General features: G+C 37.5%; 6 protein-coding genes, 1 long non-coding RNA gene and 1 pseudogene across 29 annotated transcripts; 5 read left to right on the plus strand and 3 right to left on the minus strand.

Annotated features, from left to right (window-relative positions):
* Nucleotides 1-1,409: 1,409 nt before the first annotated feature.
* LOC148862256 (OVARIAN TUMOR DOMAIN-containing deubiquitinating enzyme 12-like) lies at nucleotides 1,410-14,776 on the minus strand. 15 transcript variants are annotated; one of them, XR_016109020.1, is made up of 12 exons: nucleotides 14,497-14,578; nucleotides 13,822-13,893; nucleotides 13,488-13,720; nucleotides 12,652-12,725; nucleotides 11,415-11,469; nucleotides 11,252-11,326; nucleotides 9,314-9,387; nucleotides 8,456-8,504; nucleotides 2,613-2,802; nucleotides 2,404-2,488; nucleotides 1,742-1,798; nucleotides 1,410-1,636 (listed from the first exon to the last, which is right to left on the minus strand). XR_016109020.1 is itself a non-coding variant. In XM_088974647.1 (12 exons), the coding sequence occupies exons 3-12, from the start codon at nucleotides 13,647-13,649 to the stop codon at nucleotides 1,590-1,592; spliced, it is 726 nt and encodes a 241-aa protein (XP_088830773.1). In that variant the 5' UTR covers nucleotides 13,650-13,720; nucleotides 13,822-13,893; nucleotides 14,497-14,578; the 3' UTR covers nucleotides 1,410-1,589. The 15 variants fall into 15 exon arrangements, 10 of the variants coding, with proteins under 10 accessions (XP_088830773.1, XP_088830775.1, XP_088830777.1 ...); XR_016109021.1 differs by lacking the exon at nucleotides 13,822-13,893 and adding an exon at nucleotides 14,176-14,266 and having other exon boundaries at nucleotides 14,370-14,514; XM_088974647.1 differs by having other exon boundaries at nucleotides 2,755-2,802.
* Nucleotides 14,777-31,775: 16,999 nt separating this feature from the next.
* RBOHA (respiratory burst oxidase homolog A) lies at nucleotides 31,776-37,440 on the plus strand. The gene is made up of 10 exons (XM_088980308.1): nucleotides 31,776-32,606; nucleotides 32,814-32,976; nucleotides 33,085-33,133; nucleotides 33,263-33,376; nucleotides 33,517-34,332; nucleotides 34,421-34,516; nucleotides 34,638-34,753; nucleotides 34,876-35,052; nucleotides 36,318-36,850; nucleotides 36,990-37,440. The coding sequence occupies exons 1-10, from the start codon at nucleotides 32,003-32,005 to the stop codon at nucleotides 37,097-37,099; spliced, it is 2,778 nt and encodes a 925-aa protein (XP_088836434.1). The 5' UTR covers nucleotides 31,776-32,002; the 3' UTR covers nucleotides 37,100-37,440.
* Nucleotides 37,441-39,415: 1,975 nt separating this feature from the next.
* On the minus strand, nucleotides 39,416-53,289 carry LOC148862258 (uncharacterized). Of its 7 annotated transcripts, none has more exons than XM_088974911.1 (13): nucleotides 53,081-53,269; nucleotides 51,642-52,987; nucleotides 51,406-51,537; nucleotides 51,062-51,182; nucleotides 50,603-50,736; nucleotides 50,348-50,489; nucleotides 48,828-49,006; nucleotides 44,246-44,489; nucleotides 43,493-43,591; nucleotides 43,090-43,238; nucleotides 42,825-42,932; nucleotides 42,254-42,342; nucleotides 39,416-41,722 (listed from the first exon to the last, which is right to left on the minus strand). In XM_088974911.1, the coding sequence occupies exons 2-13, from the start codon at nucleotides 51,708-51,710 to the stop codon at nucleotides 40,534-40,536; spliced, it is 2,655 nt and encodes an 884-aa protein (XP_088831037.1). In that variant the 5' UTR covers nucleotides 51,711-52,987; nucleotides 53,081-53,269; the 3' UTR covers nucleotides 39,416-40,533. The 7 variants fall into 7 exon arrangements, with proteins under 7 accessions (XP_088831037.1, XP_088831038.1, XP_088831039.1 ...); XM_088974916.1 differs by adding an exon at nucleotides 42,114-42,132 and having other exon boundaries at nucleotides 41,588-41,722; nucleotides 51,642-53,289; XM_088974917.1 differs by adding an exon at nucleotides 42,114-42,132 and having other exon boundaries at nucleotides 41,588-41,722; nucleotides 43,090-43,235; nucleotides 51,642-53,282.
* Nucleotides 53,290-57,741: 4,452 nt separating this feature from the next.
* LOC148862259 (pentatricopeptide repeat-containing protein At5g43790 pseudogene) lies at nucleotides 57,742-59,634 on the minus strand (annotated as a pseudogene).
* A 1,200-nt stretch (nucleotides 59,635-60,834) lies between these two features.
* LOC148862260 (uncharacterized) lies at nucleotides 60,835-62,477 on the plus strand. Its single transcript, XR_016110341.1, has 2 exons — nucleotides 60,835-61,568; nucleotides 61,818-62,477. It is a non-coding gene; the product is annotated as an uncharacterized LOC148862260 (long non-coding RNA).
* Nucleotides 62,478-68,902: 6,425 nt separating this feature from the next.
* LOC148862261 (Amidase family protein) lies at nucleotides 68,903-87,427 on the plus strand. 3 transcript variants are annotated; one of them, XM_088981273.1, is made up of 12 exons: nucleotides 68,903-69,383; nucleotides 69,849-69,964; nucleotides 70,082-70,303; nucleotides 70,392-70,474; nucleotides 70,558-70,658; nucleotides 71,228-71,351; nucleotides 71,439-71,593; nucleotides 72,083-72,219; nucleotides 72,305-72,475; nucleotides 72,643-72,867; nucleotides 73,320-73,553; nucleotides 87,097-87,427. In XM_088981273.1, the coding sequence occupies exons 3-11, from the start codon at nucleotides 70,091-70,093 to the stop codon at nucleotides 73,332-73,334; spliced, it is 1,224 nt and encodes a 407-aa protein (XP_088837399.1). In that variant the 5' UTR covers nucleotides 68,903-69,383; nucleotides 69,849-69,964; nucleotides 70,082-70,090; the 3' UTR covers nucleotides 73,335-73,553; nucleotides 87,097-87,427. The 3 variants fall into 3 exon arrangements, with proteins under 3 accessions (XP_088837399.1, XP_088837397.1, XP_088837398.1); XM_088981271.1 differs by having other exon boundaries at nucleotides 68,935-69,383; nucleotides 69,844-69,964; XM_088981272.1 differs by having other exon boundaries at nucleotides 68,956-69,383; nucleotides 69,886-69,964.
* Nucleotides 87,428-97,378: 9,951 nt separating this feature from the next.
* TUDOR1 (TUDOR-SN protein 1) lies at nucleotides 97,379-124,532 on the plus strand. The gene is made up of 17 exons (XM_088978416.1): nucleotides 97,379-97,647; nucleotides 100,297-100,461; nucleotides 113,034-113,108; nucleotides 113,215-113,328; nucleotides 113,427-113,531; nucleotides 113,715-113,921; nucleotides 114,032-114,247; nucleotides 114,325-114,432; nucleotides 116,163-116,333; nucleotides 116,434-116,631; nucleotides 116,723-117,082; nucleotides 117,172-117,402; nucleotides 117,482-117,670; nucleotides 117,777-117,854; nucleotides 117,945-118,139; nucleotides 119,718-120,095; nucleotides 123,993-124,532. The coding sequence occupies exons 2-17, from the start codon at nucleotides 100,312-100,314 to the stop codon at nucleotides 124,185-124,187; spliced, it is 2,970 nt and encodes a 989-aa protein (XP_088834542.1). The 5' UTR covers nucleotides 97,379-97,647; nucleotides 100,297-100,311; the 3' UTR covers nucleotides 124,188-124,532.
* A 5,683-nt stretch (nucleotides 124,533-130,215) lies between these two features.
* LOC148862263 (exopolygalacturonase-like) lies at nucleotides 130,216-132,349 on the plus strand. The gene is made up of 6 exons (XM_088978417.1): nucleotides 130,216-130,530; nucleotides 130,708-130,848; nucleotides 131,012-131,185; nucleotides 131,255-131,544; nucleotides 131,644-131,872; nucleotides 131,946-132,349. Exons 1-6 carry the CDS (start codon nucleotides 130,396-130,398, stop codon nucleotides 132,174-132,176), a joined length of 1,200 nt encoding a protein of 399 aa, XP_088834543.1. The 5' UTR covers nucleotides 130,216-130,395; the 3' UTR covers nucleotides 132,177-132,349.
* The last annotated feature ends 11,830 nt before the right edge of the window (nucleotides 132,350-144,179 follow it).

A 144,179-nucleotide genomic window follows, 5' to 3' on the forward strand; every position in this document is an offset into this window, starting at 1 on the left:
TTTTCGTTCTCAAATAACTTAGAATAAGGTATAATATAAAAACACAAGAATTAAAGAAATACATATTTTTAATCATTTACAAGTACCAGGATACACTTTGCATATATTAGAGTGAAGGAAGAATTAAAGTATGCATGTATACATAAAAAACACTTATTTTATGAGTCCCATATAATTTTTAAGTTAGTTTTCAATAGGGTAACCAAGTTTCAATGTTTTAATCCTTGACAGTAGCTTTCAACTTTCATACTTGATTTTAAAAACATAGAATTAGTGGGAGTTTACGAGAGAGTTAATGGGAGTTCAATGCAGTTAATTACAGGGAGCTAATGTTAAGTGGAGTTAATGGGAGTTGACTTGAATTAAAAAAAAATTAAAGTTGAGTTAAAAACGGGAATTAAGTTGAGTTAATTAATGAGAGTTGTATTACCAAAAGAACATTAATGAGAGTTGATGGAATTAGTTATGGAAGAGTAATAAGCTGTTAATAGGAGCTGACTATGAAAAGAGAAATGAAGCAACTAATTGGGTATGGAAGTAGTGAAAGCTTTTCACCATTTAAGAGATCCACATGTAGAGATAGTTCCATAAAATGTACAGATATTTCTCTTGAGGGAAAGCTCCGTTAACCGTCCCCTAAAGTTTTATCCTAATTCTTAAACATCCCATATTGAATGGTTTTACTGTTAACTTTAATAGAATGGTTGAAATTTCAAGAATATCCTTGTGGCTGTCACTTGGTTTTTGAAGTGGCCAAACTAATAACTTTATGTCAGATCAAAATCATTCATACTAAAGCAGTAAAGCTCATCCTGCGCATATGCCTCCTGTAAGGTTTGAACCCAATTAGAGGCTAGAATGTAATCCAAAGTCTGATGTCTATCTTTACAAAATTACAATTGTCAAAAAAATTATTAGATGATACGTATCTGACAGAATTAAGCTTTAGGGGATATTTGGTCCACCGATCTTCCAACCTAAAAGGTACGTGATATACCTGCAAGCCACTTTCACTTCCTTTTTCAACTTGAGATCGTAGACCTTCTTACCAAAAATTAAAAAAAAATAATAATAACAGATATTTTAATTAGCATTGGCATATATGAAAAGTAGGCCACAATGGACATTTTGATCCATTTGATTTGAACACAAATTAAGTAGGGGAATTATTGGAATTTTAGTAGAACTTTGACTTCATTTGTATTCAGATGTTGAACAGCAATTAAGTGAGGGGTGGCTTTTTATCCTGCATAGTTTTAACTGCCATGTCGCTCAACAGGGAGGTCGGTGTCCATTCTAAAAGGTGAGGGGATGTTTTAGTATTTCTAAGAAACCTCAGTGGAGGTTTAAGAAATTTCCCCTCCTCTTTTAAAGAATAAAGCAATTAATATGATAATTAACAAATGGACTGAACAATAATAATAGCCGCTTTATACAGGGAAATAAAACGTAACATATAAAAATACAAAAGAAAGATATCAGAATATGTAAAAAAAGGCCAAGTAAAGCCCGGGACTAGTATTATGCACAGTGGAAAGTTCCCAACTCCTGACTCCACAAGGAAGAACGCATTACCCCCCCGGCCCCGCTTAGAATAACCAGTGTTTTCTCCTTGGCTTGTGATGAATAGGAACATCTGTAAAACAAATGAAGCAATTTATCAGGCATTTCAGATGCAACTAGTCTTCATCCTCCATTCAGATTGCAGAAAGGCCCCGAAGGAATTCACTTGAGAACTCACCTCGGATTTCATATAGTGAATTATAATGTACTTCAGACCAGAAACTTAACCAAAGCTCTGCATGAAGAATTACATGTACTTAAGAGTTAAGACCAGAAATTAAAATGTACATCAAATAATCCTACCTTGGGATACATGATTAGCAAAGAAGTATTTAGAACTAGAACAAACCATGCTTCATCTCAGGATGATGTCTACAGAATATAAAGCTCCAAATTATCATCCTGGTTTTCTCTCAGTTGCTCAGTTGCTTTTTACGTTAATCAAGCATGGCACAGGCAGATTTCTTAGGTTTTAATAAAACAACATTGCCATGTTATTTAATAAACCCAGGTTTAAAACATAAGCTCATTGAGGAATTCTCCCACTGTGACCGTGTATATAAGATGGGGTGCTTGACACTTTTTAAAGGGGTGTACATAAACCGGCGGGTCTGACTTTGTACATAGATAAAAGCCATTACCCAATGTTGGTTCCAGCTATCTGGTGTCTTGGGAGGGGTAGACTGGATACAATGTCCTAACATTGTACAATAATACTTTCTAAAATCAATAAACTTCAGTTATCCACCAAAAAAAGAAAAAGAGTAATCCTATCACCAACATATGAAGAGAACTCTTTATAAATAAAACTAAATACTAATGTATGGTTTGCAGCTTTACCTCTCTGAGGAGCCTGGTATAGTGGAGTAATTTCAATAAAGCATGTATCTATGAATGAGGTTAGAAGACATATCTTGGCAGCAAACTGCAGTCAACCAAGAAATTAAACTTCAGGTGAGGTCAGAGATGGAATTTAATATCAAAATTGCAGCAAAACTAATTGCAGAACCACTGGCATAACTAAAATAAAATGGAAAATAACTGTTGACCTGCATGCACAGATGCACCAGCATCCATCCAATCTTAAATTCTTAATCCAAGCTCCAGACATGCCACAATGTAATTGAACAGTATAACCGAAAGACTCATTAATATAATATGTGAAGAAAAATATTGTAAATATGGGTTTACAGATACATGGGTACCACTGTCTGCTTCCATGGATGGTGACGGTGGTACCTGTATGGACATAAAACCAACATTGTTGTCATTGATCTAATCAGAGAAAGATTTATCTACATGAAATTGGATAATATCAAAACTATTGCACCAATACACAAGATATAAGGTTGTATTGCTGCTTGACTCACAATAAGTTTCTGATTTTTCTTTTCTTTCAGGTAAGGCTGCGAAAGAATGAGATTATATTCTAGTTCAAATTTGAATCCAATCTATTTAGGCCAGATAATATCCAGTATGCTTAAAGAAGTTGAATTCGAACAGCTAAATACAAAACAATGTTTTAAAATGCGGAGGCGTGATGCGAGAGATTCCACTACCTAGAGGCGTGAGGCGCAAGCCTCTCAAACACAAGGAGGCTTACGCCTCCTTAAGAGGAGGGAGGGGGTGAAGAGGAAGGAGGAGGAAGAAGAGGAAGAAAAATATAATTTTTCTTTATTTTTAATAAAAATCTTTTATACTAAGAAAAATAAAGATGCATAGCACTGGTTGAAGGGGGAGTCTTGTCGAAGTGGAGGCAAGCGAGCCAGAGCGGAGCAAGACCCCCCTAACACAACAAAACCAAATTGGGGCTGCATTGAAAAGGAGGGTTGGGGGGTCTGGGGGGCGAAGCACCCCAGCCAAGGGGTCCGGCGGCTTAGCCTCCAGCCCACTTTCTTTCCCCTTATCTTCCTTTTCCTTTTCTTTCTTTTTCTTTCTTTCTTTTTCTTCCCCTTCCCTTTATTTTCCTTTCCTTTCCTTTTTTTTCTCTTTTCTTCTTTCTTTTTTTCTTTTTTTTTTTTTTTGTCTTTTTACATGAGGTGTGCATGAGGCGCATGAGGTGTACGCCTCTAGCACACCTCATGAAAAGTGTATGAGGCGTACACCTCAAAGGTGTCAACGCCTCTGGCATACGCCTCAGGGTGTTTTGGGGGCACCTTGCCTGGAGGTGCGCCTCCCACGCCTTTTAAAACATTGATACAAAATATACCTACAAAATCTAAAAATACCTAAACAAGTCTAATTAAACTGCCCTCCTTATAACCTAAACAAAAACACTATAAAATTTCAGCCCAAAATTCCCTTTGGAATTCAATCTATTGAAGCTTCTTACTTTCCATTCCTTGATAAAATCTGAAATGTTTGAGATTTCAGACCAAAAACCTGAAGTAAACCTAACCAGTTCATCCTAAGCATTCTAAACCCTTTCTAAAACCATGCACCATCTGATAGTCCCCAAATAAACCCCTTAAATCTAAAATCATGCACCATCTTATATGCACCAATATCCAACTTTGGGTATCGGGCATATCAATATTTTGATCCTTCATTTTCACTTTAAATCTCACTTTAGATCCTCTTACCCTATTCAATCCTAAATTAGAGTAAATCGATATGAAAATTAATAAGTACAAAATGAATTCATTTGTTATTGGTAATTGATCAAAGAAATTTTATTAATAAACGTCATTAAATGATAAATACAAGAAAATGAGAGTCAATAAAGTCTGTCCAAATATACAAATGAAAGCTATCACCTCTGCTATTCGCACTCAGAAAACCCCATCTCCATATACAATATATCAGCTCTATAGTAGTGTTCTAAACTCACAGTTGGATTGGTCATTGGTTGACCCATCACCCAGCAAGAACTGGGTCTGTTTCACCACCGGACTATTTTCCTAAAAAGACCGTTGGTTCCCAATGACCCAGTGACCCATCCAGTTGAACCATTTGACCCAGTCACTCAGTCAGAGGTTCGATATTAATTCTGTTTTTTTTTTTTTCTTTTGCATTCTTAACCATTTCAATCTTTAGCAAAACATAATTCTTATCTATCACACTTATTTTTGTTTAATATGATGAATATATAATATTAGAGATATGCCCAAACTTTGTATATTTTATCTATTTTATTTTATTTATGAATCACACATGCACTAATTCTGAAAAATAAACCAAAAGAAAGGAGAAGAAGATGGAAGAAGAAAGAGTTCTTCACAAGAAGAAGAAGAAAAGGGAAGAAAGAAAAGAGTGTATCAATCCTCTCTTCAGTCCCCTAATCACTTCTATTAATCTGATTGTAAATTTCAGATACAATTACAAAAGTGCTCTCAATAAGGCGGCCACTTAATGGACAACAAAAGAAAGAAAACTGCCCCAATAACTAAGGCCCAGTAACTGAACCATAGCAACCTAATAACAGAACAAATAAAATAAAGAAGACTAAGGCCCATTTGGTCCATCATCTCTACAATTGCCAATGACCCAGTGGCCCAGCCAGTTGAACCATTTGACCCAGTCACTCGGTCAGAGGTTGGATATTAATTCTGTTTCTTTTTTCTTTTCTTTTTTTGTATTCTTAACAATTCCAATATTTAACAAGACATAATTCTCATCTATCACACTTATTTTTGTTAAATATGATGAATATATAATATTAGAGATATGCCCAATTATTGTGTATTTTTATCTACTTTTAACTTTTTATTTATTTATATGACATCATGGGTTGATCCATTTGACCCAGACACTGCTCTATAGTAGGGGATATGATCCTAATATAAGCATTATCAGTTTACTCGGTCAATAACAGGCCAATCAGATACATTTTCCAAACTTAGGGTCATAACAAATGAAGAGTTGAAACTTAAGGATAATGCTTTTTTCCCCTAATCTGATATGATACTTCCAAGGACCTGCAGCCCCATCCCTCAACCAATTGATGGTCATTTATAACCTCCTTCTACCACCAGCTTGTTATAACCCATAGAGCAACTCAATCTTAAACAACACAAAAGTACCAAGAGAAACTCATATGGAATCTCCTATCTATAAAATGATTCAAAGTTGTCAACCCCCAATATGTGCCTTCTGTGCAGGGCTAGTGGTGAGCCATCCTTCATCTACTAATCTCCTATCTCTTTGTAAAATGATATAGGAGCACCTCTGTTTTTTTTGGAGATAGATGGTCTCCTCTTGATTTTGTGCTCCTGTTTGAGCTGGCATTGTTTTATTTTTGTTATCAGTAACAGAATCAAAACTTATTAAAGAAATAATGCATGTACAAATCATGGGTAGCCTCGGCTACCTCCCTGAACAAACAAGAAGAGCCTTAATATCTTTAGTCTTGCAACTGAGCGCTAGACCATTAGCCAATCTTGGAGTCCACTGGATTATCAACTGCATATCCCTTGAAAACCTTCTAAACTTTTTAATTTCATTTCTGAAATACCAAGGAGTATTTTCATTCTGTTTCGGCCAGCTTATCACTATTTTGGAATATCCTTCAACTACTAGCTTTCTCACCCCCAGCTCCATAGCTTTTTGCATCCCAAAAATCACTGCAGCCAGTTCCGCTGTTACAGAATTATTCATTCCAATGGGTTCTGAATACAGACCCACAAGAGTTCCACTTTCATTTCTTAAAACCCCTCTAATTCCAGACAGAACAGGATTCCCAAAGCTGCTCCTGTCAAAATTTAGTTTCAGGAAGTTAACTCAAGGGAGTTCCAATCCCTTAAAACTTTCATCTTGGTTGAGGATAAAGCTGCAATTGTTCCCCACTTCCTCATTATGTCATCAAAGGTAAGTCTGAAAATAACCTGACTGACTTGACCCAGAGAGCCACTTTTGCCATGATCCCTTCTATTAAAGCTTCCTTGTTCCTTTTCTTCTCCTCAAAGATTCGCTTATTTCTTTCTTCCCATAATGTCCAAAACACCTGCCCTTGTACACCTCCACAGAAGTCTTCCCCTTCTTTTTGACCAGCTGAACGTAGAGGTATCAAACAACTTGTCCAATCTCTCTGGAGTGTTCCACCTGCACCCAAAGAGAGAGACCCAACAAGAAGAGGAAAGATTATTTTGTTGAGGTGCATGAGTTCTGCTACTCTTTAGTTAGCTCAGAGCCTCAGAGGAGAAAAATAACATTATGTTTTATGAAAGGAAGATGATAATAGAGGTTATGATTGACCTAATTACTATCAGTATCACACATTGGGTCTTCATTAGAGACAAACAAGGTTTTAAAAACCATTTTGGCTACCGGTTCCCAGGCCAAGCAGTCCGACTGTCCAGATTAACGGGTTGACAGTTCAACCACCCAGGTCAGCGGGCGCTGGCCAAATCAATGTTTTTGGTCCAGGGACGGTTTTAGGGTGAAATGGAACCAGTTCCCATGTCAACCGGTCCGACTGTCCAGTCCAGTCCGATTTTAAAAAACAATGGATACAAGTTAAAGAGATTCCATGATTGATGATTTAGTAAAAGGTGGAGAGTGCCAAGCCACCTCCTTTATCCTTAGATCCATTAGATCCTTACCACCTCGAAGTCTGGTTGTTTTAACTTTATGGCTTCTCAGTGGATAACCTAGATAATCAGGCATATGAAGTGTCTCAAGGAACAAAGAGGGAGAGGTGCTGCAGTTACATTCTGGACCTATTGGTTAAGTTAACTTAAAGTTTCCGTTCTATGTTACAGGGTCCTTGCTTGGGATGTGGGTCAAGCTTTTTGTGGATGCAGTTGGAATAGAATTCTCAAATTGTGATTGGTAGATGTGTAGTGGGGCATGTGCTGAAAGCAGCTCAATCTTTTACTTATTTTTTTGATAATTACAAGCTCAATCTTTTATTATCTAGCAGGAATTTCTTGTTCAACAAGATCTAGCAATTAGCTAACAAGTTAGCTGACTCCTGGCCAGGGGAAGCATCCAGAAAAGTTAGCTATTCATGGGCATGGCCATTCCAACAAAGTAAAGTTGTTATAGAAGAGAAGCATGAATGCAATGAAAATTTTCACAAGTAATTTTGGTATTCAGACCATTGTTCGAATTAGGGCTGTTCACACAATTGTATAAACCGACCAACCTGATTAAACCGGACCAACTCGACCTGAGATGGTCAGTTTTTGAAAGCAGTTGGTCGATCTTGGTTAGAAAAATGTCAAAATCCGACTATTTGGTTCGGTTGCGGGTAATGCATTTAAAACATGAATTAAAACCAACCCAACCAACGTAAATACATACAATGGCATAAAGACTTTCCTTTATTATTTGACTTGTGCCAGCCACTCAACTGACGTCTCTAAGACTCTACTAAGTTATAATCATTACCCTACAAAAAGTGAAAAAGAAAAAAAAATATTTATAAAAGTTAAAAGGCTGCAAAGTTTGAAATCTTACACTATTTAAGCTATTGAATTGTGTTTGGGAAGGTTCTCTTGACATTACAGCCAGCCACGTGTATGCCTATAAATGGAGGCTATAATTTGATTTTGGTTTAAATGTTTAAGTCTATAGGTAGGCTAATAAACGATACAATTTGATTAGGGTTTAAGTTTAAAGACAGGTCTATAAATAGGCCTATAGGCAGCCTAGACTACAGTTATGATTGCATTAAAATTTGCAAAAGTTAATTTTGATTTGGTTTAAATCAAACCAATTAAACCGAAGTCGACTTAAATAACATATGTAGCTCGGTTTTTGAATATGGCCGGTCAGTTTCAGTTCGGTCAGCAAAATTAAATAAAACCAAACCGAACTGACCCGTGAACAGCCCTAGTTCGAATAGATGCCCAACATTGTAATTGTTATGTAGAAATGAATGACAAATATCATCAAAAGTACAACAAATACTAGAGCCATTTATAATTGTAATGGATAGGCAATATAACACCTTATCAGCTGCTGCTTGCAAGGTAACATGGTCTCCCCATTCACCAGATCTGCATGACACAGCCAAGAAGAAAAATTATTTCTACCTTCATATTGAAGAACTATAAAATCATAAATGGTTCAAAGAAGTAATCTGGATGATATGCGATAGATTATTTCATTTTAGTTTGGTACAATGTTGCATGGATGCCCCACCTTTGGAGGAGAGTCATAAATCAAAACATGTTCTGATGTTCATGAATCGACTTGTGTCCAATTTCCAAAATACACGTCAAACTCAACTATGGTGCAACTCATGTAGATTTACAAAAATGCCCACCACATCAACTCTCCAAATTTATGAATCTTCGCTTTAAATGCCTCTAAACAATAGGCTAACTGTTTAAACTGTCCAATAGACAATTTAAAATTTTAAACATAACATATGATCCATTGTTTGTTGGATCTTTTCCAATTAACATAAAAATTACAAAAACAATGAAAAACAACATGGGTTTGATATAGTATTTCAGTTTATATATATAGCCAAGTCAGACTCCCAGACACATGTCAGATTCTGACTCTTATCTGTACCCATGCAACATGGGTTTGGTATAGTATTTCAAACTTCACTTCATCACCACCTGAAATGGATTATTCAGGTTGTAAAGAGATAATTTTCAAGAAACCTCTAATACCTCATTCCAATGTTTTGATAACAACCTGGAACAGATCCATTTTAGATGATAAACTTGTGCTCTAATATGTAAATAAAAATAATAATGAAATCACTCCATGCAAGATTACATCCAAACAAGTTTTTAGTGAATGACAAAAAATATATATATTGAAATAATAACACCTCAAGCAAGTAGCCTACTTGGCCATTTTCTTGTAATAGCTTTTGTACTTCATGGGGACATAGCCTTCATACAAAGAACTGTAGTCTTTAAGCTGCAGCAAGAAAAAAGAAAGACAATGTAGGAAACTAGCATAATTCTCATGTCTTTATGAACCACTAAATAATAAAAGAAAAGTTCTTATTAAATGTAATGTTGAGGTCAGAGAGTGAGAGTGAGAGAGAGAGAGAGAGATTCAAATGCAACCATTACATAAAATGGAAGTAGGAAGCCACTCCTAATGAATCCTCCCCAAACCACAGACCATGTCAAATTCTCCTTCTCTTTTAGGGTCGGTTTGGTTCCTTGGAAGAGGTGCCTGAAATCGGAATAAGAAAGGCTCTTTCTGATTCCAGCCATTTGTTTGGTTGGAATGGGATTCTAGAGCTTCTCAAAAAGTAGAGGGCTCCTAGCAAAAAAATGAAAACCTGATACACCAAACCCTAGTATTAATAAAGAATCAGTAAAATAACAAAACATTAATTAGGTAATCATATATCAATAATTAAATAATACTAAAACAATAGTACTATAATAAAATATTAATATAATATAACTAAGTAATAATAAGATAACAATAAGAATACAATATTAATAAATTATTATATAATAATATATTAGTAATTAAATAATAATATTAAAGTATTGTTAAAATTAAAAAAACTAAAATGATAAAATATTAGTAAAGTAATAACAAAAAATAATATATTAACAAAATATTCATAAATTAGCAATAAAATAACAAAATAATAATATATTAATAATAAAGTATAATAAAAATAAACTAATACAAAACTGAAAATTTTGATTGGTTTTGATTCCAATTTTCAAATGAACCAAACAGAAATAATTGGAATCCAACTCTGATTTCCATCTGAAGCAAACAGGCATTGGGAATAGGTGATTCTGATTCTGATACCAGGGGATTTCAATTCCAATCCTGACTGCAAACCAAACAGACCCTCAGTACATAACTATAAAGTAATTATATAAAGGGGAAAACATCACATATAGGACTACTATGTGCAAAAGCGACTTTTTCTTGTATCTATTGAAATTTATTCATTACAAAATAAAAAATAGGAACAAAAATCTGAATACAGGTAACATTTTCAGATTTTTACATCAAATTTGGAGCTAGCCTAATGCTACTCCCCAATGATCAATGACTACCAAAAGTCCAAAACACCACTAGATCAGCTACTTTGATGAATAAGATCCCCATAAGGGAGTATAAGTGAGTAATAAACTCCTAAGAGTTTGAATCTTCTAATCAATAAGCTACAGGAACCTGGATCAGGGTATTTGATCATCTCAATGGAACAACTCAAGTCAACAAAAGCTTTAATCTCAAATATTTGGGATCAGCTACATGAATCCTGTTCTGCCACTGTGCTCTATCAATAGTCACGTTTTCTGTCAAGTAGGGATTCTTTACTTCATAGGTCATCGAAATTACGATGTTTTCTTTGGGATGAAGCTTGCAAGTGACAACTTTGCAATTTTGGTGAGCAGTAACCTGAGCACTACTACCCCTATAAATATATCTTGTAACCCATGTTTTAAGGAGAGAATGAACTGCAATGAAGTTCACTGTCTTGCCTTAATAAACAATTCTCTAAAGTTTGAAAACTAAATAACACGATCAGAACTGCACTGTCTTGCCTTAATAAGCAAATTCCCAAACATTTAGCCAAGTTTCTACAAATACTTGGCTATGGTTCTTGAAGCCCATATTACTTAATCCAAAGGTAATGTCTTAACCATAGTCTGGACTACAACTCAACAGTAACAAAAAATAGGTGTATAAACATATCCTATAAATTTATTCATAAAATGGTGCTTGGCTATGTAATGGAAGAAAGGTTAACACAACAATATGGTAACACTGGAACCTGAAAAACACTCATATAAAATACCTGCTTTACAACTTCTTTGCGGACATATTTATGATGCTCAGGTGACTTGTACATCTGGTCTGAAAGTGCACGAAACTGCAAAATATGGGAATAAAAACAACACAAAAAGTTCAAGAAATCTACTTTGCTGTCATGAAACATCTCTTCATTGAAGGACACAGACCTGACAATTTCCATCTCCAGTGACCTTTACTTCACATAAGCCATAAACCTTTAGCCTACATACAGCATTTGATGATAAAATAATCACTTGGAACATTACCTATCACACAAAATCTACATAAGGAAACATAAAACAAGCATCTGAAGCAAACGTGCAAATAATGAAGACTGGCACAAACATAACGAATTGCATAACATGCAGTGTATCATGTAAATGCTTGCATATACTTTTGAATCATGCATCTCTTTTTTTACAAAGGTAAGAACTTAAGTACATATTTAAACAATAGCGCTGAAAACATGGAAATTAAAAAAAAAATACAAGCTAAACTCATTGAAAGACTTCAGAATCAAGTTTTAAACAAAATTTACAATAACAACACTGTTAAAAAGTAAGCAAACGCATTCATTTAGTAAAAGGAAGAAACTCAGCAGGATACTGAACCCTTCATCTATGCCATTGATTTCAAGGTAACACTGTTCTAAATCTTCTTTTTAATCAGTAACAATGAGAGGGAAAAATATTAGGAAGTGTTTAGAATATGGGCCCAAATCTTTCCATATGTCTTATGCTCAGATGTTTTTTTCTTTAGAAGAGTAATATAATAAATTTTATTAAAAAGAAAAAGGTTACAAAGTAGGAGGTGACAAGAAGGCACCTCGATAAAACAAAGTGTCTTATGGTCAAATCATCAATAAGCATCATCACTTCGGTCTAACTTAGTAGACTATACCAAAAAAGGGAATTATACACATTTTAACCACTGAACCTGAAAATTACTTTCGGAAAACATTGAAGTTTATCCTTTTCTTATCCTTGACTCACTGTCCAAAAAATTGTCATCATCATCAGCAGCAGCAGAAGCACTTGTCTTAACCCACCCAATTGGGTTCAGTGGGATAAATGTAATTTACCACCCAAACAAACAAAACAAAATACATGCTGCCATTGTTTGTTCAAGCTGAATATATTTATTGTCTTTATCTCTTAAGTAGGACCCAACATACTAAATTGAGGGGGTACCAATCATTCAAGAAGAAGACATGGCAAATTATAGCTGGACAATACTATAGTTCTGTCTATGTTTAAATGCCATTTCCTTCAATAGTTTTCTGTTTTTTTCTTTTTTTTTTTGGTGATATGTGTAGAGGAAGAACAGAAGACTAAGCAAATAAATCATATGTTTCCTATTCCATATAAGCTATGAACAAGTTCAATTGTTAAACAAATCAAATACCTCTGTGGCAGCCGTTGGTAATCCAAACCAGCATCACTTAAATTTGGAAAGTAAGAGTTTATCCATGGAACATGCTGAAATTTCAAAATCAGATACCAGAAAAGATTCAAATCAGTATTTCTTCATTTAAAGCATTTATTTCAAAAATAAAAGGAACTTCAGAAACTTCAGGGATTGCAACAATTTATCACTCAATTATCAACCTGTTAATAGCAAGCAAATGATCATACAAGTGCATGTCAAAAGGAAATGCAGGAACTACAATACGTAAGCATGGGATTCATAAATGATCCCTTAAGAAGAAAAAGGGAAATTTTGAAATAAACTATTAGTTGGTTAAGTTTCTCCTTTTTTACCATTAATTTTGGACAGCAATGGTATTATTGTCATTTTACTTATCCCCACTAGATTGGTTTTTAACTAGAAGAGATTTTAGCAATTTGACCTATAATTAATTTTAGATTAATGGCCTATGTTAATTCTAGGAATACTAAACCACCAAAGACAGCAGGTTACTTTTAGGTTGTCAAACAATAATTCGGATATGGACAAACCAAAAGGGCAATACCAATAAGCTTCAAATTTTCAAGATGCATTTCAATTACATGTACGGATGACAACTTAACTGACAATTTTCTCAATAGAACTAGCTTATTAGCCAATCTATACATGATTTAACAGTGCCAAAATCGTTTCACACAAAGTATACTTTCATTTTTTTGCAGTAAAATAAGTTCCAAATGTCTAAACACTTAAAACAGCACACAGTAATCAGAAGATTCTAAGATCAAAGATACACAGATTTAGAATTACAGCACAAACAATAAAAAGCTCACAGGCTTAGGTGCCAGGTTAGAAAGACTCCCCACAGCACCATCTAATTTGGCATATTCTTCTGATAGTACAACAGCAATCATCCTATCATTTTCAATATCCTGACTACTGTTTATAGATGTAGAACGAGAACATTCACTTGAACTCTGAGTTCCTCGGTTCATCGTCCAACCCAGACACTGCAGTCCGCTGCTTCACAAGACAAGAGCAACAACAATTACCCCACCCTGGGAAGCTGGAAAGTAGAAAAGATCTTAGAGTGTCAATAATATCATCAAATGTGTATTAAATATCCATATAATCTCATCTTGAAAAGCAGATTTCAATTTTCAGTACATGATAAAAGATGGCTAAGAATCATGTTGGCAGACACGCCTACTGAGATTGCGAATCAAACCCAATCACTTCCTACAAATTACTAGCCAACATTCAGCAAGCATACAGACAGTGAGCAATGACTGTGAATAATTGCGAAAATAGGGAATCATCGCAAAGTGAAACTAACTCGATTTAAAAAATGATGATCATCTAAGAAAAAAATTATTATAACAGAATAAATAAGATTGTGAGTTATATAAAACTTGATAATAGATAAAGAAAAAATTGATCAGGGTACTAAAAGAACGATGAGGGGTTACGAATGTTTGCACAATAAACCAACCAAAAGCCCGGCTTTTTAAACTTATTTACCGAGTCAGGCACTTGAAGAATCCAGGATTCAGAGATTTCCAATCCACTGAACCAATAAATCATTGGCAGAAATGGAGGAGAGGAAGCAGCACTAGTCGGGAGAGAAAGCACAAGTAAAACCAAACTTGCAGGCTTCAGATTCCATCAAAACATAAAAGAAAAGAAGTAAACAAAGAAAAGAAGGTAAAACGAACCATAGAGAGACAGGTAAATGCTCGCTCTTTTAGCAATAGAATTTGTATGAAAAATTAAATCCCAGTGTAACCCAGAAAAGAGAGCATTGAAAGAAAGAAATGAGTCTCAGAAAGATAACTTTCTCACCCGCAATCGCGTATCGTCAAATGCTCGGAGGTAGGGACGAGAACAGAAGAAGGCGGATGACCAACCAAAGCCAAGAAAACTTCAAACCTTTTAAATAGATGCGATTAAAATAAATAAATAAACAACATGATCAATAGGGAGAAGATCGCGAGTCGATCGATCTCTTAATTAAAGACGCGGTTATAAATCATTGCTGGAAGATAGTTTCACTTCTCAGCTCAGCTTTGCGGCTAGCCAACGCACTCCAAGAATCCCGTGGGCTGGTGGGTGTGGGGGTGGCAATTGGGAGATCGGCTTGGTCAGGTTAAACCTGTGCTCACACCGTCCCAAGACCATCTTGCAACCTTTCATCGGGAATATCTCCCCATAAAATAAAGCACATGAGTGGTAAGATATTTCCAATGCAATACTGTAAAAATGTAAATGCTGCGCTGCGGAAGCCGAACTCGGCAATTGGGCGGATTCGGGTGGATTGTGTTTTGGATTTTTTTTTTTTTTCATCCAATTCGTCTGATCTACCAATTCGTTAATAAAACTCATTTTCATTTATATAAAAGTGAATGAATTGTGTTAATTCCGGCTGAACCCAATGCAATCCGCCATTCCAATAGTCTTTTATTCATTAAATTTTTTAGAATGCTTTTATTTATTAAATGAGAGATATAAAAGTAGTAGAGAAATAAAACATAAATTACAGTAAAATACAAAAATTATAAAAAAAATATTAAAAAATAAAGGGTAAAATACAAAAACCTCTGCTAAAATTTTTGACAATTATAAAAATTTCTCCTATAGTTTTACTTTAGCAAAAATTTTCCCTGAACTTTTAAAGTTTTCGACAAAAACCTCCCTTCTGTTAATAATTCAAACGAAAAACCAATAAAATTATGAAATTGTCCCTGATTAATTGTCAAAAAATCTAAAATATTTCAAAATATTAGAATTTCCCCTGCTTCCCCTTCCTCTCGCAATAGAAGGGAATGACGTGATTTCTTCTTCTTCTCTGTCTCCATTGTCCCTGCTTCCCCACTCTCTTTCATCGAATCAATTGAGTCGGAGCAACCAAAGGGCACTTTTCATCTTCTTCGCGGTGACAAGAGAGAGAGAAAAGTCTTCTCTATAAAGGCCCTATTTATCATGAATCAAGCATTTTTTTTTCTTTTGGTTACACAATTGAAATTTTAATAATAAATCTAGGAAAATTTTTCCTCATGAATTGACTTCTGGTATCTTTCTAGTATAAATTTCCTTGTTTTTGATCCCCTAGGAATCGCTGGGCAATGCTATTACGCCAACGGTACATGCGAGGAATTTCTATGAAGTTCAATCAATTATGTCAGGCAATCTGTGCAACTCCAAATTAACCAGTCAGAAATTTACCGAGAGATGAACAACGGTTGATTTGCACAAGTTGTGTGCAGTGTAGGTTGTTGCCAGATAGGGTGGCATTCAACCTGGTTCACAACAAGCGGAACCTTTGCATATATTATCAGGTCCTCTAGCTTCTTTGTAGAGAAGTTGCTCACCCTGATTGCCCTTGTTTGCCCTGAAGAAAACAAGCCCTCCATTTGCAGTCCACGTCTCTAAAAGGCACAGAGATCATGGCTTGGTCCGAAATGGTCAATGTATCCATAACATAAATATGGTGGCGAATCCGTTAGTAGTAAATCAACGAGAAAAACTAGTGAGAGGAGATGGGAGGAAGGATTCCATGTCGTTCCCTTTTATTGAGAGAGGAAGGGGAAGGAGGTGCAATTCCAACATTTTGAAATATTTTATTGATTCTTTGACTATTAATCTGGGGCAGTTTTGTAATTTTATCAATTTCCATTTGAATCACTGATAGAAGGGAGGATTTTGTTGAGATCTTTAAAAGTTCGGTGGAGGTTTTTGTTAAAGTAAAACTACAGGTGAGGTTCTTATGATTGTCAGAAACTTCAGGGGAGGTTTTTGTATTTTATCCAAAAATAAAAAGAAAAGAAACATAAATTATAGGGAAATATAAAACTAAAGAAAAATAATAATATTTGCAAATAAACACGACAAAAATTATAGAAAAACATAAAAAATGAAGAAAAATAACATAATCTATCTAACCCGCTAACGACCCAAGACCAAATGGATACAACTAATGGGTTGGTTAGCCAATTGGGTTAAAAATTTGCCACCCCTAGGTGTAGGTAGAAAGCACATGCTTGCTTTTTCTAATGTAAAAAATAAGTAATTAAAGCATGGTGCAATGCAATAGTGGATTTATTGTTTTATGCCTTGAGGGGTCTCAATTGCAAGGTTTTGCGCGTTTTGACTGAACTCACCATTATGATGCCAAACCTATCCCACCCCCATTACATCGATACTCAATTAAGTATGTATATACACAAATATTTAAGTGATGCAATATCGGCATGAATTAACATTGATGAGGGGTGATTTGGTCCTCCAATGATATCACAACATGTGGCACTACAGAATTGTCTATTTGCATTTTGGCACCACATAAGTGGACCTTGGAAACCTAGCACCTGTCTCAACCTCCCCGGCCCCACCTCGGTAGGATAACCTACGAACAACTTGAGAGATGTCAAGTTGGCATAAAGAGGAAACCTGCCTCTGCCAACTTAGCCTAGATCTGGTTAGCGACCTACCCAACGTGATGGGTGACTTCCTTCTTGAGCAGGTTACTGTCTTCGATTTCCCTGGGATCACGATGACACATCAATGGAGCTGATCTCAGTCCCACCCGCTTCGAACGTGACCAAATAAGCATTACCAGCTTACGTGGAAATCCATCCCCGGGCGTGAAACCACCTCTAAATCATACTGGCTGGAGATCTCGAACACATTTTGTAGAGCTCACGACAGTTAGCCTATATAAAGGCATCCCCTTCCTCAAAAAATGTATGCACAATTTAGCTCTCAAAGTCTATTAGCTTTCTCGCTTCTTAAGTTATACACCAATTTGCTAACTTAAGCATCAAAGTGCCCACCTCAAGTATAGCAATCCAAACCCTCTGACACTGTTCTTTGCAGCTCGATCAGGCAACCTCATCAGCCCGAATTCTGAGCTATCTGCTAGTAGGGAGCTATCACATTACATAACATCAATTGGTGTCGTTTGTGGGAACCACTACACAAAGGCCAGTTCTCACCACATCCCTACCAACAATCAATGGCGTTTTCCATAAACAACTCCACCAATAACGCACATGTTGATGGTGTAGTCACAAGGGGGTAGGACCAACTCGTGATGCACACTGAGGTCCTCAATTGCACTCAGCCTTACCACACCACTTACAACTCCTCAACTACGTGGACCTCAGCAGCATGAACTTCAAGTGTTGCTCCGTGAGTTCAGCTTCCTTTTCCTCCAACTCTCAACTCTTGAGCTCTAGCTCCACGGTCAAATTCTCGATCCTCGTCAGGTCTCCATTGTGGCTCCGCTCTTGTACTAGCTTAGCCAGTTGGCCTTCAGATTACTAACAAGTTGGCAAGGTCGTCCGAGGTGAGACCTACACTCTGTAGCCTCCTCTAAAGCTTGGGCCCTCACTAGACCTCCCTTAACTTGCCCCAACAAGGAGTATGCCAGGATGTTTGCCTACAAAAAAATAGAAGGAAAGAGAAATGAGTAGATATATATGTATGGAACAGAAATCATGACGGGTACAATGAGGAAGGTGAGGAACATACCACCATAAGGCAACACATGAGCTTCCCATTGAGCTCACTGGGGCATGATTCGTGGATCTTTGTGACCTCTTCTAGAAAGACGACCTCCTTGCTCTTCACTAGAGCAGTCAGGAAGTCCATGATGGTGCACTTCTCCTCAACAATGGCCTCAACATCCAAATTAGCAGTTGCCTCGGATTCTAGCGAGGTCCCCTCTGGTTGGTCTTCCTCAACTTATATCTACCACTAGCACAACTTCGATTACACTCTGCCTGGAATGCTTGGGAGCAACGACTTGAGGAGCCTCTTGGAAGCCACCTTACCCTTCTTCCTCTTCATGGCCTGGAATAACTCGGAAGTTAGCATGCATGACATGTTTCCTACATGAGAAGTCAAAAAATGAGTCAAATCACAAAAGGGAAAAGGAAAATGCCCAAGCCTATAAAGACAACCTACTCGAAGGACTCAGCCCGACCTGAATCAACTTCTCCTCAGATAAGAATTCACTTAGCTTCGACCTCTTGTTCACTAAGCCCTGCACCCATATTTGCATCCGTTCACTCAATGTATCCTCCCCGATATCCCTAGTTCTCTCTATCTAGGTCATTGGGAACTGCCATCTACCACTTTGGTCAAGGAAGAAATACTTCCTCTTCTAGTCTGCTACCTTGGAGGGGAAGCCATTCAATAGCTTGCACTCGGAGCAATAGGATAGGTAGTAGTTATACATCTCAGAGGGATTTCGCTTCAATTGGCATATGCCGATGAAGGTCTCGACATCTAAAGGGAAGTCGACGTGGTGATAGAATGAGATGGTGTCAACCAATGTCCTAATAGAATTCAGGTGAAGCTGACCTAAATTGATGTTATAGTAGTTTAACACCTCGGGAATAAGCGGATGAAGGGGGAACCAAAGCCCCGCCCTTAGGGCCTCCTCGAAGACAGTGATCTCATCCTCATCATGCTCCCAAGGGTACTGCCCATGGGAAAGGGAATAACCAAACTGGTCTGGAGCCCTATATTGAGCTACGAGTTCGTAAACGTCCTTGATAGTTACCTAAATGGGACCGAACTTGGACTTACTCTTACGTGGTTGATAGGAGGATGAAGTCCTCTTATTACCGCTCTTGGGTCGAGGACGCCTCCTTGGCCTGGCAGGTCGAACCCATCTCTTCCCCAGACTCGACACTAGACATAATGAAAAAAGGGCAGGACAAAGGGAAGATGACACCTAAAAAATGAACATACTGACCTCGCTGATGACACCGACTACTTTGATAACGCTAAGCTCCTCGACCTTAGAATGCACCAGAACTTCAAAGTCAGGTATGATGGAAATGGGACCCTAAAGGGTCTATTTATAGACAGACAAGTCAAACTATGAATGGCCAAGATCAGTTAGATTAAATGGTCATCGAAGATGTGATAGTTCGTATTCAAAGGCGAAAAGAGTTTAGCGCAACACGTGCCCGAAATGCGACTTGCCTCTACCAACCTAGCCCAGATCCGGTTAGCGACCTAACCAACGTGACGAGCGACTTCTTTCTTGAGTAGGTTTCTGACTCTAATTTCCCCAGGATCATGATGACACATCGATGGAGCTAATCTTGGTCCCACCCGCTTCGGACATGACCAGATAAGCATTATTAGCTTTCGTGGAATCCATCTCTGGGCATGAAACCACCTCTGAATCAAACGGGCCAGAGATCTCGAATGCGTTTCATGGATCTCACGGTAGTTCATAGTTCACCAATTCACAAAAAAGGTATACATGATTTAGCTCTTAAAGTCTACTTTCTCGCTTCCTAAGCTATTCACCAGTTCACTAACTTAAGCATCAAAATGCCCACCCTGGGTATAACAACCCAAACATTCTGCCATTGTTCTTTCAGCTCGACCAAGAAACCTCATCAGCCAGAATCCAAGCTATCTACCATGAGGGAGCTATCAAATCGCACAACATCAAACACAATGGCAAAACCCTAACCCAATAGGACCGAGTTATGAATCCATGTTTTTGCTAAGCCCACCCCATTGGCATGCTTATGGTTGCTTTTCAACCGAAAAAACAAAAACTCCAATCTTATCATTTGGAGTTTATGCCAATGATTTCGATACGCCTTGAAACATTGACCTAGTCAACAATTTAATGATGGGTCATGGGTACGAAGTTCTACTCTTTTATCCGCATGTTAAGTATATATATATATATATATATATATATATATATATATATATGAATATTTTGCTTTTATTTTAGCTATTTAACTAGTTAAGACTGCCTATCTTATCTTATATCTTATCAAAAGGGTTAGGGGTGGTCTCCCCTTTCACCAAATGGCAGCCCTTTAATGGGTTGACGTTTTGACCATTTGATTCGAATAAATGGCCCGATTTGACAACAAAAATTACAAGTAAAAAATTATGGAACCATTTTATCAACTGATTTTTAGGTCGACGGTTTGACTATCCAGTTTGAACGAACGTCCCATTTTGACAACAAAAATTACAGGGAAAAAATTGAGTGTGTGAGGTCCATTAAGTGGTATCATACGTGTTATGTCATTTGAGTGCATGATTCATACGACCCGAAAATGGAATCATTTTGGCCACCGATTTTTTGGTCGACGGTTCAACCATCCAGTTCAAACAGACAGACAACCCATTCTGACAACAAAAACCATTGAATGGGTCAACAGTTTGACCACTCAGGTCAATGGGTCATTGACTGATTCAGTGGTTTTTGGCTAGGGACTAGGATTGGGGTGAAACTAAACCAGTTTCTTGGACGACTCCCAATTAAAAAAAATAAAAAAATGGTGGTTTCTGATAACAAAAATTACATGCAAAAAATTGAGTGTATGAGGTCCATTAAGCAGTATCATACGTGTTATGTCATTCGAGCGTATGATTCATACGACCCGAAAGCAGAACTGTTCTGGCCACCGATTTTCGGGTCGACGGTTCGACTGCCCGGTTCGAACAGATGGCCCATTCTAACAACAAAAATTATAAAAATAAAAAATGGCCAAAAACCATTGAACGGGTCAATAGGTTGACGGTTCAACCGCTTGGGTCAATGGGTCATTGATCGGTTCAACGGTTTTTAGCCAAGGACCAGGATTGGGATAAAATGAAACTGTTTGCTTGGACAATTCCCGAGCCAAAATGTTCATCCGTCCGGGTCAACGACGGTTTGAAAACCATGTTTTTTTGTGCTTTTGGATTTTCACTATTCAAAGGTTTCTTCTACTATTTCTAGCGCGTGTGATATGGTCCTTTTTTTTCATTTTCTGCTTTTTTTTGTGTTTAGTCTTCTTCTTCAAAATCCTCCAAAACAGTCTAGGGTTTACCACCATTTTATTTGTTCCCTTTTTCTTTTTCTTTGGGTTTCTTGTGTAATGTTTTTTTTTTCCTTACAAGACGATCTGCTTTGTCCTTTTCTTTGATTGAATGTATGCTTAGCTCCTTTCGAAGCAGAACTTTGAACTCGATTTTCTGATTTTTTTTTCTTTGGGTTTTACAGTTTGGTGGATTTATTGCCAATTTTTTTTATGTGTTTAAGGTCACTTTGGATTTATCATTCAAAGTTTTGGAATCCCTTGCAATGTCCACCATTCCCATGACTATGACTACAAAGTTATTTCGTCTAATTATTGACATCTAGAAAAAACGACCCAGAAATGGAACCGTTCTGGCTACTGGTTTCTAGGTCAACGGTTCGACCATCCGGTTCGAATGGATGGCTCATTCTAACAACAAAAATTAAAATATTAAAAAATTTAAAAAATAAAATGGCCAAAAACCGTTGAATGGACTAACCGCCTGGGTCAACGGTTCATTGACTGGTTCAATGATTTTTGGCTAGGGACCGAGTTTGGGGTAAAACGAAACCGGTTGCCTGGATGGTTCTCGAGTCGAACGATGCTACTGTCTGAGTCAACTGGGAATTCTCGATGTGAAACAATAAAAAACTTTGAAGTAGAACTCAAAACTATCACTGTATGATTGCATTAATCCTTTTATATGAGATGTTTTACTGAAACAATATTTAAAAAATGAATACATGATAATCTCTTTTAAGTCTTATATATGAGTTTCAATACTTTTATACTAATAATTACAATTTTCTTATTAAAAAACCATTGTTTTTTTAATGTAGCATAGTAATGTTGTAATCGCAGGGGCCTCCTCTAATATTAATTACAAGGAAACAACAACCATTATTTAGTTTGGGATTCTCTACTCATGAATCATGATGAATTCAAGTTTCATTTCCTATTTAATATTTCTTATAGATGATTTCATATTTAATTTTTGAGATTAAATCAAATTTATTTTGCAATTAATGATCCACTTTATCTAAAAGAATGAAAATCGCATCAATTAACCAGTTGAAATCCTCTACTATCAATATTTTATTTGAATTAGGAAATTAAATCAGAAGGGTTTGATTATTATTCATATGGGTCATGCACTATTTGAAATGATCACTTCTTTAGCGGAGGCAACTATGTGATACTTCTTTATAAAGAAGCAGCAACGGCATGTCTGAACAAGAAAATTTCTAAAGGTCGGTCATTATAATTATTAGGGTAATTTGTTTAGTTTAGATGGCTAAACTGCAAATCCACCAGACAAATGTGGTATCGATCAATTTTTAGAAGGTTTTATCAATGCTTTCAATTTATAGTCGAATTAGTAGGTCAAATTAGTTAACTTTTTCACCCAACTACAATTGCAAGCCCATTTCACCATCAAACTGCTTGTTCTTATTTATTGTACTTAATTTTGTTTTAATATGATGAATATATAATATTAGAGATGTGTCCAATTTTTTTTACAAAATTTATATTTTTTATATTTTGTATTGTATGTATTATCTATTTAATTTTTTTATGACACCATGGGCCAACCTATTGGATCAGGCAAAAAAAAAAAAAAAAGCTTTTATTTTCACATGAGTTCACTAGCAAATTTTTGCATGCATTGCATGGGACAATTTCAAGTGATATTATAATTATGGATTTAGACTTTCAATGCCATTTTAAAATCCATGAAGAAAAATAAGTAATCAAAGTATGGTGTACTAGTGTATTTAAATTTTTGTATTCCATTTTCATAATTAATAAAATAATTCTTATTTATCATACTTTTTTTATTTACTATTATAAATATATAATATTAGATATATGCACAAAATTCTTTACAAAAAAAATTATATCTTCTATATTTTTTGTTTCTATCTATTTTTTAATTATGAGGTTGACTCATTTTACCCAAACAGATAAACCATGGAGAGGATGTACATGAAGAAAAATCTTGTGTTCAACTTATTTTTAATTTTTAATTCCATTTCTATCATTAAGAAAAAGAATTCCTATTTACCACATTATTTTTGTTTAATATGATGAATATATAATATTAGAGATCTGAAAATGTTATCTACACATTTTTCTGTATTTTTTATTATTATCATGTTTCTATATTTTTTAATTTTTATTCTTAAATTATATGACATCATGGTCTTGTGTTCGGACCAATTATAAATTTTATATTTCATTTCCATCATTAATAGAAAAAATCATATTTTTGTTTACTATGACGAATGTATAACACTAGATGCATGTCTAAATGTTATTTATACAAAACTCCCATATTTTTTTTTATATTTAATATTTCTTTATGTTTTTATATTTTTTAAATTTTATTTTATTTAATTATGACATTATGGCTTAATCCATGTGAACTGGATAATTAAACTAATCCACCACCTAGACAGAAGAATGGTCTGACTTTGTTTTGATTTTAAAAACACATAATTTATATTGTTGAAGTTATTAGATATAGATTTAATTAATAAAATTTTATTGATGATGAATAAAAATACCTTGAACATAGGATTTAATGATAGAGAATGGAGGTGTTTCAATGAAGAAATTTTCCTTAAACATGTAGGCTATGTTAAACGTTGTTTTGAAGGAAAAAGTAGGAAAACTCATACAAGGTTTGTAAAGAATCCCCTAATCCTTCAAACCAAACACAGTATAAGGTCTTTTTTGTTTCTTTAAGAAAAGGGAACTGTTAGGCAAATTTTGTTTAAGCCAAGAGAAATTGACGGAAGCCATGAAAAGAAACTTCATAGGAGAGACATTCAGTGGCAGTTCGGCAACTTAGTGCCCATTTGCAAAGGCTTTTACGCAGTGGCTTTTGGGTGTGCAAGGTAAGGCCCACTTGGGGTGATTACAAGCAATGTTTGGTAAAATTAAGAAATCTGAATGGACAAATTTTAGATATGGTACAGCTACTTAGATCAAGGCCCAGCCCGGCCCATCCGATGATCACTTTTAATTTAGACTGCTCTCGGGACAATACTCTTCCAACTGCTTCTTTAAAGCCAATTGAACCAAAGCTGAGCCCTCCCAAGTCCCAAGTCCCAAACGACAAGTATAGCTTCAGTCAGCGCAAAGCCCCTTGAAAAAACCCTTATAGCATTGTACTAGGAATATCTCCATGATTATGTGCTTTATTTCATGGGGAAATATTTCCAATACAAGATTACAAAAGGCTATTGGAATGGTGTAAGCACCAGCTTGCCCTGATTGTGGATGAGTTCGATTATGATATGGAAAAGATATAATAACCCAAAAACAACTGATCAATAAATCAGAATCATAAACAAGGTAGAGAACATAGTGTTATTTATCAAAATTCATGAGTGGGTTTTGATTGATCAAGTATCTTTTCTGCATCATAGGCTCAGTTTGGAAGGACACGAATACAAAAAGTGCAAATTAAAGACAATACAAAAAAGGACACGAAAGGTAGTAGATAACACGCATACAAACAGATGAGAAAGTAATAGCAAAAAAATAATTATAAATTGTCAAAAATCAATCGAATCACTTTTTAATGGCCTAAACCCAAGTTCTTCCCAAATTGCGGTCAAGTCGATATTTTCATCCCAAATTATATTTTCTTTATTATACTTGATTTACATTAATGAATTTAATTATAGTTTTAATTATAGTTTTAACTGTTATTTTTTCATTCATTTTCACTCGTGCATCGCACGGGCTTCTCCACTAGTGTTATAATAAAACTTAGCAACGGCTACACTGACCCTTGATGACACCATTAGAAAGTAAGAAGCACGTAGCGGGTTCCAGTAAAACCAACCAAATCAGGATTTCGGTCAAACTATTTCCTTTCTAAAATCGTTTCTCATATGATTTTTGTAAGTCATCATCATCGTCATATTCTCCTTCAAATATAATATTTTTATCTTAGATGGAATCTATTTTGTTTAGATGCATGAATATTAATGCGTTATGACAATCTTACTTGCCAAATATTTTAAATTTTCGAAAAGAACAAATAAAAAAAGAAAGATAAACCAAGTGGAATGGAGTTGATTAAACTGGTATTTTAAATTTCAGAATTGTAAGCTATTTCATACCTTGGATCCACAATGAAATAATTTAAAATTTTGGAAATTTTCTTACTTATTTTATTGATATTTGATAGTACTCTTATAAGACATTTCTTCTTTTTTATTAATTTTTATGATATATTGCTATATGTGAATATTTTGGGAAAATAAAAAACCAAAATGCTTACTTAATATTTTGCTAGCATTAGACATTTCTATTTTAAAGCGTCAACTTATTTATTTTACCAAAGAAACATGGCAAAAGTTAAATCCCTTATGACAAAGGAGCCATGAAAGTCATTTGAAGTATAAACTGTTATTTTGACGATGGGTAAAATTTTCACAATTTCCTTGAATTATGCTTGAGTATTAACTGTAAATGATTAGGTATATGTTTGACATCGATGCTCATCATTTTGTGTGGGTTGGAAGCACTGTTTTATGAGAAAACAGTGTCTTTTTTTTTTTTTGTTTAGAAATGTTGCTGCCAGGTAAGACGTTTCCTGGAGCAACAACATCTTCTGTTTGGTACCAGTGCTCCATATTTATTTTCAACATTGGTACCCATTATAAGAAATCCATGTCAGTGCCACATCATGTCCTTGTTGGCAGCAACGAGCTCTAAATTGAAAAAAACATTGAATTCAGCGTTTCTCAAACCATGTCTTTTCAATTTTCAAGGCATGGTTTGAGGCACCATTTTTTTATGGAAAAATGGTTCTAAACATGTTACTGTTTTTTGGAGCATCGATTTTTCTACTTTAACGCTGATATATCATCATTTTTTAGAGCAACAACATCGATACCAAACACCACCTATATTAGATTGGCCTCACATGGACCAAATCATTTCATCTACCTCCTCTCATTTTACACCTATTGAAGTTATTCCTAGGTTCCTCACTAAGACTTAATTTGTAATAATTTCCTTTTTAGTTTTATCATTCAATTATTAAGCATTTGTATTTTCATCATTTTTTTCACATGTTTCAAGACTGTTTAACATTCTGTTTCATACAATGGCCATACAACTGTTTCATAGAATTTTCCTTTTAGCTAAAATAGTATTAACCTATTACTTATGATTCCAAATTCACCTTTCCATTTTGCTTTTCCTACTCTAATTCTATAAGTGATATCATCTTCAATCTCTCCTACGTTTTGAATTATTGAATTAAGGTAAAAGAAGATACCACATTGAGTTATCTCTTAGTCTTCATTAATCCTAAATAGATATAGGTCACACTACTCAAGCATAGTGTGTCTGTTTTTATCTTAAAACATGTTGGGTAATGATAAATGCTGGCTAGGCATTGTAGGAAAATTTCTACTTGAATCACATCAAAAACTGCCATTTCAGCTGGTTGTGTTGTGAGATGGGATCATTGTACCTCAAATGGTCCAACCAAACACGTACGTTTTGTTAGTGTTTTACTTGAAACTCATGGTTCTGATATGGATTTTAAATAGAATCCCAACACCTCCATACTCCATACCAAACATCGTTTTGAATTTTGAAGAAACAATCCACTGACATAGCTCTTAGTTGGCATCTTATGTGGCAGTGTAGAAATATATTTTAGTATCCCCTAAATCTTAATGAAAGTCAATATAGTAGTAGGGTGGTAGTCACATTAAGTATAAATTAAACATTTCATTTAAAATGTTTGATGTGGTTATGCCAAATGCCAGCTCAAAACGTTTGTTCAATGCCTAATTATATAATCAACAAGTATAAACCAGAATAATTTCATGCCAAAACATTGTTTTGTATTAGCATTTTAACATGAAATTAAGGACATTGCCTCTTTAAACTTTTGAGCTTCAAATGGTAATGGTAATGTTACCAAATACAACCTTAATCTTTTGGAGTCGATCGATCAGAAATGGAGAGGCCACCTATGAATTGAAATTGAGGAATAAGAATAAGAAACTTTGAGAAATGGGTATAATGCTTTGGGGATGCATCATGTTGTTTGGTTATTTATTGGTTATACAACGTGACACGGAATCAAATCTGCATGTCTTGCTTCTTATTCCCTAAAAGCATATGTAATTCTTTAACGAAAAGCCAAAAATCCCTCTGGTAGGGAGATAAAAAAGATAAAAGGAAAGTAAGATGAGTAAACTGGAATCAAATCTGTAAAAACAAAACAAATGGGGGCTTAGGCTTCAGAGGTCCTAGTGCTTTTAACCTTGCTATGCTTGCCAAATTAGCATGGAGGCTTTGTTTTGATACCACAAGCTTATGGGCAAGAGTTCTAAAAGTAAAATATTATCTTGAGCACAATTGTACCCATGCAAAGCTCAGAAACCAACCTTCATGGGGTTGGAGGAGCATTTTGGAAGGAAGGAAAATTCTAAAAAAGAGTATTTGCTAGAAATAGACCTGTTCATGGACCAGGTAGCTTGACGGGCCAGCCCAGCCCCCGGACGGGCTTGAGCATGCATTTTAGCCTGCGGGCTTGACCTCGGGCCTAAAATCCCAAGCCTGACTATTTTATGGGTCGGGCTCAGGATTTGTTTAAAAAGCATAGTCCGGTCCAACTTTTGTATAAGTTAAACCCTAACCCTAAATATTAACCCATCTCTTCTCAACCCCTATCTTATCACTCATCTCTTTCTCTTAGCCGAACGAACTCCCTTCTCAGTCACAACCTCACATAGCCAAACATTCTCAGGAAGACAAAATCAATGCAACCAGTGAACTCCGGTGGTGACTGGTGAGTCCTCTAATCCTCTCTCTCTTCTCACTTCTCCTTCTCTCTTAGAATCAATCTCAGGAGCTCATTTATTATATGCGAGTCACGCAAACTTAGGCACCGACGGTGAATCCTCTCTCTCTCTCTCTCTCTCTCTTTTCATTGTTCGGTTGTTCCTCTTTTCATTTCTCATTCTCACTCTCAGAATCTCATCTCGGTTTATTTATTAGATGCGAACTCAGGCACTGGTGACGAGTCCTTTCTCTTTACCCTTTTGTTCTATTCCTCTCTTATTCTTTGGTCGGTGGAGAACACAGACACAAACACAGGCACCGACCTATCTTTTTGTTAGGTCGAGCTTCGGGCTTTTTATTAGGGTCGGGCTCGGGCCCAAGTTGTAGGTCTGCTGGTCGGGTTGGGCTCGAGCTCGGGCCTAACAAAATCTTGTTTATAAAGAGTAAAAGCCCAGCCTGGCCCAACCCATGAACAGGTCTAGCTAGAAAGTGGGTAGTGGAACTAACATTAAAATTTGGGATGACCCATGGATTCCAAACATAAACGATTTCAATCAATCAGGATAGTAGAAGCTGGAACACTGAAAAAATAAACTCTTATATTCCCCCTGCATTTGCCTAAAAAACCATAGAAATGGAGATTCCTTCAAACCCATGGGATGATAAATTAATTTGGTTAGGGAGTAAGAATGGAAAATTCTCGGTGAGGTCTGCCTATTTCCTAGCAAAACAAGTACAAGAAGAAAATCAAGAATATAATGAGGACTCAATACAAGAAGAAAATAAAAAATTTTGGAAACTTGTTTGGGGTCTCCCAATTGAACAAAAAATCAAACACTTCCTTTGGAGATGATGTGTCAATGGACTAGCAATCAAAGAAAATGTTGCAAAAAGAGGATTAGAAATCTCTAGTACTTGTGAAAGATGTGGAAAAGACCTTGAGTCAATTCTACATGCTTTGCTCCTGTGTGGTAAGTCAAGATGCATTTGGTTGGGCTCGTGCTATAGCATCAATCCAGATTATGGGCAAAATTTTTCAGTCTTCAAAGATTAGTTAATGAATATATTCCTTCAACTAGGAAAGACCCATCATGACAAATTAGTAGAAATTGCTTTAGAGTTATGGGGAATTTGGAAGGAGTGAAAATTCAAATCCCCTTGTAGTTATCTCCTTTATTTGTAGGTCAATAGTGGAGAGATATCATCTCTGCTAGTAGAGATTAGAAGGCTCTTCCAAGACTAGTAAGTTCAAGAAAAACTCTTTTTGGTTACCACCAAGTCAGGGGATTATGAAAATCAATGTTGATGGTGGTTTTTTGGAGAAAATTGGGCAAGCTTCTTTTGGCTTTATAATTAGAGACTATCAGGGTTGCTGCTGGGGTGAAGGTTTTGGTCCAAGTAAAGCTTCTTTGCCTCTTAAAGCGAAAGCTCAAGCCTTTCTAGAGGCAGTTTTCTTTGCAGATAGGATGAATCTTTCAGATCTATGTTTTGAATTAGACTGTGATTTTCTTGTTAAAATGATTAATGCTATAGAAGGTTATGAAGATCCTGACATCCTCTTTTATTATAAGGATATTCAAACAGCCATCTCTAGAAGGAAATACAAGATTCAGTTCTTTATGAGGGAAGCAAATCACGCAGCTCATATAGTGGCCAAATGTGGTTATTCAAGAGTTTTTAAATCCAGTTCTGCAAGCCCCTTTTGTCTTTCTAATATAGTAAATATGGGCTTGGTCTTTTGTAATCAGACTTAATAGAGTAGTGTGAGAGTGCCATTTAAACGTGGAGAATTAAGGGGACCCATTGCTTTAATTTGCTACAATCACGGGACTAAGGGAGGAACAAGGATAGACAGACAGAGAGACAGCAGGTGTTGTTTGTATGACGTACCTTTTTCTTTTGGCTAAAAACACACAACAAAAAATGAAAAAAGAAAAGCCAAAAGTTAGGTAGGTCTGTCTGTCTGTACCCTACCCATATGGTCATACCCACAAACAAACAAACAAACAAACCAAGACCCCTCTATATACTAAATAATAGGGTACCTTTGCCTCAGCTGTGGGCCTATGGAATGTGGGTGCGTTTTACTCCTAGTCCTAGTTAGCTTCCAATAAAAATGGAGTTAAAATAAACATATAAATAGGGATGTCAATGGATCGGTAATGGGTTGGATTCCGTCTAAATCAAAATTTATTTGGATGAATTGGACGGACTAATAAGGCATACTGAATTTAAATGGACCAATATGACATATTGGATTGGACTTGGTCTGTCCATAATGAATTTATATTGGATTAAGCCAATATCTGGTCCATTGATTAAAGATAAGAATATAAATGTCAATGAACCAGGTTTGAGTTGAAATCAATCTAAGTTAGTAGGAATTTGAACGAATTGAACAGTCTCTGGACCATGTCCATTTGTAATGAACTCACATTGGACCGGATTGGAGCAAATCCAGTCCATTTGACACCCCTACATATACATGTGTATATGAACCAGCTGGTAGTTAGCGTTGAACCAATATTAATGTTGAAGAGGTGGATCAATTAAGTTATAGTGTTTAGCTGTATATCTATATTAGACGATAGTCCATTCCCAAGAAGGGAGACAGAATGAGATATATGATCAGCCCAGCTCTGATTAGAATTACTCAATTACATGTATGTATTTGACAAACACTGTTTATTTTTTTAATACAGAAATTAGCTATTAATTAATGTAGCAAACTAATTCAGTAATGACGATTTACCAACCAATCATCGATCATTTAAAGCCTGCTTATTTCAACTTTTTGGGGCCACACTACATGAATCCCGTTTCATCATTCTGTTCTGTTTAGTGTTATGATTTTACATTGTGTACTTGGGATGTCCTAACTCCTATGCATAATTAAAGGCGGTATTCAATTCCCTTCCCAGTTCCCATGATGCGGAATTTACAGCAACGACATCCAAGTTTGATCAGGAATTAGCTAGCTGACCGTACGTCTAGATGGATCATTAATTTAGAAACCCACCTGAAATATTTATGAGTTTATTGGTTAATTATCAGCTAGTAATTTAGTAAACAGTGAAACAACAAGTAATTAAACATTTCATTCAGGGTCAATGGAGTAGCCTTTCAAGTTTCAATTGAATTCCCTTTAAATTAAATCGGCTGATGGATATCAACTTCAAGCTTCCACCTATATTAACTCTAATTAATAATTTTATATATATTATGCCTAAAAATAATCCAATTAAGCTGCAGAAGCTGCAGGCAGCCAAATAGAATCAATATGAATTATGAATCCTAGCTAGCTATTTAGCTAACCCAGTTTAATTACACTTTGCACGCGTGTCATACAAATCTCGACCCACCCACATATTTGACCGTCAACACTACTCCTACTGTATATTATCCGAATTCTTCCCCTTAATTTGTACTATATTTTTAATATTATATGCATTATAGTATGAATCTTAAAGTCTACCAGCATACACAGCCTTGAGGAATCAAGAGTCGGTCACAGAAGACAAAACCCAGCTACAACAACTACTACTACCACTGCGCTCCTCCTCTATCCGCATATATATATATATATATATATATATATACCTTTCTCTCCTCTAATTTCCAATTTCCAGAACGGCAGCGACTACCTCCAGGCCGATTCGTCGGATTATTCGTTCCTTCTTCCTTTTCCAGAAATGGGAACTGATGATGGCCGAGCAGCTCTTCCCGACACTGAGAGCGTCGGTACTGAACGCTCCTCCTTCAGTGGCCCTTTAAGCGGCCCTCTAAACAAACGAGGACGAAAGAGCGCGCGCTTCAACTTCCCCGAACCCATCTCCAGCGTCAGTCGTGCAAGCTGCAGCAGCAGCAACAACATCCCCGACGACGATCCCTACGTCGAGATCACCATCGACGTCCGCGGTGACTCCGTCGCCGTTCACAGCGTTAAGCCCGCCGGAGGTGAAGACGACGAAGACCCCGAGCTCACTTTGTTGGCCAAGAACCTCGAAAAGAGATCCTCCTTTGGGTCCTCCGTGATGCGGACTGCCTCTTTGAGAATCAAACAGGTCTCGCAGGAGCTGAACCGCCTTGCTTCCTTGACGAGACGTCCATCTGCCACTCGGTTTGATAGGACGAAATCGGCTGCTGCCCATGCCTTGAAGGGACTCAAGTTCATCAGTAGCAAGACGACGGACGGTGCCGCTGGTAATGGTTGGCTTGCCGTTGAGAAACGTTTCGATGAGCTCACGGCTTCTACCAACGGCGTTCTGCCCCGAACCCTCTTCGGGGAATGCATAGGTAACAACGGCACGGCAGCCGGCAGGCAGCAACCTAATTAACAACGTTATTTTCCACCATAAATGTATAATTAATTTGTCCGAATTAGTTACCTTGGGCGTTGGGTCGGCTCGGTAATTAACAAGAACGTGTGAAACGATCGAGTCAACTCTGTTCCCTTTAATTAACTCTTTCTTCTTAAATAATGTTGTAATTATAATGTCGCAGGAATGAACAAGGATTCCAAAGAGTTCGCGGATGAGCTTTTCGACGCGCTGGCTCGGAAGAGGGGCATCACAGGAGACTCCATTACCAAGCTTCAACTCCAGGAGTTCTGGGACCAGATCTCTGATCAAAGCTTCGACTCCAGGCTTCAAACTTTCTTTGACATGTAAATAATTAGCCACTCTAGCTTGTACTCTACTGACTCAATTATAAATTAATCTCTTCTCTAAGTAATAAGTTTTAAATATTAATTTAATGCTCTATTGGGAAGCAGGGTGGACAAAGATGCCGATGGGAGAATAACCGAAGAAGAAGTCAGAGAGGTATTTCAGAATTAATAATTAAAAGGAATTCTTTAATTATATTTCTGGGTCGTCTGGGTACGTATTTAATTAAAAGAAAAGAGATAATTAAATCAAATATTACTAATTAATTCATATGTTTTGAAACAGATTATCAGTCTCAGCGCTTCTGCAAACAAGCTATCTACCATACAGAAACAAGCCCAAGAATATGCTGCCTTGATCATGGAAGAGTTGGACCCAGACAACCATGGCTACATTATGGTAAAGATCGATGGATGATTTTTTTTTTTTTAACAAAACAAAGTTGAATTGGACTGAATGAACATGAGCTAGCTGGTAGTTGTGCTTAAGTACTTAATAATTTTGAGAAATTAATGTTAATTTGATGGGGGTGGGTGCAGATTCACAATTTGGAGTTGCTACTGTTGCAAGCTCCAAATCAATCCATAAGAGGAGGAGAGAGTCGGAATCTGAGTGAGATGCTGAGCCAGAAGCTGAAGCCCAATGAAGAGAGCAACCCAGTGAAAAGATGGGTTGGAAAGATAAGCTACAGGTTAGTGGATAACTGGCAAAGAGTATGGGTAGTGGGGGTGTGGCTCGGAATGGTATGGGGTCTGTTTGCGTACAAGTTTATACAGTATAAGAAGAGAGCAGCGTATGAGGTGATGGGGTATTGTGTGTGCATGGCCAAGGGTGCGGCCGAGACACTCAAGTTGAACATGGCACTGATATTGCTGCCAGTGTGCCGGAACACCATTACCTGGGTGAGGAATAAGACCAAATTGGGAGTGGTGGTCCCGTTGGATGATAATCTCAATTTCCACAAGGTAATCGCGGCGGGGATCGCAGTGGGGACGGGAATTCATGTGGGAGCTCACTTGACGTGCGATTTCCCACGGCTAATGTCGGCAAGTAAAGAGAAATATGATGAGCTAATGGCGGCATACTTTGGGGAAGAGCAGCCATCGAGCTACTGGTGGTTTGTGAAAGGGGTGGAAGGGGTGACTGGGATTATAATGGTGGTGTTGATGGGGATAGCATTTACATTAGCCACGCCGTGGTTCAGGCGAGGCAGGTTCAACCTCCCCCACCCCTTGAAAAAGCTCACCGGTTTCAATGCTTTCTGGTACTCCCATCACCTCTTCGTCATTGTCTACGCTCTCCTCATCGTCCATGGCATCAAACTCTATCTCACCAAGGAATGGGACAAGAAAACGGTACCTCCACCACCTTGTTTCTTTTAAATAAATTCTTAATATTAAATAATTATGATCGATCGAGTACTGATGATGCATGCATGGGCAGACATGGATGTATTTGGCCATTCCTGTGACTCTCTATACTTGCGAAAGGCTGATCAGGGCATTCAGATCAAGCATCAAACCCGTTAAAATCCTCAAGGTACGTACTACTTATTTAATTAGGGAACCAGCTGGCTAGCCCATGCATCAAATCTTAATCAATAATGTAATTAATATTAGGGTTACAACTTTAAGTTAATAAGGGCCGGCTTTTCCTTTAGGTTGCTGTTTACCCGGGAAATGTGTTGGCGTTGCACATGTCCAAGCCACAGGGATTCAAATACAAGAGTGGTCAATACATGTTTGTCAACTGTGCTGCGGTTTCTTCCTTTGAGTGGTAATTTGTTAAATTAGCAAGTGTATTTTGTGATTGACTGTGCATACTACATATTGTAGTGTAGACTGTACGTACAAGTAAGTACTCGATCAAATTAACATCAATAACATTTATATATATAGGCACCCATTTTCCATCACGTCGGCTCCCGGAGATGACTATCTCAGCGTTCACATCCGAACTCTCGGCGACTGGACACGGCAGCTCAAAACCGTTTTCTCTCAGGTGTGTCAGCCACCGACGGGGGATAAAAGTGGTCTACTTCGGGCTGATTACATGCAAGGATTGGGAACCCCAAAGTAAGTTTCTAACTTTTTATAAAGGTAAAAGGCTAATGTAATAGACTTACTTGGAGAAGATGAAAATGATATATGCCAACCTCTCTCTCTCTCTCGTACGTGCGCAGTGTCCCACATCCAATTATGGTTTCCTCCACTACTACTCTACTGGATGTCTGGACTAGATATATGGGGTTCTTTCTACTTCCACGTACGCAAAGAAAAAAAAAAAAAAAAAAAGGGAGAAGAACTTAGAATCCATGTTCCACTGTATTTAATGAAATGTGTCGCATTTGCATTAAGGACCCATGTGACCCATGTGCCCGTACCCCCACCACCTCAACACTTTTCCTCATCCTTTTAATATTTTGAGATGGAGAGCAACCTAGGGATAGAAAATATCTTTGCTTTAGTGAGAAAACTGTGACGATATTGGCCAACCCACCTTTGACTTTTTATCTTCTTAACCAATTAGCTAGGCTACGTTTGGATGAATTTTTGCCTTTAAGCTTTGAGATTTGATGTGGGAAAACAAAATTCTGAGTATTTTGGTAATAGTTGTTTTTAGAAATATAAAAATCTAACGTCAAAACACTTTTAATTCCTAAAATCACAAAGCCAAGCACAAAACTCACTTGGGCCTTGCACTTCTCGGCTTTAAAAGTTAGGGATGCAATTGGGTGGACCTAACCTGAGTCTAGACCGACTCAATTCAAAATTTTATATAGACTGGGCTTGAATTTTTGGTCTTCAAACCTGGTTGGGCTCAATTTTTTGGGTTTTTTTTTTTATCTTCCAGTCTAGCCTTTAGGTAACCCAAATCTGGCCTGAGCCCAGTCTGGCTATATACATTTACATATGGACACATAATTTACATGAATATTTCATACATTTGTATCAAAGTTGTCTGGAGATTGCAAACCCGTTCCAAAGGATCTCAGTCAGATTTTTCCCCCTTCTTGTGTAGCCCCTAAGTTTTTTCCTATAAAAAAAGACCTGGGCCCGAGCTCAATCTTCATCAATTTCAATTTCAATGTGGGTTGGGCCTGTTTGGACAGTTTGGACCTCGTGTTGAGACCTTAGGCCCAGTTCCTAGAAAGGGCCTGGATTGAGCTTAAAGTTAAAGCCTTCCCAACCTGTCCAACTTACACAAATGGGGCATATATATATAAATGGATCAATAGTGCGTGCATTCTATTAAATTATTAATTAATATTAATTTAATCCAACAAATAATAATGATAATATAATTTTAATTTTATCATTAATATGTTGATGATAAACAGTTTCCCGAGGGTGTTGATCGATGGTCCTTACGGGGCGCCAGCGCAGGACTACAAGAAATACGATGTAGTGTTGCTGGTGGGGCTGGGAATTGGGGCCACACCCATGATCAGCATTGTAAAGGATATCGTCAACGATATCAAAGCCATGGAAGAAGAAGAAGAGGCGTCGACAGCTTTAGTTTTAGAGGCAGCAACCCCTCCTCAAAAGAGGAAAGGTAATAGCTTTAAGACGAGCAGGGCCTATTTCTACTGGGTCACCAGGGAACAGGGTTCGTTCGACTGGTTCAAAGGGGTCATGAACGAAGTGGCGGAGATGGACCACGAGGGCGTCATCGAGCTCCACAATTACTGCACCAGCGTCTATGAGGAAGGAGACGCAAGATCGGCCCTCATTGTCATGCTTCAATCCCTTAACCATGCCAAGAATGGGGTCGACGTTGTGTCTGGTACCCGTGTCAAGTCCCACTTCGCCAAGCCCAACTGGCGTAATGTATACAAGCGCATTGCGCTCAAGCACGGAGATGCCCGAGTTGGTGAGTATTGAATAATGCCCTTTTTAATAATTTTAGTAATTTACACTCGGCATTCACATGCAAATTAATAAAATATTCTGAAATCAAATATTACTAACCTGTTTGATTTGATTAATTTGTTTACAATTTATGCATGTAGGAGTTTTCTACTGTGGAGCACCAGCACTAACCAAGGAGCTACGGCAGCTAGCCTTGGACTTCTCCCACAAAACGTCCACCAAATTCGATTTTCATAAAGAGAATTTTTGACTGAGCGGGCGCATGAAGATTTGGAAGCTCACCAACCGAACATCCAATCCCTTTATTAATGGAGGAAGCTATAGCCTATAGTGCGACCAACCCCCCCCCTCCCCCCCTCACTCAGATTATTCAAATGGGGTTCTGTAGGTAAAAGTAAAACGCGTTGAGTCTATTTGTAATTTGTCTCTATATTTACATTGTAAATAGGAAGTTTAACCAGTTAGCTGATATAGTGGCCCAAAAGGCAAAAAACTGTAAGTCAGGAACTCTTCTATTTCCTGGATACCGGATGTAAATAACTATATTTCACTATTGTTATTATAATATAACTCTTCTACTAAATTACTACATTACGGCTGCCTTTGGCATTGCTTATCAACAACTCTTATGTTCAAGGAGATTTTTTGTATCATAGTCAAATTCAATTCGCAGGTAAGAAATTGTGAGTCAAGGGATATATTATATATTTTAAAATAGTAGATGGTTAGTCCCGAGTTTTCCAAAATAATTTATAAAAGACTTGTACAGTTTTATTATGAATGTAATTTACATACTTACAAAGGACTAATAGCTACTAATAAAATTAAAATCGGTTTATGTTGTGCTTTTATGGATGGCTTTTTGAAATTCGTTAAGATTGCTAATTATACCATTAAAATTCTAATACGCACGTAGAAGGCAGATGGAGAGATAACAGAGGACAAGAAAAAGGAATAGTTTCCATCCATCCCTCTGTAGTCTCTAGTTTCTAGTCTGTCCCTGTGGATAGATTTAAAAAGAGCTTCTGCTTCTGTGTTACAAAATTAACTTTTTCTACTCCCCCGGCCAAAAAAAGAAAGAAAAAGAAAAGAGAAGCTAGGTCGTGAATCTCGTGATGCATCATGGATGGTAGAGAATAGATCCTAACACCGATTACTTTTTGTTAACGAGGAATGGTTTCGCATGATGTGCAAGTGAATTGGAAACTTATGATAAAGGAATTGTGACTGAACACCAGGCCTCCTATGGCTTTGTCATCACTCATCAGAATTGATGAAGGTATTTTCTGGGACTGCATGTTGTACTTGCAATATTTTGGGGGGAGTCATTAAGGCCAAACTCTTGGCAGTTTATTTTTCTATGGCGTTTGCTAAAAGTAGTGGATTGAAGAATATTTGTAGTTGAAAGAGTCATTGACTACGGTGCAGCTGGTTACTAAAGAAGGAAAGCAATCCATACCATGGTCTTTTTTTTCTCAATATTTTGGATAGTATTTTGTGGTATTGTACAGATTTTGATCATGTTATGTTTAATCAAGTGGAATGGGATGAGCTACAAACAAAATTGAGTACAACGGGCTATGGGTCCATTCAAGAGTGAACACGCCAGTGTTCTGTACACATGGAACCCACTCCTTACGTATACAGAACATTGGTGTGTTCACTCCCGATTGGTCCCATAGCCCGTTACGCATGACTTTGTAGCCCATCTGAATTCTAATCATTCTTTTTTTTTTTTCTTTTGATAGAAATCGAATTCCAATCAATGTGAAGAGACAGGGAGATAAAGCTCCTCATATAGTTGCACAGAAAGTTAAAGGTTTGTAGGTGCCACCTAGCTGGTGAAGTCTCTAGTTGATTGTAACAGAGACCAGGAATTGAGTTCGACTTATAAATACACACACATCCATACCAGTCTCAGGAAGCTGGTAAAATTGGTCTTGATGACATTTACATACAAAATAAGCTGGAGAATGAATCAAATATTTCTGCATTTATTTATAAGATATACAAAAACTTTATCAAAAAATTTGCCACTTGCGCACACTAAGTCAACCAGTGGTTGTTCCATCACTTGCCCAACAAAATAAATAAATAAATAAATAAATAAATAAGGATAAGAGTTTGGAAGTTATGTGGATTTAGTGTCCCTCCTTATTGGCTAAAAGTTGTTTTATCATATATGATTGTGTTCTGAATCTTCCTTAAACACCCCCCCCACACACACACAAAATAAATAAAAATATCAAGTAGCAATTTGTACTAGACTACTAGTTAGTGGCAGGGACCAAGGCAAGGGTCCCTCCGTCTATTTGGATTGGAGACGGATTTTCCAAAGCTCTCCAAGGCTATTTATTTGGCAACTTTCCACTTACATCTAATTTCACTTTACCCGCTATCAGAATGAGGCCCACAATTGAAGTGGAACTGAAAATAAATCAGTTTTTTAATAAACCAGTTTGAATTCGTTATACCCATGCACTATTATAGTAATAAAAGCTCTGCTAAAACATAAAAAGGAAACCCCAAAACTGGTTTTCTTTTGGGATAATAATGAATACAAAAGTAGCATAGATTTTTCCATGGCATTTCATTCATAGATGTGATCCATTCAGAAAAGCACAAGTCTAGAGCCATATATACAGATCAAACATGCTTCAATTTGATCATGTGAGTTTTAACCCATTTGTACGTACCTTATTGGGCGAATGCCAGAAGGGAATAACAACTTTGGATCCGCATAGTCGTATGGATTTTTCCATGGCATTTCCTTCATAGATGTGATCCATTCAGAAAAAGCACAAGTGAAAGACTCTAGAACCATATACAGATCAAACATGCTTCAATTTGACCATTTGAGTGTTAACCCATTGGTGCCGCCATTCTGTAAAAAGTCCTCCAATAACATTGGTCCACCCAAAGAGAAAGGGATCCTTGGGACGTCTCTATTTTTTTCCTCTCCAACTACCATGAACAAGACTAACTTCAATTGCTCTGCCATTTCCACCCCCTTTTCATGTTGCAAGTTGCAACTTAATGGCCCTTAGCAACATTGTGCGATAAGAGTTCTTTTTAACTAAAGAAAATACAATAAAGTTTTGAGGCAGAGAACCAGACAATAATATGCATAAGGAAACTGACTAGCAAAACCAGTGGGTCCTCATCAGATGGATTGATTTTACCATCATCTTAGCACCCAATCTCGTGGAGAACCCTTGCTTATAACATACCTATTATCTTTTGAAACCACCGTTTTCCCCAACACATGTAGGGTTCACTCAATAGTGTAATGGATCATGGCCAATTATGTCACTAATTCCAAGACCTAAGCAGCCAACCCAAAGCCAAGGTAGGTCAGTAGCTGCTTTCTGATTATAGGTTATAGCCAACTTTACATTATGGAGGAATGCATACACCTAATCTATAAGTCATGCCCATGTAGGCCATCCAAGTACCAAGAGCAGGAACCAAGTAGTTGATGGTAGGTCACATATTGTTATTTGGTGGACATGGTGATTTTCCCTTTCCAATTTGTTAACTCATACACAGGCCATAACAGCATTTAAAACGTGAAGGGTTGAAAAGGTAAAAGCTGGAAAATTCAGTTGGCATAAATGTAACTCATACCCCTATTCACGTGTCTTTGGGCTTTCTCAGCTGCAGTACACAAACAGAAACTCGTCTTTATTTTCTTTTCAGCCTCTGAAAAATTGGCTTCAGTGGTCGGGTTGATGCAGAACCTGGACCTGTTGCATGATTGGGCCCAAAAGGAACAACAGGTTTCTTCAACGGTACATGTCCACTTGTGCTTACATCACTTGTGATAACAGCCCAAGCCGATCTCTTTTTCAACCCTTGTGGACATTCTAGTCTTTCTAAAATCCTTGAGGTTTTATCATCCAATGTTTTATTACCATCTGAGGGTGACAGAACTGATTTCTCCATCTTGGGTTTAGAAAATCTAATGGTGGAACATTTCTTAGGAACTTCTTCAACAACCAGTTGTTCCCATTCTTCTGTAATACAAGCAGTAGACTTGCACTCATCTTCTTTAGTGTCCTCAGATTTGTCATCCCATGTCTCATCCCCATCTGACAGCAATACAACTGATTTCTCTATCATCAGTTTGGAGAGCCTAGTGGGAGAACATATCATCAGTTGTTTCCGTTCTCCTGTAACACAATCAGTTTTCATACTCGTAGCTTCTTTGGTACCTTGATAATTATCATCCAATGTACTGATACCATCTGATGGCAACAGAACTGATGTCTCCTTCTCAGGTTTGCAAATCCTAGTATGGGAATATGCCTGGGGAGCTTTGTTAACAATCAGTTGTTCCCATTCTTCTGTAACACAGGAAGTATTCTTACTCTTGTATTCTTTAGTGTCCACTTGATTAGCATCCAATGTCTTATTACTATCTACTGGCACTAGAACTGATTTCTCCATCCTGGATTTGGAAAGATTAGTGGGGGAACATATCTGGGGGACTTCATCATCAATTGGTTGTGCCCATTCTTCTGCAATACAAGCAATAGTCTTACATTTATTGTTGGTGACCCAATGTCTATCATTCAACGTCTTGTTACCATCTGGTGAAGATGGAACTGATTTCTCCATCTTGAGTTTGGAAATCCTAGTGGGAGAACACATCTGGGGGACTTCATTGACAATAAGCTGTATACATTCTTCTGTAATACAAGCAGCCATCTTGGTCTTATTTTTTTTGGTATCCTGAGTCAGTAGTGAAGTATGGCGGTCTTCTATTTCTAAAGTTCCTTTCATTGATGATGTGGATACCATTGTTTCTGAATCCTTTGTTTTGGGAGAGTTGGACTCAGAGCTTGTTTCCTTCTCTTTTGGTGGTAATGACCTGCAAAACTCATGCTTCAGAATGCCATGTTTCAAAGGAATGACTTATAGAACTGCTGTTTCTACCGTGTTTAGTATTTTTCTCAATTTTATTTGGAGACTAAATGTGGGACCCGGACAAAGAAAAAGTTGGATCATCATAGTTCTGGGTAACCATAGTTATATAAAAGAAAAATAAAAAAACTACTTTAATTGCCTCCTCAAAGCAAACCACAGACAAACTGTTTCATAGAAAAAGTGATGAAAGTGCTTGAGTAATGACAACAAGAATGTGAGAGGAGATGAGTTATCTCATTAGATGCAGATCCCTAAATAACATGCTGCAACTATTTTTTGTCAACTGAGTTTAGTGCAATGAGGTATATTTAATCATTAATATATTGTGGTCTTGCCTGAAATCAGAAGATGTTCCTGCAAAATATAAACTCAAAGTTAAGGAACTCTCTAAGAAGAGAGGGGAATATTAAATATACAATATTAATTCTAGTTTTAGTTTATCAGTTAAAGACTATCTGACAATGAAAGAACTTACCCAAATTGTAAGCTCTCTTTTATGAGCAAGTCCAACTTTGTATGGAAACCTCTCACATGAAGAAGAGGGTTGTAGTCTCTTAATTTCACCTGAAAGAAAGCCATGAACAAAAACTGCTTAAATTTTTTCCCTAAATATTGCAGAGAAATTAGCCACATAATTACAAAGTTTCTAAAATTAGGGATACCTCATTAGTTTTTCCCTACAATAAACTTAACTGCAATTTGGAGGCACATGGATTGGATGGTATACATTTCCTGACTCCTATTGAATGTTCTATTGTTCTTCAACCAAGAACCACACAGTATACTGGTATATTTGGTTATTTAATCCAATAAGAACCTCGGAATATCTTGTCATGGTATACCACTTCCCTTTTACAATATTAATTCCTTAATAGGTCACTGCACCATGGTGAAATCTGCTTAAAACTTCCTCGTAGGAATATGAGTTTTTTCCTCTTTTTTTTTTTGTGTGTGTGTGTGTTAGCTTTGTAAGCATCAAGCCCAACAAATGCAAAGCAAAGTCATTTGAAATCATGGAAACAGCATATTAGAACATAAGTTCCTACCTCTAACAAAGAGGCTTGAATGGATTTCTCCATCTCCTTGGGTACTGCAGAATTTTTTGATCCAGCTGCGTCGGGAACAGGCATGATTTCCTCTGCTCCTGCAAGCCTCTGAAAGTTACACACACACACGTTAGTAAACAAACATGATAGGAAAATACAGAGGTAGCCAAGTAAAAGAGAAGGAATCAGAATACCATTCTACAGAATAAATAAATGAGGTAAACAAAATTCATGGCACAGGTTACACTTGAGGATGAGGATTTACCCTGAGAAGCATTGGCCCCTTGTCTGAAGGTTGAAGAAGATAAAAGCAGTTTAAAGTTCCCTCTTTCATGGTTTCAATGTTACAGTTTGAAGAGCAAACCAACCCCTGATCCAGAGAACAAAGCGCTTGTCGAAGCCCTTGGAAAACTGCTAGCAAGGCAGAGGACAGAAATACACAAAAGACCATAAAACCCATGCTAAGGACTCAAAAAGAAATTAAAATAAATAAAGAAATAGCTCTCTTCCAAATGAAAAAATTTCAAGAAAAAAAAAAAGACAGCACAAATCCAAGAGTTTAGGTGGTATAAGACATGTTAGAGAAGAGTTGAATCCCTTTATAATTTAACCCCCTAAAAAATAACCACACCAGAAGTAGGAAGAGAAAGTTAGACCATTTTACACACATTGAGTATTCAGCTCTGACTTGTCACACCTATCAGAAGTGGCTTCCATATCATGGTAAGCTGAAGGAGTGACGATATAGGAAATCCCAATTATAACACCTGTTTTTTTCACCAAAAGAGGGATTAGTAGGATTACCTATGTGAACAAGTTTATTGCTCAAACATGTCACTGAATTGCACAAGTCTTGCACCCTAATTCTGAGACCAAAGTCATGACATCAACATAACCCCCAGCTGGGAAAAAAGAGTTTAAAAGACAATCATGAATATTTATGAAGTATTGCATTCATTTATATTGAATCAGATACAGGTAGGACCAAATTTGATTCATTTATATTCAAATTCAAATCAGATGTTATCCATCAGATTTATATCAGATTCAAATTGAGTTCAGATTGCGAACAGATATTGAATAGAATAAAAGGAATCAAACTAAAAATGACTTTGGTATTGCGTTCCATAAACAAAATGAATTGAAAATTACTTGTATGAAACTTGAACCTATGACAATTAGTAAAAATACAGCACTCAAACCAATTTTACTAATAGATGCAATATAAATCAACTCAGATAGGGGTAGTTCCATATTCGATCCAATTATCAATGGACCAAATTAAAATTCAGACAATCGGATACCATTTTCAGCCAGAGAGAGAGATAGAGAGAGAGTGCATAAAAGAGTTACCCTTGGAAAGTTTAAAAGGACTACCAGAAAATTTGAGCAAAAGCAACAAACTTCATATCCAGAATTACCTTCACTAAGAGCATTTAAATTGGTTCGCTCAATAACATTGAAGACAATAGGTGAAGAAACTTGGTGGAACTTTGGACAGCTTTCAAAGGAGGGCAGGAACAAGATTGTCTGTTCACCGACCTTAACTGCATTTTCAATTAAGTCGGATGTTCCAAGCTCACGAAATGTGACTGGACAAGAAGCACCCTCATTTGCACTATTGCCACTGGCACCACCCAAGGGCAAAGCATGACACCTACATGCCTATAAAAAGGAATCACAAATGAGCAATGTTAGACTCTGCTCAGATGTTGATTTATTTGGCCATTGGGCACAGATCAAATGGACTGACTGCCCAAACTCTCTCATGAAAACGATAGATAAATAAACACAAACATTTTGGATAATCTTTACACCTGCTTTACATTACAACAAGGTTAAAAGGTACAACTACCAGAAAAAGTATTTAAGGGAACTTTGATCAAGTCAACATTTTTGAAAACCAGCATATCAAGAACCTCTTTGGGATTGGGTATGAAAATACTGTCACCACTAGAAAATGTTACTGATATGGGAATAAAAATGGCCCTACAACTAACCTAGGAGTATTCTGTTTTTCCTTTCTTTTGTTTTTTTTATGAGTAATTTTCTGTTTTAGGAGTGTTTTGGTCATTTTACTTAGTCAGTGGGGTCTAGTCTAATAGTCATGTTATTTGGATCTTATTTGAGTTGTGTTTGAAGTTTCAGTCATAAGATAAGTAGAATAGGAATCAAGATGTTTTCTTTGAGCTCAATCTTGCAAGTTGCAGTTCTGTGTTTTTTGTAAACAGTGACCCGAGTTCTATTATCTCCCTATAAATATATCTTGTCGTGTGCCATGTTTCAAGGAGAGAAAGGATAGAAAGAGTTTTATGATGTAGTGCAAGTATTCCTTGTGTGCTTCTCTACATGAAGCACTGAAGCTTTGTTCTTTCTTTTTTTATTTATTTTCCCTTCTTTCTATATTCTCTCTCTTCTCTTTAGACTCTCTATTGCAGGTTTGATTAAGATCTTCTGGTTAACATTTCTTTCAGCTCTCAACAAGGCTTCATGTCCCTCCTTGTGGCCCTTCAGAATATCTAAGTAAGTTTCTCTTTCTTTTTTTCAGTTCACTTAGTTTTAATTTTTCTCAGTCCTTTTATCCTTAGAAAAATTTTCTCTTTGTGAAAGATCAATTCAGATCCCTCTCAATTTTTTTCCTCCCTTATTATTTTCTATTGTAATTCACACTACCAAGTTCCAACCCAAAACTCTAAACAAGATTCCAATTTTCAGAATTTTTGGATTTTCCCTCATAAATGAGATTTTTTTTCAACTCCACCAGTGTGAGCTTGTCTTACACCACTAGTGCCAACGCCAAATAAAGAAGGGGGTTGCATATTGGCAGCTGGCATTAAAACTTTTGACACTCTTATGGTTAAGGATCCTGAATTGTCTTCTCATGCTCATGCTAGGGTATCACTGAAAGCAACGTGACACTCATAATTTAACAATGGATATGGCATTAACAGAACGGAATAGCAAAACACGATTCATGTAGCCAACCCCAGATGATGATGAAATGAGATTTTTTTGTCTTTTTGTGACCAAACTACCTAGAATCTCTTCAAACTAAATCACCCATACATAAGTCTTTACCTTTTTGTAACTAGCATACAAATGAATGAAATATTCTTTTATTTGAACCCCAAAGTACACTTATCAAAAAAAAAAATTAAGTACAGTATCTTGTTGTGTGGGGGGGTGATGTGCTCACTGGTTTGTTAATACAATACCTTACTGTTTGAAAAGAAAATCATAGAAAATTTCCATCCCTAGACTTAATTTCTTGGTTCTTGCAAATTTCATCAGTCCAAGTAGAAATCAACAAATTATTAAATTTCACCTAGAAACCTTTATAGGTCAACTTGCAAATCCTAGATAGCTCCAATGAACTATCCTAAAGGTAAAATTCAACTTCTTGAGTCATTCTTTTAAATTTGCAGCCTACCTAGTTCCCATAAGACTACCTGTCCTAGATCCAGTTTCCTAACAAATCTTCTCTAAATTATTTTCTTTCAGAAGTAGGTGTTTTATTCAAACTAGTTTATTAATTTTGAATTTAATTAAGCATGATCGTGACATTTTTAAATTGGTAGGCATGTACTTTAAACAATGCTTATAGACTATCCAGATACCTGTGCATCGGTGCTGTATGGAATTCTTAATTTTAGTATAAATTTTCTATCAGAAACCTTGTCCAGCCATGTCCCTGTTGTATCTGGGTTACAGAAGTTATAGGACATGCCAGCCTATACAAAAAGACAATGCAAGAAGAAAAAATCATTAGCAAAACTGTCTAATGAACATGCCACCTCAGGTAGTAGGAATTTCAAATCATGAAATACTCTTGGAATAGTTAGGGCCATTTGATAAGAGCTGAAGTGGCTGAACGGAATGGCTTTTTGCTTTGTCTTTTAGTGAATAAATCATTAAGGAAGTTGTGAGCTCTTTAACAGCTGAAGTTTAAGCCTGCATTTCGCAGGGCTTTTCCCCTCTAAATGGGCTTTTTAAGAAGTGCCTTTCTTATAAGCGCTTCTTGAAAAAGCACTCATTGAGCGCTTGGTAAGGTGCTTTTTTGGGTTATTTTTTCTTCTGAAAAAAATGCACTTATTTAAGAAAGGGAAGAATGGGGAAGAAGAGCTGGACAAGGGTTTTCTCTCAACCAGGGGCAACTTGGCATTTTTGAATGTAAACAGGCAAAGACAGAAAGAAAAAAAATGAAAACGCACTTCTGGAAAATGCAAGAAGCGAGAAGCCGTCCCTCTACTGCCTTTTCTAATGGGCTTTTTCACCAAAAAATTCCCATTTTCTGTGTTTTTTCTACCAAGCGCATTTTTGGGGTTCTTTTGGCTTCTTGAATGTAATAATCCCAAAATGCGCTTATTAGAAGCCCCTCCAAATACAGCCTAAGTTGGTTTGATGGCTATACCCTTAAATAGTTTATTATGGAGTATATATTACAGATAGCCACTCTGTACTTAGGGGGTGGTAACACTTAGCCCCCCAAACTTTGTTTTGTAACAAAGACCACCTAAACTTCTAGTTTCCAGCACTGGCCCCTGACCCAGTAACAAGGTTTGTTGTAAAAGTAAGATTACTAAATTGCCCATTCAAGATTTTATGGGCTGATAGAAATGAAGATCAAACTGATGAAAATAACCATTCTAAAGTACAAATCATTCTCAAAGCGTTGATGAATCAATAATTTTCAAGGCGTTCTCAAGATGAATTCTGTTGAAAGAAAGTTGAGAAAAACATGCAAGATTTCAAAGGGAAAAATGGTCTCATAAAATAGATACAGGCAGTTTGGAGTTCTAAAAATGCTTAAAGAAATATTCCATGAAATTGACCAACAGAATGCTAAACGTGGGGGTTAAGTTCTGGAATCCAAAAGTTCAGGGGATCTTTGTAACAAAACAAAGTTTGGGGGGCTATAAGGCACAACAGCTGAATTGCAGAAAACTGATAGTGGAAGGTGATTCAAAGTCGGTCATTGGCTGGCTGCAAAGGGAAGAGATTGGGTTTTGGAAGTTCTTGAATGAGAAAAAGAAATTTAACCAGTTGACCCAGGACATGGAAGTCAAGTTTCAGTGGATTAAGAGAAGTGCAAATTCATCTGCAGACTCACTTTCCAAGCAAGGGGTGGGAAGAGAGTCTTTTTTGGGCAATGTTGTAACATGTATATGAATTTTGGGGAGGGCTAAGAGATTTTACCCCTCCCTCCTTCCTTCTTTACTCTCTGCCGTTTTCTATTAATAAAATTTCTGCTATTATCCAAAAAAAAAGTTTGGAGGTCAAGATCCCTCAAGTACAATTCATAAAAAAAAAAGACCACCTAAGTACAGTGTGGTTATCTTTAATTTACCCTTTATATTAATGATTGTAACCACTAAAAGACAAAACAACGAGGCATTCAGTTCAGCTACTTCAGGTGTATCAAATGGTCCCTTAGATTCAGAACAAAGACAGTACAACCTTGAGGCCTTAAGTTATATGTTGTTCTATTGTAAGTAAATATAAATTCAATAGTGTCTGTGGTCCTACATCATGACCCAATTTAACGATAGTCCATACCGATGGGAATTTACCTAGAATCACCTAATTTCAACAACATTTCAGTTGTATAATATAACCCAACCAAAATTTTAGGATAGGTAATCATGCATATACTAAGCTGAGCACTTTAAACTATGATATACTTTCAAGCAGATTAGGACATATAGTGGACACAGTGTCAGGACAAAAGGAACAACTCAATATTCCTTATCAACATGAACACATCATTGACCATCATCAAGATATTATATTCTTTTGCACAGTCCAAAGAGAAAAATAACAACAAAGGGAGAACTTAGATTTGAATTCAATTAATGAGGTTACTTCTACCAATAATATCTTCAAAAGAAGAACATCACATGGTGGATGATTAGATAATATCACAATCTCTATGGACTAAAGAACGTGAATCATGCACCAGAAGATATTTCAGGATTCACACACTGCAGAAATCATGATTAGTACCTGGCACGAGCTGAACCCATCAATTATTTGGTTGACAGAAGAAAACAAATGGCAAACAAGCCGATTTGTAGGGCCTATGATATTGCTCTTGAAGAGAAAAATAGCTTGTAATGGGTCCTCTAGGTCACCTTTGAGCTCTTGTAGCCAACGTTTGACCAGGCCACACAAGACCCAGTTATCTGCACACTCATTCAATTGTTCCTTCTTAACATATTGATACTAGGAAAATAACTAGTCACTATTTATGGTGGCTTCTATGTCCCAGTGCTGGCGATCTACAATAAGTTTACCTTTATGGTTTTGTAACAACTACTATAATTATGCATCAATGTATTTGATTGAGAAAAAAAATCCATGGTAATCCTTGCATGGACTTGCTTTCAGTACCTTCTATGCAAGAGTTAAGCATAAGAAATAATGGATGTATTCAAGAAGCCTACCTTTTCCCAACTTCATACACTATGATGCAGAGACATGGACATGGGAAAATGAGGAAAAAAAAGGACATGGATACAAGTATGTGGTATAACCCAGTCCCCTCAATGGTCACCAGGTGATTTCCATCTTTGAGCTCATACTCAAGTCAAGTTAATTAAGCCTTATCCCTATTATATGGGGTCAGCCACACAAATCCTGTTCTGCCATCCCACTCCTTTCACTGCCATATTCATAATTAAATTTGGGGCCCTCAAATCACTTCTTTCTACTTCAAACTGTGTCCCTTTTGGTTGCCCCTAGCTCTTCTTAACTATTCAACTTGTAAGAGATCACTTCTCTGGTGTTCTTTTAAAGATCATTATCACTTAACTGATGTTGAAGATGGCCTTCTCTGCATGTCACCAAAACATTTAATCTTTCCCTCACGTTTTCACCTATTGGACCTAATCATAGGTTCTTATGAATAAGTTCATTTCTGAGCCTCTCCTTTATGGTTTTCCCACTCATTTTTTTGGACAAATAGACACTATGTTTACATATTCCATTTACCCCTGTAGCTTGGAAGAATTCCAAAATATCCCACTCAGAGTGAAGCTGTTCCAACATTGTCCCATTTGAAGCTAGGAATAACTCCAAGCAAAGCTAACTAAAACAAAATAAAACATCATTGCCTGGCAAAAGCGTGCATGCACACACACACATAGACACAATGAAAATACAGAAATCTTATCTAGAAACCTGAGCAATGAAGTAGGTTATGCCACTGATCAAATACCTATACCTATGCACTCAAGAAACCAATTGAAGAGTTAGAAGTTGAAGGGGCTAGAAGAACTAGAGGAAGACAGAAAAAGACTTGGCTGAAAGTAGTAAGAAGCGCGTTAAGTGTCCATAATTTAACAATGGATATGGCACTGAACAGTATCTAATGGCAAAAGAGGATTGAGGATTCATGTAACCAACCCCATATAGTTAGAATAAGGCTTTGATGATGATGATATGGACTGAAGAGTTTAGATTGCCATTTGCCAGGTTCACCATTTGACAAAGTACTACATCTAACATATTCTTTTGTTCATTACCAGGAAGACAGGTCTGAAAAGAGCAGTTCTCCAGATCAGAGATACTGTTGATGAACTCCTTGATATTCTCTGAGATATTATTTTGGATAAGTTCTTGCTCCATTAAAACAAACTCTACTGAAACGCAATTATCTGCTGCATCCTGTTGTTAAAAGCTCAAATGCCATAGGTTAACTTAGGTTGAGGCAGTAAAAGAGGCAACAGACGAGGGAATATAGTAAGAAATTGGAATATACTGTAGTAATTATCACTTACCATAAGAGTCTTCCTCGTAATAGGGCTTATGATTTCCACCAAGCAAGAACTAATGAAGATCACTTTCCTCACAATATCTTTACTACCCCACGAGTACAGAACTTTGCCATTTAGAAGCTTTTCAAGCATAACATCTAGACATCAAGTTTTAACGTTTGCATCACTAATTCTTGCGTTATTCAAGCTCTTGCTTTCACTGAACAGAACTCAACAGAAACTGGAAATGGTTTAGTGGATAGATCTCATTACATTAAGGACTATATGATAAAAGGTGTAAAGGATTCTGAAAATAAAAGGGTTACATAATGAAGCTTTAATCGTGTATAAACTACAGTACATACTATGTCTAGCAAAATATGGTTTTCCACATTTGCAACGGGTGCTTGAAATCTCCTCATTTTAAAAGAAGGTTGGTGAATGGTATTTTGAGAGAGAGACAGAGAGAGACACAGAAATTACCACCAGAGGTAGCTCCAGAATCACTCATTTCCGGCAAAAATGCATCAGCAGGTAAGCGATTAACGGCATGATGAAAATCACGGAGACTAAAGTTTCCTCTCGGACAGTAGGCAATCTTCAGCTATCGTTATTTAAAATTGAATATCAAGAAACATCTCCTCCAATTCAATAAAGCCCAAATATCACTAGTTTGCAACTTCACATAACAATTCTAGTTTAATCACCTTAGGAAACCGAGTTTGCTTGTTAACGAATCACAGTGGAAGTTAAAGAAAGAAACGCAACCATAAGAATGAATAAGACGGACAAAGAATGGAGTTTCAAGCGGATGCATCGGAGTTCACCTCATCGGAAGACGAAATTCTGTTCTTCTGGAGGTAACACAGTCCGATTTGGTCTATAAAGACTTCCGAATGCTTCTCTCTGCCGGCTCGTGCGGGCGAGATGGCGTAGAGATTTGCGAGCTGCAATAAGCACTGAATCGAGAAAACGAAGAGATTCAACAGATTATAATAAAAGAAAGAATGGCGAAACGGGAGGATTGGAGAAGACCGATAAAGAGTGAAAAGAAAAAGATTACGTGTTTTAGCTCTCTGAGTAATGAAGGACATAAACTTCGAAGATCGAGCATGAAACACAGAAGAACCATTGCTGCTTCTGCTTATGCTCCAGCTCACCTCCCAAAGTTTTGAACGAGTACGAATATTCTCGTCCAAACTCGAAAAGAGTCTTATTAAACGATCGTAGCTGATTAGCCTGATTACAAAAATAAAAGGGTAAATTACAAAAGCACCCCATACTATGGGGTCTGTGACAAAGATCGCATGTACTTTGTTTTGCGACAAGTGAGAGACCCCCTTTCGTTATCATTCGTTGAAATCCGCTGTTGCAATATTTTTTAATTCTCATACTACTCTTATAATAATTATTCAGATAAAAACATTATTCATCTTCACCGATTTCACCGTACACAAACATTAGCGGCGGTAACTGGACTTCCGAAGTCCTCCCTCTCTCTCCCTCGATCTCTTCTTCCCCCTTCCCCTTTCTCTCCTCCTCTTTCTTTTTCTTGATTTCTTCTATTTTTCGTTCCTTGCAGATGAAGAGAGAAAGAGAGAAAGTGTGTAACTATTTTATCTCGGCTGTTGGTGCCTAGAAACTTAGAGAATTCTGGTAGTGGGAATTTGGACGTTGTTAACCTGTTAACTATTTTATCTCGGCTCCAAGGTAAGATAGACTTTCTCATGGTATTAATAGTTCTTGGCATCCCATAGGATTTTACTCATCCAATTATCATTGCAATCACAGGTAACAATGTGGACAAAAGTGACAATGGTCCATCAACTCCAGATAGAGAATGACTTATTCAAATTCTTAATAAGATTAACGCTTTGCCCTTCTCTGGAAATTCTGCTTCAAGATTGCCTATACCTTGTAGTTTTGACTTGAATGTTTCACAAGAAGCTTCTTCAGACAGCCTGAATAAAACAAATGGAAATACACCTGTTCCCTCTACCCTGGACTTGCTTGCTATTCTATCGGTTGCTTTGGTAGAAGCTACACCTGATGCGATTGCACTTCTTTCTCAAAGAAATAGCAAAAGTTGTGATGATGATAAAAGTAAATTGAACTCCCTTGACCGAGATGGTGGTTTTCATTTATAGAAGAAGCCAATTTCTGGGTGCCCTTCAATTGGAGGAGAGAGAAGTAATAGCACCTCTCAATCTCCAGCAGACACTCTAGATTGCCAGGTTCACATATCTAGACCAAGCTTACCATTTCAACTATTTAGTTCCTCTCTTGCGGGTGGCAGCCTACCTAAATTGGGATCTTCTGGAAGATATTTCTCCTAAGACAGCAGTAATCCATTGGAAGAGACGTCTCCTTCATCCTCTCCCATTGTGTAGAAACTATTCCCACTGCATTCTGAAGTAAAAATTTTGAAACATGAGAGAATGTCCATGAGTGGAGAGGATAATGCAACAATTGAGACCGGCACAACTTGTGGTTGGAAATCACCTTTGGAACTCTCTAAAGGGCCAAATGGAAGGCTCTAGAGTGGTTTAGCTCAAAACCTACAATATCAAGGAGGATACACTTCCTCATCCGGTTCAAATCATTCACTTGCAAGGAACGGAAAACAGAGGAAATCGGGAAGAAGAAAGGGGAAGGGGAAGGGGAAGGAGAGAGAGAGAGAGGACTTCGGAAGTTTGCCACCACCACTGCTGTTTGTATATTGTGAGGTCAGGGAAGATGAATAGCATTTTTCTCCAAATATTTATTACAAGGGTAATATAGGAATTAAAAAAATATTGCAATGGTAGATTCCAATGAAAGGCTAACGAAAGGGTTTGTCTCACGATCATAATACGGGGAGGTCTTTGTCGCAAAACAAAGTATAGGAGAGTCTTTGTCACAGATCCCATAGTATAGGGGTCTTTGTAATTTACCCAAAAAATAAATAAATAAACTCACAGAGTTGTTCTCACATCTCTACTCACAGTCATAAAAGATTACAGTTGCACATTAAGAATATCTTCTTTTCAGCAATGCTGTTCCGTTGGTATGGAAGTGGCAATGTGCCTCGGAACAGGATCTGCTCCTCACACATGGGTGCCTCACAGGCACCTCTATCGTGCATTGGGAATATCTCCCATGAATGATAACTTATAAGTATGGGAAATATTCCCAATGTATGATATGATGTGTGTGTGAGATGGGTGTGAACAGCCCTTTATGAGAGCAGATCCGGTCTCCCACGCCTCTAGATCTCCTACGCCTTTTCTACCGTGCATTGAATGATAAGTGATAATATCTCCTGATTTTACTCTACTTCGAATTGGCATTGGCTCCCCACACCTCATTTCCACTGTGCATTGAAAAAATCTACCGTTCCCGGCTTCCCGCATTTTCACTTTCATTCGGCCTGTGACGAACAGGTGTCCAAAAGACTTTTTAAATGAGACTCTTGTTACTTGTTAGACTTTGAACTTTGAACTATATCCCCTTGCATTGTGGATCTCAGAACTCAACCGTTTTGTCTTAAGAGTTCTTAACTGTGTATTGGGTTGAAACCTGAAAGCGCCAGGTTGAACCGTTAATCGATCAGCTAAAACTTAAAAGGATTAAGCATCAACCTAATTGGTCTAACCGCACAAACCATCAACTCGGCTTTGGAGTTTGGACAGAACACGGTAGGATAGAGGCATGACTCGACAAGCGACAGAAAAATGACTCCTTTGTCAGAGTGCAATGGCAAGAACACTGATGTAGCCAAACCAAGGTTTTTCTGTGTTGAGCTATGAGCTATCTGTACTTGAGAGCTTGACAATTGTATGGTTCATTTACAGGTACAGGCATACCCAATAGTTCATTGAGCTAACAAACACAGGTTCATCATTTATGTAGTTGAGGTCATTACAAGTTGGGCTCAGTTTGGAAGGAGTACAAATATATAAATATGTACAGTGCAAAAACAATCATTACAAGGTGATGATAAGTTCACCCCCGAGTTAACAAAAACAGGTTTATGTAGTTCTACTACTTTCAGGTTGCCGATCATGCCTTTGTAAGGTGAGGCCCACCTGAACTGAAAATACCATAAGTAATGTTTGATGAAAAAAAAAAAATTCGTTCAGTCACTTACACTTATTGCATGTCTTTCTATTGAAGCTTCGTTTAGCCGCTTATTCAAAGCAGCTCAGCTCAAGCATTAAGCCTTCCCACGCAGGACATTATGAGCTCAGCTGCAAGAGTAGCCAATTAAGCCTTATTTTATCTATATCTTGATTACCGAATGTCAGGATTAACAAATTAAGTTGGCAAAATCCCTGAGCTTCACCCCACTATTATCACGTACCACAAAACCAAAAAGAGCTGAGCCAACCTTAATATAGCCACCATCTACGTTTGCCTCTCTTTACCACCCCATCCTGAGTGGAGGCCAAAAACAAGAAGTGACACCTACTCGATTAGTAGTGGACTGCTCATTGGAGATAAACATAAATGCCAAGTGAAGGTCCTTCATATGCATTTTAACACAAGAGATCACCATACAACGATTGGGGTCAGCATTCTTAAAATCACTTCAGCTTTTCCAAATCACCTAATGCATGCATGTCCAAAATATTGAAATCATCAAGCACAACAGAAATGCTATCAAAGTATCAATAATATTCAATGTTTTAAAAACCAACCCGAAATCGGAACCGTTTTGGCCACGATTTTCGGGTTGATAGTTCAACCATCCGGTTTGAATGGACAGCCCGTTCTGACAAAAAAACTAAAAATTTAAAAAATAATTAAAATAAAAAATGGCCAAAACCAATAAACAGGCCAACAGTTTGACCACCCAGGTCAATGAGTTGTTGACCAACTCAACAATTTTTAGCTAGGGACCGGGTTTGGGGTAAAACAGAACCAGTTGCCTGGATGGTTCCCGATCCAAACGGTCCAACTGGATAGTGATTCAAAAACATTGGCTATATATTCCTCCACTATAAGCTGAAAGGTATGCGGCAATAGCCCAATAGTGCTACCAAACCAAGATCTTTGTTGTGTGACTGCATGAGAGAGTGTGAATGATTGTCTCAGATTCTAACCCACAAATAGGACAGCACTCATCTGAACCCCCTCCTCCAAGGAGATTGTATTGTTTGGCAGAAAGCTGTTAAGGCAACACCAACAAATAAAAGACTTGAATTTTGGTTCAACCCCCATAGACCTAGTGACTCCCTTGTTGCTTCTTATAACTCATTTACAGGGTTTTCATTTTTTTTTATGATTTATTCATTAATTTTGCAATGAGTAGATTTCACAGAAAAAAGAAAAAAAAAATCTTAGGACCCAACATAATTTGTCAATTGTCAGGCTATCTATAAGATGCCATCTCAATCTTTTTAATGCTTTCAATCACATAAACTGGGAAGAAATTTTCTATGATATTCCATCGACAACATAATTTGGAAACAGCCTCTCTGTATGTGCAAGGTTAAGGCTGCTGCATACATCTGTCCCTTCCTGGACCCACATTGGTGGGAGCCTTGTGCGCTGGACTGCCCTTTTTATTCCATATCCAACACCTATTGACTGGGCCAATGAGATCCTCTACCCACCTAACCTCATTTTGATTTGGCCTTGGCCCAATTAGGAGGATCCTTGGCTCCCAAATATGAAGAATTTTAATGAAAAAGTTTTGCACATACAATAGAACTCTTCTGTAACATTATTGGTGAGTTATTACATAGCGAGGCTGGAGGAGAAACAAATAATGATTGAATATTATCTCCTTGAGAAATGAGATATAGGATAAAATATATTTATCTTTTTTAGTTATGCAATAAAAATTATTAATTTGGAATAAACTTGACCAGTAACACTGATTATATTATAAATGTTGAAAGGGGACTATACCTCTGCACATTAAGCAAGTTTTTTTTCATGGGATAACCAAGTCCAATGGGAGGAAAACAGAAACACTTCAGTACAAACCACCAAACATGCTAAGTTAAACATAAAGGCAAAATACAATCAGGGGATTCACTAAGCTACTCCACCCCTCAGCGTGGTTATCCCATGAAGCTGTGGTAAACAAAGAAAATTTTAAATGCACGTATGCGTGCGTGGGCGTGTCTTCATGCTTGTGATCATATCAATCCCTTGACATTGCAATAACAGACCAATGACTGAACTAGCAAGAAGAGGTTACTTGGTCTACATAGATACGAAAGAGGGCTGGACTCTGATTTATAGTAAGGAATAATTACTTTTCGTTCTGGGTTCATGCTATGTGGGCCCTCACTTTGCTGCTGAAAAAAAAAGCCCATGGTGAACTGGACACTTTTAGTTGGCAAGGAAGAGTATACAGATTAGCAGGCGAGCAAGAGAAAGCCAAAGACATGGGATGAAGTCTGATGTAGTAAGGAATAATTACTTTTCTCTCTGGCTTCCTGCTATTTGGGCCCTCACTTTGCTGCTGAACAAAAAAGCCCATAATGAACTGGACCTTTTTTGGTTGGCGGGGACAGAGCTACAGATTAGCAGGCAAACAAGATATCAAGTTATCAGGAACCTGATCTCCTTACAAGTTTCAAGCAACCGTAAAAGAAACAATCCAGCTGTTATCTTCCTGGTCCACTTTCAGTACCACATGACACTACTGATGAAGATCCAAGTTCCAAACACTATTGGAAGTCCTTTTCACCCCATACTTCACATACTTTAGAAAATCAGTAGAGTAATAACAGATGCCACTTTACCACTTAAACCAATTTCAGTGTAAGCTCATACAATCACCTATAGAGAGTAAGAATCAATTACCTGGTACCTGTAGAGAGCAATAAAGATATAAACTGTTTGAAATCATCCTACCACGAAATCATGACGATGATTCATCACTTGTATTGCCAAATGCTGGTAAAAGTACAGTTTGAAAGTGTTAGCTCCAGGAGTAATTAGGAGTTCCTAACTATAATGGCAAGATCATCCCATCAGATGAATTATTCAAATTTCAAATACCAGGCAGACACTTGTTTGCTTTTCCTCACCAGAAATTGTTAGAGGAGAATGCCCCTTTTCTCAAATGATGGAAACAAACCCTATCTCTAACAACAATGCTGTACTGTACATCCTCGATATAAACTTGATCATAGAGTGGCAATCTTGGCACATGCACAGATTTTTCACAATTGTGAGTGTACTTCTTGGAATACAATTGCCGACTTCTCACTATGCCCAGAGAGGGCATATTCCCTTTCCTCTTTTTCAATGTCATGGAAAATCTCTTTTATCCCAGGTATGTGGCCCATATCCTTTAACTTCATTGCTATGTCATCTAACAGTTGATAGATATCCTTCGATAGCAATCTGTCCCCCTGAACAAATTCACATACTACCCCACCAACTTCAATAGAACTAAACCCATGAATCTTCTTGACTCCAGAACACCTCAGCATCTTCCTTACCTTTTCAGCATCATCCCACCTATTTTCTGCAGCATAAATATTTGAGAGGAGAATATAATTGCTACTATTTTGAGGTTCGAAGTCCAATAGGTGCTTCACAACCCTTTCTCCAAGTTCCACATTACCTGCTACCCTACAGGCACTAACCAAAGCGCCCCAAATAACTGCATTGGGTTCAATTGGCATGGTGTTAACTAGCTCTTCGGCCCTTTCTATGAGACCAGCCCGGCCAAGAAGATCAACCATGCAACCATAGTGTTCGATCCTGGGTGCAATGCCATATTGATTAATCATGCTATCAAAATAAAACTGTCCCTCTTTCACCAAACCCATGTGGCTACAAGCCATTAAAATGCCCACAAAGGTGATTTCATTTGGTTCGAACCCTTCATCCTGCATGTCAGAGAACATTTCCAAGGCATGACATCCAAGACCATGGACTGCAAGCCCTTCGATCATAGTATTCCAACAATAAATGTCTTTTTGGGGCATGAGATCAAATACCTTCATAGAACTCTCAATGTTTCCGCACTTTGAATACATATCTATGAGAGTAGTCCCTATATATACATCAAGATAGATACCGTTCTTTTCTATGTATTCGTGTATGCTCATTCCTATTCTAATAGCACCCAGATGAGCACAAGAAGAAAGTGCACTCACCAACGTGATACAATTAGGCTTACTATCCGACAGTCTCATCTGACTGAACAGATTGAGGGCCTCCCTGTATTCCCCTATATGGGCATAACCACTGATCATGGAAGTCCAACATGCCACATCCTTACCTGAAAATTCAATAAACAACTCTCTTGCAGCAGCAATCTCACCCCACCTAATAAACCCTACAATCATCGCATTCCGGCACACAGCATCCCTTTCAAATGGCATTGCTTTGAATAGCCTAAACGCCTCTGTCACATCCCCAGACTCCGATGCATAAGCATCAATCATAGCCGTCCAAGCCACCGCATCTCTACCCCATTGGTACATTTCATCAAACACCAGACGTGCAGAGACAACGCCACCGCATTGCGCATAAAATCTAAGCAACTGGGTCTGTACACAAAGGTTCGACCCAAACCCAGTTTTGAGCACATGGACATGAACTTGAAGGCCCTCGATCATAGCCGAGAGCTCCCTACAGACATCAAAAAGGGGAGGGAAACTGTAGCAATCAGGTCGAAAGCCTAGACAGCAGAAACGACGGTAGGAAAAAATAGCTTGGAGAGGGTTGTCGCTCTTTGAGTAGGCTTTGAGAAATGAGTTCCAAAGGAAGACATTGGGGCGATGAACTTCGCTGAAGATGGATGACGCGTAGGCAACACTTGCCGAAAGGGAGGAGCAAAGCCCGAGCAGCTTTGCGACTAGGGTGAAGCTTTGAGCGAGACCATTTACGATGACGAGGGCGTGGGCACAACGTAAAGCAGCCGTGTCGGAGCATTGGTGTAGTAGTAGCATGAGTTTCTGCACCTTGGAGGAAGAAGACGAAAGCATGAGAAACAGTAGTTCCCATGACTTCACCGTGGGCTGATTGGGAGAATTATAGCTCCAAAGTACAGGGCGAATGCATCCTAACCGTGAATTGATGTCAAATTCAGAATTCTGCATCGTATTTATCCATACTTGTCCGCTTCTTTTTACTAGCCCTGACCTCTGAGCCTGTGACCGTGGTTTTGGCTAATCTGATTGGATGCGAAGCGACAAAGACCGTTAGAAATATGAAATAGCTGGACTTTATTCCCACGTGTTTAATTTGTGACAAAGACCCTTTGAAATAAAATACTTTAATTTGTGACAATGTTTCCTTTTAATTTCTACATTGTGATAAAGGTTTAAAATATCATAAGGTGTATAGATAATTTTAAGAGACATATCAGAATACATTTTGGATATGTATGGATACAAATGAAAAATCAAGATAAATATGCTGAAAACACAAATAAATCCTAAAAAATATATTAATAACAATAGTTACAAATTTTACATGATTGTAAATAAGTTATTTAAAAGCAAAAAAAAATTATAATTTAATGGTCTATATAAAATTCGAGATATCGAGATACTTAGTAATTATTGACAAATGATGGAATAACTAAAACGTGAAAAAAAAACTAAAATGTATATATACATTAGTTTTAAAATAATTAATATAATTTACCTTAATATTTATTAATACATAAATTTTAATAACTAATTCTAACATTTATTGATAAGCATATACTAAGAAAATGAGAAAATTTACCTAAAAAAAAAATGCATAAACCTATAGCAAGCAAGTGGGTGTGGCTTGGTGGTGAACCTCTAATTCTAAAGCCTAATAGGTAGGGTTCAAATCTTGCTATTGTTAATTTGTAGTTTTATACTAACAAACAAATTTAATGAAAAAGATGGTTATTAATTAACTAAATTATTGAGAAGAGAATTCCAATTAGGTGCTAAATTGAAATTCTGACTTATACTGGAAAGACGTGTCAAGTATTTTAGGTGTAGTGTAACTTTGGTGCCCGAACTTTAAAATGCGATTTTTCCCTTGTCAAAATACCCCACTAAACTTTCTGTATTTTCTTTTCTTGCCATTTTCTCTTAAAACCTAAATGACCCAAAAATATCTTGCCGAAAAAGAAAAAGAAATCTAATTTTCTGTAGTGAGAAATCTCCGACAGTGAGAAATTTGTTTTTGTCACCGATAACCGTTGCCCAAAAAAAGAAAAATCTCCACCAGTGAGAACCAACTTCTGTGTTTTTTTGGCAACAGAGTGCCTCTAGATCGAGACAAACACAGCTGCCCTCAATTTCCTTTTGGAACTTGAGAAACAACTCCCACGGGGGTTATTATAGGCCTATAAACAAACTGCATTTAGTGACTTTGTGACTGTTAATTTTTCAGGGAGCAACCTTTCTGATGATGAGTTCACCATCAAAAGTTCTATGCTGTTCTAAAGCATCTGAATTATTCATTGCCACACCTGTTCGTTCCCTATAATGGCACCTTTGACTCCATGGTTCAGCAAATTGAGATCCATGTGAGAAAACCGTTGATATCCATTTCTTACCATAAAAACCAGTCTTCTACAATCTCTGCATTCCAATTTACCATTTCTTACTATAAATCAAGACCTTCGACGCAGTAGTTGCTGATACAGCCCATTGTGGCCAATCGTTGTAAATATGGAGATTTCTCACAGCCCTATGTCAATCTGGGTGTTCAGATGGTTGTTTTTACAACTTGGTTGTTCATGAAGCCATTCATGGCGCTCATGTGGGTTTAACAATGGACTTGTTGTTTGGTTGATAGAACCGAAGCACCACCCTGATTTCAATGGCTCTGTGTTGAACCAGTTTGGATTTTGGAACACTAGTTGAACTCTCCTTCACAACATTATTCTCATTCTATGGTAAGGAAAAGTGATATTGTTCTCAAGTCTTTTTGTCTTGATACTGTCCTCGCTTCAGATTGAACGAAGGAATGAAAGATAGTATAAGGTTCAGAGAAACACACTAGCTCTGAAATTTACTTTTCAAGAACACTCACACCAGGGAAGGTACAAAATCCTCTAATCTCCTCAATTTCTTCTTTTCTCCCTGTTATTTTTTCTTCCATGTTCTTTTTCTTTTTAATTGATGATCTGAGATATGTGAATGGTGTTTCAAAAAAAAATCCAAGATACTCTGCCAGAAAAATACGAAATCGTCACAGATAATGAACTAATCCTCCACCTATTTCTGATTTGGGTTAGTTTATCTTTGATTTCTGCTTTGTTTCTCATGAGAATTTTGATTTGTGTTGTCAGACTTTCGTTTTCAGAGGAAATAAATGAACCCAACTTGTGCAACTCTTTCTTTCTTCCCTTGATCTAGAATTCTTTCCTGAAAATTCATCATGGCCGGACGAGGAAAGTCTCTTGTAGTTGGAGCGTCGAAGAAGGCAGAACCGAGAAGCAGCTAGGCTGGTCTAAAATTTTCGGTTGGTAGGATCACTAGGTTTCCGAAAGCCTGCAAGTACATGGAGAGAATTGGTGTTGGTGCTCCTATGTATCTCGCTCCTGTTCTAGAATATCTTGCAGCCGAGGCTCGTTTTTTCCAACACGATTCCCTCCCTCTAGTTTTCACCGTAATTTTGTTTAAAGGATTGAATAAATACACCAATTGGCTAGAAACGCAACAATGGATAATAAGAAGACAAGGAGGCATATTCAGTCGGTGGTAAGAAACGATGAAGAACTTAACAACTTGTTGGGTGTCGTTAAGATTGCAAGCGGTGGAGTTAGCAAGTTCCTCGTCCGATCCCTTTTCCTCTATTCAGATTCTTGGTTTCTTGCTTTTCTCGATTTGTATTTTAGCGTAATCATTGGTATCCATGGCATTTTGGTCGAGATATCTTCTCACCGTTCAAAAGGGTAATTTAGAAATTTAAAAAAATAAAATATCTGAATAAAATTTATTTTTGAAAATAACTTACAAACGGCTAACAGGAGGGGTCTTTGTCGCAAACTAAAGTATAGGGGGCTCTTTATCATTGACCCATAGTACGGGTGGTATTTCAAATTTACCCTTTTTTATAAAAACAAAAGGTGCTTCACAGGCAGGAGTAGCAGTCATAGTTATTTTCGGGCCTTTAAAACTAGTGTAATGCGGCCCACGTTGAACCAGTTGTTCATTGAGACAATTAGGTCTGACTTTTGACCCACTTAGATTAGATTATACTAATCAAGAGTGCTCCCCCTATCCTCTTCTCGCCTATAATGGGCGAGTTTCTCTCTCGCCATTGTGTGAGATTTTATCATTTCCCCTTCTTAGTTTCTTTCTTGTTTTTTATTTTTATTTTTATTTTTTATTTTTATTTTTTATTTTTATTTTTTTTGGGGGGGGGAGTCTGAAATTACAGCCCTATAAACCACATCCTGCCTGTGGATTGATGCCAAATCCACAGACAGGATTCATTCCACCCCTAGGGTGGAGTTAAGATTTCTAGGGGTAGACTAAACAGTTAAAACCTCTCTTTTTTGTTTTTCCTACTCTTCTTTGGCATCTCTCCTTTGATTGAGATGATGGCGTAGGACTATTATTCGATCCTTTGTATCTTTCATTTGGTTTAGAGGGTGGAACAAGACTATTATTTGACTCCTAGTGCTTTTGTTAACCGAAATCCTACTACTTTGCATATTGGATTCAATAGGGGATTGGAATGAAAAGGGCTATGAATATAGTGTTGAGGTTTCAACTTAGATCGGGCATTAAGGGGCTTAGTGTTGATACCTTTCTCATCTGATTTGATTTTTGTGCCGCATGTACCCGTTTTGGTCATGGGATACCCTCTATAGGGTTTGGTAGTGCCGCTAGATTTTTTTAATGCCATCCTGCCATCTCATTTTATCTTGGTACTCGCCTAAGAATTCATATATGCTTGTGGGGCTTCATGATGTGGATTTCAGTGCCAGAGTTCATGGTTTTTCTGGCAAACCAATGCATTCAGTTGTCTCGTTTGTTGGCAGCGTGGTTGAGGGCGAATTTTCCAGATCCAAAATGGACGTTATGGGATTCACCATACAAAATGTGGAAGTGGCATCCATTTTGGACGGTCAACTGTTTCAATATGAGTGCCTTTAAAGGATTGTTTTGTGCTCCCCTATACTATGCCTTATGTTTGGGTGTGGAAGCTTTGTAGTGGGATGACTTGATGATTGATTGGGGTGTTTTGTTATGGATGTTTTATAGCAAACTTAAAGGGGTTTTATTTGTATATTTCATACGTTGTCTCGTGGAGAAACCCTTGGCCTCCCCTAAAACTATGCCATTTCTGTTATTATCTTTATATTGCCAAGGTTGGGATGGTTTTGGCAATCCTACTCCTTTTAATCTTGATTTATGGGGATTGGTAGGGAGGCTTTCTCATTTCAACTTTCTCTGTTAGAGGCAGAGAAAGTTGGCGTTCTCCAGTTGTTGACGTCGTGCGCAAAGGGTTGTTTATGAGTTTTCTCTCCCGATGCTCAATATCTGTTTCTTTAACATTTTGTTTTCTACTTAGTGATGGGTTTTTCTTATTGTTTACTAGTCACTTTGTACTGATGACTTATTTGTTGTTTGTTACTTCATGATTGTATTACGAGCATTTGTTTGAATGGAATTTGCTTTATTAGGCTTCAAAAAAAAATGTGGCTCACATTTTTTAGAGATCACTTTGGCTGTTTGGAGAAAACTAGTCCTACCCACAACAATTCTGCCCACACCTACTCACGTAATATCACAGTTATCCAGTCACAGATGGACAATATTTCATCATCTTATATGTTATTATGCACCGGAGATGTTCTCAATGCACGGAAGTAGTATTTGTGGGTAAGCGTGGGTAAAGTTTTTGTGGATAGGATATTAAAAGTCATAAAGAACAGCCAAAGTTTTAGGAGCCTCTAACACGTTACACCTTAACTAAATCAGATCCTCATTTGTCTTTTTAACTAAAAAATTATTGAGTGTAAATATTACTTTACACACTCATTATGAGATGTCATTCACATTAGGCTTTCAAAATAGCCAAAATTTTTTACATTTTAGTGAGCACTATGCTGTATAGAAGGCACCTATGGAAATGTGCTAAAATAGGCTAATGATGAAAATGGTGGGAACCATGTCTTTGAATTCTCTCTCTCTCTCTCTCATTATTGTTAGACTATTATTTGTTTACAGGTTGGTTGGGCCTACACCCATCTTGGTATTAGGCCAAACATGGCTTGAAATTTATGGGCTTGATGGGACCAAGACCTAGGTCAGACTAAAATGATCACCCCTAATAAATTGCTTTTGGCTTATTAGATTAATGAGGATAATCAAAGGAACTAATGGTGGATTAATGACGAGGGGTAAAAGTCTTAAAGACTTAAATTTGTTTGGCTAGTTGAGTTGTTTTATTCAAAAATAAAAATAAAAAACCACAAAATAGATAAATGGCAATGAGAAAAGGAGACCCATGCTACATGACATGGATTAAGGTATGTTTGGATCCAACCAATCTGATAACACATATGTTAGTTCCGATCCAACATGAGGATTCGATCAGATCTCACAGATGGTGATTCAAATCCGAATCCACCAAGGAAATTGAATATTCAAATCTAATTCAATCTAAATAAGTTGAGGTTAAACAATAAAACATAAAACAACAAAAATAAAAAATATTAAATCGTAATACTATTAAAATGCTTTATTAACTATTATAAGATAATCTATTTTAATTTTTACTAAGTTTTATTAATAATTATTATTTTTAAGTGGAAGTTTATTAGATTTTAAATTAAACTCAACCTATTTATATTATTTGATTTATTAATATTTAGATCCTTTGGTTCACGAACATGATCAAAGTTGGATCACCTATTCTTGATATCAATTTGGTTTAATTGGAAATCGGAATCGGATTTCGATTGCTGTTGTTTAATTTTCTTATATTTTATTAATACATGAGCCAATATGTTTGGGTTGGAATCGATCTAATTAAAACAAATTTTGAAAGATTGAATGGTCTAAACATTGAATTGGATTGGTAGAAATGAGTAAGAGTATTCATTGCTTTGGATTATACAGGGCTGGCAAACCAGTTGCAACCGGAGCCGACCCAACATGAAATGTTGAGAACCTAGACTTGAAAGGGTATGTAATTTTTTTGACCTGAAATTGAACTGATCGATTCTCGAGACAATGTCAAACCCAAGTATAATAAAATAAAATAAAAATATTTATGTTTAATATATATTACATTATATATTATAGATTATATGTATAGTATATGCACATATATTTATTTATAATTTATTTATTTAATATATATATATATATATATATATATAGGACCGGGTCTGAATCAGTTTAGGACTAGGTGGACTGGTTCCGAATTGATAGTAACCGAAACCCTATATCAGGAGTCGAAACAAGGATCGACCCGATCGATTCAGGTCCATCAGGTCGGGTCCAACCCATTGGCAGCCCTGGGTTAGACCTTATCCATTTATACCGAACAGATTGGATTGGACCAAACCCATTTCAATTGACACCATGTACTCAATTGTTGGCGTGGCATTGAAAAACGCTTGCATCTTTGAGCAGCCACCAACGAAAATAAAAACTATGAAAAATGGCATACCAAGGCTGCATTGCTTTCTAAAAAACAATTCTCAGAAAATGGCATTGGTTGCAAGCATGGCATAGATTATCTATATATCTATATTCTATATCTATACTATATACTTAAAGGGAGACGGCCATGATGTGAGGCGACTTGGCACCGATGTGAAGGGTCTCTTGTATGCTGATGATGTAGGCACCTGTGTGTCAATGATGATAGGCAACTGCTTAGACCGGAACACACCTATGCGTTATGGGCAACGGGATAGTTCATTCAGCTTGGGCAAGGGACTGGCATGGTAAAGGGTCATACTTGAGCTAGGCCCGCATGCCAAGTATCCCTTGAGTGTCGGTCCATGCACTGTCCCCATAAATAGGAGTGTCAAGATTAAGCACCCAAGGAGGTCGACCACCCCTCCTCAAAGAGTACGTTAAGCTTTTGATAGTTTGCCTAAAAATAACATCAATTCTCCCAAAAATCTTATAGGCGAAAATGACAATGGTATCCCTTAACGTAAGCCTATCAAGTATAAGCAAAACTAAGCATGTATCAAACCATGACACTAGGGTGATGTAACAGACCTTCTTCAACTAAGGTTTATAACTCATCATCTTGTTGTGGAAGAAATCAATGGCTATGAGATCCACAAGTTCCATGTATATCAAAACTCCAAGACACAGAGAACCCAGGAGCCCTTCAATTATTAAGGCTTTAGGGCTGCTATCATCGTAACCAGTCATGTAGAATATCATCAACCCCAAAACTATTCCCGTTGGAGTTGTCACTGAAAACATGAAGCTCATGTAAGCCGTCGTTCCCATGCTGAAGCCCGCCTGTCCATCATCATCATCATAAAAAACAATTAATTCATCAAGCAAAATCATTGTTTCAGTCCTCATATTTTTGAATATCATGATTCATTCTACCAATTTTCAACATGCTAGACTTGCAGACACAGTGCAACCATGGGAGAGATAAAAATAAAACGTGTAATGCACTCCATGCTATCCCTTAAGTATGCACATCTAATCAAATGAGTAATAGAAGTATACATAACACCCAAATTACTCATCAAAGCACACCAAAAGGTTAATACAACAAGCTAGAACCAAGTTTTGTGGTTGCCTGATATGGAACTAGAGGGGCAACAAAAGCATATCGATCATCCATCCATTAAAAGAATTCTTTTATTTTTCCATATGGGATTTTCTCCCAGGTCTGCCGGCACCGATCCTATCATCTGGCTGTGGTAGTACCTAGGTTAAGAAGAACAGGTCAAAGGTAGTTGTTTTCTATTTGACATATGCTTGGCCAAAAAACAATCGTCTTTACTAGTTAGTATATTTACTTAGGGGAGAGACTTTGCAGATAAATGAAGAAAAGAACTAGAGATGATTATTTAAACAAAACTAACGGGATTAGATGAATATTAAGAGGTGTCCATGGAATAGGTACAGTAAAATTTCGGGAAACAATTATAAAGTACCCATGTGGGAGGGGGCTAAGCATACCTCTGGCCGGGTATACTATTCCCTCTCTCTCTCTCTCTGTGATGGACACCTAACTCAGTACAAGGTGGAGGTATTTTGTTGGGGTGAATCAATTCCAATATGACGACAGAAATGAAAGGACATTTTGTATGAGGTTGCTGTAAAGGCCCACTTTAGGATCATCAGAAATTTTTGTCAATGCTCGGGGATGTCCCAATTCCCCTATCCATCCCAGGTAAACAATGGACCGGTTAAATAGTTATTGGGCTCTATGTGTTTGGGTCTGCTCGTTTGCTTTGAAGTTTAACATCTAAAAGTGCAATAATTACATTAAAGGGGGCGTTCTTTTTTCGGATTTTGAGAGGAGGAAAGTTGGTAAATGGGATTTTGGTTCCCATTGACCAAGAATCCCATGTTCTTTTTTCAGATTTATGTGGAGACCAAGGAAAGTTTATTTCCCTGGGTATCTCCTAAGTGGGTAAATTAACTTTTCCACCTATGGGGAAAATTGCCAACATTTGAAAGGGACAAAAATGCCCTTTTTAATAATGAATTTTTATGGTTAAAATGGTCATTGCCTTATTTACATGAAAAATAAAAGAACATGGGTAATTGCACTTACCCGGTAAGTGTTTCCTAAGAAAAACTTACCTAGGTAACTACATTTAATCGGGTAAATAGCTTACTGAAAAGCAAACGGGCTAAGAGGTATATTGATATTGGTGAAGTTTTCTTTTCTCTGAACTCAAAATGTAGAGAATATTGTTTTGAATTCTGAAAATTATCAAATATCTATTTTGGTCTCATATATGAGAGTTTTTGTTTGTCTTTTTGAGAGTATTATTAGAAAAGAAAAAGTTGTATAATTACGTTTAAAGAAATAAGAGATAAGAGGAAACGAACAATCATTTTTCTCTTAAAATTAAAAGATTCCTCTTAATAAATAAAAGTTAAGAGAAAATAAACAAGATGTAAGAAAAACAAATTACTAAAAAGATGCAAAAAATAAATGGGCTTACAAAAAATGCTGACGGAATGAGAAGAGGGAAGAGGATAATTAATATGGTTGAACCGTGAAACCATATTAGACAAACAAGTTTTGTCATCCTGAATTGGCCGATAATTAATAACCATCTGTGCTTTTAGTTTTTTTTTTTTTTTTTAATTGTAAAAAAATGTTTACACATTTAACATGTTGCATGGTCTTATTATTGAGCCATCTCTCCAGCTTATTGGTATTTTAAACTTTAAAGGGCTCTCTCTTGTATCCATTCTTTAACCAGTATGAATAAATTGAGTTATTTATCTCCAAAATGAGATAGCACAGAATTAGTGTAAATTGTTGAAGTTCGATTTTTAATTGAAAATTATATTAACTTTTTCCTTGATTTTTAATCTCCCAACTATTCAATAAAGAATTATTCATAATTGTTTCCTTGCCTTTTCTGCTATTTGATCCGAAATTCCGAACTACCGCCGGAGGCTCCGAGGCTCTCAAATCAAGTTATCAACAGCACTGCAATCAGCCAATCACACACAACAGCGGTGCTTGCTTGCCTTTGTGTCTTTAGGAAAGTAGACGCAGCACCTGCAGCAGCTATGTCTCGCGACGCGCGTACACCCTTGCTGTTGCGTGTCTCCTTCCTCGTCTTCGTCTTGGTGCTCTACAGTGCTGCTGCAATACTGGGTTCTCTAGCATTAGCTCCAGAGCACTCACCACTTTCTGTTGCGCCGGAAGCTGCAGACCAATGGTAACTCTCTTTGTCTCTGTTTTTCTCTCAGGGGTGCCATAAAACAAGGTTGTGCTCCTTCCATAAAAGAAAGAAAAAAAAACAAGGCTGTGCAACAACCCTTCAAATTCCCACTTCATTTTCTTACCAATCACCTCTCCCCTTCCACTCCCCACCCTAATTTGCTTTTCATTTCCTTTTTCAATTACCTTCTCAATCGCATGAAATCACGCCCGTGGCTTGTTTGTATAGGTGGGTCTGTATAAGAAAATGTGGGAAATAGTGTATCGGAAAATTCGAGTTAATTTTCATACTCTAGTTTCCAGGTAACATAGTTTTTCGGAAGCTTGAAGTCAAGAATAGCCTAATAAGGAATTATAGACGTTTATAGCTTGATAGTGATGAGATCTTAGAATGTGCAAATTAATCCCTCTTTTTTTTTTTTTTTTATGGATGCCATTTCATATTCTCCTTTGATCAGGACAGCAGGGAGTCTGGTTCTAACTAACAACACCAAATGCAGAGAATACTTAAGTGAAGATGCAAGAATTCTCAAAGTTGCGTTGAAGTTCTTCGATGCCCACTTCTTCAATGATACAGAGGTAACTTTACAATGAAGATGGCCCGCCAAAAACTCTATTATTAATGTGATCATTCTTCTTGAAGTTGTAGGTTAAGCTCAACTTGTCACAGAAACCGTGTTTTGCCTTTTCCGTTAGGTGGAGGAGATGGCCAAGGGTGCAAGGAATATCAATATCCCTATCTTCAGAGCTAATCGGAAGTTAGTTGCTTCTGTTAACGGAGGGTTGCAAGATCCATCTGTTTCGGTTTTCAATCCCGAGTGGAATGGTAGAGAAACATCTCATGAGATCAGACGGTTCAGTTATCCTTATCTTTCTGACGTACGTAGGCCAGATACAGAAGATATTGCTTTCATGAGTGTAAGTCTTTTTGCTACCATTTAAGTATGGAGTGTTGCGTATTTTAATTTTTCTTTTCCCCCTACATTTCATTTATTGGTTGTATCAGGTTCTTGAGCTTGGACATCTTATTAGGACAAAGCAAATTACATCTCAGGAGCTTACTGGGATTTTCCTAAAGAGATTAAAGAGGTAAAGGTGTTGTTTTAAGCTCTCATTTGAAGACTTGTTATTCTCACTCCCTCCGTGGATGATGCATTGGATAATTCTTTTAGGTATGATCATGCTCTTGAAGTTGTGGTTTCTTACACAGAAGATTTGGCATACAGCCAGGCAAAAGAAGCTGATGATTTACTTGATAAAGGAGTGTATTTGGGTAAGTCCCCAATCCATTAGATGCTCACTTCAATCTTGTATGAATTCTTTGTTGTTCTCTTAAAGGGTAAAAAGTGAATGAACCGCGTAGAGGTTTGTGATAAACAGCAAACTATACGAGTTTTCTCTCAGATCTATTTATGCAAACGTCAAAATCTGTGGCACATTTATAACTTAATTGAGCCATTTTGAGTGAGTGAATGACAAGACATGCCGCAATTTTGTTCTCAAAAGAAGAAGGTTTATCTCTATTGTGCAAGTGCAATTGTGACATATGAAGCAAAAAAGGTAAAAAAGGAAGAAAGAAAAAAAGTGCCATTGTGGTATAGTACATGCAGGTTTCTCCAGGACATGTAGATATAATCCATAAGCCTCACTTATGGCATAACCTAGCCCCATAAGCAATATGATTGGAAGTTAATTATGCATTTAAATTAATTGCTTCTAGATAGGGGCAAAGCGGTACAGAGTGTTAGGTTCCATTTGTCCAAAGATCTGTCATGTTATTACTTTCTGTGCTATCAAAAAGTTTTGTTCATTTAAGTTTCTAATAGTGGTTAAATGTTCAAGGTCCTCTCCATGGGATTCCATATGGGTTGAAAGACATCATTTCAGTGCCCAAATATAAGACGACGTGGGGTTCAATGACATTTAAGAATCAAGTCCTTGACGTGGAAGCTTGGGTCTACAAGAGGTACTCCTTTAAAAGCTGGAAACTACACTAAGAAAGCATATTTATCACTGATTGCCTTTTCTGGCTCTTGAAATTTCCCCCAAGCAGACTAAGATCTGCAGGAGCTGTTCTTATTGCAAAGCTTGTTTCTGGATCACTTGCATATGATGATATCTGGTTTGGGGGAAGGAGACGGAACCCATGGAATATTGAAGAATTCTCCACTGGTTCATCAGCTGGGCCTGCCGCCAGCACTTCAGCAGGTTTTTCTTCAGTTCCTTTGTATGCACATTTTTAATATGGTTCCAGTTTCTTCTTAACTATTTTCCCCAAGACTATGCTTGAATTCTCAGAAGAGTTCAAGCCTCAACATACCTTATCTTCATAGCAAGGGCACTCTATTCCTTAGAAATTTGGGTGCTGACCACATTTAGAGTAGACCCAGTTTTTGAATTATTGATATGGTATTACCACTCATTTTATACATTCCGGCCAATTAATTGGGGTGCCATTACTAATGTCTTTGAACCTTATTAGCATCTTATTTCTTCATCGAATGAATCGTAATGGCACAGACATGGTCGTCCTATATCCAATTACCATGGTGCTAATCACCTTGTTCTCTATAATCTAATATTTCTGGTTCTGCAATAGAATATTTGTCACCATTTTTATGTCTAGGTTCTTAAAGAATAAACCTTTCTAGAAGAGTGTTGTTCTTGCTAATGATTTTCTCTTTATTTCTTTTTCAGGTCTTGTTCCTTTTGCAATTGGTTCAGAAACGGCAGGTTCTATTACCTACCCTTCTGCTTGTTGTGGAGTGACATCATTGCGTCCAACTTTTGGTATTATTGGTCGAAGTGGTGTTATGAGCATCTCTGAGAGCTTGGTAGCTCAGTGACGTTTTGGTTTTAAATGTCCTTGGTTTATTGGCTTTACTGGAAAGCAACCCTTGAATCTCTTCTGTTTGACAGGATAAGCTTGGCCCTTTCTGCAGAAACGCTGCAGATTGTGGAGTTATTCTGGATTTCATTCGAGGGAAGGATCCAGATGACATCTCCTCTAGGGATATCTTTCTTGAGGACCCCTTTTCAGTAGACATCACCAAATTAACTGTTGGATATCTTGAGGATGCTGACATGGAGGTCAAAAAACTCTCTTTTAGTTTACATGATTGTTATCTTTATGAACTATTATAATTTGGAGTACAGGAGTAGTTAAGAGACTGCCCTTGGATTTGGGAGTTAGGCTAAAATTTCTCCGGTGTTCAACTTTGGAATTTCTCATGATTCTTGATTATTTTCACTACCAGGCTGTTCATGTTCTTGCATCAAAGGGTGTTAATATGGTTCCTTTCAAGCTGAATTACACAGTGAATTCTGTTCAAGGCATCTTAAATTTAACAATGGATGTAGATATGTTATCTCACTTCGATGAGTGGCAGCGTTCCAAACAAGATGCTGTTTATGAAGCACAAGATCAGTGGCCCGTAGAACTGCGACGTGCACGCCTGGTACCAGCAGTTGATTACGTGCAGGTTTGTCATCTATCCGTATTAATCTTTAGATGGAAAATTCAGAATAGCAATGTTCTAATTTTTTAAATTTATTGGTCAACCCAAAAATAATCTGTATTTATTTATATCCAACATTTGCAGAGAAGGAAACAAGTAATAACAGAAGAAGTTAACATTTCCAGATCATAGTCCTTTTATTAACATTGATAGCATTACCATAAAATGTAAAGTAAGCTATATAAACCACTCATGCTTCCTTCTTACCGAAAAACACAATGCATTGTTTTATATGAACTTATCTGTCAATTTGGGACAAAAATATGTGGACTAGAGGTTTAATACTGAATAGTATTTAAGACTAGCCATGGTGCAGCTTGGATATTAACAAAATGGTAGACTAGTAATATAGAAAAGAATTAAGAGTCTAATTACTATTGCTATTTTCAGAAGCTAAATTTCTGAATTATCCACAGGCACAAAGAGCATGAGGAAAGTTGATTCAGGAAATTCGTGAGAGCTTTACCGTTGATGCATTCATTGGTAATGCGACTGATTGGGAGAAAGTTTGCATGGGAAATCTTGTCGGCATGCCCATCATGGTTATTCCAACAGGATTAAAGAGTATCATGAATCCTCCTCCAAGTGGAACTCGACGTCGAACCACCATCTCAACTGGCATTTATGCTCCCCCCAATCATGATCACATTGTAAGTTTCTGTTCACAAAGGAACATTTGTGATATTATTTCCTTGTAGCTAGCGCCAATATTGGGTAATGGCTCTTCCTCACATTCCCGAAGGCTCAGTTTGGGAAGAGTGCAAATACAAATATGTTGAGTGCAAAACCATGTATATGGTATATCTGAACCTTTTATTTTTTTGATAAGTATATATCTAAACCTTTTATTTGCACTCTATATGTTTGCATTTGTACTCTTCCTGAACTGAACCTAAGGCTGTGTTTGGTTGCAATGCAAATAAATTTGTATTGATGCAAAACTATGGCAGTGCAAATGATTTGAATGTAAATTCTGACATATTTTTATTCCAAACTTTAGCCTATTTTGTTTGATTGCAATACAAATGAAGTAAATTAAGACATAAAGCAAGATAAAATAAAATCCAAAACAAAATTAAACGAGAATTTGTATTCTTTTCATATGCATTCTCATGCATTTATACTAGTGCAAATAAAATTGCACTGCAACCAAACACAGCCTAAGGCTCAGTTTGGAAGGAGTGCAAATACAAATATGTACAGTGCAAAACCTTATATTTTGTATTATTTTATATGTTTTTGTACTGTACATATTTGTATTTGCACTCTTCCCAAATACATATATGTATTTGTTATTTTATATCAGTTTGGAAGGAGTACAAATACAAATATGTAGAGTGCAAAACCTTGTATTTTGTATTAATTTTTATATATTTGTACTGTACATATTTGTATTTGTACTCCTTCCAAATTGAGTTTGGAAAGAGTGCAAATACAAATATTTCAGTGCAAAAACTTATATATGATATTACCAAACATTTTTTTAAACAGAAAGCAGCTTCATTGATTATATATAAAACTGAACATGAGACACGATAGGAGGGCTGTATTCTACATGCATTTGCCCTTTACATGCTAGATACGCAAAAGTGTGGACCGCTTGATTACTGTTTCTATGTACATGACAAAAGTTTAGACATTCAAAAAAGAGAAAGTTGCTTGAGTTTTGCTCTGTGTAGAAGCTTGGTCCAGTAAGTAGTAGTTAGATTGTACAACAAAAAAATTACTAGTTGCTGGGAGTCAGAACAAACATTGAGTCATTTGATATTGCATTGAGAAGCTGCTTCCAGACCATCAATCAGTGCTTGAATCTCAGAGTCATAGCTGTTGACGGCTCAGCAAGGTCTGCCTTTAGCTTTAAGAGGACCTGTTGAGTTGGATGATGAAAGCGCATCCTGCAAGCCCTGAAGAAGGATCATAAGAGCCATCAATATAAACAGTTAAATCTGTATATGTGTTGATGTGGCGTTGATCATGATGGTGGACTCTTCCACATGTTGACCTGTAGGTAGATATGACTGAGTCTTTTTTATTATTTCCAAGGGGTAACTTCGAATGCCCTGGAAGATTGTTTTGTTACGTGCTTCCCAGATAAGGTAGAGGATGATGCAGATCTTACCCAATGATTGGTTGATTTCTTCTGTGGGTAGAGCAGTGGTTAATTTTTTTATGCATTGGTTTAAGATCTGGTGGGGGGCATAGTACGAGACTTGCTCGTATTATTTCAGATTGTGAGAGTAGAAAAGCTTCTGATAGCTGTTTTGATGTAAACTTTATGAAAAGAAGAAGAAAGAAGAAAGAAGAGAAAAGTTTCTGCTAGAAAAGAAAAGAAGAAGAAATAGAAGAGAATGAGAGGAAGCCAAAAAGAATTAGGTCTGACCGCCCCCTTCCTTTTAATTATATACTCATAAAAAGAATGTACAAGTACAAGTATGCCCTTAGTAGGTCGGCTACTTGTAAGAAGCTAAAAAGAACCACTTAACTAAACATAAACTAATGGGCCTAAGGCCCGATAACTACCTAACTGAGTTATGTAAATAAAGAATAAATAAAGTCGGCCCAATAAGAGAACATCAGCCCAATAACTCAACGCTACCCCTCAAGTTGGGAATAAATGTCATACATTCCCAACTTGTGTAGATCATACTCTAGCTTGTTTCTTGCAACACCTTTTGTAAGAACATCAGCAAGCTGCAAATCAGGTGCAACATATGCCAAGCAAACTTCCCCTAAAGTCACCCTTTCTCTTATAAAATGTCTGTCCACTTTAGTGTGCTTTGTCTTATCGTGCTAAACTGGGTTGTGGGCAATGTTAATTGCTGTTTGATTGTCATAGTATAGTATCATAGATTCTTTTGCCTCAATCCCAATCTCTCCTAATAAGGAGCGGATCCAAAGGAGCCCTGAAACACCATGTGCCATGGCTTTGTATTCAGCTTCTGCACTTGATCTGGCCACAATTGCCTGTTTCTTACTCTTCCATGAAACTAAATCACCTCCAACAAGAGTGCATACTCCTGATGTAGATCTCTTGTCATCTAAACACCCTGCCCAATCAGCATCTGTGTAAGCCTCTAGCTTCAACTGCCCATGGTTAGCAAACAATATGCCTCTACTCGGGTGTCCCTTCAAATAAGAAAGTATCCCGTAAATGGCCTCCCAATGTTGAACTCGTGGGGCATGCATGTATTGACTCACCACACTCACTACATAAGAGATGTCTGGTTGTGTCATACATAAGTATTTGCAACCGCCCCACTAATCTCTGATATATCCCAACATCCTTCACTAGTTCACCTTCTAAAGCATTTATCCTGTGGTTCTGATCAATAGGTGTACTAGCTGCCTTTGCCCCAAGTTTCCTTGTCTCCCATAGTAGACCCAAAACATACTTCCTCTATGAGATGAAGATTCCATGCTTTGATCTTGCCACCTCAATGCCTAAAGAGTACCTCAGCTCCCCAAGATCCTTAATGTCAAGCTCTGTGCAGATTTTCCTTTAAGGAATCACTTACTCAGATCATTTCCTGTAACTACAATGTCATCTACATACACCATCAAAACTGACACCAGCGATCACCTCTTTACAAACAAAGTATATCTAATTAAGTTTGAGTATAGCCAAAAACAACCAAGGCTCTTTTAAACCTGTCAAATCAAGTTCTGGATGATTGTTTCAAACCATATAGAGGCTTCTTCAACCTGCATACCTTTTCCTTTTCCACATCATCATAGAAATCAGTTGGAAGATCCATATACACTTCTTCTTGTAAGTCTCCATTTAGAAAATCATTTTTCATATCAAGTTGGAAGAGTGGCCAAGAGTATGTAGCTGCTAGTGAGAGAAGAATCCGGACTGAGCTCATCTTTGCCACTGGTGCAAAAGTTTCTAAGTAATCTATGCCATAAGTTTGAGTATACCCTTTTGCAACCAGCCTTGCCTTATACCTTTCTATACTCCCATCCACCTTGTATTTCACTGTATAAACCCATCTGCATCCAACTGTCTCTTTGCTTTCTGGTAGATCCACAATCTCCCATATTTGATTTTTAATCAAAATTTTCATTTCCTCCTGCATAGATGTCTTCCACTTAGGTTTGGAGAGAGCTTCACTAACACCCTTGGGTATAGACACGGAGTTGAGGGAGGAAAGGAAGGCCCGGTAGGAAGGAGATAGTCCACTATAAGAGAGATAGTGTGAGATGCAATGGGCAGTACACTTTTGTTTTCCCTTTTCTGAGTGCAATAGGAAGGTCAAGGTCATTTGCAATGGGGTTAGTAGTATCAATAGGAACTAAACCATTAGGGGAAGCAAGGGGCATACCTGGATCAGTGTCAGTCGAACTTGGAGTCTCCGAGAAGTCGATAGGAAGTGATGTGGATTCTTTTGCTGTGGAATCAACCTCCCTATGCAGTCGAAGAGATGAAGACACTATTGTGTAAAACACTGAGAAACAAGATGCAAGGGAGGTGGTAAAGTAGATGAAACAAGAGGGTCGGACATTGGAGTGGACAAAGGGGTTGGAACTAGAAGTGGTATAGATTGCTCACTTCTCCAAAAACTCCCACTGAGAAGAATCCCCCAGGAAGAAAGGTGTGAACTTAAAAAAGGTGACATCCATAGTAACATACCGACCCCTAGAGACTAGGTCATAGCAACTAGTAGTGTTCATGGGTCGGGTTGGGTCGGTTTCTTGGGATTTTCCCAACCGACCCGACCTGGTCGGGTTAGCTAAGGTGGGAACCGAAATCGACCCACTGACAGGCCAAACCGACTTGGTCGGTTTGAGTCGGTTTGGGTCGGTTTGGGTTCTGCTCTTGTACAAAGCCAAATAAAATCTGAATTAGTTGATAATTTGATATTCAAGAGTCCAAGATAAATCTAAATTTAATTCAGGTAAAGAATAAAATCAATAAATTATTCATGTAAAAACAAGTGTCAATAATGGGCCTTCTAGAGTAAAAAACTAGGTAAATCTAGGAAGGTAAATCAATAAAATAAAAATTTAGAAACCTTCTAAATTCTAATCTAGGTAAAAAACTAAAAAAGGACATTTAATTGAATTCTAATTGTAATTGCCTAATGGGCCTTCTAGAGTTCTAGTTCTAGTAAAAGTCTAAAAATAGAAAACTATTAGGAATTAGGAAACTACTCAAACTAGGAAGTAGGAATTACCAAACTAGTAGAATACTAGTTCGGTTTGGGTCGGGTTGGTTTTGGTTTTCACGCAAGAAAACCGAAACCGACCTGAGATTTCGGTTTATGTATGTGCCCAACCCAAAACCGACCGGTACGGACGAAAACCCGGCTGACTCGGGTTGGGTCGGTCCAGGTTGGTCGGTTTGGTCGGGTTGGGCATTCTTATGAACAGCCCTAATAGCAACAATACCCCTTCTGGTTTCCTACATACCTAAGGAAGACACTTTTTTGCCTTAGGGTCAAGTTTTGAGCAGTGAGGACCAAGAACATGGACAAAGCATACACAACCAAACACCCTTAGAGGAATATGGAACATCTCCCCCTCAGGAAAAAGAAGGCTGAATGGGGTGCTATATCCAAGAATACAAGAAGACACCTGATTAATCAAGAAAACCACTGTAAGATTTGCATCATCCCCAAAACCGAACCGAAATAGTAGAGGTCATCATCATGCTTCTTGCAACTTCCACAATGTGTCTGTTCTTCCATTCTGCTACACCATTCTGTTGTGGAGTATATGAACAACTGTTTTGATGGATTACTCCATGCTCTGATAGGTATGATGCTAGTATTTTTTTTTTCAAAATAGCATTGTCTGACCTAAACACTTTCACTCGTACCCCAAATTGCGTTAGCACCATCTGATGAAACTGTCAAACCAAAGATGACACCTCATCATGGGATCTCATCAATTATAGCCAAGAATATCGAGAATAATCATCTACCAACAGAAGAAAATACCGATAACCACCCATAGAGGGAATATGATATTGCCCCCCCACATCAGTATGAACAATATCAAAAGCAAAAGAACATCTTTTATTACTAGCTTTAAAGGAATGTCTACAATATTTTCCAAGTTGACAGCCTTCACACTCTAAACTGGACAAATTAACAGACTCAAACAACTTCGGAAACAAGAAATGCAAAGAAGTAAAAGACATGCCCTAACCGATTATGCCAAAGCATAATCTGACCCACTGACTCTGACTCAATGCCGTTGTTGACATGATGACTTTGATGACTAGGAAGCGCATCAAGAAGGTAAATTCCATTCACCTCATGACCACTCCCAATCATCCTCTTTGATTCCAGATCCTGTAAAACACAATGACCAGGGGAGAAAATTACTGAACAATTCAAATTCTTTGTCAAACTACCAACAAGTAAAAGGTTAGTACTCAGTCTAGGAACATGGAGGAAAGAGGGTAGGGAAATGGTATCGGTTATCTTGATAGACCATTTCCTTGCAATGGGAACATGTGATCCATCAGTTGTGGAAACTCTATCTTTGCCAGAGCAGAGGTGGTATGAGGAGAAAATGGTGGAAATGTTGGTCATATGCTTTTAGGCTCTTGAATCTATAACCCAAGGGGGTCCCTCCTTACCTATAGTGGAAACATAGTTTGTAGTGGCATGTGAACTACCTGTATGTGCAAACTAAGTAGAATGGCCACCTCCTGATCCACCTGTACCTTGTTGTCCACCTGATAATGGGTTAGGGCTGATTGTATCTCTCTGATTTAGTAACTACCCATATTTCTCCAGTTCGTCCCTCACTACAACAACTGCAACAGACTCTAGGGAAGTTGTAGCACGTGGTCCTTATAAGTCACCAGTTACTGCCATATTCACATTTCCCTTCTTGTTTCTAAGTCGACTCAACACAAGGTGAGGGTGAAGCTTCTAGCAGGTATCTCTGGTATGTTTAGGCTACTTACAGTAGTTACAGATCAGATCCTTCTTATCTTCCTTCCTGAGTTCATTTCCACCCCTATCTCCACTCTGCTTCGGTTTACTGTGCTAACCATAGTAGAATGCTCAATGCCTAGGTTCCTCTTCATCACATTCCTCCTATTCTCCTCTCCTGATACAAAGGCATGTGCCTAAGAGAGAGTTACATTGTCTTTGGAAAGAATATGCTGCTATGCAATGTCATACTTGGGGTTAAGTCTAGCTAGAAACTCAAAAACCCTGTTCTTCCCTAACAATTTCTGGTAAGTTGTTGCATCCTTGCTACTTTCCCAAACCACAGTCTCCAAATGATCTATCTCCTGCCATAAGGTTTTGAGGGCTGAAAAATAAATAGCATCAGACTTATCTCCCTGTCTGGTAGCAATTACCTGGTTCCTCAATTGGCAGGCTCTAGCAACATTCTCATTCTATGAATAGGTTTCTGCAACTCCATCCCAAATTTCCTTAGTTGTGTTAGCCCATAAAAAGTTTTTACTTATATGGGGCAACATGGAATTGCACAGCCAAGTCATTACCATATGGTTCTCCTGTACCCATCAGGAGTAGTTAGTTTTGGATTTCTCTTCCTCACCTATGACACACCCCAATTTCCCATGGGCACCAATAGCCATCTTTGCAGATTGTGACCACTCTAAGTAGTTTGTACCATCTAACTTAACTGTAGTGATGGTCCTAGCCTCGAAAAAGTCTTTCAACACTTCTCCCCCTTGTCCCATCTCACCTCCAGGTTTGTTTTCAACTTCGTATCCCTCCATAACTCTCAAAAAAGGGTTAGGAAATCACTTTGAGATGAAAAAATAGGTATTTATCTCCTTCAGACACCTTAAACACCCTTCTAGTACCCTAGAATCTCCCTCCTCCAAAGATTCCTTTTTCGGTGGGAGCAGAAGAAAAAGAAGAGGTTGCCGCTCCCTCTAGAGGCCTCTAAACAAGGTGGGACTTGAACTGCCCCCTTCAGAAAACTTCAAGAAACCCTAAAAAGATAGGGCGCCACTTTCTAGGTAAAAAATGAAGAGTCCTACTAAAACAGGACTCTCTCCCCTTTCTCTAGTTCTTCCTGATTTTGGTGAAAAATCCTACATCAGCTACAAGGGATTGCAACACCACAAAAAAAAATCCCAAAACTGGGCTTACCTGAGGTCTTCGATCAGCCCTTCATCTCACCATGCAGTCGGCCGATCTAGGGCTGCATGATGAAGCAGCTCAAGAAGTCTTTAACACCGCTCTGATACCAAGTAGAAAAGCTTATGATAGCTATTTTGATATAAACTTTATGAAAAGAAGAAAGAAGAAAGAAGAGAAAAGTTTCTGCTAGAAAAGAAAAGAAGAAGAAATAGAAGAGAATGAGGGGAAGCCAAAAAGAATTAGGTCTGGCCGCCCCCTTCCTTTTAATTATATACTTATAAAAAGAATGTACAAGTACAAGTATGCCCTTAGTAGGTCGGCTACTTGTAAGAAGCTAAAAGAACCACTTAACATAAACGAATGGGCCTAAGGCCCAATAACTACCTAACTGAATTATGTAAATAAAAATTAAATAAAGTCAGCCCAATAAGAGAACATCGGCCCAATAACTCAACAGTGAGGCACACCATATTGCTCTTGAAAAGGAGCAGGTAAAGAATAGGTGATTTAAATCTTCGGGCTGTTGGTTGCAAAAGGCACAACCTAAGTCTTGCTCAATTAACCATTTTTTGCATTTGTCTTTTGTGAGGACTCCACCCCATAGGAATTTCCATGTGAAAACAATACACCAAAAAGGGATTTTGAGTTTCCATAAAGTTGACCATTGGAAGAAAGGGGAGGAGGAGGGCTGATCTAACTGTGTAAACTCCACTATTATTGTTTTTCCATATTAAAATGTTTGCCTCTAGCCCTGGGTTTGGGTGCAAGGTACTGATTTTTTGAATGAAATCCAAGGTGAATAATTCTTGTAATTTCTGGTAATCCCATTGTTGGCTAGCTGTTAGCAAATCGACAACTTTAAGAGATGAGTTGGTGGAGAGCTGTTGTGGGTTTGAGCTCCCAAATTGATGGAGGGGGATCCATGGATCATCAAAAACTGAGATTGTAGCGCCATCTTTGATTAGCCATATAGCATTACTTCAAGGTTGGCAAGAGCTTGTGAGCTTGTCTCCACCATAAGGAATTACAACTTCCTTTTCTAGCTGAGAAGATACTGCAAGAGGAGAAATATTTCTCCTTTATGATTTTACTCCATAAAGAGTGTGGATGGGAAGCTAGGCGCCATATCTTTTTATCGAAAAGAGCCTTGTTCATTGGGTTCCATTTTTAGATACCAAGACCTCCCAAATTTTTGGGTGTACAAAACTTGCTCCGGGCTGTTATGTATTTTGTGTTTTTACCCCCGTCTGCTTGCCACCAGTAGGCCTGAGCTTATTTGTCCATCTGATTGTGAATTTTGTTGGAGAAAGTAGTGGTCATCATGGAGTAGATTGGCATGGCTTGGATGATAGACTTGACTAGAGTAGTTCTTCCAACATGAGATAATAATTTGGAGCTCCATGCTGAAATTTTTTGGGTAATGCCAATGATTTAAAAGGCGCGCCTAGGTGCACAAGTGAGGCACATTTTAGGGTAGGCGCCTCACTCAGGTCCTAGACACAACACTTTCAAAAGGTGCATGCCTGGTGCGCCTTGGCCCAGATGTCCGAGAACCCCCTATTTGCTAATGTTTTTTATTCATTCATCTTAATAAAACATCTTCTTAAAAGGCAATTAAAATTATAAAATCATTATGTTTTGTGTGAGAATTAAGAATTTAAGACCCAAACATGGACTTGTTTGGGCTTGCCTTGAGGGGCGTGGCACAAAGGTGATTTGTAGAATCAGGAATGTAATATGTTTTACATCACATTAGCTACTTGAAGTAATGCAATTGAGGAAAAAAGAGATTGTGGGCTTTACATGCTTGAAAATGTTTTATATGTTTGATTTTATTTTTAAATTTTCATTTGAATATGCTTTACATGTTATGCTTATGTATTTTAATTTTAGATAATAGGTTTTTTAAACCATTAATTTTAAAACTTAAGTTTGTATTTCTTATTAATATTATGTTTAATATTTTTATTTTTTTTGCATTTTTTTGAATTTTTTGGCATTTTTAGACTTTTTTTTTATTTTTTAGCATTTTTTTTTTATTTTTGTGCCTAGCTTTAAAAAGGTGTGTGCCTCGCCTTGCGCCTCTCACCTCAGGCCCAAATTGGCCCTCGCGCCTTACGCTTTTAAAACATTGGATAATGTGCTTGTAAAGATCTTTTGGACTTAACTGGTCTCTCATGCGAAAATGGATTCTGGAGCCTAAGTATTTTGTATTGAGCAGAGAATTTTTGAGTCTTAGAGCATGGGAGATCATTTTCTGGTGGTGTCTAGGGACATTTTTACTGAACATCACACAAGATTTGGCATAGTTGATTTGCTGACCGGAAAGGTTCTCAAATGTATTGAGGATTTCCAATAGAGATCTTATTTGGGGCATGTCTGCTTTCTTGAAGATAATGCAGTCATCTGTGAACATCAAATGTGTGATAGGGGTGCCATTCCTACAGATCTTCACACCTTCAAGTGATCCTTGATTTGAAGCATGGTTTTGCATGCTAGTGAGAACTTCCATCCCTATGAATAGGTATGGTGATATGGGGTCTCCTTGTCTAAGGCCTCTACCGGCCGTTGAAGTATTCTAATATTTCACCACCTAGTTTGATGGAAAGGCTTGGGGAAGAAATGCATTGATGAATCAGCTAGCACCATTTTGATGGAAACCCCATGTTTTGGAGTGTATCTTGTAGGGAGTTCTATCCTATTCTATCAAAAGCTTTTGGCATGTCCAATTTTAGAGCAATATATCCCTTTCCTCTCTTTTGGATGTTCATTTCGTGAATAATTTCTCTTACTAACAAAATGTTATCCGTGATTTGTCTTGTTTTCAAGAAGCCGGATTGGTAGGGGGAGATTATATCTTGAAGGATGAGTTGCAGCCTTGAGACTGGCCATTTAGAGATGATTCTGTAAATGACGTTACAGAGGCTGATGGGTCTGAAGTCTGAAGGGGTGCTTGCAGTTGAATGCTTAGGGATGAAATTATGAAAACAAGATTAGTGTTGTTAATGCCCCGAGATAAGCATTCTGAGTAGAAAAAATGAGAGACCATCTGGAAGATGCTTGGCCCTACTATGCTCCAAAACTTTGATAAAAGAAGGTTGTATATCCTTCCGGGCTCAGCGCATGGGTTCATTTGGTGGACAACCTGATGTATTTCCTCCGGGGTTGGGGATTGGAGTAAAGAGTTTATTTGATCTTCATTAAGTTGGGGGAGGTGGATGCTTTGTAGGGCACCTGCGTTATAAGTTGCTGAGGTTCATTCTTTGTGTTCTTTTTGTTGGCCATGTGATGAAAGAATTTTGTATTCTTGTCACCATCCTTGAGCCATAACTCTCGGGATTTGAGCCTCCATAACTCTTCTTTGGACAGCCAGTAAGAGTATTGCCTTCGAAGGTTATCAAGTTGATCAGATGGGGAATTAGGAGAGTCTGACATTTGAATTTGGTTAGTGGAGGCTGAGAGGCGGTTTAAATGATGCCAAAAGTGTTTCTGTTCCACTGTTTTAACTCTCTTACATGAAGATAATTCGACTTTTATTTGATGATATGGTGAGCCTTGAACTGAGGCATTCCAAGAATTGAATATAATCTCTTTGCAGTCCGGATGGTCTGTCCAAAAAGGCATGAAATGGAACTGGGATTTTCTCCTCGCCTGGCATGGCTGTGTGGCTAACTGGATTGGTCCATGATCTGAATGAATTTTGGGGAGGTGATAAACAATAGACTCTGGGAAGATTTGGAACCAATCAGTTGTGGCGAAAACTCTATTCCAATCTCTCTAGAATTTTTGAAGTTCCAGATTGACCGTTGGTCCAAGTGTAGCCTGGGCCCACATAATCCATGTCTGTTAGGTGGAAGTATCGGATAAAGTCTGCCATGTGTTTGGACAGCTTTGGTTGTTTCTGGCGAAAATTCCGTTGGTCTTGACTCAGTAGGTCATTCAAGTGACCCGTTAAAATCCAGGGAAGTTGGATTGGTTGGATGACGGTTTTGATGTGAGCCCACATTGCTTTTCTTTGGTTTCTCTGGGGATGACCTTAAAAGAAAAGTATGTGCCATGGTTGTTGTGGGGGGTTGCTGTTTACTTGAAGTAGAATGAAGTGATGACTCGTTTGAAGGACTTGTAAAGAGACTTGGCTAGTCCAACAACAAAGAAGACCCCCTGGGTGACCCGCTGCTAGGGGTGATCATTTCAGTCCGGTCCGGCCTGGCCCGCACAAGTCTGTCCCTGAAATTCCGGGCTTGAGCCTGGGTTTTGTGTTTAGGCCTGGTCTGGGCCGGGCCCACATCAGGCTCGTAAATTTTAGGGCCGGGTTTGGGCTTAATACTTCAAGCCTGGCCCGCATATATTTAAACTTACATATTTTGTGTATAATGTATATATGTATACATGTTATTTTACATTAGATTATATATTTTATATATATATAAATATTATAATATGACATGTATAATTTATATTATATGTAATATTTTATATTATATAATATATAAAATAAGTTTATATGCATGTTATGCTATTTAATATAAAATATTATAGATATGTAATGTTTTATATATAAAAGTCATTGGCCCAAAATCAGGCTCAGTCCGGCCTGGGCTTGTGTAGACCTGGGTTGGGGCTTATGTTTCAGGCCTGGAACCTTGGACTGGGTCAGGCCTGGGCCTAAGCTATAACCCTTATCATAATTACCAAGCCCGGCTAGGCCCATGATCACCCGTACCCGCTGCACTGTGAACTTGGTGGTTGAAATTGAGGTGTTTAGCTAAGTCAACAGATTTAGTAGAGGAGAGTTGGGTTTCGCAGAGGAAAAGAATATTTGGTCGTTTTTTGTTGCAAAGGTGCTGTAAGTGTTGGACTTTCTTGGATCTGTTTGCTCCTCTGATGTTCCATCAGATGATCATGGATGTAAGAAATGCATGTGACAGTGTAAAGAGAGTTATAACAAAAGATAAAGATGCAAGAATGGAAAGTACCTGATCTGTAAAAGGCTTCTGGAACTGCTCAATTGGGAACCAAGCCTGATGATTAGTGGGATGTGTCCACGTGGGGTTCACCTGGCCCATGTGGTCCACCATTTGTTTTGGGTTGTCCAATGGTGCCAGGTTTTTTTTAGATGGGAACATTCAGGATGGCCATGTGTTCATATTGTGCAGCTTCCAATTCCAATTCAGGCATATGCTTCGTAGTTCCACGTGGAGGTTGAGATACATGCGGCTCCACTTTCTCCATGATATTGTTAACTATGAAGACGTTTCTTTTTAGGGCGTCTTCTAGTAAAATTTTAAAAATAGGTTAATTTTTAAAAAATAATATTAAATAAAGCGTGTCAAATATGTAAAGCGCAAAATCTACTCAAGGTTATAAATATCAATACGTTATTGGACAGTATTGGTTTTTTTTTTTTCATAACCAATTAGGGGGGGTTTGGCTTTTCCACCCCTTGAACTGATCAAAACCTCGACACACTCTCTGTAGGGATGTATTGGGTGCTTCCCATACAATGTGTATCGATCGATACTGTAAACCTTGTTTGTACTCCTTCCAAACTGAACTTAAACATTTGTATTTGCACTCTTCCTGAACTGAGCCTAAATAAAAGGCCCTTTGACCCTTGCAGGGTTGGGTTGGGTATCGATCTAAAATTAATAGAAGTGAAGTGATGAGACAATAACATTTGATAATGAATACTAAATTGGCCGAAATTGACAGACTCGATGGATATTTCTTCCCTTTTCTCTTCTGATGTAGAAATTATAAAGAATTTAGTTGATGAATTTCAAAGGAGGTTCAAAATATAAAGATGGACATTACAAACTAAAGCTGGCAAAGTGGCAATGGCATCTTCCCAGTTCCAAGCGTATAAGTACTTTGTGTCATATCCGTTATGCAGTATCCACTCCTCCTAACTAAAAGTCATTCCCAACTCTATTAGACTTTTAGAAGTACCACTTCTCCGGTCCGTGTAAGTTGGGCTCTACAATAAACAAACTTTTTATACGTTAAGCAGAAGCTCCCCTTGACGGTTCTCTTCTTTCTTGTTCTTCTTGTTTTGCACTTTTACCTCCTCCCCCGAAATGAAGACTAACTGATGGTGCTTTCATTTATGCAGGTTCTTGCATTAGCCATGGCATACCAATCTGTAACTGACCACCATAAACAGCGCCCACCAATTGATGATCTCGGGCCAGATGATTTTATCCCTTATCCTCGTCAATGATGGCAGTTTGGTTTAACAGATAATAATTTGGTGAGAAGGAAATAATTTAAGAAAATTTCACAACTTTGTACGAAACGCAGCCTCAAGGTTTTAACATTAAGAAAGAAATATGCCTCAATATATCTTTGTACTCTTTTCAAAACAAAATGTTTCAGTACTGTACAACAGCCAAGTCTTGTTAGATTCTTGCAAAGGTGAGGTGCTTAAGTGCCATTTATTTTCCCGCTGGTTGTGAAACAAAGTGGTGTTTTATTGAACTACTTCAAAGAGAATAACATTAACGTCACGATTTGAGCAGAAATGGGATGGGGGTCCGACCAACCAACCAACTTATCAAAGCCCGTCTGTCCATTGAGTATGGCAGTTGCCCACTCATCGATTTCCGTCCGTACGATATTTTTGGTTTTTACCCATCTACCCATCCCCTTCCTTTGTGTGGCCATACCATTTATTAGTTCTTAAATTTGATTTTTTATAATACTTATTATTTCATATCTTGCCATTTATATATATATATATATATATATATATATATATATATATATATATATATTTACTTGAAAAAGTATTCTAAATTCTATTGTTTATAATAGCTTTTTTTCCATCTTTCACTTGTTTCATCCTTTATTGCTAAATTACTCTTGATTTTGATAAACCTTCAATTATTATGTTATGGGTCAAATTTCATGAATTAGATTAAGTCTGTCTCCACGGTGTAACAAATAACAGGCCTCAGATTGGGTGAATCGATTCTGTTTTTTTTTTTTAGTTTTTATTTTTATTTTTTTGAAACCGGTTTAGGTCTCTTTCACTCCCTGAATCAGTCAGACCCCCGATACATCCACTATAGGGGCGTATCGGAGCAGTCCCGAAATGATACGTATCGGCCGATATGGGCCGAAGCATATCAATACTTTGAACCTTACCTGGGAGAAGTAACATTACCTTTAGACACTGTCCTCAATATTGAAAATTTTCATCCTACTTTAGTAGCAGCCATAGCCACCTGCTTCTTTTTGTACTGATGGGATGGGACCAATGGCAATCATCTTTGTAAGGGTAATAAAATATTCCTGGCAAATAACACGAACACCATTAAGTCAATTAAATGGAAGAATGACTGCCGGTCCAGTGCATAATTCCCAATTCTTTGTGTGTGAGTGGGGGAGGGGGTTTGAGAGAGAGAGAGAGATGTAATATAATTTGGTTGAGAGAAGCAATGGCAATAGTTCTGTTATTGTCTTGGTCTTTCCAAATTGGGATTTTATTTCGATCCCCATATCAAAGTCAACTATAACACCATCCACCATATCCTTAGCACTTATTTTATTGCCTTAGAGGAAGTAAAGTTTACCTCATTACTTACTCAACTCTTTTTCTATCTTGTCTGAATCAAAGAATCAAGACATTCAAGGCTATCTATGACTTTATGCGCTCCTTAGCTAGAATCAAGACATTCAAAGCAATACTGGCAATTATGGGCTGGGCTGGGTTAAGGCAAGATATGTCAGCAATATAAGCAACCTGACCCAATCCTAATCAGTACATACATAAAAACCAATGACAAGCCCAGACCACTTGTATTAGCACTGGCCAAAAAACCTGTATTGGTCTGCCCACTAATAGATAGTAACTATTTGATCAAAAACTATTCTTCATTTACTAGTTCCTTGGGAATCTGTTTTCCTCGCACTTTACATCCAACATTCCAACTTCATATTACCAATGGGTATGGCAATTCTTATTCTTGTGTAGTGCTTATGCCGTGTAGAGGTAGGGGTATTTAGATACATACATCAATACGAACACGACACGACACGACTCGACTAATTGATGATATTAAATTTTCAAACATGAATGTGGCTGGTTTATTGTACGGGTAACAAGATGTGGCTCACATAACTCGTTTATTTAAATAGGCTATTTTCAGTTGCCAATTCAGGTCCATACGGTCATGATAACCTATTTAATTCTACACTAAATGATACATATAAACTGAATTAATAGGGTTAATCTATTTAAATTAAATAATAAATAGATTTAAATAGTATATAAGCATTCAATCACCCATGATCTAAAAATAAATTCACAAAAACCATGTAATAGCCTTACATACCATAATAGCATTCAAGTTTCATTGCAATATAATTGCCTTTTTGGTCTCTCTTTCTCTCTCTTGTAACTTTTTTGATAGATTCTCTCTCTTATAATTTAACTGAATAAATAACCTAATCTATCATTTGGTTTAACCATGAGTAGTAAACATTTATTTTATTTAATAACCCCACTTTCTTATCTTAAGAAATTGTCATTCTTTGATGTTAAGCAATTTGTTTACCCAAGGGGTTGCCTTGGATATTTAGGAAAATCATCCCAACTAAGTGATTATATTTATTATATAGCATACATATTATATTGTAAGCTAGTTACATCTGCAACTTAGTGATTGATAGTAATTTTACTTGATTTATCTAAGAAAACTAATTGATCATGTTACAAAATTGAAATGGGTAGAGTGGAAACTAAAGCCCCATTCATTTCTTGGTAAAGCAAAGGGGGAAAGCTGGTTAATAGAAAAGTGGTTCCTGTTGATCAATAATCTCAAATTCACTTTTCAATTAACCATGGGCCTATGGGTCCATGGTAAGTTGCTTTCCCCTAAGGCCTTATTCGTTTTAAGTTGGTGGGTCTCACAGAAAACAAATAAACCTACATTCATATTTCGGTATTAGTGGATCCCATGAAAAAGAATGATTCTTGATCATTTTATTTATTTGTGCAATTAATACCCTCATGAGACTTAGGTAAATCACTTATCCATCCATGCTGAAAATTGCTAATTCATTATGGGTTAATATCGTCCTTTCAATAGTATCATTTTTTTTGGATAAATTGATCATTGTACAATTTTACCTAGGGAATAAAATAACACTAGTAAGTGCACTTATCCGGATAAGTGTTTCCCAAGAAACACTTTCCCGGATAAATGCATTTTACCCATATAAATGACTTACCAAGATGCGAACAAGGCCCGAATATCACTTAATGGAGTAGGTGATACCTATCTCCTTGATGGGTAACTAGTTAGCTTTACCACCTAGGGAAATTATCAAAACGCCATGGGACAAAGTTGTCCATTGTAATAATTGCATTCAATGGGTAAAATGGTCAAAAGGACATTTACTTGGAAATGACTTTTTAATCAAAAGAACACAAATAAATGCATTTACCTAGGTAAATGGCTTCCTAGAAAAGAATGGGGCCAAAGAATTAGATTCAGTACTTGTGAAAGTAATTCAAGTTTTTCACCAAAATAAATGCATTTGATTGCAAATAACCTTGCTTGCAATGCATATTTCTCCTACCTCTTGTGCAATGGGACATTCTCTTAATAAGCTGAATAAATGCTATATGTACTCAAACTCATTAATGGTTCTAGTTATATTGGGTCTTACGAAGGGTGCATTGGCTAAAGACTTGATATCTAACAGTTTCGCATGAAACAACCACTTACTTCTTATTCTTCTTTCTTCTTTGGATGTATTTATATTAGAATATAAACAGAAAAAAAATTTGAATAAAGAATTTAAAAACTCCATTGTATTTTATGTTTTATTATTTGATTTCCAAGAGCAAAACAAACACAAGAGATGTGTAAAGTAGTGGGATTCATGCTACTTCCAGTTGTTTCGATGGAAAATATAGGCCCTCTTTGGTGTCACTCAGGAGAATTACTTCTAGCAATTCTCACAATTTTTTTAGTAGAATTGTGTTTGGGTTTGCCTACTCCAAAGAATCGATCTATTTTTTGATGGAAATTCTTATCCAAAGGCGAGTTTCTCCGAAGTGATATTTTTTCACTTCCAAGGATGAGAATTTCTCATCCTCATAATTCTCGCAACGTCCTTTGTAAATTAACCACGAACACGTATGCTTGTTTTGCACGTGAAAGCATGGGCATTTCTGTAATTTACCATAATACACAAAAAAACTCTCGTGAAAATCACTAACCAATCAATCGTGAATTCAAATCAGCCCCCCACAACGTCCCACAGCACATCCCCATGTTTATTGGAAACATCTCCCCATGATAATATCAGGAATGGTGCACCATTGGGAGATGTACCCAATACACGATAAGGATGTGCTGTGGACGGTGGACATCAATCATCTCCTTCCTTTGACTCTCTGTGGACTGTGGACATCCCCATTCCCATCCCTGAACTACAGTCTGTGAAGGACATCAACAAAAAAGAGAACTCCCAAAGAGCCACTTTACCGACTGATGATGTCGCGTTGACCTTGGTTGCTGAATATGGGTATCAGAAGTTGGAATATAAGCACAGCCCCTTAGGGATTCTGTTCATTCTCAGGTATGAATGTCTTGTTATTTTGTTCTGAATCAGAACTTGGTACTGTCTTATCTTTCAAAAGCTCCTTTGCAACTTCAGTTCACTTAGGTGGTGTTTGCCAGGACCGGATTTAATAGGCACAACAAAGCACATTAAATGAGCACTTGATAAATATTTTGACAATTGTCAAAAGTGGTATTAATCTTTTTCAAGGGTACACTGAGGGTATTTTAAGGGACAAGTGTCAAATAAATTTCTAAGTATTCATTGACCATACTTACGACGTTGTGCCTACTTGATCCGGTGTCAGCCCACCACCCCCAATAAGCTATCCGCTCATGGTGGCTACTTCTTTGAATTTTCCTTCCCCCATATATATAAGGTTCTGACATGTCAAATCACACCACCGAAGCTCAGGAAGAGATCTCCCATCATCTTTGTCTTTGTCTCAGGCACGAAGACGGATGAGAAGATTGCAAAGTTGGGATTGTCTGGGAGCCAAGATCCTTTTTGAAACCCTACACCTCTTCTTTCTTTAACGGTGAACCCACTTAGCTTAGCCATCTTCGTTCTCAAATCCATCTAATGGAACGCCATTTTTCTAACTTTGATCTCTCAGCAAATCAGATGAAAAGATATTTTCTGAAACCCTACACCTCTTCTGAAATCTCTTCTTTAGTAAGGCTGTTGTTTTTTGTCTTTTAGAAGCTGCTAAGAATTTCTTCCATGATTCAATGTTAGTGGCGACAAAAGGAAATGCTTAATTCATTGATAAAATTGAATTCATGGGAAGAGTTTATTTGAGTAATATCTGCTTGGTGGTATCCATTTATACGAATAAAGAAAGATATTATGCATTTGATTATCTACTTGGTGGGATCCATCCATAAAATTGAATTCTTGTATCTATCTATCTATCTAATCTCCGAAGTTTGAAAAAAATAAAGATATTATGCATTTGATTATCTGGGTACTTAGGAATCTGTCCTTTTGAGTGTTTTATCTTGCATTATCATCCATGAAAGGAGCCACTATAATGAGAAAAATAACTGTTAGGAGTTGATTTGTTGTTGGTTGTTCTGTCAAATAACTAAGAATATTGTGTTTAGATGTATATGCCAAAAAAAAAATATCTTACTTGCATGGTTGTTTCAGAAGGAACTTTTATTTATAGAATGAAAGAAGGTGTACATTACAAAATGACACACAAATGGGTCCAAACAAACAAATGTTGTAAATTAAAGCATTCATAATTTTGTTGCTGAAAGATACACTCCTGAAGTGTTGTAAATTGAATCAGAACTTGCTATTGTATTCTTCTTATGCTTCTTTTGTTGCTATTACAATTTTGTTCTAAGGGATTGAAGCTTATAAGTACTGAAAACAGTGATGGTTTGAAGGTTTGATGATTCTATCTTTGCATCGTGAACAAATATTGATACTTAGTTACTTACCATACTAGCCTCCACATATGGAACCATTGATTCAATAAAAGGGATCAATGATGTTCTCCTTGAATGATAATTTACTCTCAAATACCCAGCATCCCATCTTCTAGGATGAGGTTTTACATTATGAATACCCAATCCTTGAATGCTAAATTTTATCACATGTTTCTACCAATATAAAGTATGAAGACGTGTTAACAAGGCAAAATTGATTGAAGTGGATAATATTTAGAGTTATAGGTTTATATATTTCTCATTTGAAGACTTGATTTAAACATAATATATTACAATGGGGTAGCAATTGGATTTATATTTATTAGAATTGGCATGTTTTATATATTGGTAAGTTTGAGAATTGATTCTAAGAAATGAGGTGATGCCAAACGTGATTATATTTCTGAAAAATAGGAATTGGATGGTTGTGCCAAATGCGTGTGGCAATTCTCTAATGAAAATTCTCAAAATTTATTTTTTTTCAAAGGATTTTGAGAATAAGAATTTCAAGAATTGATGCCAAACGAGGCCATAATGACTAGGAATGGCAATTGGGTGGGTTTGGGGCGGGGATCATATTCACTGTCTCCATATCCCTGTCAGGGATAAAATTTGTCCTCCATCCCCGATCTCCGACGGGGATCCCCACGGGACCCGAATCCCCGAAATTTTTTTAGATAACAGTATTTTTTTGAAAAATTAATTTATTTCAAATAAATAAAAAATTTAAATTATAAATAATGTATGTATATGTGATCGGAGTCGAGGCGAGGCGGGGACCTCCCCATCCCTAACCTTGACCCTGATCAAAGATTCCTATTAATCCCCACCCCCATCCTCATCTTGCCAAAACAATCTCTATCCCCAACCCCATTGGGTCAGAGAAATCGGGTACAATCTTCATCCCCAATTCATCCGAAAATTGAATCCCCAATTCATCCGAAAATTGAATCCCGTGGGATGAAGAAAATTGCCATCCTAATAATAATGACCGGCGACTACTCATTCTGATATTCACAAAAGTCAGATTATAAGTTATTTTTTTTTTTTCCTACTTTGACCCCAATTCAAAAATCAACACACGGATTTGAATTCGAATTAGCTGCACAAAATTAACATGCATTCATTACTACACATACATTGAATGTTACATATTTACTAAAAGGCCATGCGTTTAAGCTTCATGCAAGTCATTTTTATTCATGCTATGCAATACCAAATTAATTTGTAATCATATCATCATCACCTGGGCCGCATCATCATCACAGTACTTGGGATTTTGAGACCTTATGTCATTATTCATTGGCCATGTCATCATTAATTGCAGCAAGTGATGACCGGAAGACATCAAAATGGCATTGGCAAATATTGATTTTGTCAAACAATATCTTTTGATCCCCATGGATTTGAGGAGACGTATAAAGGAATATTGAGATGAGATCAATTAGTTTAGATGTGATTAGATATATGGAATAGAAAAACATAGGTTGAATTATATATTTATATTAGCACTGCAGTTTGTAGCTTTATCTTTGTTCATTTATAAATATGATGTATCTATTAGATTTAACTAAGGTTCTGTTTGGAAGCGGTGTAAAACCTCATCAATATATGACTTTATTGATGGAACTTTACATTGAACTGAAAATAATTTTGACCATTGAGCTTTGAAAAATGTGATATTTTACATCAATTTACTGATGTAATATTTATTTACATTGACAATTGATGTAAAAAATATTTATTTACATTGATAATTGATGTAAAACTTTATTTTAGATGAGGTTTTACATTGATTTACAATGCAAAACTCCACTCCATCCAGCTGCCGATAAATGTGAACCAGGATTAGAATTTTACATTGGTCTTGATTTATACTCCATCCAAATGCCAATAAAATTAAACTGACGTAAACTTTTACATTGATGATATTTTACATCACTTCCAAACACAACTCAAGTAATTCAATCTTAGAGCGAACAAAATTAAGGAATTCAATCATCTTTCTCCAAAAAGAATTCATTTTTAATTAATTTATTAATAATATACAATACTTGTTTATTTTTAGTTTATTTTATCAATGATTAGTGCAAAGGCATTGGTATGTATGTGCATAAATAAAGTATGAGCACATAAATTAACAATATATTATTAAATTTAACTTTTAACCAAACAAGACAAATATATTCGATAGGCTTCATATAACATTTTAGGTATTTACATGTCAAAAAGTGTATTTTTTATATAGCATGGACATAGTTACAAGTTTTTCCTATATCATAATCCAACCCTAGTATTATCTAAAATCCGAGGACATGAAAATTTGTGATTTTTTTTTTATGTTCAACCGCTCACAACGGCAAGGCTCAATTTGAAAGAAGTATAATTATATTGTAAATACAAATGTATAATTATATTATAAATACAAATGTATACATTGTAAATACATACAAAATAACACAAAATACAAGCATTATTCTCTACGAGAAGATGCCACTGAATCACCACTCTTAAAGAAGAATCCCAAGATACAAGCATTGTTCCCTCGGAAAATCAGAATGCGAAGTGATGATGAGATTGACAGATGTCCGGTAAGTACTAGGTAGTATCAGTTACATGCAAATATCTAAATCAACACGTCACACATACTCTTCTACCACGTCCACCCGACTCTGACGATGACGCTCCACAGCGTCCACGATTTGACATGATTCTGGATTTATTTCTTCCTCGCTTTCTCCGCTTGTCTTCAATTCACGGCCCACGGTTTCTCAATTCTGGCAGTCGCCGTTATATCATTCACGCGAAAAATATCCAAATAGCCTAGTCGCGTCTTTTAACGGAAGCAAACGGAGGCATTTATTGAACAGTCATTAAGCACGAACCTTTTTTTTCTTTTTGTTGGTAGAGCCATTAAGTATGCGACGTGGATCATCCCTATATAAAAAAAAGGGTATGGATTTAATATGGTTTTATTAATTGTTGGTATTTCATATCATTTACCGGATTTCTATTATTATCCTTGGGTGTTTCGTCAATTGCGAGTATTTTTTCGTTATATTTACTAATATACCCTTTGACTTTTGAGTTTTCTTTTGCTTTGCTTTTGAGTAGTGACCGAGTCGAGTAGCAGCACAGAAACTAGCACTCCGAAGGTGGGTTTCCTACTTTCCTACATACAGCCATAGCGTGGGAGGTTGTCTTGTGACTTGAAAGCATGACCGCTTATGGTGTATAAAAATCGCAATTGCTTCTTCATATTGTAATTAAGAAATCAAATGATCAAATGTCCCCTCCTGACAAGGTTATTTAATTAAAAAACATCCAAGAGCCCAAACGGGTATAAAATCGCAATTACTGATTGTAACTAAAATCTAATTATTAAAAGTCCCCTTATACTAACACCATTTTCCGAGTTCGTCCGATTGGAATGAAGCATTGCGGCGGGTCCAGTTCTTGAGATAACTGAGGCCCACGCCTATATAAAAAGGACGAAATTCCTATATTTGGGCCTTTGATTTTTTTTATTAACCTTATTAATTAAAGAGAAAATTCTTGATTGGTATCTTGTATTTTGGGTGTAGCGTTACTTTGATTTATAAATTTTCAAATGTAATAATTTGGTATCCAAAATTTCAAAGTGTATCAATCTATTTATCTGCCATTAAATAGTCCTTAATAAACTGTTAAATTAAGTGGCATTTGAAAAGATACAAATGCCCTTTGAGCATAATTTTAATTTTCTTGAATAAAAAATTCAAGAATTTGGGATTATTCATTTTTATCAAGGTTTGGATGATTGATAAAAAGAATTGGATGACATTCTAAAGGTATATGTGTTTTTTCAAATATCCCCTGATGACTGGTTCAATAACTGATTAACAATAAGTATCGGATTGACCCATTTTAAAAATTTGGATACTAAATTATCACATTTTAAAGTTTAGAAACCAAAATCACACTATTAGCCGTTTGTTAATCCTCAGGCTTTCCTATTTGTGGCGCCTATGTTTGCATCCAAACATATCCATACATGGCAGCTGCCAGCTGGTGCCTGGAGTCCGGATCCGTGTTGGAATGGGCTTAGTTGGCAGGAGCTCCCAACTCCAGCTGGTATCGCCTATGTTTGTGTCCAAACACATATATAATTATATGTAGCTGAAAAGTGAGAAGTGAAAACACTAAACAATTAATTGGATTTAGAGCTGACACTCTTCATCAGTGGCACAAAATACCAATTACCAAACACCGTGTGTAAGTCATTACCACTGTTCGGGGTGTTTTGGTAAAAGCAGTGTGGACTTACCAAGTTCCTTAACCCCGATCCGGAAACGGAAAAGGACAATGATGGTACTTCAAGTAATTTTTACCACAAAGAGAGGGTATCCTCGCCGTTGAAAATCTTTTCCTTAAATCGTTGTTCCGTAGCGTTAAACACCTCTCTATTCTATCACTTATATAGTTAGGTGGATTCTGTCTCTCTCTCTCAACGCCTCCCCGTGCCGCTGAAAACACTCCGTTAGATCCTTTTATTCTTGTGTTTCTTCGACTCCAGATTACGAACCGATCGAACTCGGCTTTGATTAGCTTTCTCCGCAAGACAAGTCTCGGTGGTGGTTCTTTGGATCTCTTCTCAAACAAAAGCCCAGGTAACCACCTCATCGAATCTCCGATCTCGGTTCTTATTATCAGCACACATCTAGATCTCTCTTTCTCTCTCTCTGTAACAGCTTCGTTTTTATCGCTTTCGTTTCCTTCGATGATGAAGTGATTCTGAATTATGAATGCTTCGTTAATAATACTCTGTGGTTTCCGTTCGTCTTGTGGTGTTGCTTCGATACCGATCTGATCTTTCTCGTTTTATTTCGGAGGTTATAGTCGAAAATTTGATCGATTTTACGGATCGTGTTAATTAGTTACTGTATCTGAATGCGATCTAGTGGTGCCTTTGTGATAGTAAGAACTATTGATTTTCTTCTGTGTAACATAGCATTGTAAAAATTTTCCTCAAGTTTTTGGTTCTTTTAAGTGTCCTACTTTACGGATCTGGGAATTCTATCATTCAACATCGTCCAGAGGGTGATGAATTTTTATCTGTGATCTTCCTTTTTGCGTGTTGCTTTTCGTTTTCTCGTATCGAGCTATTACATTATCGTTTTTGATGCTGTTGCTTTTTGTTACTTTGTTACTGAAAGATCGGGCTTTTGAGCTGGGCTTATATTCATGAGGGTAACATAGATCGTATGCTTTTTCCGTATCCTCAATTAAACATGGTTATGGTGTCATTTATTTAACACTTGACCATCAGCTTCTACCCATGGTGAGAGACTGGGAGTCTCTCTGATGGATGTCTGGATGTTTCTTCTCTTTACGGTTTGTTGTCGGGCCTTTTTATCTTTTCTTATTTTCCATTTCAATGTGGATCATGTCTCACTGTCTCATGTATGCTTTTATGCTTTGTTATATGGGGTTATTGCAATATTGGTTTTCCAAATTTTTTAATATGTAGCTGAAGGGTCAAGTTTTTTTAGCAGTATAAACATCATGGCATTGTTCCGATAAGAAACCTGTCTTACAAAGACAGTCCTAACATTTTTTTTTTGAAATTTTCTGCTTCTGTTATTATGTGACTGCTTGTTAGTGTTTTGGTGGCTCACCTATCAAGGTGCCACACATTTGAGGGGTGTTGCTGCAACACTACCTGAATTCTCCGAACTTCCATAAAGGTGTTTCGTCTAAAACCTTCAGCATGGAACTATAGGTATTGTGTTGCTGCTTTTGAGGAAACAGGCACCCACAAATATATTTTGTGCCCTTTTTGCATGTTTCTCTCGACATCATAGTTTTCAAGGCACCAAGACGAGGCTAGGCAATAGGGGGGTGCTTTGTTGCCTAGTTGCCTAGGCAATGGATTTTTTTATGTTGAAAGCATAGATCCTAGGGTAGTTCCCTAGGTACTATAACCAAATTTCCTTAATAATTATTCATAATTTTCATAAGAAAAGTATAAAGTTCATATTTTTTTGATAAATAAGTATAAAGTTCATATTAAAGTATAGAAAATCAACATATTCATGAGAAGAAAACGAAGGAAAATAAAATCCAAAAAATATAGGGGATGAACCCTTATTTTTGTTATAGAAAAAGAAGTAGTAGAAGAAGAAGAATATATGGAAGAATAAAATGTGCTGACTAGATAAAATTTTAAGTTCTTCCTTATTGGTTCAGGTTTTGAAGTCTTTGAGGGTTCAATACAGCATTTATCAATGTTTGTGTTAATTAAACCCTAATAAATAAGAAAACAATAAAAAAAATTAGTATATAAACCCCCACCAGATGGAGTGGTAAAATTGAACTTTGATGGCAGCTGCCAAGGTAACCCAGGGTCATCCGGAATTGGAGGAATTCTGAGAGATAAAGACAGCAATATGTTGTCTCTTTTCTCAGGACCAGTGGGTGAAGGTGATTCTGTAAGGGCAGAGCTACTAGCAGCGGTACAAGGTATACAAATGGCTAAGAGTGAACAATTTGTTAGTAGAAGGAGATTCCAAGGTAGTAGTGGGCTGGCTGAATAGCCCAGACACAGTTTGTTGGGGCTACAGGGATCTGTTAAAGAAAGTTAGGTTCCAGTGGGTTGGCAGATCAGCAAATGTAATGGCCGATTCTCTGGCCAAGCAAGGGGTGATCTGTTTTGGGCTACTTTGTAATTTGTATCTAGGGTTTGGGCATGTTTAGTGTTTATGATTCAGTCCTTGGGGGAGGTAACATCTTGTGCCTCTTCCTAGGCTGCTTGTATTTCTGATATTTATTTCAATAAAATTACTCTCATTTATAAAAAAAAAATTAGTATACAAACACACAAAATGATTATTTTAATTTAATAATGTTTATTTTATAATTATAATCTCAAAAATGAATAAACAAAAAAGTATTTTATAGTAGGAAGTTAAAAACTGCTTGGCGAGCCTCAAAGGGCGCCTTGTCGCCTAGGTGCCTGCCTAGGCATTGCCTTGACAACCATGCTTGGCATGCTGTGGGGCAAACTCATGCAATGCCATGGTTAAAATGCACAGCCATTCTGAACTCTACCTCAATTAGTGACATGACCTTTTTTTCAAATTTAACATTCCTCGTTTGCATCATTTGACCATGATTCTATGATTTAATAGGCATTTTTGGATGTTTGCATGTATCTTTTATGACTTGATTCTAGACATATTTATGTTTGTTTTTGGAGAGAGAGCTTTTGTGGGTTTCAATATCTCAAGAAATTTGGCATGGTTGGTGATTTGTTGCAGGTGTTAGCTGTTGAGATGGCATCAACAGCTGGGGCCACAGGATGGTTGAGAGGAAGGGTAAAGGCTGTTCCTTCTGGAGATTGCTTGGTGATAATGGGAAGTACCAAGGCAGAAATTCCCCCAGAGAAGACTATCACATTGTCATCTCTTGTTGCCCCTAGACTGGTATTTCCAGGAAACTGAATTCAAGCTTTTAGCAGTCCTCATTATTAATTCTCTCTCTCTCTCCCTCTCTCTCTTTCTCTCTCTATTTTAATGAGTACTTAACTCTTATTGATAAAAAATGAATACTTAACTTCTTTTTCCCTGTAAGGATGCCATTGGTTGTTAATATTTAATGTTTAGTTATCATTCTTTGACCATACCACTTCTCTCTCTATCTACCAATTTAGGTTCTTAGTTTCAAGGTTTAAGCTTAGTTGCAAGCATTTGCTTCAAATTATTATCCCTTGTGAAAGAGTATCTGAAGAAATAGGAAGGGATATGATAAATATGGAGATTTAGATTAATATTGGAGAGGAAGTGGAGTGAAAGAAAGTAGATATATGGGAAAAAAGAGGAAGTTTTCAAAACTTGAAGTAGAACCCTTGAGTTTTGGTGAAATGTGAAATCATGATGCAATCTTATATAAGATTTTGTTCCTGGTGTAGGCCAAAATTGTCTCATAAGTCAAATAAGTACATTGATTTTATCAATCAAGATAACACATATACAAGAATAGTACCATTGTCCATGAAGTCCAAATATTACAAAAGGATTCTAGGTGATACATTGATCTTATCAGTCAAGATAGCATTTATACAAGAATAGTGCCATTGTTTGTGAAGTCCAAATACTGCAAAAGGTTTCTAGGTGCTAAGATTGGCATATGATTATGTTGTGACATACATAGATATTGGAAACAGGGATACAACCTCCATTTATTGAGATCTAGGATCATTTTTACCTGACATGTGCATGTGTGCCAAGTATATAGTGGAAAGATTTCTGGCATGTACCTCAACATTCATTGCATGGGAAGCTGATGCATAGCAATAAACAAATATTAAGTTACTCAAGTAGTTTCAGAATGCAGTAAAAGAAAATTAGAACATTTTTTTCAAAATCTAACTGTAGCTCCTTTTTGGATGTATATGCTTTCTCATGGCACATTGTTTAGGACCAATAAGTATGGTTTTGAAATTAGGAATAGCTCCACTTGGTGATAAAATGAGAGAAAGTTAGGCTAAATTGGGTTGATCATGTGCATAGAAGACCATCAACAAGACCCTTAGGCTGCGTTTGGCACATCAGCTTAGAGCTTCAACCACACAATAGTGGAAAGGAAAAATTGCTAGTGGCCAATATTACTACAAAAGTTATAATACAGCCCAAATCAATTTCTGTCTATAAATCCCTTGTTTTTCTAGAGTATCCGCCGTCCCATTTGTAGTCCTCACCCAATTAAAGTTAATGGTCAAATCCTTTGAGGGCCTTTCGATCTCCTTGAACACATGCTAGTAAATCCAAGTTAGTTGATTGCTACTTGTCCAAGAAATAACCAGCTCTGAATCAGTTGATAGAAGTTTGATTGCTTTGCAAATCTCAAACAGTGCCACGAGGCCAATAGTTCAACTTTTAGGGAGTCTCCAACCCCTATAGGTCTAGAATACAGAGCCACCAACCTACCTGAGGAATCTCTAAATGCCTCCTATACTTGCTAGTCCCAAAGTGTCCATGGAGCTCCCATAAAAAATTAGCTTTATTTTATTACTTGCTGGGGGTTTCTATTCCATGATCACTCTATCCTTTTTTTAGACAATTGTCCACTTCAGCCCATGTTCTCATTGTATAATTCACCGAAAAGGTTTTGAATCAGACACCTTTATCCAATGTGCAAGTTTAAACTTCTTTTAGATCTCCTCCTTTGACTTGCTTTTTTTATTGAAGATTCTCCCATTTCTTTCATCCCATGTAGTCTATACCTTTGCTGCCCTGATTGCTTTTCACATGATTCTCCCTCTTTTCTGTGGCTGTCTTAAGAAGCTTAGACTAAAGAGTCTTATTACATCCTAGGGGAACCTGCCTGCGCATTGCAGACTTGCAGCTAAAGAGAGAAGAAGAGTACTCCCAAACATAAAGCTCATTAGGGTGGGAGAATAGTACATGGGACAGGGTTTTACCACTTGCATTACAAAGGGAACATATATGGGGTGAAAGGCATTTACTAGGCCTTCTTTTTTGAAGCATGCCACAGGTATTTATCTTTTCAAGGAAAACATCCCTACATAGAGCTTGAACTCTAGGTGGGATAGCCTTACTACAAATCTCTTTCACTTGGAACTTCTCCTCCAAAGGATTGGACTATGCGAGGGCATTTGAGAATGAAGCACATGTGAAGAAGTTCTCAGGAGAAGCTGACCAAATTGTAGTGTCTTTCACAGTTTTGATTCAAGTTTAACCAACAAGTGATAAGGGACTCACATTCATTATCCCTTAAGTCCTTTCTAAAGCCAAAGTTCCAATTTATCCCAGAAAGAGACAAGGTCCTAAACCTAGGGATAGACCGAGATTTGCAATTTGACAAGGAGTAAAGTACAAGGAATTGCAATTTGAGAGGATTTTTTGCTAGCCAAAGGTTTTCCCAAAAAATGACTTTATTCCCATAGTCCACACCAAATCTGGTGGAATTAATGAAAGTCGAATACACCTATTGTATTGATTCCCAAGTAGATGTTGAACTTGAAAGAGGAGTTGCCTTTTGCATCCCAACCGTCGTTCATCATATTCATCCCATGTATGCTTGCAAGGGCCCAATGCCACATCCTATGATCCTATCCCTTTTGATTGGAATCCTACAAAACCATTTACTAAAGATAGCTGTGTTCCTATGAGTTAGGTTCCCTATACCAATCCCTCCCTGCTCCTTAGGTTTGCTACGTTGTCCCACTTCACCAAGTGGTCACTTCTTTCATCCCCTGACTCCCAAAGGAAGTCCCTCATAAGTTTCTCAAGTTTCCCCGCTATTCTAACTAGAATTCAGAAGGTAGACAAGAAGTAAATAGGTAGGTTAGTGTTGCCATCTCTCTCCAAAAGGTTTTTGCACCTACACTTTTGCCTCCAAGAAGAAATTTCCTCTTTGCTGGGCAGTTCTTTCAACTCACACTTGAATCTCCACCTCTCCTCTTTCCTCCCTATTTATCTCCCTTTGTGCTTCTTTTTAATCCAATTCCTCAATTCTTGAGGAGGTTCTCTCTTTGATTTCCTCTAACCTCCCAAAATTTTATTTATTTCAGGTTTTGATTTTCTCTTTTAGTTTCTTCAGCCTCTTAGAAACCGTTCATCGAGCCACTAATTCTATTTTCTCCTTGCCATCCCTTAACTTTCTCCACAAAGGTGGGATACTCCATCCACATGTTCTCAAATTTGAATGGTGAGAGGCCTCCAAAGGATTTTTCTTGTGATAAACTAATAGGACAATGGTTTGAGGTTACTTGAGGCAAAGCTCTAAAGACTAAAATTTCCTACATTTCTTTCTAATCCACCAAGAAAAAGAATCTATCCAACTTGGAGCAAATTGGAGTTTTTTGGACAGTTGACCAAATGAAGTTGAAGCAAAGGGAGTTCTTTTCATAGCCTTTCCTTGCAAAGAAAACGTGGTTTGCTACAAGTTGAAGAGGATAGAAGGGTACTCTGGCTAAACAAGATTCATATAGCCGACCCCATATGGTTCTGATAAGGCTTGGATGATGATGATAATGAAGCATGAAAAACATGAAGGTCAGCGGGGAAGCTTGGAAAGAGGGAGGGAAGGTCAGTTCCTACGAGCAAAAAGATGGAAGAAAGTGTTGAAGGTGGAAGCGAAGACTTTCATCTTGGAGGAAATCTGGACTAGAAATGGACTCTCTCTAATGACTGTAGAATCAAGGAAAGCTTCTTTGCTTCTCGAAGGAAGGGCGACACCATGGTTCCAAGGAGTTCTCGATGGAGCTAAAATAACAGAAAAATCAAGGGAGTGGAGGTGCTGTCCATTGGAACAGAACATGAAGTACGCGGCTGAAAGAAAAGAGAACAAGTACGGGAGGTTTTTGGGAGTGCAGGAACACTTCAGTGAGGGGCTGAAGCAGTTTAGCAGAAGCAATTCAGGAGTTTATGGTGGTAACTAATGACAAGGAAAGTGCCCTAAAAGATGGTCAAAAAAGTAAGGAACAATCTGAAGGGCAGTCAAGGAAAGTTTTCAGGGAGATCCCAGGAGAGGAGGAGATAGGGACGGAAAGTAAATTGCAGATTGATGCTGGACTAGGATTGGTGAAATTGTGGGTGAACAAACCTAAAGAGTGGCGGCTTAAACTTGTCCTCTTGGTAAACAAGAAAGTAAAAGATTGGGGGAGACTAGGTAAAGAAGTCTAATAGATATTGAAGACTACAGAGGTGTTGTAGATCTCGGGATGGGACCAGTTAGCAGAAGAATTCAGGAATTTATGGTGGTAACTAATGACAAAGAAAGTGTCCTAAAAGATGGTAAAAAAATTAAGGAACAATCTGAAGGGTAGTCAAGGAAGGTTTTCAGGGAGATCCCAGGAGAGGAGGAGATAGGGATGGAAAGTATATTGCAGATTGATGCTGGACTAGGCTTGGTGAAATTGTGGGTGAACAAACCTAAAGAGGATTGGCAGCTTAAACTTGTCCTCTCAGTAAACAAGAAAGTAAAAGATTGGGGGAGACTAGGTGAAGAAGTCCAACAGATATTGAAGACTACAGAGGTGTTGTAGATTTCTCCCTTTGACAACCACAAGGCTGTAGTGTATTTTCAGGGGATTCCTCTGATTTTGCTACTGTTTCGGCTGTAACAGAGCAAGGTGTGGTGGTGTTGGAGAAATGGAAGCCTTTTTGCAATGTAGAATTGGTAGAACCCACATAACTTATCAGTCTGAAAATTATTGGGTTGCCTTTCCATGTATGGAAGATGGAGGTATTCAGGAAAGTTGCAAAGCTATGTGGAGGCGAGATGGTTTCCTTTGATGCTTCCAACCTAAGTGCCTTGCATATTAATGTAGCTGGAGCAAAGCCAGAGCTTATCCCAAGGACTTTGGATTTAACTTCAGATAATGTAGAGCTCAGGGTTTGGATTGCAACCTCTACAGAAGCTAGATGGTGGAGATTGGGGAGGAGTGGGGAAGACGAAGATAACGTGGCCTCCAAGGTTCGAGTTGACACTGGGAAGGAAATTGTAAAAGCAAGGGAAAGGAAAGCAGTACCCTAGTCTTCCACTTTAATTGCAACTTCTCAGGTAGTAATGTCCAAAGGTGGAGAAAGTCTGCCAAAAGAATTTTTGAATTTGAACAAGTGTCTGAAGGTGGGGACAAGTGGAGGTAGATTGGAACAACAACCGGGTGGATTTTCATTTGATATGGCCCAGGCATGCAGTCAGGGAACCAATACTAAACTTTTAAAAAGACTGGGTCAGGTTCAAAATTACAAGGATGGGCCAACAGTAGAAGTGAGGGGTATTGGTGGGCCCAGTCTTAAACTTAAAGTGGATGGGCCTGGAAATAGGACTCCAACAACAAGTAAGCCCATAGATAAATCAGGTGACCACTTAAATAGGCACGTGAGGTGGAACAAGGTTCAAAGGACTATGGACATTTGTTGTGGTATATCTTCGTCCTCTTCATATTGGTCTGCAATTGGCTCGAAAGAAAAATGTTTGTCTGGTTCGACTTTAGCGTGGCAGCCAAGACTGGTCTCTTACTCCACTAGCCTAGATAAACCTAATCCGAGATATAACTGCACGAGGTTAGAAGAGGAGGATTCTGCTTCAGACTGGGTAAGCTTAGATGATGAGTCTCTGAAAGAGTTGTATGTTGAAGAGTCCAACTATGGTAGTATACAGAGTAAATGTCGTTCAAGGTTTGGGGAGGAAGATGACCCAGGATTAAAGTTACTATTCGAAGAAGAGGCTTGTACACTTACAGGAGAGTTGGTTCGGCCTAGAAAGGAGTTGGAAAGAAAGAAAACACGCTCGGGTGAGGAGAAAACCGAAATAGGGAGAAAAGGGTATTCAATCCTTTGTAAAGACCAGGGAATGGGTGCTTGTATGGTGTGTGTTGGCAATCTGGTTCCTCCAAGTAAAGCTATAAATTGCCCGCTTCCCATTGCAATCAATCCAAATCTCGATTTCGAGGGTCCTATTCCCAGTGAAAGTCAAACAAAAGGGGTTCAGGCTATTCCAGGAACTCATATTGCATCTTCTTCCTCCCAAGGTTTGCATTGTTTTTAGGTTCAGTTTTTGGTTACTAACTCTGTTTCCCCAAGTCCTGTGTGTGTTTGGCCTACAGGTGATTCCAACCCAGCTTTAGAGTCTGCCAATTCGTTTGATTCGGGACAAGTGACAGAGGTAGTGGGGGAGATAAATTCAAAAGCAGAAGAGAGAACTAGGGGACAAAATTTGAGAGATGATCTTGGAACTATTTAGAATCAGAATGGAAGAGGAGCTGAATGTGAAAGAGGGTAGGGTTGAGGAGGAGATTATTCAATTTCCCAATACAGTGGAGAAAAGTGGATACAATGGAAAATCAAAAGGACAACGGAAAAAGAAGAAGAAGGGGTCAGGTAAGAAACTAGAAGGAATTGAGAAGGTGGAAGAGTCTAGTAAGAAGGTAGGAGAGCTTTCTAAGAAGAGGAAGAAAAAGCTGAGTGAGGTGGAGAGGTTGAAGAGTGGGGTGGTTTATGATAAAGCGAGTTGGGGTAGGAAGGATAGAAAAAAGGAGTAAAGAGGGTGGTTTGGTTGGGGCTACCTGAATTGTTTGTCCATGAAGTTAATAAGCTGGAATGTAACAGGTTTGGGGAGTTCAAAGAAAAGGCGAGTGATCAAAGATTTCTTGAGAATAGAAAAGCTAGATGTGGTCTTAATACAAGAATCAAAATTGTCTGAGGTGGACGAGAAATGGGTGAGGAGCATTTGGTCAACAAGAAATTTGAGTTGGGCCTTTGCACAATCGTGGGGAGCTTCAGGGGGGAATTATTACACTATGGAGAAATGAAGACTGGGAGTGTGAATAAGAATTAATTGGGAACTTCTCGGTGTCAATAAAATTGAAAGTTAAGGAAGATGGGTGGGCTTGGGTGCTAACTAATGTCTATGGTCCCACCTCTTACAAGGAAAGGGAAGGCTTCTGGGAAGAACTAGCAACTGTTAGGGGTTTGTGGGATGGCCCTTGGTGTTTGGGTGGGATTTCAATGTAATAAGATTCTTAAACGAGTCTAATAACCCCAGTCGTAGGATTACATCTAGCATGAGGAAGTTTAATCTCTTTGTGGAGAATTTTGCATTGCAGGACCTCCCACTTTAGCAAGCAAATTTTACCTGGTCAAACTTTCAAGAAAACCCTACCTGTTGTCGATTTGATAGGTTCCTCTTTACAGTGGATTGGGAATTTGAATGGGGGATTTTAGGTGTTACAGCATTGCTGAGACCTATTTCAGATCATTGCCCAATCAGGTTGTCTCAAGAAAGACTAGATGGAGGCCCGTGCCTTTTTAGGTTTGAAAACATGTGGTTACTTCATCTAGAGTTTCTAGCTAAGGTAAAAGAATGGTGGGAAGTGGACCAAGTGGAATTCCGATGGAAGGGCTATAGGTTTTACAAGAAACTACAACTTCTGAAAGCTAGACTCAAGATTCAGAATAAAGAGGTTTTTGGTAGATTAGAGCAAAGGAAAGTGGAAATCAGTCAGAGAGTGCAGGAGCTAGATGGACTAGAAGCTGAAAGAAGGCTAGGGGAAGAGGGTAAGGTGGAAAGATGGAATTTGAAACAGGAACTGGAAGATCTTTTTAGGAAGGAGGAGATAAGTTGGAGGCAAAAATCCATGTGCAAATGGCTAAAGGAAGGGGACATCAATACAAGGTTTTTTCATTCGTTGGCAAATGGGAGGAGAAGGAAGAATTCTGTTTCAAAATTGGAGTGGGATGGGCAATTGCTGACAAGGGAAGATGATATAGCTCAAGCTTTGGTTAATCATTTCAGATTAGTGTATGACAACCTAGGGAGACCCAGTGAGAGCTTAGAGGACTTGGAGTGGAGGGGGGAAGATAGTGTCTTATTGGAATTTTGGAAAGAAGATTTGAGGCCCAAGAAGTGAGAAATGCAATCTCCTCCATGGATCGAGCTAAAGCTCCTGGGCCTGATGGTTTTTCGATGGCCTTCAACCTAGGGAGACCCAGTGAGAGCTTAGAGGACTTGGAGTGGAGGGGGGAAGATAGTGTCTTATTGGAATTTTGGAAAGAAGATTTGAGGCCCAAGAAGTGAGAAATGCAATCTCCTCCATGGATCGAGCTAAAGCTCCTGGGCCTGATGGTTTTTCGATGGCCTTCTATCAAGATTGTTGGGAGATAATTAGAGAGGATTTGTTGGAGGTTTTTGAAGAGTTCTATGAGAGAGGCAAATTTAACTCGGGAGCAAATGCAACTTTTATTGCCTTGGTTCCTAAGAAGAAGGACGCTCTCCAACCAAAGAATTTCAGACCTATAAGCCTGGTGGAAAGCATGTATAAGATCATCTCTAAGGTCCTAGCGCTAAGATTAAAAAAGATCCTTCTGTCTCTAATCTCACCATATCTAGGGGCCTTTGTAGAAGGAAGACAAATTGTAGATCAAATACTTATTGCCAATGAATGTGTTGAGGTGAAGAGGAGGAGAAAAGAAAAGGAGTTGATTTGCAAATTGGATCTTGAAAAGGCATATGACATGGTGGACAACGATTTTTTACTAGAGGTTCTCAAGCGGAGAGGGTTTGGGGAGAGATGGTGCAGTTGGGTAAAGGGATGCATTTCTTCATGTCATTTCTCAATTTTGGTGAATGATGTAGCTAGGGGTTTCTTTCCTGCAAAGAGGGTATTAGGCAAGGAGATCCATTGTCCCCATTCCTCTTTACCGTAGTAGCTGATGTGTTGAGTGCCATGATTTCGAGGGCCGATGCTAACAATTTGTAAGAGTTTGGAGGATTGGTAGGGAGGAGGTGGTGGTCACACACTTACAATTTGCAGATGACATCATCTTGTTTTGTGATGGGGAGGAAGGGGAATTACAGAACTTAAAGAGTCTAGTGCTTCAATTTGAAAGGAAGTCCAATCTTAATGTGAATTGGGGAAAAAGTTGTGTGGCAGGGCTCAACCTAGGCGGAGAGGAGGTGGATTCCTTAGCTAGGATTTTGGGGTGTGAAGTCGGGGGCTGGCCTTTAATATTTGGGGCTACCACTGGGAGGGAACCCAATGGTTGAGAGTTTTTGGTACCTTGTAATTGAAAGATTCTCCAAGAGGTTAGCAAATTGGAAGAGGAATTAAATCTCTTTAGGGGGTAGGATAACCTTAATCAAGTCAACCTAAGCCAACTTGCCACTTTATTTCCTGTCTACCTTTAGAGTACCAAAGAAAGTAGCTAACCAGTTAGAGAAGATAATGAGGGATTTCTTGTGGGAACCAGGGGATACTAAGAAGGATCACTTAGTGAAGTGGGAGGTGGTTTCTAGGAGTGGGGATAATGGAGGCCTTGGGTTAGGAAATATAAGATTAAGAAACATGGCTTTGCTGGGGAAATGGATTTGGAGACTATCGATGGAACAGGACAGACTTTGGTCTAGAGTGATTGTTAGTATTCATGTATTGGCAGATAACGGTTGGGATGCAGGACTCGACCCTCGGGCTTCTCAGTGTTCTCCTTGGAAAGCTATTCTAGGTATTTTGCCTCTTATGCTTCTTTATTTCAAATGTGATGTCTGCGCTGGAAATAAAGTCTTGTTTTGGGAAGATGTTTGGGTTGGTGAAAACTCCCTTAGAGATAGACTTTCTTCTATTTACTCCTTGCCTAAAAACAAAAGAAAAGTGATCTCTTCAGTGTTTGTTAATAACTCCTAGGATTTGGGCTTGAGAAGAGATCTAAGGGATTTTGAAATGGGGATGGTTAATGATTTGATCACTCAGTTAGGGGAAGTCTTTCTTGATCAGTTCTGTAGAGATAGCAGAATTTGGAAACCTTCCCTTTCTGGTTTTTTCAATTGCTCTTCTTTCTATAACATTTGGCTTTAGACCTCTAACCTTGTAGGGAACTTTCCTTCAAAGGAGGTGTGGAGTAGCCCTGTACCCCCTAAAATTTAGGCCTTTTGTTGGAAAGTGGTATTCCAAAAAATCAACACCTTGGATTTATTGCAGAAAAAGAGGCCAAATATGTGCCTCTCCCCCCATGTTTGTTGCCTCTGTTTGGGTTCTGGTCAGACAATTTCACATTTACTAATCTCATGTCCTTTTGTGTTCTTTATTTGGTATTAGTTCTCTTCTCTCTTTGACTATAGGTGGACTCCCTCCTCAAGTATGGTGAACCTCTTTGATCCAACTTTTTACAGGCAACCAACGATTTGTGGAAGGATTATGTGGAGAGCCACTAGAGCTGCTGTATTGTGGTCAGTGTGGGAGGAAAGAAACAATGGGATCTTTAAAGGCAGATGTAGATCCAAGGAAGAGGTTGTGGAAGGAATAACTACTAAGGTTATCCATTGGTTGAAATCCTGTGATCTTTTTAAGGATTTCTTAGTTGAAGACATTTATAGAAGTTGCGGTATTGTGGCATCTACTACTACTTCCAAAGCTATGATGCAGGAAGTTTGGTCCCCATCAGCACAACAAAGGGTGAAATTGAACTTTGATGGAAGCTCTATAAGTAATCCAGGCCCATCTGGTATAGGAGGTGTTTTCAGAGATAATGAAGGCAAGATAATGGCTTTGTTTTCAGGTCCAATAGGAGTTGGAGATTCCTTAAGAGTGGAAATCTTGGCACTACATCAAGGTGTAAAACTGGCCAGACAGTTGGGGCTACGCAGATTGAGATAGAGGGTGACTCCAAGTTGGTAATTGGGTGGATGCAATTAGGGCAGCTGGGAATTTGGCAATATAGACAGCTGATAAGGGAAATTCTTAGCATAACAAGGGAGGTGGGTGTTTGGTTCAAGTGGGTAAGGAGATCAGCAAATGGTTTTGCTGCCGCCCTAGCAAAACAAGGGACTGCAAGGGAGAGTCTTTTTTGGGCAGTGCTGTAATGTTTGATGTTTATTGGATCAACCTTTTCTAATAAGGGTTGAATTCTGTATTTCAGGTTAATTTATCTCTAATGAAAGTTATCGTTTCTGATAAAAAATTAATAATGAAGCATGATTTTAAAATTTGGTGATGTTCCAATATTGAAGTCTTAATTTTTTTGCCTGTACTTATTGAAGGAAAAATTTCAGAAATTTTCCTGAAGTTTTGGAATTTCATACATGTATTTCACTTGAAACTTTGAATTAAGTATTAAATTTGATGACACTAAAAGCAGGCCGTCACCCAAATCTGGTCCCAGTCTTGTGAGAGTGGACTTGGTATGAAGTGTGCTACCCAGACATGGCTGGACCAGGACTTGGGTACGAAATTTGCACTAAAGTTGAAGTATCCTACAATATGGCAGTTTGTACAGGTGTCTGAGTGTCAAAGGATATAGACCTAAACTCCTGAAATTTAGCATGAAGTGACTGCTCTCAAGCTTACGCGTTCTCGTGGTTGTCAGCTGGAGATTTTGCAATTGCACCAAACAATAGTCCTTTAAACCTGATAACATTAAATAATATGAGGTGACTGCTTCAGGCTCATGCGTTCTCATGGTTGTCAGCCAGAGATTTTGCAATTGCACCAAACAATAGTCCTTTAAACCTGATAGCAATAAATAATATGATTATATATATAACATGTTATAAAACAAAATTATTACTGCTAAAGTAATACACAAATTGTCAAAAGTAATTTATTATAATTTCTTGCTGGACATTGGATCCAAAATGGCTGCCAATATTTCTTAGAGCTAAAACTACTAAATTCTGATTTCTTTTACTGACCTTTGCTTGGAACTACGTCAACATGCCACATCGAGTGTAATGCCATGTAGTGGTTCAATGTCAAAGTGTCAGCATTGTTTTAAACCCATTAGCTTTAAGTGTCAAACTCCGCATTAACTGTATTTGAGTTACAGCTACAGCTATGTCTTTCTCATTTAATGTGTTGTTATCATGCCTTTATATTTAGTTTTGTGTCATTTACAATGCTTAATCTTGCTAATTTAACAAACTGATAACATCTATATTTTGTACGGTTTATTTGGTTGAAATACATTTTCATGTTTTAGAAGTATTCATCGTATGAAATATACTGTAAAATTTCCTGTGCAATTTTTAGTGTTGTGTAGGGGGGTGTACCATGTTCATTGCAGGTACCTATTGTACCCGGTTACCTGTGAGTGTTTTGTATGTCTGTTTCCAACATGATATGTACCTCATGCAATAGAGGATACTGCATGAACATTTCTAATTGTCTATGCCATTGCATCAACACATCCAACCTATGTAAAATGGTACATTTAACAAGTCACTATATTTATAACTAGGCTACAGGTAGCCATTGTATGCGTCCTCAATTTCAGCCTCTTAGGAATAGAAAATTGTATTCCATTACCCTTAGTCCATATCTGGTCATCTTAGACAGGTTCACTAAGCATGTAGAGGTATATCTGCATATCATAATGATAGGAATCAAATTTGGTTGAAATTTCAAAATTCAATCATATGATTAAGCATCTGCAGTGTTTAAATGTCTAGGATGTCCTTTATATTTTTTAAATTGTTATTTGACCATTACTTCCTGCACTGATTTAACTTTTTCTTGGATGTTGTTCATAAAATGTAGGCAAGAAGAGGGGGGGTCGATGAACCGTTTGCATGGGATAGCAGAGAGTATTTGAGGAAGCTTTGCATAGGAAAGGTGCTTTTCTCTGAGACTTGTTATTTCCTATTCGGTGTTAGTAATATTACTTTCCAGAAAAGACAGGTCTTATCTTACTTTTATTATATCATCTGGATTGCCATAGGAAGTCACATTCAAAGTGGATTATACCGTTCCATCGATAGGGAGAGAATTTGGCTCTGTTTTCCTTGGTGATAAGAATGTTGCATTGCTTGTTGTTTCTGAAGGCTGGGCAAAGGTATCTACTTATTATTTTCTTTTGTGCAATGTACAAATTGGTGAAATTTAAGATTTACTTCCTGATACTTAAATAACATCCAAAACATTTGGTTGCAGGTTAGGGAGCAAGGCCAACAGAAAGGGGAAGTGAGCCCATTCTTAGCAGAACTGCAGCGACTTGAAGAGCAAGCCAAGCAGCAGGGTTTAGGTCGTTGGAGCAAGGTTAGTCTATCTGTTTGTAGACTGTAGCTTACACCTCAAATTGGAGTATGTCTTTTCTGCCCGGGGTGTTGGGCCTACATTCAGGACTAAGAGCCAATCGTGATTATTTTTTTAGAACTCTATATTCATTCAACTATATTGACATGCTTATATGTGATTAATTGGCTCCTTGTTGCTGTGCAGGTACCTGGTGCTTCAGAGGCATCCATTAGGAAATTACCGCCTTCTGCTATTGGAGATCCTTCTAACCTGGATGCAATGGGCCTCTTATCTGCAAATAAAGGAAAGCCTATGCAAGCCATTGTTGAGCAGGTTCGCGATGGAAGTACTGTCCGTGTCTACTTGCTCCCAGATTTTCAATTTGTTCAAGTATTTGTTGTTGGAGTCCAGGTAAGATATAATCATTTGATTATTTTTAATTCATTCAAGTATTTGACTCCTCTCTTTGCCCTTCTGTTTGTCTACCTTATGCTTATATAACTGTAAACTCTTTGAGTTAGGCCCCGTCAATGGGAAGAAGGGCTGTTGCAGAAGCAGTTGTTGAACCTGAAATAGTTTCTGATGAACCAAATGGAGAGGCTTCTTCTGAACCTCGACCTCCACTAACATCGGCACAGAGACTTGCAGCCTCTGCAGTACCTTCTATTGAAATTTCCCCAGATCCTTTTGGAAGGGAAGCTAAGCATTTCACAGAGATTCGTGTTCTAAATAGAGATGTGAGCGGGTTCCTCTTTCTGAATTGTGTTATTTTGCATCAATGCCCTGTCTATATTCTCACTTTTGTAATTTGCAGGTCCGCATTGTTCTGGAGGGTGTGGACAAATTCAGCAATCTTATTGGTTCAGTATATTATCCTGATGGTGATTCAGCCAAGGACCTAGCATTGGAACTTGTTCAAAATGTATGCCATTTTATTTCATGAGGCATTATAGTGCAAAAGATTTTCCTATATAAGTAAACATAGTGTTCAGTTTACATCTTATGGTCATTTTGATTTCAAACCACTTGGGAAAAATACCAAAAAGGTATGATATCAATTTCCCACACCAACTAAGGATGGTGCAGAAAGCTCTTGCCACAAGTTTTTCTTATTTCTAAATTTATGCCCACCGAGTCCTAAATCGAGTACAAATTCAAATTTTGTGCTCAATATTGTATTAGTTATGAACAAGAACAAAAAATAATGCTTATTTATAATTCTTTGTCCCCATTAGTATGAATAATAGTCTTTTACAATTATATATTATTTTCCAAAACCCTAATAAATAAATGAGTAATTGAAGACAGTAAATGCAAAAAGTAAAAGGTTCATAATTTTGGCCTTATAAAAGTACAGAACAAAGAGAAGTAAAAGAAAAATTACTTAATTTTTGGTGAAGTTCTATTAGATATTAATAAAAATCAAATAATACCATTGGATGTCTGAAAAGACATTTGTTGTAGTTGGGTAAAAATTAAATATGAAGAGAACCTAGTGGATACAAGCTTCATTTTGAGGAAAATGTTTGAAAAGATTTTGTTTTATATTTCTTCATTTCAAGTATCGATCCAGGTATGCCCATATTAGTAATTTTGTCTTTTCATGAAAATTAGAAATTTCACAGATATGCTAATTTGATGAAAGTGTTGCAACTTGCTTTTTGAACCTTCAATCATTAATAGGCCCCACAACCATATATAATGTGCAAAATGGAACCTCTTACATACGGATTATATTCTGATTTTGTTGTATTAGACCTTAGCAAGCAGCAGTTCGTGGAATTTGTTTGACACAATTATATGATCGATTCCTTGGTTTCTTCATGGAATTCAAGGAGACTTGATTGTCAAAAAAAGTTATTAATTTGTTATTTTTTTCCCCTTTGCAGCATACTTATAACAATTTTGGCAATATCATTTGTATAAAAAGATTTTTTAATGTTCACAAGATGCATCTTAGTTTCACAAAGCAACAGGAAAACAAGCTTCCATTGCTTGATTGAATAACCTATAATTCAGTTATTCTACATATTTTTGATGAATGAATAAGTAGTTTTATTATAGAGAAAAAAGGAGAGAGTACAATCAACCTTGGAGGAGGCACGAGATGCTACCTCTCCATTGGGAGGAGTACAGACCCATATCTTTAATGATGTTTAAAATTATTGAAAGCTCTTCTTTTTATGGCTCTTTCTGTATGGTTTGAGTTGGTATTTCATAATAGGCTCATGGATTATACATGCTTGGAGCACCATGCTGTGATAGAGACCCATCTGTGAGAATTCATATTCTGCAGTATTCCACTTGCTACATGATATGATATTCTCCATCTGTTAAGGGAAAGGCATCCTGAATCGGAGTTTTGGGAATGTAGATGTGGGTGAAGCTGAGATAATGAAATTAAGGCCCTTTGCATGATGCTGAGTGAAAAATGTGGATAAGCTACTTTAGGATCTAGTTAAGTAAATCCAAGATTTATAAGTGCAGTAGTATTTACTTGTATAGTTCCAACTTGACAAACAAGAGAAACACCATCAAAATATGAGCTTTTTGGACTTAAGTTATTGAAGAACATATTGTACCTTAAACCATTTAATAGTTATACCAACGGCAGCCATTCTGAATAGTCTCACTCTCATTCTCTCATGATAGGGTTTGGCCAAATTTGTGGAGTGGAGTGCTAATTTGATGGAGGATGAAGCCAAGAGACGGCTGAAGTCTGCTGAACTTCAGGCAAAAAAAGACCGGTTAAGGATATGGACCAATTATGTTCCCCCAGCAACAAATTCGAAGGCAATTCATGACCAGAACTTTGCAGGGAAAGTAAGTTTCTCTCTTTGTCAATCAGTTTCTAACTTATTGGTTTGTCAAACATCTCTTTGTTGATTTTTTTCCTGTTGCCATATTCATTGGTTTACTCCAGGTTGTGGAGGTTGTAAGTGGAGACTGCATTATTGTTGCTGACGATTCTATCCCATATGGTAGCCCCTTGGCTGAACGGCGAGTCAATCTCTCAAGTATTAGGTCTCCTAAAATTGGCAATCCTCGTAAAGATGAAAAGCCCGCTCCCTATGCCCACGAAGCAAGGGAGTTCCTGCGCACTCGCCTTATTGGCCGCCAGGTACACATGCAGTTTTCTGGTCTTAATTCTCTACAGGTTGTCCATTCAGAGCTGGTGGTATTCAATTTTAATAATATTTTCATGATTTCAGGTAAACGTTTCTATGGAGTATTCTAGAAAGGTCAACATGACTGATGGCCCAGTACCAGCAGCTGGCGCAACTGACTCTAGAGTCATGGATTTTGGATCAGTCTTCCTGGTATCTCCTTCCAAGGTTGATGGTGATGATGCTACACCTACACCACCTTCTGGCAGCCAACCATCTGGGATAAATGTTGCTGAGCTGGTGGTTTCCCGTGGTTTTGGCTCAGTCATCAGACATCGAGATTTTGAGGAAAGGTCAAACTATTATGATGCCCTCTTGGCTGCTGAATCACGTGCCATTGCTGGGAAGAAAGGGATCCACTCTGCCAAGGATCCTCCAGTAATGCATATCACGGACCTGTTAATGGTTAGATTTGACAACTTATATGAAATTCAATTCATCTTATAAACATTGGTTTTTAAACTGACGATATCCTCTAATGAACTGTTCCTCAGGCATCGGCAAAGAAAGCCAAAGATTTCTTGCCATTTTTGCAGCGTAGTAGGAGACTGCCTGCTGTTGTAGAATATGTTTTCAGTGGTCATCGGTTTAAATTGCTTATTCCCAAGGAAACCTGCAGCATTGCATTCTCGTTCTCTGGAGTCAGATGTCCAGGTCGAGATGAGCCTTATTCAGATGAAGCAATTGCTCTAATGAGAAGGAAGATATTGCAAAGGGATGTTGAGGTACTTCTATTCCTTTAACATCAAATATGCTTTCTTGCATATTTTTTGCTCAGATATTAATTTTTGTTTTTCTTTTCAGATAGAAGTAGAAACAGTGGATAGAACTGGAACATTCTTGGGATCATTATGGGAATCAAAGACCAACATGGCTGTGACACTTCTGGAAGCTGGGCTGGCAAAGATTCAAACTTCTTTTGGCACTGACAGGATACCAGATGCTCACCTTCTTTTGCAGGCGGAGCAGTCTGCAAAACGTCAAACATTGAAAGTAAGTGAAAATACCAGTCACTGCAAAAATTTAAATACAGTAACAATACTCATGTCCTCCTCCCCCCTCCCGGCCCATAATTGACCTTACATATTTGTTTCTGCAGATATGGGAGAACTATGTTGAAGGACAAGAAGTTGCTAATGGTTCAACAGCAGAAAACAAACAGAAAGAAGTGCTTAAGGTACTTGGTCACTGCATTTTGTAGTAGGACAATCTTTTGCATATGTCATGAATTAAGTTAACCACTCATCTTTCTGATCTTTGTACCCAGGTAGTGGTTACTGAAGTTCTTGGTGGTGGTAAATTCTATGTCCAAATGGTTGGAGATCAAAAAGTAGCTTCCATCCAGCAGCAACTTGCTTCATTGAACCTCCAAGAAGCTCCTGTTATTGGTGCGTTTAATCCTAAGAAGGGTGATATTGTCCTTGCTCAGTTCAGTGCAGATAATTCTTGGAACCGAGCAATGGTAAGTCTGGTGAACTAGAGATTAAATATTCAAGTGCAAGACTAAAAATGATTTCTTTTATAGTACCTTCAAATGATTTGTCAGACTACTGTCTATGAAGCATTACAATGCCATAACTGTATGTTATGTGTACACTACAAGGCCTTGCATATTGCCTGCAGTCTATGATGCCTGGATACCTGTAAATGCCTAGGGTACTTGTGTCAAACATGTATATACCCAATACGACACCAGATAGTGCGTGGACACTTCTTGATATGGTCTATAGCATTTAACTCTTAATATGTATATTATTATGTTAACTAATCATACTATAAAAATCTGTTTATATTAAAATAAGTCTGGAGAAATGATAGCTCCTTTGAAAACTTGACAAGAAGTATGTAAGCATATTATATTTTATATTCCTGTACTCATGTTCATGTCTGGGCCTTTTGAAATGGAGAATCATATATCAGTTATCCTTACCTAGTTACCTTCGATAATTGGCATATTGGGAATGATTTTGTGAAATTCAAAACCAATAAAGTGTCAATTTGCTGTAAAATTGTCATTTGCAGCGAATTCACCTTGTCAGCAAGATCCATGTAGATTATTAAAATGGAACAGTCTATTTGGCACATTCAATCGGTTCATCAACATGAGATGAGACTTCCAATTATGTGTTTCGGTTGTCTTTTGACCATGTTTACTCATCCATGTTTAGAAGGCACATTGGCTCCTTGATGCATCATGCATGAAAGTTGTCCACCCTGTTCTATATTTCCTGTGTTATTTTATTGCTTCCATGTATCAGTGGTTTTCACATGGCAGTCTGAGAAAGTTTTACTTTGCCCAATGCAAGTGACTTCTTGAGCTTGGGTCAAAGTTGTACATTTTGACACTATAATGCAATACCTTACATTTAGTTAAGAAAATATGATGGCTGGAAGACATGGCTTTATTTCATTTATTCCATTTTTTTTGTGTAATAAACTTCCCAGATTGCATGCATGCACTTATATGTACACATGTATGCATGCACATATGCATGAAGTATTTTTGTAAGTTTGCACAAATGCATATTAAATTATTAATATAAGTATAGACATAGCTATATAAGTAATTAGGCATGCACACTTTTTTCATATTTTTCTATTAAGCAATTCTGAAAGAAATCCATTTTTATTATTCATCTAAAAGAGAAAAAAGATGCATTTTTATTTTCCTCACGTCAGTTTGATAAAGTTACCTCTTAGGATTATGCCAACTAATTGTTCTTTTGTCATGGGCAAAATGAAAGTGTCAATATGCTGATAAAAAAAGCGTAAGTGTCTATACGTTAGTGGCTGTGATTCACAGCTTTAGCCCAAGGCTACACCAATGGGCACAGTAGATATTTCTCCAAGTAATGGCCCTTAACATTTAAATTTGTATCATCATCATCAACAAGTATACCAACTATATGGGGTCGGCTACATGAATCTTGTTTCACCAGTCCATTCTGTTTAATGCCATATCATTTGTATTTGCATGTGATTATGAGAACCAAGAAGTAGTTCCTAATGGTGACTTTATATTTATATTTAACATGCAAAGATTGTAAATGCCCCACGGGGAGCTGTTGAATCACCAAAGGACAAGTTTGAAGTATTCTATATTGACTATGGGAATCAAGAAGTAGTTCCTTATAGCCGGCTACGGCCTCTGGATCCTTCTGTATCTTCTGCACCTGGTCTTGCTCAGTTATGCAGCCTTGCATATATAAAGGTCCCAAGCTTGGAGGAGGACTTTGGTCAAGAAGCAGCCGAGTATCTGAGTGAGTGCACACTAAACAATACAAAGGAACTCAGGGCGATGGTTGAAGAAAGGGATACTTCAGGTGGGAAGGTGAAAGGGCAGGGAACTGGGACAGTTTTAGTTGTGACACTGGTTGACGTGGAAGCTGGTAGCAGTATCAATGCTGCCATGCTACAGGTATTGATGCTGAACCCCCCTTGTTTCACTTCTAATAAAATTAATACTTCTTGATTTGTAGTTGATTTGCTCCAGCTGTTTCTCCCTTGCTAAATGTTACAACAATTTATTATATGCTAATAACATCATTAACAAACTCTGAAACTTCGACTTGTAACCTAAACAGTAGCGATTTAATGTCCTAGGGCTTCAACCCAGTCAAGCAACAAGAAACTGATGTCTTAACCCTATAACATGGATGCTTGCAATTAGGGGTGTCAAGGGGACTGGATTTGGTTCAATCCGATCCAGTTATAAATGGACCAGGTCCAATCCAATCCAATGAATGTTTTGGACCAATTTGGACCGGTCCAATTCAATGTCTGGACCATCCAATCTTTTCAAATTTATTTTGATTTAAATTGGTTTCAACCCAAACCCGGTCCATTGACACATGTATTCTTATCTTATACCAATGGACCAGATATTGGCTTAATCCAACCCAATCCAATATAACTTTGTTACAGACGGACCAGGTCCAATTCAACCTAATTAATATTTTGGACCCGATTGGTCCAATCCAATGTCTTGTTGGTCCGTCCAATCCGTCCAAATTGATTTTGGACTGGAGGGGGTCCAATCCAAAACCGGTCCATTGACACTCTTACTTGCAATGGAAGCTTCCTTGCAAGGCATTTGTTTTTGATTTGTCATTGCAATAGTAAAGATTTAATATGTCATAGAAAAAAGGAAAAGTATCTTTTTTACCCTGTGAGTTGGAGGTCCCAGCTGAATCCTCTTGTATATTGAAGAAACATGTCATCTGGTCTTCTGGAAGCCTGGAATTTTGTCAAACAAGACCTGAAGTTTTTTAGGATTTTGTTTTTTCTACTGCTTCAGGTGCATCTTTTCTCTGTTGCCCTAACCAGTCATTGAATTTTGACTTGTTATTGACACATTATTATGCTCTAAAAGTTCTGCTTACAAATATTCTGTTTTTAAATTTAGCTAAGCGATAATTCAAAATGATATGCTTTTTTTTTTTTTTTTGTATTCGGTGCCCTGCACCATTAATAACTTCCCCCTACACCTCTTTTTCCCCCAAAGTGCTGGTTGTGGGATTTGATTCCGCATTGAAGCTGGAACAAACCAGCCAATACACCAACGAGCCAGCCCTCAGTAGCTTATGCTAATACTTATAAAAATGTGCAAAAAAGAACTATCTTGCATATTTAAGTTGACTTTATTTGTGAATTTTTGCATCCCATACATATAATTCGAAGTATTGATTGCATATTGAGAGTTTCAAATGATCTATACTCACTTTTTTTTTTGTTTTCTCCGATATTTTTCAGACCTGTCACATCATCTAATTTCGTATAAAACAAACCAAGATATGATACGATATGGGTGCATTGTATCGATAATTTGAACCTTGCCCACACGTAACTAGACTTGTAATACATTAGTTAGTATTTATAGATATTAACATAGGTTAAATATTTGATGTGTAAAATATATATTTTCTTTAATTCTGGATGCATTTTGCGTATTGATGTGTAATAATGGATTTTTCTAAAATTTTAAATAAATTATGTTTTTATCAGATAGGCAGTTTTACATAAATTATTTCGAGTAAACATTTACATAATTCTATAAATTACAGTGGATTCATCTCTATTTTGCATTAAATATAAATTACAATTGTTTCTTTTAAAAGTATGCATTTTTATGTGGTTATAATGTGACGATATCAATTTATTTTTGATTGGTAACAGTCAATTTTATTGATATTTGATAAAAGTAGTGCCTCTTCCCAGCATGTTACTCTGAACTAATTTGACTACTGAGAAAGCAGGCCTTAAGACTGTTTGGTTTAATAGAAAACTAGCAAGCGAACCCATGCAACAAATGCATTGGGGGGGGGGTTATTTCGAGTAAACATTTACATAATTCTATAAATTACAGTGGATTCATCTCTATTTTGCATTAAAATATAAATTACAATTGTTTCTTTTAAAAGTATGCATTTTATGTGGTTATAATGTAATGATATCAATTTATTTTTGATTGGTAACAGTCAATTTTATTGATATTTGATAAAAGTAGTGCCTCTTCCCAGCATGTTACTCTGAACTAATTTGGGTGCTGGTTAGGTTTGGGTAGGCAAATTTGAGTTTTGACATCAATTTGATTTCAGGCCAAGGTCCCATGTTTAGGGTTTGTCTTGGGTTGGCACTTAACCCCATCTAATCCATCTAATTTATACCCGTTTTACCAGACAGGGTCAAAAGGGGTTCAAAGATATGCAAGCGGGCTTAATGGGAGAGCAAAGATATTACAAACATTGACTATTGAAGAGGGAGAAGGAGACTTAAGAATGATTTTTATTAGTGAAGAGTAATGAGAAAATTAAGACATAGGAGGGTTTTTAATTTTTCACATGTGTGAAGGAGAGAAGGGGAGTGTCCTTGTACTATATAATAGATAGGGGAGAAACAGAAAGTTGGGAGAAGGTTCTTAAGGAATTTCGCAAAATTTGTTAAGAGCTTTCCCTCAACTTTGATGGGAGTAGTAGGGGGAATCCTGGACAATCAGGGATTGGGGGTGTTTTTTTGGGATGAGAATGGGATCATTTCTGCCTTGATCTCAGGCCCAATTGGAGTGGGTGACTCTTCAGAAAGCTAAGGAGATGAGTATCAGAAAACTCATAATTGAAGGGGACTCGGAGGTAGTGATACGGTGGCTGGATAAAGACAACAATGGCTTATGGAATTGAATCAATGAGAGGAGGAAATTTAAGTGGCTGGTACGGGAGATGGAAGTTAAGATGAGTTGGGTTAAAAGATCAGCTGGTTCTTTAGCTCTGATGGATTAACTAAACAAGGGGTAGAAAGGGATTTAATGTTTTGGGTTGAGCTATAATTTTATTGTTTCTTCCTGTTCCTTTTCCTTTCTTTCTTGAGGGCCCAAGTTGTATTTGGAAGATAAGAGTGTTTGTCTTCCTTTTTGTAATTATTCTTATGTTGAATTAATGAAATTGTTATTGATAAAAAAAAATTCCCTCAACTTTATGCTTCTCTCTTATTTTCTATTAAACCAAACATGGCTTAAACTAAGAGACCTTGAAATTTGGCTAGGGTTATTTATTTATAGAATTAGTGTTATTGATGTATTTGCGAGATTTGTATGAGCCTCTACCATATCCATAAGGGGCTTTACCTGGCGCTGGTCCTAGCCATGGGGGCGCTTGGGGAGGGGTGAACTTGACACCTAACCATCGGCATTTTTTGCACAAGGTGGTTGCTCTCAGACTTCAATCATTCTATTGCACAAACCAATGGCCCCTTCCCTATTCATCATATCCATGGACCGTGGCATATCATAATTATTCCACTGTATACTTGTGTTTTCTAATTGTATCCCTATACGCCTCTCGATATTGCATCTATAACATTTTGTGGCTTATAGAACCTTGACTCAAACCATGTAAAAGATCAAAGGCAAATAGAGTCTAGCGTATGTCATGCCAGCTACTAGTGGGATGAAATACTATCGTCTTCTCTCCTTTGTGGGCTTTTAATATTGTATCTATCGAGCACTTGTTGTATTTTACCAGATTTTTTTTTAGTTTTCTAATTGCCAATCTTTAATATAAATTTGGATCTGACCTACACATTGTTTTCCCAATTTCCAAAAGCTGCTGCTTTGGTTATTGCCAAACGTTTACTTGGGACTGTAGAAAGTCTTTGTTGTTACCCATTCCCATTTGACGTGACAGTATTGGAAGTGGCATCTAAAAGTGGGGAGATTTGTATCTATCAATTGGGTGGAATGGTTTTGATATTGAGACGTCATTGGTTCCATTGTTTTGTGTGTACTTGAGATATTTATTTATTTGAACTGTATTATCTATAGGAAGGACTTGCGAGGCTAGAAAGAAGAAAGAGGTGGGACACCAAAGAAAGACAGTTGGCCCTGGATAACCTGGAAGAATTCCAGGCCAAGGCAAAGCGTGAGAGACTGAGGATGTGGCAATATGGGGATATCCAATCAGATGACGAGGACACATCTCCAGCTCCACCAGTCAGGAAAGCTGCTGGCCGCAGATAAAAGAAACGAGTCCGGCAAAGCTATGTTAATTAGCACGATCTAAGTTATGTCGCACAATCGCCTTAGTACTAAGCTAGCGAAGTAGCAGGATGGATAGTGGAAAGTTGAACTTATTGGCAGAGCCTTGTTTTTTTCTTTCTTCTCTTTACGATTTTTATTTTTATAGTTGGTGCAATTCTCTAATTTTCCCGAAGCTTGAGGAGGTGACAGAACAATTTTTCATTTTTACATGCTTTTCTTTTTTTTTTTTCTTTTTAATAAAGGCAAGTGAAACTCGCAACGGCGGAGACAATTTTCTTTATATTGTTAGTGAAATTATATGTTCAGGTCTTTAATTTGGTAGTATACTTAATTGTGCCTTTTGTTCTCATGTTTGTGATCATTAAAACTAACGCCATCTTTATTTAAAGGAAAGAGTAGGGAAAGGAAGGGAAATGTAGGAAACCTATACAAGATTTGTAAAGGTTTTCCTTCTTTTACTTTTCCTACTTTTTCCTTCAAACCAAACCTAGCCAGCCTTAAGGTGATGGATTGTTAAAACTTAAAAGTGGTTGGCCACAGAACCCCCGTGTTGGAATATGAAAATACCGAGACACTCCTTGTGGTAAATGAAAGTTTGGGGTGTATAGTTCCTCTTTATTTTAATTAGCTGCTATCATATAAGACAGACAACAATCAGCTTTTGCCATGAGGATGCACCACGTGTTTGTCTCATGCGTGTGATTGAAATGTGAGATGGATTAAACGAGTTCAAATCTGTCTCACAAGAGGGCATTTCACAACGTTTTACAACATATTCCCGCTATGTATTGGGAGCATTTCTTGATAATGATATCATCGAGGCTGGTATTATCATCGGAGAGATGTTCACAACACGGTGGGGATATGCTGTGGGATATTGTGAGGCGCAAATTTGAATTTGGATTAAACGCTGTTAGCTTCTTTTTTTATACCACTTCTTGCCCCTCTCTCACCAGACACCAAATCAAACCAGACGTGTTCACCTTTCTAACTGGCGGCGACCAACATATCACAGGCAACCGGAGAAGAGTGGGAAGTGTTTAACAAGGAAATGTCACTCTACCATAACCAGCCATGAAGAAATTTTTGAGTCTCAATTCGCTCAGTATGATGACTTCCGAGTACCCTTGTATCAATTCCATTAACTTTGATCTCCCTCATGTCATACTGGAGGCACCCTCCTATCCTCGTAAGTAATTAACCTACCTCCTATCCTTTGTATCAACTTCCACTAGCTAGTGTCTCACTAGGACTGAACTGGGTTATTAATTAGCTCTCTGCTATTGTTATTTACAAGTGTGAAGTATGGTTTTCAAAATTGGATCGGACTGAAAAAAATTGGGAATCAGTTAGGTGATTAGTTTCAATTTTCCCCAAAATCGTTGATTTTGGTCAGTAAACTGCTGACCCGGGTGATTAATCATTCGAATCATTTGAATAATTTTGACTTTTTTATTTTTTTTATTTTTTATTTTTATTTTTTTTGTCAATAACCAAACGATCAACCCGTTCGACCTGATAACTGGACCCCTGACCGGTTCAGTCTCTGGATCGTTTTTAAAAACCATGGTGTGAAGCAGATGGGAGGAGACATGTTTATCAGCGTACCTAAGGGGGATGCCATTTCATGAAAGTAATAATTTTTTTATTTATTATCATTTCCGTTCATCCTTTTATATATATAGTTAATTTATAGACATGTATACCCCACCTATCTGAACAATTTAAATCTCTTCTGCTTTCTCTCCTTGTGTGTTTAAATATTCTTCTACAGTGGATATGTCATGATTGGAGCGATGCACACTGCTTGAAAATTTTGAGAAATTGCTATGAAGCATTACCAGACAAGGGGAAGGTAATCATCGTAGAATCAATTCTTTCGGTACCCCCAGACACTAATCTCGCTGCTAACGGTGTCTTCCAACTTGACAATATTATGTTGGCACATAGTCCTGGAGGAAAAGAAGAGAGAACCGAGAAAGAGTTTGAGAGCTTGGCTAAAGCTGCTGGATTCGCTAGCTTTCAACTGACGTGCTTTGCTTTTAACAGTTCTGTGATGTTAAGTAAAAATTAAATATAGCGACCTTTAATTTCGATTTCAAGCTAGTCTCGGATCTCGATCACTTTGTTTTATTCCATCGTTGGTATTTCTCATACCAACTCTGCTTTCCCTTCATTAGTATAGATTTTTCATGATAACGAACTGGAAAGAGAACCACACTTGGGTCTCCATCTTGACATAGATGAAAAGAAAAGGTATTTTATGTTAACATCCTTATAGATGAATATACCTTTTCTTGACACGTTAAGCAAGAGAACCTCACTTGGTTCTCCATCTTTATTACTCTGAATTTTTTTGCCCTTAGACTGTATTTGTACGTATCTCTTATAGAACATGATTTCTTCCAAAATCATTACTTTACCTGGGTTTTTCTCCGGTTTCTAGTGATGACTGTTGGTCGTCGTCGGTTGGAGAGGGAGAGAGTGAACAGGCCTGATTCGGTTCAGTGTGTCTGACGAGAGAGGAACAGGAAGTGGAATGGGATGAATAGAAGCTAACGGGCGTTTATCCATTTCACACGTTTCAAGCACGTGCACGAGAGAAAGAACGCGTGGCGCGACCTCATGATGCACGAACGGTGCGCGCAGGGATTCTATCAGACTGTCCGGATAGAAGCTGAACCATTAAACTCGGTGGTGGGTTCCATTCTTTCTGCACAAATTTAGCGATCACCATTGGTTGCATTTCAGATTTATCATGACTGAATATTGAGCGAGCAACCATAAACAATAAATTAAGCGTTTCTTTGGAACCATTGCCGTTGCACCAAAAAATGGCGCCACATCAGTGTTACATTGGAAAAAAATGGTGCTCCGGTAAATGGGCATTTGCTTGTAACTATTTTTCTATAAAAACAGATTGGGAAGGTATGACTTGGAGTAATGCTAAATTTGGTGTTTCCTAGAGTTGCAGCTTGTTGCTACCAACAGGACAATGATGTGGCATTGGATAATGGGTACCGGTGCTGAAAATATTTTTTGAAGAATTAGTATCAAACATAAAATGTTGTTGTTGCTATAGGAAATGTCTTACCTGACATCAACGATTTCAAACAAAAAAAAACACCGTTTCTCAGAAAACAATGCTTCCTACCCACACATCAACAATACCATAAAACGGTACTGCATCTGTAGCATCGATGCCAAACATATACTAAACAGAAGAAAATCGTCGTGTAATCAGATCACCTTGTGCTATCTATCAAAAAAATATCACCTTTATGAATGCTTGAGAAAAGAAAAAAAAACCTTGAAGGGGTAAACATAAAAATCTTGCCGCTCGAAAGAATCTATGGAAGTAGACACTAAAATAAATCTGATGAGGGCAGCTTTGGCCCTCCACTGACATCATGACACATGGTATATTAGAATAGCTGGACTACATCCTAGCACCACCTAGGCGACAACTTGCCTTAGCCAAAATGGGGTCCCAACTGGCGACCTGCCTCTGCCGCCGACCTGGCGACCTACTTTTGTTTCCGACTTGGTGACTTGCCTCTGAAGCTGACCTAGCGGCCTACTTCTGCTGCCAACCTAGCGACTTGCCTCTGCCACCGACCAGGCGACCTACTTCTGCCGCCGACCTGGCGACTTACCCCTGTCGCTGACCTAGCGACCTACCTCTCTAGAAGCTTGCCAGTTGTCTTCGAACTTTTCGAGATCATGCCACATAACCGTAGGCCTTATCCTCATCTTGCCTGAGTTAGAGGGAAATGGTAAGCCTTATTAACTGGCACGTTATTCTCCTTTCAAAGCGGAACGGACCCCTACGTCGTGGGCCTAGGATTCTGGAAGCATTTCGCAAGACCCACGACAACCTATCTATATAAGGGCATCAACCCCTGAGACCTAGGTAGGCGCACAATTTAGTTCTCATAGCTCTCCATCTCTCTCACATTTAGCTATCTTAAAAATCTCTGATTCGCCGGCTTAAGCATCGGAGTGCCCACCCCAGGTAAAGCAACCCAAGCACTCTGACACTGTTTCCTTGCAGGTCGCATCAGAGCCACATCTCCAGCTCGTCACCACTCAGTTAGGCATCAGAGCCACCTCTCCAGCTCATCACTATTCAGTTAGGCATCAAAGCCACCTTTCCATCTCGTCACCACTCAGTTAGGCATCAGAACCACCTCTCCAACTTATCACCATTCAGCTAGGCATCCAAGCCATCTTCCAGGTAGGAACCATTCAACTAGGATGTCCAAGCCACATTCCAGGTAAGGATTATTCAGCAAGGCATCCGAGTCACTTGTCAGCCGGGAGCTGCCAAAGTGCGCATCATTAGAATCATAGAAAGTATGTATAAACCACATCTTTAACAGCCAAGGCTTCCATCAAATAACCATGCTTGAAACAGTTTAGAACGGTAACTAGGGAGGTCTTCATCATATTGGATTTTATGGCACATAATCCTTATCCTTTACCAATTCCCATGTCTAGCCAACTTCTAGCTCCTTAATAATTAATCAAATCCAATTCCACATACGTAGTAGGTAGGACTCCAGATCACCCGCCCACAAGAACTCTGCCCACGTCTACTCACAACACATTACCACTGTGAATTTGGAATATCTCCCCCTATATAATGCCCTTTAGGTGGATGAGATGTTCTCCATGTGTAGCTGCGATGTTATGTCGGTAGACGTAGGCAGAGTTTGTGTGGGTAGGAGATCCAGACTCAGTAGATAGTAGCAGTATTACACATTTGTGTCTTGAGGTTGAGGTTGCAACAATATTGATGATGTTTAATGACGTAGTAGGTAGTAGCAGTTCCCCAAATAACAACTTGTGAGATGGACCTAATTAAGAGACATCATGTTGTGTTGTAGAGATTAACGGGTAGGAGTACGTAGTAGGACTGGGAATTCAATCCAAGTTGGAACACAGTTAAAGCATCTTAGGATCCTTTTGTCCAAATCACACAAGGAGAAAAGGAAAAAGAGTGGTATTTTTGGGATGGCGTTGTTTTTTGTTGCTTAGGTCATGTTTGTGAGTCTTTAAAAACAAGTGTTATAATTATTTGGGTCGGGCCCATACCATTAAGCACTTATTGGTGTTTGGGAAATAAGTCCGAAATAAGTGCTTATTTTTAAAATAAGGGTTTATTTTTTAAGACCAAAATTTCAGCTTTTTTTTGAAGTGTTTATACAATAAGCATTTATTCACTTTTTTCTTCCAAAATTATCCCTAGTTGAATTTTAAAACACCACTTGTAAAATTATTCCTAGTTGAATTTTATAGAAATACTTTTGTAAAAGTTTTTTTATAAAAGTATTTCTGTAAAAGTATTTTTATAAAAGCATTTTGATAAAAAATACTTTTATAAAAATGCTTTTGTAAAAGTAGTTTCATAAAATTTGAAAGAAAGTGAAGGACATAATAGTTACAAATGCTCATGTAAGTACTTATTGGAAAAAAAAAAAAAAGACTATTAAGCGCCCAATATGAAATAAGTACTTTGAAAAAGTTGGATGCCAAAGGCAAATAAGTGCTTATTCTAATAAGCACTTGTTTTTAAGCATTTATTCAATATGAACTTATTTTTAACATAAGCACTCCCAAACATAACCTTGGCTTATGGCATTTTATGCAATGCCTTCCATGTTCTCTTGGGAATTTACAACTTTTGATGAAGAGAATAATTTAGTTTAAGGAATTCGTCTAAAGACACACTATAAGAATTTTCAGCATTTCTGTTAAACTCGTACTAACTTTTAAAAACATGCAAGGAATCCCATGTGAGTAATTTTGACGTTAGACTAATGGGTGTTAATAATTTACCCTTTTAATATATATACCATAAATAGGAGTTGACTTGGTTAGTTGTGGTTGTGCACGTGTCGGACCCCAAAAGAAATAAAGAAAAAATGAAAACTGTTTGGATAAAAATAGTACGTAATATTATTGGGTAGCTTTGTCTTGGTTTATTTGGTGGAGAGGGAAGAGAGGGGGTCAAATTATATTGTTGTGTGGAGTTAGGAGTGAAAAGGGAGGGATTATGGTTAGAAGCAGAGGAGAGTTGAATGAAATCCGTAAATGCCGGCCCGGCCCTCTACTATAAAAATCAATCACAGAGAGAACCGATGGAGGAGAGAAACACATAATAATTAAGAAAACAGAAGAAGGCATGAGAGTTGAGATGAAGTTATGTTTGTTGTTGTTGTATTTGTTTGTGTTGAATGGAATTGTTTCTGGAGAAAGCGATACCTTCGATGTGGTAAAATACGGTGCCCGAGGGGATGGAGTGCATGATGATAGTAAGGTAATTAATGTGTTATGTTAAATGATATATACAGAGACTTCTCTCTCTCTCTCTCTCTCTCTCTTTCTGTTTGTCTGTTTGTCAGTCCATTGTTATCTGTAAACTTATACATACGTACGCAAAAGAATCAATAAAAAGTCATAAGCTGATGGCGTTTGTGATTGATGATTGATCCAGGCCTTTCTAGCAGCATGGAAGGCGGCATGCGAATCCTCAGGTGCGGTGAAGGTTCTGATCCCGAAAGCCAACTACATGGTCGGTCCCGTTAAGTTTTATGGCCCCTGCGATAAAGTAAAATCCATCACCGTCTACATGAAGGTGTGAGAGATGTGAATTCCCAATTTTAATTCTAAAGATTTAAGTAGTACAGTTTATTTGATGTACGATGGAGTGGAAGATGATGATGATACATCTCTCATTTTCTCTCTGCTCTTCTCTTCATCATGTATGCAAGCATGTTAATGAGTTAATGTTAATGCAGGGTTACTTGAAGGCCACAACTGACCTAAAAGATTACGGAACTTATGACTGGATTACATTTGGATTCGTGGAAGGATTGACATTGACAGGAGGTGGTACTTTTGATGGCCAAGGAGCTGCATCATGGTCCTTTAATAGTTGTCGTCTCAAGAAAAATTGCCAAGTTCTTCCTACGGTAGGTATATATAAGGGGTCTCTCTCTCTCTCTCTATATATATATCTTATGTTGATGTTGTTTTTCCAGAATCTGAAATTTGTTTCACTGAACGACACGGTTGTTAGAGGCATAACATCGTTGAATAGCAAGTTTTTCCACATGGGATTGGTTGATTGCAACAACTTCATGGGGAGAGATCTGAAGATAACGGCCCCAGAAACGAGTCCCAACACTGATGGCATCCACATTGAGCGTTCCACTACTGTCAGAGTGTATAGTTCAATCATCGGAACCGGAGACGATTGCATCTCCATCGGACATAGCAGTTATGACATCACCATCAGTGGTGTGACTTGCGGCCCGGGTCATGGCATCAGGTAGTCTTACCGATTGATTCATGGATCACCATTTAATTAATATTTGCTAACTCAATTCATCATCTTGGCTCTTGTTGTCATAAATATATATTAAAAAAGTATTGGAAGCTTGGGAAGATACGAGAAGGAAAAAGACGTAAACGGAATTGTGGTGAAAGACTGCACCATCACCGAAACAATGAATGGGGTTAGGATCAAGACGTGGGAAGACTCACCGGTGGGAAGCCGAGCCTCCAACATGACATTCAATAACATAGTGATGCACCGCGTGAGCAACCCCATCATAATCGATCAGACATATTGTCCCTATACTTCTTGTACATCCGCGGTATGTTGATAATAATTCAATTTGATTGTTGCTTCAATTCAATTTGATTGATTGATTCTTCGATGTGATACAGTCATCATCTCGCGTAAAGCTCAAGGACATATATTTCAAAAACATCAGAGGAACATCAACCACTCCTGTGGCAGTGTTGCTGGAATGCAGTAAAGGCCTACCATGCGAGAATGTCTTCCTTGAAAATATTCACTTAGAACTATCTCCTGGAGGTGGACCCACCAATTCAACCTGCGAAAACGTCAAACCACAATACAGCGGCACCCAGATTCCTCCGCCATGCAATACGTAACCAGTTATCAATTATTTAATTACCATTTACCATTACCCCCCTACGGTAACAAATTGGCATGCTGACTGCCCATCCTTTTTATAAGTCTATGTAAAAGCTACTGTTTTTGTAATTCAGTATTCATGATCGATCTACTTACTACCTAATTTATTTCTTTTTCTTTGCCTCTTTCATTTTTTATCGATCCATTCACATGAAAATGTATTACAATATCATCCCATTCCGATCCACTAAATAATTTTTCACGTTTAATTACAAAATTCCCTGAATTCGACTTAAAAGAATCAAGTGAAGCCTAGAAGGGAAAATATGACATTTTTTAAGGATAATTTGGTAACTGAAGTCTCTATTATTTTTATTTTTTTGAGACAAAGATAGAAAGGAGATAACTGCAATTATTTTTTTTTTATTTTTTTATTTTTTGTGTTGAAACTATAAGGAAGATTTTTATTAAAGTGAAACCTCACGAGAGTTATTATGATTGTCAGAAAATTCAAGGGATATTCTTATATTTTATATAATTTTTAATAGGATCATTTACTAAAACACCCTCTATAATTTCACATATTTACTAAAAACCAATTCTATGGTTCGCAACCGATTTTCACTTAATCCGCCTTCTACCAAGAATCTTTTGTATTGTTGCACGAATATGGCAATTTGACCACCTATGCTGAGTGGATAATGCTCAAAGGCATGGGCCATGGTATTGTATTCCGAAAGTACGCCTACCATTTCATGTCGAGCTTTTAGAATTAACCAATGCTTGATTTTATAATGTTTGGTTTCAGCAAAATGAAGAAGAAGAGCGAACGTGCAACCCATGTTATTAATTTGTAACACGTCTTCCTTCTTTAAATTGAGAATAAAATTGATCGATAAGAGTAATTGTCCATGTTTTATTAATGGCAAGAATGACATTTTTATTTCATTTTTCTTGTACATTAAATTGGTCCCAACAAACATTAAAGTCAAAACTGTCATTTTCTAATTCAATTTAATGGAATGTCAATTAAGTATATCAGTTGCAAACTATATATATATATATATATATATATAAGGTGTTTTAGTAAAACACAAACTATAAGGTAAGTTTTAATAAATTTATTAAACTATATAGACTATTTTAATAAATGACCTTTTCTAATATATCTATATGTTGTTTTAATTTTAACTATAGTATCATCTATATATGGTGGAAGGTGCTCCATTAATGTAATTTCCATCAAACATTATAAAATAATAATAATAATAATAATAAAAATAAAATAAATAAATAAATAAGAGGGTCCAAGTCAAATCCAGTCCAATGAATATTTCGGACCATTCCAATTCAACATCTGGATTGTCCAATCTGTTCAAAATTGTTTTAATTTAGATTGATTCTAATCCAAACGTGGTCCATTGACACCTATATTCTTATCTTCTCAATGGACCAGATATTGGCTCAACCCAAACACCTATATTCTTATTTTCTCAATAGACCAGATATTGACTCAATATCATATATTTCCACTTAGACCATGGCTGCTCGTTTATTTTATAGAATATTAAGACATATTGTCTCTAAAAAGGTAGGAATTAGACCTGGCAAAAAGTTGACCCAACTCAAAAAAATAGGGTTAGGGTCTCATATTTAGCAACCCGAATGTGAAAATGACCCAATCCGACCCGAAAAAACTGGGTTGGGTTGGGTCATGGGTCAACTCGTTGATCCGATTGTCAAGTCTAATTGGGATTATTTATGCATTGTTAGAAGTTTCCACTCTTTAATTTTTTCTATTTAGACTTTACTTTTTATTGTTTACTCATTAAATTGTTAAATGTTCAAGTTTTATTTTATATTTAGAATTTTAAGGTTAATTCTTTTAATTTTGACATTTTTCATGTAATTTTTCTTTATTTTTTTTAAATTTCAATTATTTTTTGATGACCAAAATTGACCCATGGGTCAACCTTAACCCGAACATTTAAGGTTAGGGTCTAGCATTTGACAACCCGACCCAAAATTCAACTCGACCCAAAATCAACTTGAAATACCTTGACCCAACCCAAACCCGACCCACCCAACCCGATTGCCAGGTCTAGGGGGAATGCTCATTAAGACTTATAAATATATTTATTGTGTATATAAAAAATAAAAACATTATATTTAATATAAGCATGGATTTTAAAAAATGAACCAATTAGGGGTCCAGTTACTTGTTCGAATGGTCCGATCGTTCGATCCGAATGACCAGCCTATTCTGACAAAAAAATAAAAATTAAAAAAAATGAAAAAATTAGAAAACGGTCAAAACCATTCAAACGGTTCGAACAATTAACCAGCCGATTCAGCAATTTGTTGACCAAAAACAACGATTTTAAAGGAAAATGCGGTTTTAGGAAAAAATAGAACCAGGTGACCGATTCTCGATTTTTCCGATCCAACCGTCTGGTCCGGTCCGGTTTTGAAAACCGTGAATATAAGTTTGATTAGGCTTACCAACCTTACGAGTCAGCTTTATTGGGCTCAAGTTTACTCAAAGAAAGTGAGAATGCCTTTATTTTTGTTCCAATTTCAATCGATCTTATCGTTGGATTCTAGCTCACAATGATCTATCATTGGGTTATGATGTATCGTTGATGATCTACATTTGGTTTATAGTGTTGCATGAGACTATACCTGTATCTTGTTCAACTAAACCAACACCCCCTGCACATGTTATTGCTGTTTGTGCTACACATTGTTTGTTGCAAAAAATCACCATTCTAGTGTTGTTTGCTGCTATTTGTCCATTTATTTAGAGGTGTAAATGGATCGAATTCGAATCAGATTAGACAATATCCAAATTTAAATCCGATTAAAAAAATTGATATCTAATTTCGATTCGATATTCGAGGGATATTGAAAATTAATATTCGAATTCGAATCTGATTAAATATTCAAATATTTGATTTGATTTAAATTTGATTAATTAATTATTTTAAGTAATTAATAAATATATAAATTATTTATACAGTTTAATTATTATATATAAATTATGTAAAACATTTAAAAAATTTATATATTATATATAAGAATAAAATAATCGATCGAATTCGAATATTTATTAAATCAAATTAGGTCATATCCGAAATCGAATTTGATTAGCTATCGGGTATGAATAGGATATCCGAATTCGACCGATTAGATATTCGAATTAGCTATAGATATAAGTATTAATTCCTTAGCCTTTTTTTCTTTTCTTCTTTTGAATGAAATAATTTATAATTAATGCATTAATTTTCTATTAATTATTGACTAAAATTAGTTTTGTCTTGAATAAACACATTTCACCCAAATTAACATAAATCAAAATCTTGACCCAAGTCCGGACCAGCTCAATATGAATAGACCCATTCACCTTGGTCTGGTTCGTTTGGGTTGTTCGGCCCAGTCCGAACCCTATCTGACCTAGGACTGGTTGATCGTCCAGTCCAGACCATACCTGCATAACCCAACCTGAATTTGGACTGGTCTGGTTCACTTCTCTTGACCCGCTTCTGGCCAGACGATTCAGTCCCAAACCCATTCACGAACCTGATATTGGCTGGTCCAAGCCAATCTATTGTTGACTGAACCGGTCTAGTCTGGTCCGACCGGACCAATCCATATTTAAATGGTTCAACCACCCTTGATGTGTGATTAACTCGAAGACAATCCAATTAGATAGTTTAAGTTGGTCTGATCGGTTTGAACTTAAGTGGTTTAGTCAAACTCGAAACCCGAATATAGTCAAATAGCTTCGCCACTTGTGTAAAAGTAACATGCATGTAATGTTGTGATTTGAAGGTTCACCACTTTTGTAAATAGCAACTATTATTACCACCAAGCTATGACCAACTTAATTATTAAGAGGGAGTTAGTTTTTGTTTTAAGTACATAAATATACGATTAATGGGTTTGGGCGGGTTCGGTTGGGTTAAAGCGGGTTTGGGCTGAACCTAGACCTATTCATGGGTCGGGTAGCCCAGCCCGTTATTAAGTCGGGATTGGTCATAATTTTAGGCCCACAGGCTCAGGCTCGAGCTTTCTCAAAAAGGCCCAAACTGAGCCTGAGCCATACTTTGATACTATATATTAAATAACAAAAGTATATATAGGTCTAGTTGAGTTTTGAGTTTTGAAGGTTTTGAATATAAATAAACACTTTTTTATTGAGTGAAAAAAAGAAAAAATTATGTTTTCAAATTTCTGGCCAGGCTCAAGCCCGTGCTTTAGGCTTTATATAAGGTCCAGGCTCGAGCTTGGGCCAGAGTGTATTCTATTGATTGGGGTGCTCTCTTTATCCAGGAAATGGAATCCACACGTGCGAGTAGATTCCCACGTGAGGGAAACCCATTTCCTATTAATTATATAAATATTGTTAGATAAATATATAATAGTTATTATATATAATTATAAATATTGTTATTATAATTATCTAATTATATAAATATATAATAGTTATTATAAATATAGTTAATAACTAGATATCGAACCGTTCAAACCATTCAAATAGTTTTGACCATTTTTTTAATTTTTTAATTTTTAATTTTTTTTATCAAAATGGGCGTTTGACCCAATAATTGGACTCCTGACCGGTTTGGTCTCTGAGTCAGTTTTAAAAACCATGATGTTATGTCATTCGAGCATGTGACTCATGCGACCCAAAAATGGAACTGTTCTAGCCACTGGTTTTTGGGTCGACAGTTCAACCATCCGGTCCGAACAGACAACCCATTCTGACAAAAAAATAAAAAATAAATAAAAGATGACCAAAAACCATTGAACGGGTAATTGGTTGACGGTTCAACCACTCAAGTGAATGGGTCATTGATCGATTCGACTATTTTTGGCCAGGGACAAGGATTGGGGTAAAACGGAACTAGTTGCCTAGACGATTTCTGATGAAGCGCGATCTGGCCGGTCTTAGCTGTCAACGACCTTGCTTCTAAACGGGGTAGCAGGGAACCTGAAACGGAGGAGATGAGGAAGCTCTAGGGGGAACCCGATGTAGCGGCTCCGAAGCTCAAGTTAGAATCCTTCAAAAGCAAGATAACACCAGATAGCGCAAAGTTTGCATACCTTCTTTGTTGGGGGGCAGGGGGCTCTTATAATCACTTCGCACACTCGCTCCGAGGCCCTTGTCAGGTCGGGTATGATTAACCTTGCGCTTGTTAATTCGGTCGTCGTCCTTTCTGCTGGGACAGAACCGTCACTGCATAACCGTCTCTCTAACTGGAGATGGCGGTGCCAGTGGCAGTGGCAGGTGGCCGTTTAGAGTGCGGCCGCCAAGCGTCAGATCCGAAGTCAATCAGGTGCGGCGCCCTTGGGTACGGACTTCCTCAGTGTCAGGCATGATACGACTTGTTTGGTTTTGGTGCCCAGAAGGTGATGCGAAGTGGTGAGCGAGGCGAAGTCTTGAGCTCGGAGGTATCTATAGGGCAGGTCAGTTCGGCGAGGTGTATCCTGAACTGTTACAAGGTTGGCCAGCTCGGCGTGGTATATCCCGAGCTGTTACAAGGTTGGCCAGTTCGGCGAGGTATATCCCGAGCTGTTACAAGGTTGGCCAGTTCGGCAAGGTATATCCCGAGCTGTTACGAGGTTGGCCAGTTCGGCAAGGTATATCCCGAGCTATTACAAAGTTGGCCAGTTCGGAGAGGTATATCCCGAGCTGTTACAAGGTCGGCCAGTTCGGATTACTCTGGTTTTGGGCCAAGGGTGAGTTCGGCCCCCCCATAGGGAGTTCGGTCCGCTGGTGTCCCCTTGTTCACACCTTAGGCTTGGCCCCTTTTGCCAAGCTGTTGTTTTTGCCATGTGTCGCATAACTGTGAGGTCGGGCCAAATCTTCCTTCATCAATTGCCCCCCACTCCTCGTGCCAAGGGTCTTGCCCTGGTGCGGGGAGTTTCGTGAGGTAGGCAGATTTGTCCCGTCCTTCGAATCTTGACTGCGCGAGTTGCTTTTGCCAGGGTTCTTCGGTTTCCGAGAAGGCCGAAAACGTGCCTACTCATAAATGCTGATGGTTGTGACAGCGCGCATTTTAAATTTCAAAAATTCGGGTCAAATCTTCCTTCATCAGTTTTCAATTGAAAAATAAAAAATGGATGATCCGTTTTGACAACAAAAATTACAAGCAAAAAATTGAGTGTGTGAGATCCATTAAGCAGTACCATATGTGTTATGTTATTTGAGTGTGTGACTCATACGACCTGAAAGGAATAGTTTTGGCCATTGGTTTTTAAATCGATGGTTCAACTATTCGATTTGAATGGATGGCCCATTCTGACAACAAAAATTAAAAAAGTAAAAAATGACCAAAAAACATTGAACGAGTCAATGGTTCGACCACCTGAGACAATGAGTCATTGACCGATTCAACGATTTTTTGCCAGGGATAGAGATTAGGATAAAACAGAATCGGTTGCCTAAATGATTCCCAATTAAAAAAATAAAAAATGGCCAAAGCCATTTTACGAGTAAATGGGTTGATGATTCAACCGCTTAAGACAATGGATCATTGACCAATTCAACAGTTTTTGGCCAGAGATCATATCAATGGGTAAACAAGTCAATGGTTCCATTTCAGCCCCTATGAAGCAAGGCCCTTCCGCTAGTAATATTTTATAGGGAGAAGGCTCTTAATTAATCCACCCCTCCCCTAAACCATAAACCATAAACCATGATATGAGGAGCCGTATGGCAAGTTTCAACTTTCAATTAAAGTCTAAAACGCGAGCAATCAATGCCACAATACTAGCTAGCATAGCACCTGTGTGATTTGATTTCTTTCATTTTAGGGGTGCTCATGGTTTGGTTAACTGAACCCTGGGGTGATTTTCTGGACTGAACCATCTTGTTCGGTTTTTACATTTAACCGAACCGAAATCGATTCAATGCAACCGATCGGTTTTTCATTTTTCATGCCCTCAAAATAAAAAAAAAAGGGAACTGGGAGACAAGGAGAGTGGGATTCTGAGAGAGTGTCGTCGAAGCAAGAGGGATCGCTAGTGTCGAAGGCCGTTGGTCCATTGGGGAAGAATGAAAAAGAGAACTGGGAGTATGGGAGTCAGAGAGAGAGAGAGAGAAAGAGCTTAGAGAGAGAGAGAGAGGGAATGAAAGGGAAAAGGGAAAGGCACGACGTGTATCAAGCTATTGTGGAAGCAGGAGGGATTGCTAGTGTCGCCGAAGCATGAGGGATTGCTAGTGTTGGAGACTGTCAATGATTCGATCAGAGGGCGAAGCACCAAAGGCCGTCGTCTATTGGTTCATTGGGGAAGAATGAGGAAGACTAGAAGAGAACTAGGACTGGGAGAGTGAGAGTCTGAGATAGTGAGAATTAGAGAGAGAGAGAGAGAGAGAGAGGGGGGGGGGGAAAGAAAGGGAAAAGGGAAACTGAAAAGTCTGGCTGAGACCTCAGACCGCGGGTGTTAGACAAGCTGTTCGCCAATCTACCAAACTGGCGAACTAAAAAGTCTCAATAGATTTATATATATTAACCGCTATCTTTTTAAATAGTTAATCAAAACTATCGGTTTTTTGAAAATATCGAATAGAAATTGACCGATCGATTCGATTAACCAATTTTTTTGTTTGATTTCGATCAAATTTTTCGGTTGATTCGTTTTTTCTGTTTTTTTGGGGTCTGTCTTCATTCTGTCTACACTACAAGAATGTATATATATATATATATATATCCCACAATGGATTAAATCATATTCGTATGCTCTCCAACTTTTCCTTGCTCCATGCATCAACTCCTCCATGAATATGAAGATTCAATTCACAGCACACATTGATAGTCTACACACCAAACAATGGATCAAATCATATTCGTATGCTCTCCAACTTTTCCTTGCTCCATGCATCAACTCCTCCATGAATATGAAGATTCAATTCACAGTACATATTGATAGTCTACACACCAATAGAGGATCCATTTAATTTGTCTTAAGTTTCAGCTTTTTGTATCCGCCTACAGACTGTAATGCATTGACACCCTTAGTTAATTGAACCGCTCACTAGATCACACTCTTGTTTTAACTTTGAAAGCTACATTAATTTGTTCTATAATGCATGTTTGTAACCTAATAAATCTGCTATTCTCAGACATTTGCTCAACCTCTATTCAGGTTTGTGGAAAACCAGTGCATCACCCACTAGCTGGCAAATGGATCCATGACATTGGAACATGCCGTAAGAATTCCTTTACATGGAAAATACTACATCAACTTCTTTCGGGTGGTTTGGAGAATGGTTTATGTGGTTTTAGAATTTTTATTCTCTGGTCGCAACTGTTCATCCATCCTCTTGATGGTATTTGATCAAATGGCTTAGTTGGTGAAGTCCACCAAGTATTGCACCAGGAATATGGTCTTGCTAATATGAACAATTTCTTTAGGAAATGAGATTTTTTGGTGTTTGATTGCAGATGGAGATGGAAACCATTTTGTTTATTTTCTGAGAAATTAGGGAAATAATTAATTTATTATTGAGTATTATTTTTGGAGGAAGACATTTTGTTTCCCTTCATCATTTTAATTGTAACCAAAACTGGAATAGTGTTACTCATTGTTTGCTGATTCAGAAAGGTGAATTTTCTCAGTGAAGTAATTCACAATCATCTTCTACTTGTTGAAATTGATTCTGAATCCGCATATGTATCTATTTAAGTGTTTTTTTTAATTACCACTAGTTACTATCAAATTCCAGTTTTTATTATCTTTTGAATGATAGTGTGTAGTGTCCACCAAAACTACATTCACATAACCATACATCAATTATTCATATGCATGTATCATGCATTCTTATGATTCAGAACTTACCAAATGTATGTCCCTTGGTAAAGTAGAATAGCAAAATAGGATTCATGTGGTGGATGGCATTTATCTGGCATAATGTTTGTTTTAATTGTTTGAACATTTTCATTATATTATGATTTACAGTTTTTCATTTAGTGTTTTCAAATTCCATTCTGCACCTGGAGTCAATAAATTGATCAGTCATTCTCTGGAGCAGATTATTGACCCTTGCTTCATGCTTTCCATTGACAACATTTTGGATTTTTTTGTTCCTTTCTATAAGAAGCTTGCTTTCCATTAAAGGGTTCTCCTCATCATATCATTCATTAACAAATTTCATTTTACTTGTTTTTGGATCTATAATGTGGCTTTGGCTCCCATTGGGGATATTGCTAGACCTGTAACTAGTAGGTTAGTGTTAGCAAGAACTCAGGTGGGGATATTGCTGGGTGCACATCAGGTCCACTGGCCATACCATGGAGAGCCTGCATTTCTGCAGGGTCAATCCCATGCTTCCATTTGGGAAGTAATGCCTAGTGACCACCTCAAAAGGAATTGTTTTTCAATCTTTAATATGCTGGAAGACCTTTCATTCAATCTTTAATATGCCCGGTGACCACCTCAAAGTGTAGGGAAGGATAAGAAAATGAAGGCATTTGAATGAAGTTATAATGTCAGGAGAAGAAAATTTGTGTTTCATTTAATTTGGATTGGATTGGGTCCAATCCGATCCATTTGCATTTCAATTGGACTGGATAGGATCCGGTTTATATGGGGTTTGGACTAGATTCGGTCCAATCCGTTTATAAATGGACCAATGTTGGATTGAATCAGATTGGACCAAATTCAGTCCAATTGACAGCACTACAGGCTACACCTACTTTTCCACTGCCCGCCCACATTATTCTACTCTGGAAGTGGGAACTATATATCTATCTATATTCTATAAGTAATTAGTTAATTAGTAATTTGCTTGGTTGCTGCCAGTGCATGCCATCATGATGTCAACTCTTTTTAGGTTCTATTTAGGTTAGAATTGGAGTCATCAGAATGATCTATTCCCAAATTTTGTTTGGTTCAGAGAAGAATCAGATTGAAAACTAGAATGAGCTGAAATGAAATTTCATTCTCAAAGGGATAAGGATGTTGGAATAACTATTTTCACAAATAGGGAAATGCCAATTCATCAGAAATGGAAATAAAATTTTAATTCTATTCAATCAAACAGTTGAAATTAGAATAACCTTTAAACTTTTCTTCCCACAAACCAAACAGGGCCCTTAATTTTTTAGGCCTATTTTTTTTCTAATTAAATTGTGTGTTAAATCTTAAATGTAGTGGCCATTTTTAATTTTTTGTATTGTAGATGGCCGGGTCATTGTGTGTGTGTGTGCGGTGGGTATGATGTATGATTTTATGTGTTATGTGATTCCTCCCTTGGTTTTGTGGTGAACTAGCTACTGGGTAGATTTGAATATTCCTTTATCAATATATAATCCAAAGAATAACCAACACACAAATTAAATTTTGGTTTACATACCCAAACCGTTTTTATTGTTTAGATTTTAGAGAGTAACAACAAAGCATGTGACGTGAGTATGTATGGCTGGCTAGAAACGAATCGATCTGGTCCAATAACTTTGATTTGTCTATTCAATAACATTAACAAATCAAACTAAAAATTATCATAATATATTTTATATAAATCAATAAAATGAATTAAAAATAGATATACATCCATACCATATTCCATCCAATTAAGATTTTGCAGCTCCACATTACATGTGAAGCGCATGGTCCAAGCCTGTCTATAAATCTATACCTAAAGTCCGAACCAGCCAATATTCTGATAATCACATTTGTCTTATTCCCCATTTTTTATGTGAACACGTGGGTGATTAGGTCAAACGAGTACAACTTTGTTCGCAAGCTTAGAATATCTAAAGTACTTCCGGTGACCAAAAAGCAAATTTCTCATATTAAAATTCCAATTCTGTATAAATGGGATCCACACTTTTTTTTTTTTTAATGTCATTGCACCTTAAGACAAAACTGGGAAGAAAATTCAAATACAACCCCCACGTTTGGTTTATTTTCTAGGCATAATGTGAGACCAAACTGTCCCCGCTAGACGCCTCTACTGACTATTATTATTATTAGTAGTAGTAGGGAATTATGTAGGAGCAACCAACAACCAAAATCCGGGTCGAGTGAGTAACTGAGTACTAAAAGTTTGGAAAAGCTGCACTTTGTAGTACGCTGATTGGGTCTGGTTTTTATTTCAAGGGTTATACCGAAATAGTCCAGTCATTTATAATTATACATGTAGATCTAATAAGCCAGTGCTGGTTGATGTGGGCCCTCTCTTCTTTCAATTGGGTCTGGGTGGAAGATTGTTTATAGTTTTCTATTTTCTCTTTCTAATATATTAGTATATGTTAAAATAAAGATGGTTATGTCAAATAATCTCTCCTTTATTTTATTCCTAACACTCTCAATTTATCATCATATACCTATATTTTTTTTTCTAAATTATTAGTTAAAATAAATGAAATAATTTATTATAAAATTAGTAGAATTAATTTTATAATTTTAAAAATAAAATTTAAATAATTAATAAAAAATGTTAACAGATTTAGCAAAAAATATTTTATTAATTAAAATTGATACAAATTAATAAAAAATTTTAATTAAACTCAATATTTTTTTTATTTAATTTAATACAAAACTAAGTATCCCTCTTCCTAATACCTTCTAGATTTTTTTGTTTTTTTTTTTAATTTATTAGACAATACATAACCCAAGAATAATGCTAAAATGGATATGGTTCAGCTTGGCAATTAGAAATGTCCTAAGATTCCTGTCTAAATGTCACTTAACAAAGCTTATGCATCGCATTTAAGAGTAATAGAATTAATAAAATGTAAAAAGCAAAAGTTAAGATAAATCATTAAAATCAATACAAATTTCTCTAACAATAATTAACCCAAAAATTGTTTGCATTGGAATTGGTTCCACCTGGTCCAATTGATATTGTGATAAGGCTAAGGCAGCCCAATGCATGAAGGTCCTGCCAATGTGGAGTCTAGGGAGGGATAGATGTATGCAGCTCACCTTACTCCTATACATAACTAATAAGGCTCCTATCACAATTTTTTTTAACAACACGCAACGCGTGCATTGCATGGGACTTGACTAGT

Source organism: Nelumbo lutea, chromosome 3 (genome assembly GCF_056320005.1).
Source record: "Nelumbo lutea isolate HS-2025 chromosome 3, American lotus-T2T, whole genome shotgun sequence".
NCBI lineage: Eukaryota > Viridiplantae > Streptophyta > Magnoliopsida > Proteales > Nelumbonaceae > Nelumbo > Nelumbo lutea.

Bases quoted from the DNA above. Each gene is read 5' to 3' on its own strand.
- LOC148862256 (XM_088974646.1), bottom strand. From the start codon at position 13,649: ATGAACCGAGGAACTCAGAGTTCAAGTGAATGTTCTCGTTCTACATCT. The intron at 8,505-9,313 runs GTAGGCTACTTG...TGTGTCATGCAG, and splicing joins TATTACAAGAAAATGGCCAA to ATCTGGTGAATGGGGAGACC. The intron at 2,803-8,455 runs GTGTTATATTGC...ATGTCCATACAG, and splicing joins TGCAAGCAGCAGCTGATAAG to GTACCACCGTCACCATCCAT.
- RBOHA (XM_088980308.1), top strand. From the start codon at position 32,003: ATGGGAACTGATGATGGCCGAGCAGCTCTTCCCGACACTGAGAGCGTC. The intron at 32,607-32,813 runs GTAACAACGGCA...ATAATGTCGCAG, and splicing joins CCTCTTCGGGGAATGCATAG to GAATGAACAAGGATTCCAAA. The intron at 33,377-33,516 runs GTAAAGATCGAT...GGGTGGGTGCAG, and splicing joins ACAACCATGGCTACATTATG to ATTCACAATTTGGAGTTGCT.
- LOC148862258 (XM_088974911.1), bottom strand. From the start codon at position 51,710: ATGGTTCTTCTGTGTTTCATGCTCGATCTTCGAAGTTTATGTCCTTCA. The intron at 51,183-51,405 runs GTGAACTCCGAT...AAATAACGATAG, and splicing joins GAATTTCGTCTTCCGATGAG to CTGAAGATTGCCTACTGTCC. The intron at 44,490-48,827 runs GTACTAATCATG...TCCTTTTTATAG, and splicing joins ATGGGTTCAGCTCGTGCCAG to GCATGTAGGTGTCATGCTTT.
- LOC148862261 (XM_088981271.1), top strand. From the start codon at position 69,232: ATGTCTCGCGACGCGCGTACACCCTTGCTGTTGCGTGTCTCCTTCCTC. The intron at 69,965-70,081 runs GTAACTTTACAA...CTTTTCCGTTAG, and splicing joins ACTTCTTCAATGATACAGAG to GTGGAGGAGATGGCCAAGGG. The intron at 70,304-70,391 runs GTAAGTCTTTTT...TGGTTGTATCAG, and splicing joins AAGATATTGCTTTCATGAGT to GTTCTTGAGCTTGGACATCT.
- TUDOR1 (XM_088978416.1), top strand. From the start codon at position 100,312: ATGGCATCAACAGCTGGGGCCACAGGATGGTTGAGAGGAAGGGTAAAG. The intron at 116,632-116,722 runs GTACACATGCAG...TCATGATTTCAG, and splicing joins CTCGCCTTATTGGCCGCCAG to GTAAACGTTTCTATGGAGTA. The intron at 117,403-117,481 runs GTACTTCTATTC...TTTTCTTTTCAG, and splicing joins TATTGCAAAGGGATGTTGAG to ATAGAAGTAGAAACAGTGGA.
- LOC148862263 (XM_088978417.1), top strand. From the start codon at position 130,396: ATGAGAGTTGAGATGAAGTTATGTTTGTTGTTGTTGTATTTGTTTGTG. The intron at 130,531-130,707 runs GTAATTAATGTG...TGATTGATCCAG, and splicing joins GAGTGCATGATGATAGTAAG to GCCTTTCTAGCAGCATGGAA. The intron at 130,849-131,011 runs GTGTGAGAGATG...ATGTTAATGCAG, and splicing joins CCATCACCGTCTACATGAAG to GGTTACTTGAAGGCCACAAC.